The sequence below is a fragment of the Pan troglodytes genome, chromosome 3 (assembly GCF_028858775.2).
Source record: "Pan troglodytes isolate AG18354 chromosome 3, NHGRI_mPanTro3-v2.0_pri, whole genome shotgun sequence".
NCBI classification, from domain to species: Eukaryota; Metazoa; Chordata; class Mammalia; order Primates; family Hominidae; genus Pan; species Pan troglodytes.
Window position 1 is genome coordinate 112630707 of NC_072401.2, and position 144179 is coordinate 112774885.

Below are 144179 nucleotides of genomic sequence, written 5' to 3' on the forward strand. Positions count from 1 at the left end.
CTACTAAATTTTCTACATAGATAAGGTCATCTGCAAACAAAGCTTTTTATTTCTTCCTTCACAATCTGTGTATCTTTTTATTTTTTTCTTGTTTTATTATATTGGCAAGAACTTCCAGTATAATGTTGAAGAGGAGTGGTCAGAGTTGATATCTTTGCCTTGTTCTTGTCTTAGCTGGAAAACTTATAATTACTTACCATTGAGTATGATGTTAGCTGTAGGTTTTTTGTAGATGTTCATTTTCAAGTTGAAAAAGTTCACCTTCTGTTCCTAGTTTGCAGAGTTTTTATCATGAGTGGGTGTTGGATTTTTTCAAATGCTTTTTCTGCATCTATTAATATAATCATGTAATTGTTCTTCTTTAGTCTGTTGATGTGATAGATTATATTGATTTTTGAATTTAGAATCAACCTTACATATCTGAGATAAATGTCACTTGGTCATAATGTATAATTGTTTTCATACATTGTTGAATTAGATTGCCTAATATTTTGTTGAAAATTTTTATGTCAATTCTCATGAAAGATATTGATCTGTTGTTTTACTTTCTTATAAGGTTTTGAATTAGGGTAATACTGAACTAATAGGATGAGTTAGAAAGTAGTCCCTCTGCTTCTGTCTTCTGGAAGACATTGTAGAGAAAATTGTATATCTTTCTTAAAATTTTGATATATAATTCACCAGTGAACTCATCTGGTTCTGGTGTTTCTTGTTTGAAAATTTATTAATTATTAATTCAAATTCTATAATCAATATAGGCCTATTAATCTCATTTATTTCTTTTTATGTGAGTTTTGGCAGATTGTGGCTTTCAATAAATTGGTCCACTCAATTTATATTATCAGATTTGTGAACATAATGTTGTTCATAATTTTTTTATTATACGTTTAATGTCTATGACATCTGTAGTGGTGTAACATATTTCATTTCTGATATTAGTAATTTTTCTCCTTCATTGTTTTTCCTAGCCTGGATAGAGACTTATCAGTTTTATTGAGTTTTTCTAATAACTAGTTTTAGGTTTTATTTCTTTTGTCTATTGATTTTATGCCTTTATTTCCACTGATTTTTACTTTGAGTATTTTTTTTTCTTTTCTTTTCTTCTGCTTACTTTGGGTTTAAATTGCTGTTCTTTTTCTAGTTTCTTAAGAAGGAAGTTTGATTATTGATATTTTGTCTTTCTTCTTTTGTATTATATGCATTCAGTGCTGTAAATTTCCCTGTAAGCACTGCTTTCACTGTATTCCACAGATTTGGGTATGTTATATTTTCATTTTAATTTTGTTTAAAATATTTTTAAATTTGTAAAAATATTTCTTCATTGATTCCTATGTCATTTAGAAGTATGTTGTTTAATCTCCAAGGGTTTTTGGTATTTTTTAGTTTTCTTTCTGTTATTGGATTGCAGCTTAATTCCACCATAGTCTGAGAGCAGACATTGCATAATTTATATTCTTTAAATTTGGTTAAGATGTATATTATAGCCCAGAATGCGGTCTGTCTTGTGAATATTCCATATGAGTCTGAGAAGAATGTGTATTCTTCTGTTTTTGCTTGAAGTAGTCTACACATGGCAATTATATCCAGTTAATGGATGATGCTGTTGAGTTCAGTTATGTCCTTAGCAATTGACTGCCTGTTGGATCTGTCTATTTCAGATAGAGGAGTACTGAAGTCTCTACCTATATAGTGGATTTATTTTATTTTTACTTGCATTTCTATCAGTTTTTGCCTCATGTATTTTGATACTCTGTTTTTATGGACATACCCATTAAGAATTGTAACATCTTCTTAGAGAATCAACCTATCATTAAGTAACACACCTCTTTATATCCAAAACCTTCTATTGCTCTGAAGTTTGCTCTATCTGAAATTAATATACTCACACTTGTTTTTAATTTTGATTAGCATTAGCATGATATATCTTTCTCCATCTCTTTATCTTTAACCTATATGATATCTTTATATTTAAACTGGTTTTCTACTAAGCAACATAGAGTTGGGTCTATATGATTTTTGATACACTCTGAAAATCTGTGTTTTTATTGGTGTATTTAGACCATTCATCTTTAAAGTGATTATTGATATAGATAGATGTATTAGTTCATTCTCACACTGCTATAAAGAACTTCCTGAAACTGTATTATTTATAAAGGAAAGAGGTTTAACCGACTCACAGTTAAGCATGGCTGGAGAAGCCTCAGGAAATTTACAATCGTGGTGGAAGGCAAAGGAGAAACACAAACCTTCTTCAAATGGCAGCAGGAGAGAGAAGAGTAAAGAATGGAGGGGGAAGAGCCCTTTATAAAACCATAAGATCTTGTGAGAACTCACTCACTATCACAAGAACAGCAGTGGGAAAATTACCCCCACGATCCAATTACCTACACCTGGTCTCTCCCTTGATGTGTGCAGATTATGGGGATTATAATACAAGATGAGATTTGGGTGGGGACATAAATCCTAACCAAATCATTCTGTCCCTAGCTCTTCCTAAATTACATGTCCCTTTCACATTTCAAAACCAATTATGCCTTCCCAACAGTCCCCCGAAGTCTTCATTCATTTAATAATTAACCCAAAATTTAAGTCCAAAGTCTCATCTCAGATGAAGCAAGTCCCTTCTGCCTAGGAGCCTGTAAAATCAAAAGCAAGTTAATTACTTCCAAGATAGAATGGGTTGCAGGCATTGGGTAAATGTTTCCATTCCAAAAGAGAGAAATTAGCAAAACAAAGGGGCCAAAGGTCCCATGCAAGTCTGAAATCCAGCTGGGCAGTCATAAACCTTAAAGTTCCAAAATGATCTCCTTTGACTGACTCCATGTCTCACATCCAGGTCATGCTTCTATAAGATATGGGCTCCCATGGCCTTGAGCAGCTCCACTCCTGTGGCTTTGCAGAGTGCAGACACCCTCCTGGCTGCTTTCATGGGCCGGCATTGAGTGTCTGCAGCTTTTCCAGGTGCACAATAAAAGCTGTTGGTGAATCTACCATTCTGGGGTCTGGAAAATGGTGGCAGTCCTCTTTTCACACCTCCACTAGGCAGTGCCCCAGTGGGGACTCTGTGTGGGGGCTCCAACCCCGCATTTTCCTTCTGTAGTGTCCTAGCAGAGGTTTTCAATGAGGGCTGTACTCCCCCAGCAAGCTTCTGTCTGGACATCCAGGCATTTCTATACATCCTCTGAAATCTAGGTGGAGGTTTCCCAAGCCTCAATTCTTGACTTCCATGCACATGCAGGCCCAACACCATGTGTAAGCCACCAAGGCTTTGGGCTTGCACCCTCTGAAGCAATGGCCTGAGCTGTAAATTAGCCCCCTTTAGCCTTGGCTGGGATGCAGGGCACCAAGTACCCAGACTGCACAAAGCAGCGATGTCCTGAGCCCAGCCCACAAAACCATTTTTCCTCCTAGGCCTCCAGGCCTGTGATGGGAAGGACTGCCATGAAGAAGACTTCTGACATGCTCTGGAGACATTTTTGCCATTGTCTTGGCAATTAACATTGAGCTTCTCATACTTATGCAAATTTCTGCAGCAGGCTTGAATTTCTTCCCAGGAAATATATTTTTCTTTTCTATCACATTGTCAGGCTGCAAATTTTCCAAACTTTAATGCTCTGCTTCCCTTTTAAGCATAAGTTCCAATTTCAGATTATCTCCCTCAAGTTCAAAGTTCCACAGATCTCTAGGGTAGGGGCAAAAGTCTGCCAGTCTGTTTGCTAAAGCATAGCTAGAGTGACTTTGCTCCAATTCCCAGTAAGTTCATCACCTCCATCTGAGATCACCTCAGCCTGGACTTCACTGTCCACATCACTATCAGCATTTTGGTCAAAAACATTCAACATGTCTCTAGGAAGTTCCAAACTTTCCCACATCTTGCTGTCTTCTTCTGAGCCCTTCAAACTGTTCCAACTTCTGCCTGTTACCCAGTTCCAAAGTTGTTTCCACATTTTGGGGTATCTTTATAGTGGTACCCCACTCTCTGTGGTACCAATTTACTATATTATTCTGTTCTCACACTGCTACAAAGAACTTCTTGAGACTGGGTAATTTATAAAGGAAAGAGGTTTAATTGACTCACAGTTTAGCATGGCTAGGTAGATCTCAGGAAACTTACAATCATGGTGGAAGGCACCTCTTCATGGGGTGGCAGGAGAGAGAATGCTGAGCAAAAGGGGAAGCCCCTTATTAAACCATCGGATCTTGTGAGAACTCACTGTCTATTATGAGAACTGCATGGGGGAAACTGTCCCTTTGAAGCAATTTCCTCCACCTGGTCTTTCCCTTGATATATGGGTATATAGGGATTATAATTCAAGATGAGCTTTGGGTGGGAACATAGAACTTAAACTTATTAATGGACTAATATCTACGATATTTGTTACTGTTTTTTATTTGTTGTCCTTTTTATTTGTTCTATTGTGTGTTGTACTCTTTTATTGCCTTTTTTTGTTTTAGCGAGCATTTTATGTGATTCCACTTTCTCCCCTTTTTAGCTTATCAATTAAGCCTCATTTCTTACTTTTTAAAAGGTTGTCCTAGAGTTTCCAATATACCTTTACAAATCATCCAAGTCTGCTTTCAAATAACTCTATCTCTTCATGGGTATAGCAAGTCCCTTATAAAAACAAAATAATCCTCATTCCCCTGTCATAGCTGTTATTTATTTCATTTATACATAAACATATATGTATATATATTATATACCTAAGCATACATAGTCAAACATTGTTTCTATAATTATTTTGAATGATTATCTGCTACATAAATTAAGAAGGATAAAAATAAAAATTTTAATTTTTCTTTTTACTTATTTTTCTCTGGTGATTTCCCTTTCTTTATGTAGTCTGAGTTTCTGCACTATGTAATTTTCCTTCTCTCTGATACTTTTTAAAAATATTTCTTGCAAGACAGGTCTACAAGTAACAATTTCTCTCTCTTTTTGTTTGCCTGAGAAACTACTTTATTTCCTTCACTTTTGAAGGATAATTTCACAGTGTCCAAATTCTAGGTTGGTGGTTGTTTTTCTTTTAACACCTGAAATATTTTGCTTCCACTCTCTTCTTGCTAGCATTGTTTCTTATAAAAAGCCAGTTATATTTCTTATTTTTGTTTCCATATAAATAAGTTTTTTCTTCTGGTTTCGTTCAAAATTTTTTTCTGCAGTTTCATTTACGTATATTTTTATTACTTTGTTTGTTTTTTCATTTATGCTGCTTTCTGTTCTCTGAGCTTCCTGGGCTGTAACATGGTGTGATATTGATTGCCTTTGGCAATTTGTCCATTACAGTTTTTGTGTCTTAGCCTTGATTTTTGTGATTTCTGGTCTGGTTCCTGTGAACATTTCTGCTCTTGTAAATTGTGATTTTCTTTATTTGCCTGTCTGTTTCTCCAGTTTAAGGGGGCAGTGGTTTACACTGTGACCTTATTTCTCTAACAAATCTAAGAACAGTTGTTGATTCTTTATTTCGTTTAGAATTTTACTTGTGTTAGGACAGACTGATTACTTCTAAACTCCTTATATGTCAGACTGGACACACTTTTTTTTTATCTTTTCCCAGTAGATTATTATTTATTTTGGCCCCATTTCCTTCAAGAATTAGTCAACATAACATTTCCTGGTTTCAGATTATTTTCAATAACATGTTTCTGATTAATTACAAATGTCTGAATCAGTTACTTGCTTCATCTTATTTGTTAATAGAAAAAAATGTCATACAAGCAATAATGTTGGGAATGGTAATGCATTTGATATTATCAAGTTCATAGTCTTTCTATAAGATTCGATTTTTAGATATTTTGAAGTCCATAAATATATTTAATAATATCTGATTATGTTTATAATTTACATTTAGCAATTGTTATAATCAATAAAAACACACTAAGAATTGTCAGAACTGATAAAACAGAATGGTGAATGGCATCTAAATGGGACTTTGGTTGGGTAGTACTATCAATTGTTGCTATAATTAGATAAATTTATGAAGCATAAATTTAAAGAATAGGACTTCCATTTAATATTCGAGTATACTGAAATACTTCAGATAAAAAGCACCTTAAAATGCTGGATAAAATACAACAATCAGTCTTTTAAAGTAATTTGTGCTTGTAAGAAAATAAATTTCCTTGTGCTCTAAATTAAAAAGAATGAAAACCAGGGAGTTTAGTGTATGCACTAAATGTTTCATAAACTAAGTGGAGTTTTTACCTGAGGATTCCCAGGGATGAAACTTGACAGTTTGAAGGTGACTTAACAATATAAAATTACCAATTTTATCTGGATTCAAGCTATTGTAAGTAAAAGTCAACAGAAACTACAAACAAAATATTTGAATATGTGAGTATTTTAAATATTAACATTAACAAGCAGAGATAGAAAATCTCACTAAATTGTTTAAAGAAAGGTAAGATACGATTCTTCCTTGTAATTAAGAAAGATTAGACCATCAAAAATTACCAAGCAGATTTGAGAAAATAAAAATATGTTTCAGAAATTAAAAAAATAGAAATTTGAGTTATGAACTTAATGGTTAGTATAAACCATGAATTATACATTATTAAAAGTAATGTATACACTTAGTAATGTATGCATGTGTACATTTAGTAATGTACACATGTACATTTGGTAATGCAAGTATTTCTAAGTACACTTGAAAATTAATCAAAAAATTATCTAGTTCAAAATACAAAAATGAAGCTGAAAATATGGATGAAAAGTTAAGAAATATGGAAGACAGAATGAGAACGTGTTTAATTGGAATTCTACAAGAAGCAAATAGAGAGAGGACATTTTTTAAGAAGGAAGTAAACTGATTATTTCTGAACACCTCTCAGAATTGATGAAAAAAGAAGTCTTAACTACAGGTGATATGATACCTGCAATATTTGCCTATAAAATTCAGCGTTCAAACTGAATGTTCCTTTTAGCTACAGATAGCATTATTCTGAAATGCTTTGTTTCTCATGCAGTGGCCAATACTGGTGTGACATATAGTGGGTGCTTAGCAAATGTTTGTTAACTGAATGACTATAGTCTCTTCATCGTATCTCTGTCCATCATAGCCACAAATGATATAGTAGGGCTTTATGGAGAACAATTATTATGATGTATATAAAGGTAATTTAAAATTGTAAAGTAGTATATACATACATTATTTGTAAATAGTAATAGTAGTACTTTAGGAATAGCAAAGGCAAGAGTGCTACCCTTGTTTTAAAATAATTTTAAATTGTACTTTAATCTGAACGTAAGGCTGGGCTTGTGTGAGATATAAAAGTCCCCACACCCACCTTATGCATGCCCAGTGGGATTATCTGATCTCATAGTGGTATCATAACACTTAGAGATTATGATTTATTAGTTTTATATGTATTGAGCAAAGATGTCATGCACTATACTAGGCAACGGGGAGATTGCAAAAATCATTTAAGTATGGTTCTTGCCTTTGAGAACTTCCAGTACAGTAAGAGAGATGGAGCTAATATGATGTAATTACTGAGATACCTGAAATACTTTAGTCCTGAGAGGTCTTACGCAATTCAGATTTTGTTCCTGCTACTTCTTCATAACTTAAATTATGATACAACCCAACTCTTCATACTTGTCACTGTCTTCTTTCCTGCCTTTTACCTTACAATACTCTTTTACGATTAAGTTTCCCACTTTGGCCAACAAGCCTTCCCAATCATCCTACCCCCCACAATGGGTTAAATATTCTCCACTCACTTTTAGAACACCCGGTTCATACTTTTCTTGATGCTCATTATATTATGATTGTACATACATACCCATCACTAGACTGTGAGTTATTTTAGAGTGGGGATGTTACCTTATTCATCTATTGTCCCCATCATTTATTCGAACATCCAACACTTAGTAATAACTCAGTAAATACCTACTGAAATGAAATTTTAAAACTTCAGCTTGGGAGAAATGATAAATTATCTACAGCGGAATTATATTAGAATGAGTGGAATCATTAGAGCAACAATAGAAACCAAAACTATTTTGAGATAAAATACAGGTTAATCTAGCTAAATCCTTAAAGAAAAAAGAAAAATATATAGATAAATTGAAAATGAAAAGCTTATCACTATCCAAATATTCTAAAAGGATGCTTGAAATGTATTTTTTAGGAAAAAGAAAAATGACTTCAAAGGAAATACTGAGATGCAAGGAAAAATAGCAAAGACGAAGTTAATAAACATATGGGTAAAATTCAGACAAACATTGGCCGTGTAACACAATAATAATGAATAACACTGGGAGGCTAACAAAAGATATTAAAAACATGTAACATAATATGTAAGAATAGAGAATACAATTGTTTTTATAATGTTTTAAGATCCTTGTATTTTGAGTATGTATAATAAAAATTAGGATAACCATTAAGAATAAAAAGTGTATATAATTTCCAAATGAACTAATTGGAGAATGAAGCTAAAAATCAATCCACAAGAATGCAAAAACAAAAGAATAGAAAACACGATGCTTAGCATAAGAGAACATAGTAGAAATAATTACATAAACACAAATTGATCAATTCATTAAGAGTTAGAGATTAGTTATAACATGAAGCTATTTATATACATTTTATAAACGTGCAAAGAAGGTACTGTTCTTTATGGATTATACAGCCTTAGTAAAAATAAATAAATTTCTGAATAATCAATTTTTCACATAGGCCAGTGATTTTCTTAGGAGTACATTGAGCGTTTCATACATGATGCCCATTAGTTACTTCTTCATTCCTTTCATAGACAGGAAACATTTGCTAATATGTAGGTGAAAACCCGGATTGGATTTTAATCTGCTTTTGAATCAAGAAGTTGCTGCACTCAGTAATATTGCACATGGTAATTTTAATTATCAAAAAACGTCTATGTATTGTAGTATTTCTACTGTATGTATTTTAGTTTTTTAGCCACCTGCTGTTTTAATGTTTGATGTAGTATCTTCGAATTATGGCTTGAAACATGACAAGAGCAAAGAAACTAATTTTCATAAGCAGCATCTTAGAAGTTGAGACATATCTTAGATCTGAGAGATGAGAAATGGCCTCAGCTATGGGAAAACTGGAATGTAGAAAAACATTTAAGCTAGTATCTGGTTACAAGGATTTTCTGTCTTCCTATTGCTCATTTTTAAGGGGGTGCTATTTTAGGTAATGTGAAGAGTAGAATGAATTCCCCTATTCTCCCAGTTTCCAACACCACAATCTGCACCATCTGTATTAAATGACACTTTTTGCCCAACGGAGCAATAGAATTTGTTATATTAGCTTTTGTGAGATAAATGACTTGTTGCAATCCTCCAGTTTAACTAACATGAAATTCTCACCATCCTATCATTCCTTAGACTAGTTTGAGTGTGACAGAATGTTCACCAAAATCACTTCAGAGCCTGACACATAACACGCAATCAATGGTCTTCCTTTCTGCTCCATTTTTCTTTCTTCTGAAATATATTCTTTTACTTTTTGGATATTGATGAACAAATGCCTTGGTTTACTTTATTACATTTTTTCCAGTAACTCTGCAAAATTAATGGAGATATTTACAGGTACATTTTTATTATGATTATAGCTATGACATTTGGTTTACTTCATTACTCATCCTGTAGACACAAGGGAATATGGCTGAGGATAATAAGAGAGTATTAACTGCTGCAATCTCATACATTTCAAAAATTATGTTTTCATACCCAAAACTAGCATGTTGCTTACAGAAAAATTAGAATATATAAAAACTAAAATATTAATCTAATCTCACCATCCAACAATAACCACTGATGTTCCCAATGGTAGTTTTTAAATGAAATTATTTGATTTGCAACCAGGTATAATAGACAAATGGAAAAATATCTAGATAAAGAAATATCTACATATATTATTTCTATCAATCAATTTATCTTTCTATGTATTGCTTTAAACTGTAAATCAACAAGGAATACTTAATAATTCTCTTGCAATTAGAAGGTAAACTTTTTAAAGATAATTTTACAATTGTTTTAAAGTTATAAGTTGTATATAAATTTGAAAGTAAGAATTTTATGTTTCAACTTTGAAGTAAGTTGCCTTTATTGTAATAATCTGATCCACAGGTGAGTATCTGCTGGTGTTGGTGGTAACATAGCTTGAATTCTGAAGTTGTTTCATTTGTGATTTTTTAATGACCTCTTTGCCTCTTAGATTTAGTATTTTTAGACTCACCTGCAATATTTCAAAAAATCCAATTTGATTAGTCATGTATACCCTATTCTAAAAATGTTCACTTTTTTATTATTCAAGATAGGCAGGGTTAATGAAACTCTTCTAGGATATCTTAAAGTTTATGTACATAATAATGATTCATCGATAAAAGGTAGAAATGTTGCACATTTTTCAGGACACTGACTTTTAAAAATTATACAAAAAAGATAAGAGAAATAATATTACAAACCGATTCCCTGAATAAGTCCTACTACATAGATTGTCAAGTTGAATTAAACTTCATTTTAGGGGCTGTAATCAATAGTCAAATAAAAGCTTACTGGGATTTGAGGAATTTCATATTCAAGTTTCCAACACTTCCTCTAACAAAATAAGGATCTGAATAAATCAACTACAGAACAAATAAATCCATCAAGACAGACATATACTATGAATTTTTTGGACATTATTAAAAAATACTTTTTTCTCTGTTGTTTTCCCTTCCATTTCCTGAAAATTTTGGAGTAACAAGATTTTCTTTGTTCTAATTTTCTATTTTTGAAGGTTATAAGGATATAAGTTAAAAATATGCTATTTTCAAGTGTGTTTGGTAAAGTATGTTATTATTGCATGCTTTTCCAGGACTTCATAAAGTTAAAAATTGAATAAATCACAACATTTAAAAAAGGCAGAGATGTTAGTTGAGCAGGGCACTTTCTAAAAGTGAGTTGCTCAGGCAGTTGTCTGATTCACATGAATTTGTGAAAAATCTCTCCTTAAATTTGGAAGGGAGAGCTGCACTAACAATAAATCCTTTTTTGGTTAAATAAAATCAATAATAGAGTTCTAAAACACAATCAATAACACAATGTTAAACTAAATTAATCTAATTAATAAAAACTATTAGTTTTATACTAAACTAATCTAAAAATACTTTATAATTTATATTTTTAGAATATAGCAATTTAACCATTTGGGTCACTCAATTGTCCTGATGTGATTATATTCAAAACATTAATTAGAACACATACCATTAGAAAGATGCCAATAAAACAAATCAAATGCAAGGTTTCTTTGCTCATTTTCAATATTAGCTTAAATTTTGCCTTGTGTTTTTCACTGCATGAGACCGTGTCCTAGTGGAGAATGGAAGTGATTCTGAGGCAAACACTCTTTTTTTTTTTTTGAGATGAGTCTCGCTTTGTTGCCCAGGCTGGAGTGCAGTGGCGACATCTCGGCTCACTGCAAGCTTCGCCTCCCGGGTTCACGCCATTCTCCTGCCTCAGCCTACCAAGTAGCTGGGACTACAGGCTCCCGCCACCACGCCCGGCTAGTTTTTTGTATTTTTAGTAGAGACGGGATTTCACCATGTTAGCCAGGATGGTCTCGATCTCCTGACCTCGTGATCCGCCCGCCTCGGCCTCCCAACATGCTGGGATTACAGGCGTGAGCCAGCAAACACTCTTTAATTAAAATCACTGTTTTCTTGATTAATAGTATATGACTTTGGTCAAAAAAACTCCTCAGTTTTCTCACATGTAAAATAGTAACAGTAGCAATAATACTACCTTTGTCTCAAAGGATTAAATTATATAACCTATAGAAACACAATGGATAACCATAACACATACAAATTTGATAGAGAGTCTTCCATAGATGTTCCCATAGGTGTTATTGCTTCCATAGGTGTCTCAGACTTGCATTGCTCACATTGCTTGATTTTCTACTCATCTAGCTGAGATAAGAATTATTTGTCTTCATAATTTATTGAATCAGATCAGGCAAACGTTTTCTGAGTCTGAAAAGATTTTCCTTCCATGGTCTAGAATTTAGATTTCTGTTTATTTTAAGTATATTGTGTTGGTCCGGTACCACTGTTTATTTTTATTTTTATTTTTTGAGACAGGGTCCTATTCTGTCACTCAAGCTGGAGAGCAGTGGCATGAACATGGCTCATTGTAGCCTCTACCTCTGGGGCCCAAGTAATCCTCCCATTTCAGCCCCCCAAGTAGGTGGGACCACAGGCACCACCATACCCAGCTAATTACATTTTTTTTTTTTTGTAGAGAGGGGTCTCACCATGTTGCTCAGGCTGTTCTCAAACTTCTGGGCTCAAGGTATTCACCTGCCTTGCTCTCCCAAAGTGTTGGGACTATAGGTGTGAGCCACTGCATCTGGCCCCAGTGTTTTATTGACTGGCAGGTTGAATGATTTACTCATGAGAATTCTAAATAAAACAACCCATAGTATTTTATCAGCAAGATATTGCCTAGATATATGTTCCTATATAATGAAAGTTTTATTCTTGAGGTAAATTTATTAGGAATATTTGATTGATAGTAAAAATAAGGGTCCATTTTTCTCCTGCTTTGAGTTAGGTCATTTGATCTCACAATCTATTGACATAAGCATACTTAAAGTACTGAGTTTTACTATGCCAGTTTTATAGATAATATAACAGGCATAGGTTAAAGTGTTTGTTTGCACAAATTGTCACTAGTGGAACTGGAATTTAAATGTAAACTTTCCCACCCCAAATACAGTGGTTTTCCCATTATGCTTTAATTCCTTTATTTATTATGTTTTATTTTGGTTTTATATTGATGAGATACAGTGTGTGCTTCAATACATATGTATATTGTGCCATAATCAATTTAGGGAAATTAGTGCATCTGTCATCTCAACCACTTGTCATTTATTTGTGGTAAGAACATTTAAGATCCTCTTTTCTAGCTATTTTTGAAGTATATATTATTACCAACTCTAGTCACCCTACTGTAACAGTTCTCATTTATTTTATGATTTAAAAAACTATTTATTGAGCACCAGCTGCAATCAGTATTGCACTATGCACTGGAAATACAGAGGTGAACAAAGCAGGCCAGTTCCTATAGTTACGGAACTTAAAGTCTTGTATCTCAAGATAACAGTTACATTTGTTGCCTAAGAGGATTGTCATTTCAACCCACAAACCCTGATGCTCTTCAGAAAGAACAGATTTGCTAGAACCCTCAGTGCTTTGAGCAAGAGTCAATTGATGTGATTTCTCTTTCCAGTGTGGTCATATAAGGATCCAAACATCCTTGAAAATAATACCAATGTATACTGAACAAATTACAAAACAAAAACAAAGCTAGAAGGCCCTAAAGAGTGAAGAAAGGCAGGCACCTTCTAGAATGGAGTTGAAATTTGAAAGAAGAGACCAGCATGGGATAAATTTCTCAGTTTTCATGATTTTTAGCTTAGAGGTAGGCTGAAATTAGCACGACTAAAACTCCTAATGAAACCCCAATCTTTTTATGACCTAAAGAATATGAGGACAGTGTTTGGGGAACAAGAGTCACTAGAAAGTGAGAGTGGACTTCCTCTCTTCCTATTTGAATACTCTTTATTTTTTTTCTTTTGCCTGATTGCCCTAGCCAGAACTTCCAATACTATGTTGAATAGGAGTGGTGAGAGAGGGCATCCTTGTCTTGTGCCAGTTTTCAAAGGGAATGCTTATAAATCATTCCGCTATAAAGACACATGCACACGTATGTTTATTGCAGCACTATTCACAATAGCAAAGACTTGGAACCAACCCAAATGCCCATCAGTGATAGACTGAATTAAGAAAATGTGGCACATATACACCATGGAATACTATGCAGCCACAAAAAAGGATGACTTCAGGTCCTTTATAGGGACATGGATGAAGCTGGAAACTATCATTCTCAGCAAAGTAACACAGGAACAGAAAACCAAACACCACATGCTCTCACTTATAGGTGGGAGTTGAAGAATGAGAACACATGGATACAAGGAGGGGAATATCACACACCAGGGCCTGTTGGGAGGTGGGGGGCTAGGGGAGGGATAGCATTAGGAGAAATACCTAAATGTAGATGATGGGCTGATGGGTGGTGCAAACCACCAAGGCACGTGTATACCTAGGTAACGCACCTGCACATTCTGCATGTGTCCCAAAATTTAAAGTATAATTTTTTTAAAAAAAGAAAGAAGCCAGTATGAAAAGCTGTCATATTATCCTAGCTATATGACATTCTAGAAAAGGCAAGATAAAGAAAACAAAGAGATCAGTTGTTACCAATGATTCAGGGGAAGACAAAGATTGATAGGAAGGGGAAGATTGATGAGTAGGTAGGGCACAGGGGATTTTTAGGGCTATGCATGTGGCAAAACCCATATAACTGTATGAGACAAGGAATGAACCCTAATGTAAACTATGAACTTTAGTTATACTAAGGTATCAATATTGTTTCATAGATTGTAAGAAATGTTCCACACAAATGCAAGATGTTAATAATAAGGAAACCTGTGGTATGTGTTGCAGGACATGTGTTGCAGTATCGGGGAGTGGGGGACAAGTATATGAATACTCTGTACTTCTTGTTCAGTTTTCCTGTAAAATTAAAACTGTTCTAAGAAAAAACAAGGAAGTGAGAGTGGAACCCTGGAAAGGAGAGCTGTTCTATATACTGTATGTAAACTCTCCCTAAGTCTCTGGCTGACTCCTGAACCATGTATACTCAGAGCAGATTCCAAGGAGCCCAGCTAAAGTCTGAACTTAGTAATGGAAGGCCCTATCCAGAGTTGTCATGCAAGACAAAGAAATAAAAGACATCCAAATTAGAAAAGGGGAAGTCAAATTATCTCTGGGGGCTGAAAACATGATTGTACACATAGAAAACCCTAAAGACTCCTCTAGAAGACTCCCAGACTGATCAGTAACCTCAGTAAAGTCTCAGGAGACAAAATCAGCACATGAAAATCAGTAGATCAGTAGCATTTCTATAAACCAATAGCATTCAGTCTTAGAACTAAATTAAGAATTTTATCCCATTTACAATAGCCAAACAAACAAAGAAACCTAGGAATACCTTTAACCAAAAAGGTGAAAGGGCTTTATAAGGGGAACTACAAAACACTGCTGAAAGAAACTGTAGATGACACAAATAAATGGAAAAACATCTGATATGGTTTGGCTCTGTGTACCCACCCAAACCTCACCTTGAATTGTAATCTGAATAGTAATCCTCACGGTTGAGGGTGGGACCTGGTGGGAGGTGACTGTATCACAGAGGCAGTTTCTCCCAGACTGTTCTTGTGATAGTGAGTTCTCATGATATCTGATGGTTTTAAAAGTGGTAATTTCTCCCTCTTTCTCTCTCTCTCCTGCCACCATGTAAGATGTGCTTTGTTGCTTCCCCTCCACCTTCTGCTGTGGTTGTAAGTTTCCTGAGGCCTCCGAGCCATGCAGGACTGTGAGTCAATTAAACCTCTTTCTTTTTTTTTAATTTTATTATTATTACACTTTAAGTTTTAGGGTACATGTGCACAATGTGCAGGTTTGTAACATATGTATACATGTGCCATGTTGGTGTGCTGCACCCATTAACTTGTCATTTAGCATTAGGTATATCTCCTAATGCTATCCCTCCCCCCTCCCCTCACCCCACAACAGTCCCCAGAGTGTGATGTTCCCCATCCTGTGTCCATGTGTTCTCATTGTTCAATTCCCACCTATGAGTGAGAACATGCATTGTTTGTTTTTTTGTCCTTGTGATAGTTTGCTGAGAATGATGGTTTCCAGTTTCATCCATGTCCCTACAAAGGACATGAACTCATCATTTTTTATGGCTGCATAGTATTCCATGGTGTATATGTGCCACATTTTCTTAATCCAGTCTATCATTATTGGACATTTGGGTTGGTTCCAAGACTTTGCTATTGTGAATAGTGCCGCAATAAACATACATGTGCATGTGTCTTTATAGCAGCATGATTTATAATCCTTTGGGTATATACCCAGTAATGGGATGGCTGGGTCAAATGGTATTTCTAGTTCTAGATCCCTGAGGAATTGCCACACTGATTTCCACAATGGTTGAACTAGTTTACAAATTTACAAGAAAAAAACAAACAACCCCATCAAAAAGTGGGTGAAGGATATGAACAGACACTTCTCAAAAGAAGACATTTATGCAGCCGAAAAACACATGAAAAAATGCTCGTCATCACTGGCCATGAGAGAAATGCAAATCAAACCCGCAATGAGATACCATCTCACACCAGTTAGAATGGCGATCATTAAAAAGTCAGGAAACAACAGGTGCTGGAGAGGATGTGGAGAAATAGGAACAGTTTTACACCTCTTTCTTTATAAATTCCCCACTCTCAGGTATTCTTTATAGCAATGTGAAAATGGACTAAATACAACATCCCATGCTCATAGATTGGAAAAATCAATGTCATTAAAATGACCGTATTACCAAAATCAATCTATGGGTTCAATGCAACCCCTATCAAATTAACATCATTTCTTCACAGAATTAGAGAAAACAATCCTAAAGTCCATATGGAACCCCAAAAAAGCCCAAATAGGCAGAGGACTCCTGAGCCAAAAGAATGAAGCCAGAAGCATCACATTGCCTGACTTCAAATTATACCACAAGGCTAAAGTAACTAAAACAGCACAGTACTGGCACAAAAATAGACACATAAATCAATGGTACAGAATAGAGAACCCAGAAATAAAGCCACATACCTACAATCAACTGATCTTCAACAAAGTGAACAAAAATACACAATATGGTAAATACACCTTATTTAATAAATGGTGCTGGGAAAATTGGCTAGCCATATGCGGAAGAATGATGCACCGCCCTGTATCTCTCATCATAGACAAAAATTAACTCAAGATGGACTAAAGACCTATACATAACACCTGAAATTATAAAAATCCTAGAAGAAAACCTAGAAAAAACTCTTCTGACATCAGCCTAGGCAAAGAATTTATGATGAAGACGGTGAAAGAAAATGCAACAAAACCCAAAATAGACAAATGGAACTTAATTAAACTAAAATGTTTTTGCACGGCAAAAGAAATAGTCGACAGGATAAACAGAAAACCTGCGGAAAGGGAGAAAGTATTGACAAATTATACTTCTAACTAAGGATTAATGTCCAGAATCTACAAGAAACTCAAACAACTCGACATGAAAAATAATTAAAAATTTGACAAAGGACATGAACAGATATTTATCAAAAGAACACATGTAAGTGGCCAACAAACCCATGAAAAAATACTCAACTCATCATCAGATAAATGCAAATTAAAACCACCTCACACCAGCCAGAGTGGCTTTTATTAAAAAGTTAAAAAACAACAGATGTTGGAGTAGATGTAGAGAAAAGGGAATACTCATGCACTGTTGGTGGGAATGTAAATTAGCTTAATATCTATGGAAAACAGTATGGAGATATCTCAAAGAACTAAAAATATAACTACCATTTGACCCAGCAATTCCACTACAGTTCCACTACTGGCTATCTACCCAAAGGAAAAAAATACTCATCATACAAAAAAGACACCTGCACTTGTATGTTTATTGCAGCACTATGTATGATAGTAAATTCATGAAACCAACCTAAATGCCCACCAACAGCTGATTGGATGAAGAAAATGTGAGTATATATACATACATATATACACACACACATATACATACATATATATACACACACACACCATTGAATACTATGGAGCTATACTATATATACTATAATATAAAATACTATGTATACTATGCTATACTATAAAAAAGAATGAAATTCTATCCTTTGCAGCAACATGGATGGAGATAGTCTATCTTAAGTGAACTAACACAGAAAATAAACTGTCACATGTTCTTACTTATCAGTGGGAGTTAAACAAATAGTACACATGGACATTAAAATGGAAAGCATAGACTCTGGGGACTCCAAATGTGGTGGTAGGGGGCATTGAAAAATTACCTACTTTGCACAATGTTCAATAATTGGGTGATGGGTACACAACATGCTCAACCCCCACTATTATGCTTATAATACCCATGTAAAAATAAGTACCCTTAAATTTAAAATGAAATTTTAAAAGTAAAGTCTGAACTTAAATGAGATTGGAGCTGCTGCCTGAGATGGAATTTGCAGTTGGAATCCAATCAAATTAATTGCTTGCTAAAAGAAAAACATCAATGCTCTTTGGAGGACTATAATAAAATCTATAGATTTTATAACTTAACTTTTACAATGTCTGGAATACAACCCAAATTGCTCAACCTATGAAGAAACAAACAAAAAAATGTGACCCAGTCTCTAACAACTAAGACCCCTAAGATTACTTAGTTGTTAATATTAGAATATAGGTGGTAGGTAAATGGATATACACCTTCTTTCACCTTTGCCATGTATTTGTGAATAATCACACAAAAGTAAGAAAAAAAAGAGTCAGTGATGTTAGATCATATTTCATACCTTCCTCTTCTTTTCATTCTCCCATTCCACTTTCTCCATAAGTCATAGCTTCAGTTTCTTCGTAGGTTCTACTTTAAATGTCTTACTGGACATCACATTTTATAATCTTTAGCACCACATATAGAACTTAGCATATAATAGACACTCAAAATATTTTTTAACTTAAATACTGAGTATTAGAGTTCCATTATATTTTCCTATAGAACAACACAGTTACAGTGTCTTATGAGTAAATGTGGTTTAATGATTTTTTTTTTTTACCTCCATGAATGATTTGTAAACATGACTAATGGCACCAAACACCCTGATTCTAACCAAAGCCTATTTTTAGATGGCCCATTCCTCTTTGGCTAAAACACTGCCTCAGCTTTGAAAGCTAAGTCCCAACTTACGTACTTAAGTTCCTTTTATTAGCTCCACATACTACTACACAAGCAAAGAGCACACGTGCTGTGCATTTTTTGTGTCATTAAATGCAATTTTCTTACAAGTATAAGCTCGATCCTGTGTCAAGAAAGGTACAACCTGAATTGATAACACTGATAAGATGCCACTACAGGTATTTGTTTTTTAAAATAGCCTTATCTTATTAAATATTCAGCTAAAAAATACATATGATGATTCTTTCATGTTGGAAGGTCTAGTTTATTCTTAACCCAAAACATTTTTAAATGGTGGTGTATTAGTCTGTTTTCATATTGCTATGAATAACTGCCTGAGACTGGGTAATTCATAAAGGAAAGAGGTTTAATTGACTCACACAGTTCAGCATGGCTAGGGAGGCCTCTGGAAACTTACAATCATGGCAGAAGGCAAAGGGGAAGCAAGGCACCTTCATCACAAGACAGCAGGAAGGAGATGTGTCAAGTGAAAGGGACAGAGCCCCTTATAAAAGCACCAGATCTCATGAGAACTCACTCACTATCATGAGAACAGTATATGGGAGATTGCCCCCATGATTTAGTTACCTCCACCTGGTCTCTCTCTTGACATGTGGGGATTATGGGGATTATAATTAAAGATGAGATTTTGGTGGAGACACAAAGCCTCACCATAAAGGTGGGGAGGAGCTTATGAAAAATTTTAAAAAATCCTTCATACGCTGAGAGACTAATAATAAAATTAAAATTAATTTTGTAATATTCTTAATGAACTAATTCAATGACTAATACTCCCAATGATATTAGATAGGTGTGATCTTTGTCATCAGACTTTCAAAAGAGCAAATTCATTAGGAATTAAACCATGACATGAAATTAATTTTAAATACCCTACATCCTGTCTAGAAAATTCACCTCACCAGTAGTAATTTAAATAAAATCCTGTTGTTTATCATAATTCCTTTCAGCAATAGAGCAACCTTGACAGATCCAATTTTGTAATGGACAATTTACTCTGGTTAGTAATTAGGTGAGTGGTTAAAACATTGTTTCTGTATAATAAGATTTTTTTTTTAAGTGGCCCCAGTATTATTGTTTTTGTCTAGTTCATGAATTAGCCTTTGTAATGTCCATAGACAGAACTTTTTAATAGATAATCTAGCCTCAGAAGATGTTTGATATGGTTTGAATGTTTGTTCTCTCCAAATCTCATGTTGAGAGATAATCCTCAGTTTTGGAGGTGGGGCTGGGTGGGAGGTGTTTGGATCATGGTGGGGATCGTTCATTAATGGCTTAGCACCATCCCCTTGGTGATGAGTGAATTCACATGAGATTTGGTTGTTTAAAAGCATGTGGAACCTGCCCCACTCTCTCTGGCTCCCTTTCTTGCCATGTGATTTGCCAGCTTCCCCCTTGCCTTCCGCCATGAATGTAAGCTTCCTGAGGCCCTTAACAGAAATAGATGTTGGCACTGTACTTTGTGTATAGGCTGCAGAACCATGAGCCAATTAAACCTCTTGTCTTTATAAGTTACCCAGCCTCAGGTATTTCTTTATTGTAACACAAACACAGACTCATACAATATTCTAAGATTTTATAAAACAGCATTTTATATTTCACTTTAGTATTCACATCATTCATTACTCACCTGAAAGCAGGGTAGAGTGTCAATGGAGAGTTTGTATCACAGCTCCACCATGGATCAGCTGACAAAGACCTTCAGCAATCACTTAACCTCTCGGCTTCTTTCTCTCCAGAGATGTAAAATGGCAATAACTACCACATTGTATCATTAATGATGAAATGACTGATGTAAAGCACTTAGAATGAAATCTGGCTTCCGATAAGTATTACATGTTAGTTAATGTAACTGTTGTTCATATACTCATAGCCTGGTATTTAATTTCTTCTTTCCTCTGCCAACCCCCATCCCCACACCCACTACCTGCAAAAAAAATCACCTTAGTCAACTTATTGAATGGTAGACCTTATTAATAAACTAAAACTTTCAGTAAGGAATACATTAACTTCTTTTTTTCTGTAAAATTATAGTGGAATGTAAGTTTTTCCATAGGATAAGATTTAGACACATATAATAACTTATGAGATATTCAGCAAATAAATTTAATTTTTTTCTCAAGCCTTTACATTATATATAAAGTAATGTACTTAGGATGTATTTTAGACAGCATTTCAAATATTTACCTTGATTCAATATGTAAGATGGTAGAGGTATTTCTGAAAGGCAGTAGAAAATTGAAAAGTATTTAAATGCTCAGTTTTAGGGAGGAATTGCTAAAAATGTTAATGCAAGTTTCTTTCTGTATCTCCTAATCAGCGAATAAACTTAGCTAGAGGTTCAGTATGGTTTTACTTAGCTCAAATCTATAACATCTATGTAGATTGAAATGTAGAATGCCAAACTTCTGGAAATGAGACATATTAGTTAAAAATCCTGAAGCTTCAATTCAACAGTCAACAAATACTTTTAGGACTTTTCAGAGAGTATTGGTTTTCCCTACTGTGCTTACAGCTTCTGAGTTCAATGTGGTACTAAGTCCTGAGTAAATATGATGGCCAACTAATGTAAGCTGTATTTTCTTTGCTTCTAATTTTCCTCAATATCTGCCTAAGAGTTAGTGTTATACGGCACACGGACTGCTGATATATTTTAAAGGCAAACATGAGTTCCGGTGTAATTTAGGTAACTTTCTAGTTTTGGGTAAGTCATCATTTTCAAGTCTCAGTTTTCTCATTGGTGAAACAGAGATGCCTATTTATGATTCTTTCCCCCTAGGACTATTGGGATAATGAAATAATGTGGTATATGTGAATGTTCTTGGTGAGCAGTGTTGTTATTTGAACTATCTTGACAATGACAGAGTCATCAAAATGAAGACAATGAAGGATTCATAGAGATAATACTCAATCTTTTCTCCAACTGATCACTTTGCCACTGCCTCTTTACAGATATAATTGTTTCTAGAGAAATAACATATAGTAGTTAAGTAATGATAAATATACAGGATGTTCAATGGGGTGACAAAATGACTGTGAGTTCAGACCTTTCTCACATCTAAGCAAAATTGCTAAGGGAAGTCAAAATGATATTTGGAACACTGTGCTGTCTAAGTTTCCGGATTCATCTCTTGCTGCCCTCCCACAAGTGCTCTGCCTCATGTTTATACCCAAATGAGCTGTGCTCTTTTTTACCTCCTATCCTTACACATACTGTTTGCTCTGCCCAAAACATTATTATTTTTTCTCTCATGTACCTAGTGATCTTTTACTCATCCTTCAAAACTCTATTCATATTTACTTCATCCATCAAGTCATTCTGAACTTCCCCAGGTAGTTTTACACTTGCTTTATGTGTGTATCATAAGCCTATCATAGCTGGTACTTTTCACTCAGTTGGAAATGTAGCTTTGCATTCTTGTCCTTTACACTGGATTGTGAAGCTCCAGATGGCAGGGACAACATAGAAGTTAAAAGCACAGGTTGTAGCATCACAGTGCATGAATTAAAATTGTAGCCCTATACCTACTAGCCATATGAGCATGGGCAAGCAAAGAAATCACTCATATGTAAATTAGGGTAACAATAATATGTACTTAGATAACCAGTGTATTCAGTAGACTAGATGAGTAAAACTCTTAGAACAATGTCTGGCACACATCTCAAACTCAATTAATGTTAGGTATTAAAATGATTCCATCTTTTTACTGAGAGAGCATTTCTAATAACAACTTGAGTGAATAAATAAGTGATTATAATGTCCACTCACGAGAGAAAATTCAGTTACTTTTAAAATATGACTTCTTATTGACATACTTGAAAAAATGTTAAACTATCTATTAAAATATAAAATTATTCAATGCCTACAAAACTGTGATTTTTGTGAAAAAAGGCATATATTAGGAGAAATAAGTTCTGCCTAGATGCATACATATTTTGATTTGAGCAATAAACAACTAAAGTGGAATAGAAAATACAATTTATTTAGCTTTTTAACAAATTTAAAGATTCACACCAAAGTCATAAAAAATAAACAAGGAAAAATAACTGAGTTCTGAGTTGCCATGTCATTGAGGTCAACATTTGGTCATGGGAATGATACTGTTCTTGGAATTAATTTATAAACCTAATGTAAATTTCTTTCCAAATCTCTAGTGTTTTTCTAAAATTTTACAAATATTTATGAAGTTTATATAGAAAAATAAATAGGTGCATTATGGGAAAAGCATTTTAAAAATAGGTGAATGGATGACTTTCTCTGTTGTATCTTATCAATTAATTAAAAAGTGACTCCAAAACATGTAAAGTCACTAACATTGATAAATCATTATTTCCAAGACCAATGAAAAGATGGATTTTTAGATAAATGATCCTAGATTAATTGATTAAAAGCATAGTGAGAAAAAGAAACAGTCTTATAACATACCATAAAATAAATTGCAAGTTGATATAGAAGTAAATGTGAAGAAGAAATTTTTTTAAGTAGGAGAAAAATGGACATGACTTTGTTTTGGATCACGGGGTGAGGAAGGTCTTTCTAGGCATAAAAGTGAAAGGAAAAAAACAATCTATAAGATTGATAGATTAAATACATGAAAATTAAAAACACCTGCAATGATAATATACCCAGTGGCCAAGAGCACTGATTTTGAGATAGGCACATCCGGGTTTAAAAAACCACTCTGCCATTTATTAGGTATGACCTTGGGCAAGGTACTTAACCCAAAATGCTCAACTTTCTTATCTGTAAAATAGTCATTGTGATAATAGTAACAACTATTATCATTGTTATTATAATAATATAGCAACTACCACATAAGGCTTTTTGTGAATAATAAATAAAATAATGTTCTTTAAGCACTTAGCATAAACAGTGATAATACAAATGGAAACACTAAATATTTATAATTATATAATATACAAAGATTTAACATCATTAATATAAAAAGATTTCTTACACATTTACATTCAAAAGATGAATCAAGAAAGATGTGAACATGTAATTCACACAATAAACAATAGATGCCAGAACTAGAGCTAGAGATCAAGGTTATCTTTAACTCTTAGGATCAAGAGGGATTCTTGGGTTTTGCATTTTTCAAATTGTCTACAATAAACAATTTACTTTTATATTCAGACAAAAAAACTACAGAATTATGTATTTTATTTATTTAATTTACAGCACAAGAAAAGTATAAATGAATATGTTGACAAGTATTTTTTAGTTTTGAGGATCTACTTTTTCTTTACTTTGTATATTCCAGGGCTTGATCCTGGGTCTTGCATGCCTTCAGGAAATCAAGATGCCTTCAGAGAATTTCTACAGATTCCTAGAATGTTCTTACATGTCCTGGTTTTTGCTTATTACCTTTTGTCCTGAGACATTGGCTTTCTTGCAATATCTCTCACTACCTTGTAACTGCTCTTCCTTGTCCTGCTTCAACCAACCCTGAGAACATTAAGAGAGAAAGAAAGAGAAGGAAGGGTAGAGGGGGTGTTAAAATAATTAATTGTCTATTTTTTGGTGAAGATATCAGCATACTATTCTCATTAGAGTATTAAAACAGACTCCTGCGTGAAATACATATTATATAACAATGTACAAGTTTCACATCCTAAAGCTCTATAGTAAGATGTTTAAACATCATAAATGTAGTTTACTGATGTGAATCTGAGGAAGATTTTACAGACATATTTTAAGGGCAGACAGAATGAGATTAGGCTATGATAATTGAGACTACTATTTCAAATAGATTGCTATTCCTTATTTGTCTGTGCCTCTGCCTTTTTTATTGCTGTCTTCCTATGACCTTTAACTGGGAGACATATATAAAGATTGCACGCTAATGTCTCAACTGATTTCTTTCATTGTTATTGGTAAATTTTATACATAAGGTTCTTATTGTCCCTGTTGGAGGGAGAGGTAAAATCAATTTCCTCTTCAACATATTGATAAACAACTCCAGATATAAGAGGTAGGGAGGAGAAACTAGATTTACCTTTGTGTGACCTACAAAGGAATGCTGGAAAAATTAATTCCAGAATATTATGTCAACATTCCTTGAAGTTGTGGATATGATTTACATAGTAGGTCTTCTCCATCCACCCAGCTACTTTCATCTTGATACTGTAAATTGCTTTCATTTTCCCCCTCCGATCTGTGTGCTTGAGGTATTGTTGTGATAAATTATGGAGGTACAGAACTGAAAACGGTGTGTAGATTGTCTAAGAAATTGAGTGCAGTCAGCCTTAAAAGTGGTGGATGATGTGCTAAAGCAGCTACCTCACCCTGACCATGTCCCATATGTCGTCAATGAACAGCTGCTTTTAACTTTGCCTTTTGCCCAGAGCACGAGAGCTGCTGGATTTATTGAATTAATAACCACTCCATTATGTGTGTTTTGTTTTCCTGTGACCGTGAAATCTGGCTATAATGTTAGGAAAGTGTAAGACAGGTCTCCTTAACAAACAAGGCAGTACCTATTTTGGGGGTCATTATTTAATACTTAATCTTTTGGGTAGAAAATAATAGGGAAATCCTTTCAAATCTGGAATAGAATGCTGCTAACAATATTGAGTTAAAAAGGCATTTTATGGGCTACATAGATAGATAGAAGCTGGCTTTCACTATGATTTGTAGTCTGAAGCATAGCTACTGACTGCAATGTGTTTGTGATTGAATAGGGTTTTTTTTGAAACCTGTATTTTCTTTTTTAAAGTAGAATGTTTTATATATATATATATACACACACACACACACACACACACATATATACACACACACATGTATATACACACACATATATATGTATATTTATATGTATATTCCCTAACAAACATCTAAATGCTTTCTGCAGGAAATGAGGGCAAAATCGTAGACTATCTTCCTTTTACACCCTGGATCATTTCCTGAAGAGTTTTGAATTCAACACGAAAGGCAGGATTTTAGCAGGGGTGGAATGCAGCACATGTGGAAAGGTTGTACCAACGACCCTTAAATTTTTTGAGCAAGAAGGTGAGAGATAAGTCTTCTATCAAGAAGTTTTAGTCTGGGCCATTTTGACTGACCTCGTTTCTTTTCTTCCTTTCTTTTCTCTCTCTCCCTTTCCTTCTTTCTTTCTTTCTTTCTTTTTCTTTTTCTTTCTTTCTTCTTTCTTTTTCTTTCTTTTCTTTCTCTCTTTCTTTTTCTCTCATTTTCTCTTTCTCTCATTCTTTCTTTTTTCTTTCTTGCCAACTCGCTATACATTGCTCATGTTTCTGCCCTAAATTCTAACCCTCCCATCAAGATTTCATAGAAAAAAATGCAGAAGGTAAATGAATACCCTTTTATCAGTTGTGTTTCAAGCTGTTGGTTATTTCCCTGTTGCTCCCAGCAATTGGCAGAAATAGTTGTCTTTTGAAGACTTAGAAAATAATAGTTTTGAAATTTATTCTGATTTGTTTCTTGAAAATAAAAGTAATAAAAACAATCAAGTTTATGATAAAAAGGGCCTAAAAGATTGACTATTTAAAGGCTTCATTTTCTTTATGGGGGAAATAAGACTCAGAAAAGATTTTTAATTTGCCCAAGGTTATACAAATGATTGTAACCAATTTCTACTGATTCCCAGTTCAGTTCTATCTACCATAAAACTAAGGAGAAAGGCCTGGATGTTTTAATGAAACTCACTCTTCCCTTTGTTATTTGTTCTCAATACAGAATTATCCATAATTGTTAAACAATGAAATAAGACCTTTCTAGCATTCTCTTTTCAAATCATATTTTCAAGCTGGAATTGAAAACTATAGTGTATTAAAAGTGAATGGTTATAACAATACTTTTCAAAATATTATAAGACTCTGAAATATTTCTGAATCATTTGAGTAAAGTTATATTTTGTTTAGCAAAGTATATTTTATTATGTTTCAAAAATTGAGTAACACAACATAATTACTTAATAAATGCCTACTGTGAGTCAGGCACTGGCTCAGTTTCACCAATCTTCAAAACAACCCTCCATAACAGGAATCATAGGCCTCATTTTACAAACTAGAAAAATGAGAAAGTTTTAGCAATTTTAAGTCATAAAAATAAGTGATTCTACTGGGATTCAAATTCAGTTCCATCTTAGTTCAAAACCCAAGCTCCTTCTGTTATATCAGGTTATTTGCATATATGTAAATTGTGTAATATATAAATTAGTACCCATACCCCAAATAAACAATAAAGCAGATAATTTACTGCATTTGCCTTTGAAATATACTCAAAGAACATCTGAGTGAATAGTCTCCCTTCCCTTTCAAGTCCCCACCCTCCACAAATGCAGACAGCACACAGGCACACACATATTATCTCAAGTTATTATGTGCAACACAGTCTTGAATGACTTGAAAATGACCTTTATTATTGGTTAAAAATAGGAATGGATATTGCTTTTATTTCATAATTTTATTTATAATTTCTGAAACAATTTGAATCAATGACACTATTTCTGAATTATACTTTAAATTGAAAAATATGTATTCTAAACTATAAAAATTGGATTCAACTAAAAATATTTACTGGCTTCCTGAATCAATATATTTATTGGTGATGACTTGCAAAAAAAATTAGAAAACAACAATTTTGGGAATTTGTAGGCTGGACGTTGTGGCTTACGCCTGTAATCCTAGCACTTTGGAAGGCCGGGGCAGGAAGATTGCTTGAGCCCGGGAGTTTGAAACCAACGTGGGCAACATAGAGAGACCCTGTCTCTAAAAAATAAATTAAAAAAATAATCTGGGAATTTGTTTTGTTTATTTGAAGATTATTGGTTGGATTAGAGTGACATATTGGGTCATCGTTTCTATTTCTAAGTTTAATATAAAAATGAAATAAATTATTTGCTATGGGAAAGAGATATTTTTGGAGGAGTCTAGTTATTTGTAGATTGACTGATTATTTGTTTGCCTGGGGCAATGCTGGCTTAACTTGTTCAGGAACTCATAGCTCTTAGTCTCCCTCTCAAGTGGTTCTAGTTTGAGTGATATTATTCGCCCACCCGATTGAGAGAGCACTGTAGCACCACATGTTTTAAAGAAGGATTAACTAATTATGTTATAGGATGTTTTAACATCTCCAAGTGAAGGAAAAAGGCGTAGTTCATTTTCTGTGTATATTAATATTTTCATATATCAATAACCTTGAAATTCCTTATATAATTATTTCCTTAAATTCCAAAGAATAGTGTTAATGTATTGTTTCTACAAACAATTTTACTCTAATTGTGTATAAGTTGCCTGGTGAAAATAGAACAGTAATAACCCTTCTATTGCCATCAATAAAATTAACTCTATCTGGTCTTGTTTTCAACTTTTTATCTATAAGAACAAAACTCATTGTTGATTTGAGATGGGACTCACAGGCCCATTTGTCAAAGAGACTTATTTTCTCACCAGTCTCTTACTTAAATAAGACAAATCTTTTTTCCAACACTTCACAGCAAAATCTAGCTCCTCCAAAACAGAACACCCATCTCTACACCATTACACACATTTTACGCTAAAAATATCTCAAAGGACTATGATTCATTTTAAAAATTAGGTTGATTCACTTTAGAAAAATGAAATATATTATTTTTCTACCACATGAATAAGATGAAGCCTCTACTTCTAAATTCATTTTCAGCTAAATCTATCCCCATATAAATGAGAAATGCTGACCTTGGGTGTCCTTTTTGTTGGAGCTGGAACGATAATTGCACATGCATATTGATACCTGACATTGAAGGACAGATTCCGAAGATCCATTTATTGTAGACACAGCACTGGGATCTTTATTAAACATGTGGTGATGGTGAGGCAATCTTAAATTGATGTAACAAATTAAAAGAGACCATATTCCTGTTTTCCAGTTCAGAAACTAGTCGCTAACTACTATTGTGCAGAGGAAGTAATGCATTAGAGAGGAGAACGAAGATCAGTATACTAAAAACTTACAATCTGTTTATTAGAGAAATGCAAGTAAAAGTTTACTTTCTGTTCAAACCCTCTGACCTTTGTCCTTAGCTAAGCTACACATAAAACATCCATACGGCCCATAGAAACCCCTATCATACATCCTAGTAAGCTTTAAATATTTATTTATTTAAACTTACAAATAAATAAATTGAATGTGCTTATTTAGACAATTGTGGTTATGTTTAATGACAGGGGTGTTATTTTTATTTAAGTATTGCTTTAAATTAAATGAGACCCTTGTTGAAGCTCTTGAGCTGCTGTGTAAATGTACGTGACAGCGGACCAAGTCCTGCTTTACAATCCACACAGTGGCATGAAGGAGGGAATGTGAAAGTGTTCCTTCAATTGAGCTACATTCTAGAGAAGACACCTATTTAAATTTCATCTTTAAGATTTTTCATCGTATTCTAAATAAACAAATTGCCGTTACAGTGTAGACACAATTGCAATCTTCCCCATTCTTAAGTCAACAGACTGTGGCTGCATTCTGCGGTGGCTGAGTTACCTGGGTGGTCTTTAAGAATTGCCCCAGGAGGTAGGCACTGTCATAGTCTAATCCGGATGTTACAAAGGTATGTAAAATGGCATGTCTTGTGAGTTTCGTTTATGTGTTGTCTGGTCCTTCAGGTGGAAACAGGCATTCTTTAAAGCTTTTTTGGAACTTCTGTGGAATGAATGGGTTTGAAAACTATTAACATTGATTTTCTTAATAAAAATGTTGAAATGAGACCTGGAGCTTATGTTGAAATATGAAAATATGTACAAGGAAATTAACAAACGTTTAGAATTAAAGTTCAAGTCTGAAATATGTATGTTGAATCTGTATGGGACTTTTAACGTAAATTTAAAAAATTGTTTCTGCATCATACAACAATAGTTAATAAAATTAATTTTAATGTTTACTTTTTAAAATGTGGGGGACAATGAAAGAATATCTTGTGTATATCATGACATCACCAATTATCTTGTGCTGTCAATTCAGCAATATGTGAAATGGCGAGCTGATATTAATCTTTCCATGGAGATGAGAAGAAATGCTGTGCAGAGATGCATCTAAGACAGGGAGCTTTGGGCCAAAACAGAACTCCTCCCATATGGAACTCCCCAAAGGGAACTGACAGCACCTAGAAATGTGTATACTGATGCGACAATCCAGCGCCTGTCCTGCTAACAGCCCTGAAGGAGCCAGTTTCAGTTAGTCCAGTAAATCAAAGTGGCATCTCTCCTAAGAGGTAACTGAAAAGGAAGCAGTCCAAACCACGCATTCCAATCCTTACTGGGCCACCTGGAATTTAAAGCTAAAGCACTGGCTTTTACTTAGAATGCATAAGGAGACTACCTCCCCAGCATGACCTTTTACTCATTTTAGAGAATTAAATAGAGCTTACCAAAGGGTAACCTTCTCTCTTTTTCATGCACCTGCACACATCCCAAATCAAGAGTGCTGAAACTAAATGATCTTTGAAAGCAAAGAAACAGCAATGACCTTTTGTGAGTAAGTCTTCCTGGAAAACAACTGGGAAGAAAGGTCTAGAATCAATGTCAAAAGGACTGATAATTTGAGAAAGCATTTAAAGATTCAAAGTTTATTTCAAATGGAGTCCCAAACTCCCATAGAAAAAAATATTGAAATTAAATTAAAAATATAATGTATTCTTGCCTTATGTATACAGATTGAGTGAAAAACCCATGCAGAGTAATTATTTGAGAGTTACTAAGAGGAATATTCTAATAATTTCATTATAATGAGTTATCTTCAGTGAGAAATCCTGAGGAAGTGCGCTGCTTAGAATTATTCAAGTAAGAAATCCAGTGTAAATTGTTTTAATCCTTTCTAGTCAAATTAATATGGTGTGGATGTCTTGTGGATACAAACTCAGTTATCTTTCTTGTTGACACATATAAGAAAATTCTGGCTGGGCACACATGATTTATTCTTTATATCTGGAGCTGCACTGTAATCATTCACCCTTTTTCAAGTCGAGTTTGGCAACTTTATCTCGCTTGCAGTTTGCATTTTTTGAAAGTGAAAATATATTCTGCAGCTTTTGATGTGTTGATTGGTAGGAAGGTAAAGACAGCTGCACACAGTCCCTGGAGACAGGGCTCAGTGGCTAAATGAAGACCTCTAGTGCTTTCTTGTTAGCCAAGATAGATCTACATCCCCATGAACCACAACTAGTCAATAGCAGAGGCTCTCAGTGCATGTGATCAGAAGCCACAAATCAGTTTTCCCTGGGACTTAGTTATCGGCATATTGTGCCGTAGGCCATGCCCCGGTGCTGCTCGTCTGACTGTAATTTTTCCCCCAGTGAAGTTTTTAAAGTCACGGGCTGAGACTGTAACTGTGCTCTCTTGGCAACGAGGCTGTCACTAGCCTGCCAGATATCAATTGCCCATCAGATAAATTGCTACTTTAATGTACTCAGCCACTCACTATTAAGGAGGTTTAATGCTACCAGGATTTCTCATTATGTTTTCCTCTCCAAAATGTATTTCCAAATGTCTCCTTCCTTAAGACCAACACATTTACACTATACTGATGTATGTGCATGAGTTGACCAGTTGCATTTTTAAGTCTCCATCACTTTTATCTAAAGTGTTGCAATAGCCTCCTCGTCGGTCTCAATATAACTGACTTCTTGCTATCTAATCCACCCTACACCCTTCTTCCAGAAGCATCTTTCTCAAAGACAAATCTAGTTATATTATCTCTCTTTTTAGAATTTCCCAGTATCTTCTATCTTATCTATCTATCTATCTATCTATCTATCTATCTATCTATCTTTCTTTCTTCAGTGGGACCCCTTAAAAATCCCCTTGTGTTAGGGCCTAGGGTACACTAAAAATACCACTTTATTAGGGAGAATTGCTTTATTCAGTCATTAGCTTGTCCCCTGAAAGTAGTCAAATCCCTCTTCTTTGTAAAATTATAGTTTAAATTTAGGCACCAAAGCTATGTTTGAAATACCCATATTGTTGGCTTGCTGCTGTGTTTAAAAGGATTAGTGGGTTATTTTTGTGAGGGAATCCTCATCCCTGGCTAGTGGGCCACTCCTAGTGTGCTCTGGGCAGACCCATCCCTAAACGTAAGTTCTCCCTCTCAGTGAGTAGACCCTGCTGGGAGGGCCTCTTCTCCTCACAAGATTCTGATTATACACGATGCCCTCTAAGAAGAGGCTGCTGTTATTGCACATCCTAGGCCGGGATGTGGTCAGTTCTCATCCTCTGCTGCTCTGATGAGAAGTGAGGTTCTCAGGGCAGCGGCCTTCTCCTTCATTATCACTCTGAGCTGTTCCCTGGCACCCTATACTATGGTGTAAAGGTTCAGTGTTTCCCAAACTCTTGAAAGCAGCATTTATGAATGGCACATGGTGGCCTGGTCTCAAACTGCCCACTTCTCCTGTCCCTCTCCAGGGTACTCCAGCAGTACCAGACCGAAACCACTCACAGTTCTCTGAATGTCTGCCTCTTCAAGCCTGGGTTACTTTACGTACTATACCCTGTGGTTGCCTTCACATAGATTCCTCCTCTTTTTATCTGCCTGCTAAACTCATGCTCATCCTCTAAGTCTCAATTTAAATATCCCCCCTTCTCTGACATTTTCAGTAGCTGAGGGAAAATTATTCTTTTTTAAATAAGAGAATCTTGAGCCTTTTTGAGAAAGGAGGTAGTAGAATGGGAGAGATTGATAGTCTGGGATAACTGATGGATCCCAGTTCAGAAATATATGATAAAGAGTAAGATCAAAAGCACAGAAGAAAAGCGCGTATGCCTGCTCTTACACAGCCTCTGTGGATTGTAACCATTTGTTTCTGTTTCGCTCTCCCATTCCAATGGTGCAGTGGCCCAAGCCACCAGGGTCTCTTGCTGTGAGCACTCTAATAACCTCCCAAGCGGTATCCTTATTTCCACCCTTGCTCCACTGTAGAATAATCTCAACACAGCAGCTAGAGGGAATCTTAAAACGCAGGCCAGATCCTGTTGCTTTTCTGCTCAAAATCTCCCATTCTCCTTCAGATGAACACCAATGGGCCATCTGATGCCCTCACGTGATGTGCCTTGCTCTATTTCCTCTGCTGAACATATCACCTTCTAACACAATATTTGAGTTACTTATTTATATTGTTTATTAATCCCTCCCACCCAATTGACATATGAGCTCCACTAATGAAGTTTTATCTGTATCTGCAATAACGGGGATACTTATTAAGTCCCCAATAAACATTTATTGAATGACTGAGAAAATTTTCCCATGGATGCTCATACATAAAAACAGTGTAGAAATTCACAAGCTCATAAAATTGATACCATTCATGACTTTGGCAAAAATCTTGGATATCTCTATTAAAAGTCCTTTTTAATAAACAATTTTGACTACTTAACTAAACTTAGTAAATTTGAATAATTCTTTAAGCTGATACTACAGCTTCTATTAGAATAAGACCTTCAGATGATTATCCTCATATATCTCAGTTGATTGTTTCTAAGGGATTTTTTTTCTTTTTCTATGAATGACCCTTACATTTGCTGTTATCCTGAATATACTAGAATGATTTTAAAGTAATGACTTTCTTATAAAACTTCACAAAAAAAGAAAAAAAATTCACTAAGAGAAAATAAGCAAAATTAGAAAAAAATATAATTTCTTTTTGGATAACTAAAATCAATGGAAACAACTTCCTATTTATTTACACATTAATATTTGTGTTTTGATTAGCTACCATGTATACAAACTACCATTATAATTTTTGTTTAGAAAGTTGTCACCATTGGTATTCAAAATTTTCTCTTTATGAACTGTATTTTACAAAAATATGTACTCCTAACTGAAGTCCTCATTTTTATTTTAAACTATAGAAAGCTCGTTTCTTCATTGAGCCCATAACCAGGGTTAGATTTTTATCGCTATTAACACATGAGCCAAGAGAACATTTTCATGCCAAAGACAGTTATACTGTCTGTGCTCCGAAGAGCATAGTAGTGGCTGTTTGGAGTTTGAACAACATATTAGTGAAGTCAAGTCACACATTTCTCGATGCCATTACGCAAACACAGGAAGAATGAAAGCCAGAGCTTGTAAAAGTAATTCTTGGAAGGCTTCAGGAGTGTATAAAATGTGCTCTATAATTTTCAGCCTCCTGCAGTGCAAGTGATTAGCTAAAGAAACACTGAACCTGTTAGTTGTACATCTTTTAAACCATTTTAAATTATGGAAAAGATAGTCCTCAAGAAATTAATTAAAGTTTTGGACAATAATGCAATCAGGGATATCTATGTTTGCAGTCTTTTCTCTCTGCTTGCATACATCTTTCTCTGTCAAGTACATCAAACAGCTAATTAGCCTCATTTTAAGAGCTTCTCTGCTCACATCACTTAAAAGGATCTCCAGGCCGCCTTCTTAGAGAGTTCACACTTTCTGTGCATTGGCTTTCTGAATGCTTCTTAGTCTTTGAAGGAATCTATTCCCTACATATTGGAAGAACTTTAAAAGTAGATGGACTTTCTTTCCCACAAATCAATTTTCTTTGTTTTCTCACTTATGATCAACATTTTACAAATAATCTTGTAAAGGTTGATACATATATTTTACCTGATATTTGCTTATTTTAGTTAAATACTCTTGGGTTTGCTGAAGACATCTGAAAAACATTAGAATGACTGCTTTTTATTAAGACATGTGGTGCCAGGAGAAAAAAAAATTGTGAGAGACTAAAGTGTTGCTTTCATTTAGCATAAAGTGTTACTACCCTGACAAAAGTTTGATGTTTCAAATACCCACTTTAGAAGTAACTACAGGTCACATGATCTACAGATATCACATGTTAGCACATGTTAAAAGTTATAACCATAACTAGAGACAGAATTTCTGACTCACAGCTTCCATTAATCTGAACTATCATATGTCATCTCAAGTTGACTATAAAAATAACTCAAGACACCAGCGTGCTTCAATTAACAGCTGAAATATTGTGATATTTTAACACAGGTGAAATAAAGGATCAGAGCCACAAATAGATACATAACTGTGAGTTGTAGCTACTTCCTTGCAAGTTTATTGTTTAGGGCAGATGTAGAGAATGCTTTCTCCCCTTACAATCCTACAGGACAGGGTGTGGGGGGGATGGGGCAGTGGGGGTATTATACTTACTTGGTTTCTTGATAATCTCAAGATACATATGAATATGACCTGTGGCAAGATCGGTGGTAGATCGGTAAAAAACACCCAAGTATGTTTGAGATGGGGTAGGGAGTCTATGGTATCTTGAGGAGAACAAGGTGCTCAGAAAAGCCAAGGAGATGTCTGTGAAATAACAACAATAATAACATTAATACATCCATTGTGAACTTGGTATGCTTTAGACATAATTTTAAATGTTTTTAATATTTTTACTCAAATATTCAAAACAACTTTTAAGGTATTATCACCAACTTACCAATATAGACACTGAGGGTGGAGAGAGTTTAAGTAACTTCTTCAAGGTCATACACCCACCACATGGTGGATTTAGGATTTCACCCCTGAAGTCAGGCTTCAGAACTCTGCAGTCTTAAAATCCTGAAGGAAGAACAAAAGGAAGCAATAATGAAGATAAAATTGTGGAGATGGGGATGGGATAGGAAGTGAGGGAAGAAGTAAGAGAAGAAAAGAGGACTAAGTAGAGGCTAGACAAAAGTTATTTGTTTAGGTAACATCTAATAGCACAATTTTAATGGAAGGTCAAGATGTTTAAGGAGTAAAGGAAGGTATGGTAGGAAAAATATTTCCTTGAGTAGTGTGATATTTGACCTATGCTTTTGAAGTGAGTCATGTGGATTTAAGATTTTTTTTTTTGCCTTAAGATTTCATTAAAACTGAACCCATAGTTTGTATTAATACTTACTCAAGTATATTTTTATACCAAGCAAAAAAATTATTTCAACAAAAATAAATATTATGGTTTTAAAGGAGAGGGAATGAAAGCCAGGTTGATACATGAACTATCCAAATAAATTTCAAGAAAAACAAAAACACATGAACACTTATGTTTTTGCTTATATTTTACTGGAAGTATGTTCATTAAGTCTCTGTACATCAAAATTAGGCATTATGGCTGGCCTCATGCAGGTATTCCTGAGAAGACCAATAAGTAATAAGCAGTCTTCAATCTTTAGCAATAACACAAAACCAAAAATATCTCCCAATTCACCATTAAAATATGAGTGCAATAAGTTGAAGGCAAATTTTTAAATTATTTTATAATTAGAATGTTGTAACAAAGATTGCATCATATCATGCTTGGGCAGCTTATTTTTCAAAGGTAGGAAACACCTTTACAAACTAAACACTTTTTTTTAACCTCACCTTTTCAGTGTTTAATAATATCTTTTCACCAGATCAAGTGCATTGATCTTGTTGGTGAGGATCTTTTTAGATCTGATGCTGCTGTACAGATATTTCTCTGTCTTCACGTCATTGACAAATTTGAACATATTTGTTTACATTACTAATATTGTCTAAATACTGATAACAATGTTGAATGGCACTGTGCCACAGGGCACTGTCACAAATCACATTTAACTCCTGGACATGGGAATATCTATTTATTTGCCAGCATATTTTTAGTAAATATAGTAAATATGTCCTGCCAGGTATTCTTCTCTTGAGCCAGCTATATTTTTCCCCCCTTTGCAAACAATATCATAAGATTTTGAGTCCTAGTTGCCTCTAACAGGAGGAATTGTATATGGCTCCGTTTTAGCTTCTGAAAAAGAAGAGTAGGAAGTCAACCATGTTACTTATCCATCCTCATTCTTCGTTTTAGTAAGTGGGTTTCTTTTTCATTCCTGTAACCAGACCTCATCTTAAATCCATTTGTTTCACTTGGCTTGCTATCTTGTCCTTCCATGTTTTATTGGCTGTCTTGAACCTGGCTAATTATATAGTTCTTTTGGGATAGTTCCCTGTCCTTGCAGCTCCTCTCTGGAGCTGGGATACTCTCTAACCCGAAACAGTGGGTGCATATATTCCCATAGCTCTCTAATATTAACCTTCTGTTTGCCTTCTTTAGCCCTGTTCCTGGACAGTTTATATAGTATCATCATTGTGGTTTTACTCATATAATTTTCTAGCAACAACCTCACCCTCCAAAGATTAGGGATAGTTTATGTCCTATATTTCTTATGATAGAGTGGCTGCTTAGATAATGTTTATTGAATGGATCAAATAAAGTGTAGTTCTTCAAGTTTTCTATTTCTAGGCTTTCTTTGCCACCACACTACTGTAGCACCTGTTACCATGTCAGGACCTTCCTGGTCCCTGCCAGCTGTCACTTAACATCATATCTTCAGTTTCTGACTTTCACTCCTTACAAGTTGCTGAGTTTTTCTCAAACACATGATTCCCAAAAGTGAGTGCACTTACTTTCCAGCTTCTTAGTTCCAGCCCTTCTTGACTTGGTTCCTTCATTGTATTGCCTACTGAACTCAAAAATCCTATTTTGACATAAAAATATTACTATTAGTTAACATTTTTTTACTACAAACTCTGAACCAGGCACTATTCCAAATAAAAACTGCTCACCTAACTATAAAAAAACTAGGGTCATATAAACTGTAATAAACCTGATGAAAGTAATTTTGCTATAAAATGTTACTAGATCTGAATAATCGGAAAGCCACATTATTTCACCAGGTAACACCGTACATAGTGGGACATTTAGGAACTGTCATGTTTATCATAGAGCTTATCACAGCTCTTAAATTTCCTGTACAAAGACTCTGCACAAAGGATTAGCTTTCAATGATGCAAAAGAAGACAAAAATGAATACAGTAGACTGTTCATGTTTTTATAGGCTTCTTTTGACTTCATGTCTAAGTTTAAACTTGTAAAAGAGTTCTCACATTATATCTGCACATAAGAAAACTTTCTGAATGTATCCAGAAAATATTTCTGAAGACAATGATATTCATTATCATTGCTTCATAATTACATTTTGTAATTTCCTAACTGGAATTTGATGTTACTTATAATCAATATGTAAGTATAATGCTTTAATATAAAATTGTAAAATGTCAGGTATCGTATTAATACTATACTCAGTGAAGAACACTGCAAAAATGTCATGATTGCCGAGTTCAATATGTAGGATCATTATAAAATAAGCAAGACTATAATTAGTATCAAAACAAAATTCTAAGTCAGATGGATATATGAATTTTATTTTTTCAAGGTAAAGTGAAGTAAGGAAGAATGATTAAAGGAGAGATGTTTTATAATTCCAAAGACACATTCATTATATACTGCAAATATTACAGCAGAATAGATTGACATCATCTTATATTTGCCTTAAATCTGTTATCTTTAAGTTAATAGATATCTATCATTATAGAAATTTGAAACCCTAGCATAAGATATTAAGCTGTTCACTTGGTTTGCAACTGGAACTCTTTAATCTAATTTGGAATGGTAGTTATTATTTTATTTCCACAATAACAGAAATAATTCTGAAACATACACATACCCATAATAATAATAATAATAATAATAATAATTTGATAGGATGTCAGTCTTTCTTCAGTACTACTAAATCCTTCAAATAAAAACTAACTTAATAATTTCACTTCTAGTCTGGCAGAAACAGATTTATATTCAAATTATTATGAATTATAGACTGCTCTGGTAATTTATATAGGAGGGTCTTGGTGACAAGAATAAGAAATTCTCATCTGCCAGTTCAATTTATGCCACATCAGAAACATGAAGGAACTGACAACATACAAGTATAACTAATAAATTTATTAGTCAAATACTTAAAGCATATACCCCTATAATTAGAGATCAGTAATTATCAAGGGCTTGAAATGCCTTATATCCATAGTTCTTAGAATAAAAGACACAGCAAATCCAGTTGTTTAATCAATATATCATCTTCTGTGTTCATTTCTGGAGAAAACTATTTTGTAAAAAATAATAAGCTGCACTTGGTAGAGTACTATGACTTCTATTTGAAAAATATTAGTTTCTTCCTTAGTGTTTCTTCCACTTTGAAGTATTTTCTTTAACAATATGTCCTAGTGATTTTTCCATCTCATAGCTTACAGAGTGGCTGATTTTTCTTTTGAAAACAGAAGTATTCCATTATAGAGAGGGACAATTGTTATTTAACTTCTATATTGATGCCAGTTAGGTTGTTTCCAGTCTTTAACTATAAGATAAAATGCTTTAAAGAATAACTTATACATCCTTTTTTCACCTGTGCAAGTATACTTGTCAATACATTTCCAGAACTGAGATAATGGAATCAAAAATTAAATTCAATTATTATTTTGATAAATATTTCCCAGTTGTATCTTTGTAGACATTTTTTTTCCAAGTAATACTTCCACCAGAAATGTATGAGCAATGCTTAAGAGTCTCACCAGGAATGTTTCTCCAACTTTTGGAATTTTGCCAACTTGATAGGTAGAAGTGGTATCTTAGTGTAGTAACTTTAATCTAAATATCTTCTGTTATCAGTGAGGTTGAATCCCTTTCATATGTTTAATAGCTATTTGTACTTCTTTTTAAATGTAAATTTCCTTTACTCTTGCCACATTTTATGTTACATTTTCAATTATACCCTTTGGAAATTTAATCTCCATTTGACCTTTTTACTTCTCAAAGACTACTTTGTTTTCACTTTTGTTCTGCCTCTCTATGCTGGCAACGTATCTTAGGGCACCTTATGTACTTTCTCTGACAATGCTTGCTTGCTCCCTGCACAAACTCTTCATGATCTCATCCACCCTGACCTTGTGGTGCTAAGGGTACAGGTGAGAGAATACGGGTAGGACTAGAGGTGGGAGTGGGTGTTGTTCAGGAACATTTCTGACTTGATGAACATGACCCTTGCTATAAATCCATAGACTAACATGAAGTTCTCTGTGGAGCCTCAAAATACATTCAACTTAAAGTGATCCGTTTGAACAATAGGATCAAACTGAGAAAAGTCTGAGTTCCATTTATAATCGTTTCAAGGATTAGTTTTGCTTAATTAAAATGAAACCTTTGAAATGATGATGTTACTTGATTCCCATTCAAAGATTTTAGTCTCCACGATAGGGTTTAATGACAAGTATCTGGGTTTGACTCTCACCTTCACCTCTTTCAGGCAGTGATCTCAGCCTCAGTTTCCTCAAGCAGTAAAATGGTGATTTAATAGTCTCAACCACAAAGGATTGTTGAGTGTTAAATTAAATAATGCATGTAAATTGCTTAGGACAATACTTGCCTTATCCTAAGTAAATACTATGTGATAGATAGTACATAATAATAGTAATAACTAAGCCATAAGTGATAAATGACTAATAATAGACTTACTGGTAAGGGTAATAAAATCACTTTGAACAAAGTTCAAAATTTGTAAAATAGATTCAGATGATTTTTACATTTTTAACATTCAACACACATTGTTAAATCAAAGTTAATGATTGAAGAATTAAGTTGTAATATGATATTGAAAAGTTTAATTAAATTACCAGCTAATTTTCATTATTGAAAGAATAATATAAATTCAAAATACAAATTCAAAACTTTAATTATATAAGCTATATGTTTTATGAATTATTAATATATACTAAGGCAATGTTATTTTGTTTGAAAAAATATTTTCATCAGATCAACTTATAATTTTAAAGTTTTATTTAAAAATTAGAAAGATAAAAAATGTATTCTTATTCATAGTACTTTTTATATTACCACCCATTACACACACACACACACACACACACACACACACACACTCTCACAGCAGAAAGAAATATTTCATGAAACAAATGTATATTTTCCATTTGTGTTATGTCCTGATCTGTTCTATTCTTTTTTATTTCAACTCATTTTATTTAGTGTTTTTTAAATGATAGTCACATCCTATTAAACTGATTTCACAAATCACTAATGGCTTATAATCTGCAGTTTAAAAAATATTGCCCAAAAGTATATATTCTAGAGAATGTTAAAAATAAGTTCTTCGCTAAACTAAATTAGAAAAATATTGGCTTTAATGAAATTAAATACATTGCCCTAGTGAAATATTTCTCAGTGTTTACTGTCCAAGTTATGAATTTCCAAAAAGAGGATAGATATAAAATACAACATTTTCGAATGGCATGAGATTTTGCAACTAAACCCTCTTTGCTTGTCTTTCCTTCTGTCTTTTCCTCTTTCCTTTCTTCCTTCTTTTCTTGTTTTCTTCCTCCCTTTATTTTGAGGAAACACCTTCAGGAGTAGTTCTTAAGAAATGGACTTCAGTGTGGATGTCCTTTCTGTTTGTTAGTTTTCCTTCTAACAGACAGGACCCTCAGCTGCAGGTCTGTTGGAATACCCTGCCATGTGAGGTGTCAGTGTGCCCCTGCTGGGGGGTGCCTCCCAGTTAGGCTGCTCGGGGGTCAGGGGTCAGGGACCCACTTGAGGAGGCAGTCTGCCCGTTCTCAGATCTCCAGCTGCGTGCTGGGAGAACCACTGCTCTCTTCAAAGCTGTCAGACAGGGACATTTAAGTCTGCAGAGGTTACTGCTGTCTTTTTGTTTGTCTGTGCCCTGCCCCCAGAGGTGGAGCTTACAGAGGCAGGCAGGCCTCCTTGAGCTGTGGTGGGCTCCACCCAGTTCGAGCTTCCCGGCTGCTTTGTTTACCTAAGCAAGCCTGGGCAATGGCGGGCGCCCCTCCCCCAGCCTCGCTGCTGCCTTGCAGTTTGATCTCAGACTGCTGTGCTAGCAATCAGTGAGATTCCGAGGGCGTAGGACCCTCCGAGCCAGGTGTGGGATATAGTCTCGTGGTGCGCCGTTTTATAAGCCGGTCTGAAACGCGCAATATTCGGGTGGGAGTGACCCGAGTTTTCCAGGTGCGTCCGTCACCCCTTTCTTTGACTCGGAAAGGGAACTCCCTGACCCCTCGCGCTTCCCAGGTGAGGCAATGCCTCGCCCTGCTTCGGCTCGCGCACGGTGCGCGCACCCACTGGCCTGCGCCCACTGTCTGGCACTCCCTAGTGAGATGAACCCGGTACCTCAGATGGAAATGCAGAAATCACCGTCTTCTGCGTCGCTCACGCTGGGAGCTGTAGACCGGAGCTGTTCCTATTCAGCCGTCTTGGCTCCTCTCTCGCCACACCGAAAACCCATCTGTACATCACCATCATCAAAGACCAAAAGTAGATAAAACCACAAAGATGGGGAAAAAACAGAACAGAAAAACAGGAAACTCTAAAATGCAGAGCGCCTCTCCTCCTCCAAAGGAACGCAGTTCCTCACCAGCAACGGAACAAAGCTGGATGGAGAATGATTTTGACGAGCTGAGAGAAGAAGGCTTCAGACGATCAAATTACTCTGAGCTATGGGAGGACATTCAAACCAAAGGCAAAGAAGTTGAAAACTTTGAAAAAAATTTAGAAGAATGTATAACTAGAATAACCAATACAGAGAAGTGCTTAAAGGAGCTGATGGAGCTGAAAACCAAGGCTCGAGAACTACGTGAAGAATGCAGAAGCCTCAGGAGCCGATGCGATCAACTGGAAGAAAGGGTATCAGCAATGGAAGATGAAATGAATGAAACGAAGCAAGAAGGGAAGTCTAGAGAAAAAAGAATAAAAAGAAATGAGCAAAGCCTCCAAGAAATATGGGACTATGTGAAAAGACCAAATCTACGTCTGATTGGTGTACCTGAAAGTGATGCGGAGAATGAAACCAAGTTGGAAAACACTCTGCAGGATATTATCCAGGAGAACTTCCCCAATCTAGCAAGGCAGGCCAACGTTCAGATTCAGGAAATACAGAGAACGCCACAAAGATACTCCTCGAGAAGAGCAACTCCAAGACACATAATTGTCAGATTCACCAAAGTTGAAATGAAGGAAAAAATGTTAAGGGCAGCCAGACAGAAAGGTCGGGTTACCCTCAAAGGGAAGCCCATCAGACTAACAGCGGATCTCTCGGCAGAAACCCTACAAGCCAGAAGAGAGTGGGGGCCAATATTCAACATTCTTAAAGAAAAGAATTTTCAACCCAGAATTTCATATCCAGCCAAACTAAGCTTCATAAGTGAAGGAGAAATAAAATACTTTACAGACAAGCAAATGCTGACCGATTTTGTCACCACCAGGCCTGCCCTAAAAGAGCTCCTGAAGGAAGCGCTAAACATGGAAAGGAACAACCGGTACCAGCCGCTGCAAAATCATGCCAAAATGTAAAGACCATCAAGACTAGGAAGAAACTGCATCAACTAACGAGCAAAATCACCAGCTAACATCATAATGACAGGATCAAATTCACACATAACAATATTAACTTTAAATGTAAATGGACTAAATTCTCCAATTAAAAGACACAGACTGGCAAGTTGGATAAAGAGTCAAGACCCATCAGTGTGCTGTATTCAGGAAACCCATCTCACGTGCAGAGACACACATAGGCTCAAAATAAAAGGATGGAGGAAGATCTACCAAGCAAATGGAAAACAAAAAAAGGCAGGGGTTGCAATCCTAGTCTCTGATAAAACAGACTTTAAACCAACAAAGATCAAAAGAGACAAAGAAGGCCATTACATAATGGTAAAGGGATCAATTCAACAAGAGGAGCTAACTATCCTAAACATTTATGCACCCAATACAGGAGCACCCAGATTCATAAAGCAAGTCCTGAGTGACCTACAAAGAGACTTAGACTCCCACACATTAATAATGGGAGACTTTAACACCCCACTGTCAACATTAGACAGATCAATGAGACAGAAAGTCAACAAGGATACCCAGGAATTGAACTCAGCTCTGCACCAAGCGGACCTAATAGACATCTACAGAACTCTCCATCCCAAATCAACAGAATATACATTTTTTTCAGCACCACACCACACCTATTCCAAAATTGACCACATAGTTGGAAGTAAAGCTCTCCTCAGCAAATGTAAAAGAACAGAAATTATAACAAACTATCTCTCAGACCACAGTGCAATCAAACTAGAACTCAGGATTAAGAATCTCACTCAAAGCCGCTCAACTACATGGAAACTGAACAACCTGCTCCTGAATGACTGCTGGGTACATAACGAAATGAAGGCAGAAATAAAGATGTTCTTTGAAACCAACGAGAACAAAGACACAACATACCAGAATCTCTGGGACGCATTCAAAGCAGTGTGCAGAGGGAAATTTATAGCACTAAATGCCCACAAGAGAAAGCAGGAAAGATCCAAAATTGACACCCTAACATCACAATTAAAACAACTAGAAAAGCAAGAGCAAACACATTCAAAAGCTAACAGAAGGCAAGAAATAACTAAAATCAGAGCAGAATTGAAGGAAATAGAGACACAAAAAACCCTTCAAAAAATTAATGAATCCAGGAGCTGGTTTTTTGAAAGGATCAACAAAATTGATAGACCGCTAGCAAGACTAATAAAGAAAAAAAGAGAGAAGAATCAAATAGACGCAATAAAAAATGATAAAGGGGATATCACCACCGATCCCACAGAAATACAAACTACCATCAGAGAATACTACAAACACCTCTACGCAAATAAACTAGAAAATCTAGAAGAAATGGATACATTCCTCGACACATACACTCTCCCAAGACTAAACCAGGAAGAAGTTGAATCTCTGAATAGACCAATAACAGGATCTGAAATTGTGGCAATAATCAATAGTTTACCAACCAAAAAGAGTCCAGGACCAGATGGATTCACAGCCGAATTCTACCAGAGGTACAAGGAGGAGCTGGTACCATTCCTTCTGAAACTATTCCAATCAATAGAAAAAGAGGGAATCCTCCCTAACTCATTTTATGAGGCCAGCATCATTCTGATACCAAAGCCTGGCAGAGACACAACCAAAAAAGAGAATTTTAGACCAATATCCTTGATGAACATTGATGCAAAAATCCTCAATAAAATACTGGCAAACCGAATCCAGCAGCACATCAAAAAGCTTATCCACCATGATCAAGTGGGCTTCATCCCTGGGATGCAAGGCTGGTTCAACATACGCAAATCAATAAATGTAATCCAGCATATAAACAGAGCCAAAGACAAAAACCACATGATTATCTCAATAGATGCAGAAAAAGCCTTTGACAAAATTCAACAACCCTTCATGCTAAAAACTCTCAATAAATTAGGTATTGATGGGACGTATTTCAAAATAATAAGAGCTATCTATGACAAACCCACAGCCAATATCATACTGAATGGGCAAAAACTGGAAGCATTCCCTTTGAAAACTGGCACAAGACAGGGATGCCCTCTCTCACCGCTCCTATTCAACATAGTGTTGGAAGTTCTGGCCAGGGCAATCAGGCAGGAGAAGGAAATAAAGGGTATTCAATTAGGAAAAGAGGAAGTCAAATTGTCCCTGTTTGCAGACGACATGATTGTTTATCTAGAAAACCCCATTGTCTCAGCCCAAAATCTCCTTAAGCTGATAAGCAACTTCAGCAAAGTCTCAGGATACAAAATCAATGTACAAAAATCACAAGCATTCTTATACACCAACAACAGACAAACAGAGAGCCAAATCATGAGTGAACTCCCATTCACAATTGCTTCAAAGAGAATAAAATACCTAGGAATCCAACTTACAAGGGATGTGAAGCACCTCTTCAAGGAGAACTACAAACCACTGCTCAAGGAAATAAAAGAGGATACAAACAAATGGAAGAACATTCCTTGCTCATGGGTAGGAAGAATTAATATCATGAAAATGGCCATACTGCCCAAGGTAATTTACAGATTCAATGCCATCCCCATCAAGCTACCAATGACTTTCTTCACAGAATTGGAAAAAACTACTTTAAAGTTCATATGGAACCAAAAGAGAGCCCGCATCGCCAAGTCAATCCTAAGCCAAAAGAACAAAGCTGGAGGCATCACACTACCTGACTTCAAACTATACTACAAGGCTACAGTAACCAAAACAGCATGGTACTGGTACCAAAACAGAAATATAGATCAATGGAACAGACCAGAGCCCTCAGAAATAACGCCGCTTACCTACAACTATCTGATCTTTGACAAACCTGAGAAAAACAAGCAATGGGGAAAGGATTCCCTATTTAATAAATGGTGCTGGGAAAACTGGCTAGCCATATGTAGAAAGCTGAAACTGGATCCCTTCCTTACACCTTATACAAAAATCAATTCAAGATGGATTAAAGATTTAAACGTTAGACCTAAAACCATAAAAACCCTAGAAGAAAACCTAGGCATTACCATTCAGGACATAGGCGTGGGCAAGGACTTCATGTCCAAAACACCAAAAGCAATGGCAACAAAAGCCAAAATTGACAAATGGGATCTAATTAAACTCAAGAGCTTCTGCACAGCAAAAGAAACTACCATCAGAGTGAATAGGCAACCTACAACATGGGAGAAAATTTTCGCAACCTACTCATCTGACAAAGGGCTAATATCCAGAATCTACAATGAACTCAAACAAATTTACAAGAAAAAAACAAACAACCCCATCAAAAAGTGGGCGAAGGACATGAACAGGCACTTCTCAAAAGAAGACATTTATGCAGCCAAAAAACACATGAAAAAATGCTCATCATCACTGGCCATCAGAGAAATGCAAATCAAAACCACTATGAGATATCATCTCACACCAGTTAGAATGGCAATCATTAAAAAGTCAGGAAACAACAGGTGCTGGAGAGGATGTGGAGAAATAGGAACACTTTTACACTGTTGGTGGGACTGTAAACTAGTTCAACCATTGTGGAAGTCAGTGTGGCGATTCCTCAGGGATCTAGAACTAGAAATACCATTTGACCCAGCCATCCCATTACTGGGTATATACCCAAATGACTATAAATCATGCTGCTATAAAGACACATGCACACGTATGTTTATTGCGGCATTATTCACAATAGCAAAGACTTGGAACCAACCCAAATGTCCAACAATGATAGACTGGATTAAGAAAATGTGGCACATATACACCATGGAATACTATGCAGCCATAAAAAATGATGAGTTCATATCCTTTGTAGGGACATGGATGAAATTGGAAACCATCATTCTCAGTAAACTATCGCAAGAACAAAAAACCAAACACCGCATATTCTCACTCATAGGTGGGAATTGAACAATGAGATCACATGGACACAGGAAGGGGAATACCATACTCTGGGGACTGTGGTGGGGAGGTGGGAGGGGGGAGGGATAGCATTGGGAGATATACCTAATGCTAGATGACGAGTTAGTGGGTGCAGCGCACCAGCATGGCACATGTATACATATGTAACTAACCTGCACAACGTGCACATGTACCCTAAAACCTAAAGTATAATAAAAAATAAAAAATAAAAAATAAAAAAATAAATAAAAAAAAAAAGAAATGGACTTCATATATTTTCACATTTCAAAAAAGTAATTACCATAGGTTACTTTTGGTTATAACAGATCTCATCTTTTTTTATTTTTTAATTTGCTCAATTCACATATTTTTACATATGAACTTTGAATCTGTCAAACAAAATTGCTGTAACTCTAAAAGCTTCAACTGTTCTATTGCTTTTGTTTTAACTAGGTCTCTTTTATTATAAATTGTATATTACACATGTTCACATTATGAAATCACATTTACATCATAAATAATGGCTTACTGTTAAAATCCTTTATTTAGATGCCAGCTATATTTACTCAGTCCTCTTGATGGAATTCTACACATCGAAGAAACACTTATGTTGCTTTAAATCAATAAGTAGTAACCACTTATTATTTAGCAACAAAATTTTTTAAAAGACCAGAACTAATATATATTGAATTCCTAGCATATACCAAAGTCTTATTATTTACAAATATTTCATTGGTTAATTTTTGCTGCATAACAAGCCACTGTAAAAACTAGTGATTTAAAATAACAATGATTTATTATTTCCCATAATTCTATGGGTTAGTAGGGCTCAGCTGGACAGTTCTTCTGTTGATCTTGCCTGCAATCATGTGGCAGCAATCATTTGACAGCTCAACTGTGGCTGAAGTATCTAAAATGACCTTGCTACATATCTGGGACCTTGACACTTCCTTTTAGCTGGGTTTCTTTTTTTCATGTGGTCTCAAAATTCAAGACCTCTGAGGTCAAGGCCTCAGAGACTTCTCAGTTGTGCCACATCGTATTGGTCAGGACAAGTCAGAAAGTCATCCAGATTGAAGGACTGGGGAAATAGATTCTACCTCTTGATAAAAAGGGCTGGAAATATCATGGCTTTGTTTTTCAATACAGCACAGATGATTTTTTTTCTTTTTTTTTTTTTTATAAGGAGTCTCACTCTGTCACCCAAGCTGGAGTGCAGTGGAATGATCATTGCAACCTCCGCCTCCCAGGTTCAAGCGATTCTCCTGCCTCAGCCTGGAATTACAAGTGCATGCCACCATGTCCAGCTCATTTTTGTATTTTTAGTTTTTAGTACAGATGGGGTTTCACCAGGTTGGCCAGCCTGGTTTCGAACTCCTGGCCTCAAGTGATCCGCCAGCCTTGGCCTCCCAATGTGCTGGGATAACTGGTGTGAGCCACTGCGCCCAGCCTTCAATATAGCACAGATGATTTCTATTAAAATCCTTATGCGAATGCTATAAATTAGAAGATAACTGTTTTAGAGCAGAAACCTCAAAAGGGGTTGAAGTAAAAGGCATCTATTCTTGATGAGAAGGAAATGGTAGCTTATACAATATATAATATGGAGTAAACAGTTGATAATAGTCTATGCTGGGCTTTACTCAAGTAACTTGTTCCATTTAAAAAATTGTTTAAGGAGAGTTATGACTCATTCTTGTGGGAGTAATTGCAGTATAGTAGAAAAAGCAGATGTTATACAATGGTAGAACCTGGGTGTGAATTCTGGCTCTCCCAATTATTGGTTATGTGGCCCGTGGCTAGCATAACACAATCAAAGTTTCTTTAAAAGTATTTATGTTACTGGTGGTAGTTTTCCATACGGATCTGCAGCAACCTCAATTCTTGCCTCCTCTAAAGACAGAATTCAACTGAGGTGCATAAGGCAGAAGGAGAGAGTGAGGCACATTTTAAAGCAGGAATGAAAGTTTATTAAAAAGCTTTTAAAAAGCTTTACAGCAGTAATCAAAGGAAGGAAAGTACACTTGGGAGAGGGCCAAGCAGGTGCCTTGAGAGACCAATTTCATGGCTTGGCCTCTTGACTTGGGGTTTTATATGTTGGCATACTTCTGGGGTCTTGTGTTCCTTCTCCCCACTCCTGAGAACTTATTGGGAAGCTGCTGATCAGTTTCAGGTGTTTTCTATCTATTAGGAGCGTGTTTGTCTCTGGCACTGGCTGTGACCAATTGTTACTTCAGAGAGATAGTTAACAATCACCAGACCATCACCTGGTTGCCCAATACTCCTGGTGTGTGTATAATGGGAGCTCTCTCTTGCCCTGCTCATGCCTGACCAGCTACCTACTGTAACTTTCAGGTAATGATAAATGAAATAATTTTGGAATTGTTTGGGCATTCAGTAAATAATAATCAATAATAATTCAATGAATGATAATCTCCTTGGTCTTTTTCTCTACCTCTTTGGAATTTTTTAGTATCTATTTAAACAAAACAAAGTAAAAACTAAATTCCAAACTGCATTTTACTTTCTCCTTAGCCTTTTCCACTGACTAACTTAAAGTACAATATAAGAAAATATGACTATATGATACATTTTACTTTTTTTCATTGATTTGAAGTGTCATCACAGAAGGAAAAGAGATAAATGTTTAATTTTCAAAACTAGAAGAAAAGCATGATTTAAAAAACAATGACTCGTAAATGATTTAAACTGTGTGTATATATATGTGTTGGAGAATGGGAATTATATGACTGCATTATAAGTGCTTTGGACAATAGAAATACTAAATAGTAAAAAGAAAAAAAAGCCTCATAGTTTGAAAGCCAGCTTGTATTTGTAGCAAACCTCTAAAAGAAGCCTAAGAGATACGTCAACATTTGAAACCATTAGTCATAATGACACAACACCAGCACTCCAATTGGATGATATGGAGAGGACCACGTTGGGACTTATATTTTGATATTATCTAACCAGAAAACAAAATAGAGCACCCAAATTTTGGGTAAAGAAAGAAGAAGGCTTTAGGTAGATGTCAGGGTGCCTCTAAGGTAGAAGACAGATGCCTCTTTTGAGTTACTGATTCAAGATTTTTGTAAAGGAAAGCTTTAAAGTATGATAGTCTTGTCTTTCCAAGTGTTTTCTTCAATCTTCTGCTAGACCTTAGCTCTGTAAAACCTAGAGGTTTTTGTGGAGTTTTTTTCGGGGGAGGAAGGGATCCTATAAACAAAAATAAAGCAGTGAGTTTGTGTTGAGGGAGTCTAATAAATATTTCAATCGATATCAAAGAAACCGTCTTCTTCCAGAACAGTGAGACAGAGAGGCAGAAGCAGTGGGGAGGGCAGAGGCAGTAACAGGTCCCTCTTCTAGATGGTGATGGGCAGCATCCCTCTGGTGATTGCTAGATATGGTAACCGGGAAAGGGCCAGGCCTCTAGGAGGCAGAGAGGGAATAATAATGAGAAGGACACTGCCCAGGAGACTGTCAGAAGTTAAAGGAGCCTAGAAAGAAAAAACACTGCTCTGCTTACCTTAATTTATTATTTCCCCTACCCCCACGTCCAAGGTCAATATGGACAAGGCAACCCCAGTATTACCCTTTTTATGTCCCAAAACATCTCTCAGAAAAATATTTTCATGTTTCCTAAATTCAAAGATATCCAAGTGTATTAAACAATTACTAGGGATCTCAAAGGGACACCTCATTGCAGTTAGGCAATGAAGGTAATTTGATTTTTAAAAACATGAGTAAGAGCTATAGTGTCTGTTACATAGTTGCTTCCTTTTATTCTGGAAATAGCCACAGACGCAAAATTCTTATAGCCTTATCTTCCATTTTCACTCTTAGCTGTTACAAAAACATGCTTTGCATTATATTTAGATAAATAATATTGATACCCTTTTATAAATTTGGCTTGTTCTTTTTGCTTTTTTGGACCTCTTTTGGAATACATCTGTATGCATTGTGTCCAGTAATATCGAGAGTTGTACCTTCCATGATCCTTTGCCATTGCATGATGAAACGCTCTATTTATATTAAAATGAAGGTAGTCCTAGGGGAGACATAGAGCAGAATGAAACAACAAACAGAGCTTTAGAGACTGAATATGTGAAGTGACAGTGATGGCAGAATGGTAGCTCTAGTTACTGAGTGGCCCAGAGGACTTTAGAAAGACTTATAGCTCCAGCCACAGTGCCTTGAACTTGGCAGCTCTCATAGGTTTAAGTACTCACAGTACAGCAGCTAATCAAATAATTTATCCTCTTGCACATCTCGACTTGGTATGTCATTGTAATAATATGTAGCTGGCTGAGGGTCAGGGGATTTTTTTTTCCTCTTCTGTTAACCAAATGAAGCATTTTATCAAATGATCAAATTTCTTCATAGCAATATTGTGATTACAATGATCTGTTTACTCCAGGTAATGAGAGGATAAGCCACGAAAATCACATTAACTTTAATGTGATATTACACCAGCCTTGAAAAGAAAGAGGAGCAAATTAATTGAGATACTAAAGTTCTTTCCTTTAAGTCTAATTTTTATGGTAATGGAATGGAGGAGACTAAAAGGAACTTAACACAGTGTTTCCTTGGGATCCTTGGGGCCATTCAACCATTTGTCCAAAGTGAGGAACGGTCAATGAATAATGTGGAGAAAGGCCTGGGTTTTCCCTTCAGCTTTGTTACTCTTTGGATACATACTCACATGAAAGTGATTTTACATCTTTTGGATGCAAACTCATTATCTAAATACCATATTGGATTAAGTGATCTTTTAAGTTTCCTTGCAAAACTAAAACCTATTATTCTTACTGGAATTTGCATTGAGCAAAAATTAAAAAAATATTTATTGGAAGAGCTCAAAATTTATCATTCCCTGACTGATTGTTTTATTAAGATTGTTTTACCTTCAAGTGAAGCATCATTACATGAGCTAGAACATATTTCCATACTAGAAGTTCATGGCCTCAGTTGTCATATGTATTGGACAGACTTTCTGAGAATTTTGGACCAGCACATGAGCTCTCCAACAGTTAATCTTTTATTCAGGTATAGTTTCTTCTCTGGCTCCTCATTTATTTTTTGTAAGAGATGGAAAATCCTCTACCAGATCAACTGTCAGTTAAAATGTGTAAGTCCATATTTAACTAAAACTATAGATAATCTACATTCTGAGTGTTTGCCAAAGAGTGTAATTTCAAACTCTTTGCTTTCCAATATCTATCAAAAGATCTGCAGACAGAAACAATATATAGAAAAGATTGCTTGAAAGATGAAATCCATCCATTATTCCAGACACTTTAAAATCTACCCTTGGATTTGGACAAATTGGAAGACAGCTGCATACCTGGATGGTATTGTATTGACCCCTATGGGACTGCCTTTACTAAACTGTTGTTTTAGAGTGATGCCAACAATATTGTGAGACTTGTCATGTGTCTACTCTAAAAGTGTGGTTGAAGATGTAAGCCAGTATATTACATGGTACTGGTTTTACGAGGACCATGGGGAGATATTTCTGTCGGATATTAGTAACAGCAATAATTTTGTTGTCCTAACAACTGTTCTGGTTTTATCTTATATACCTTGTAAATTGTGTAACTGACCAGGATTCTATTTTCCCACCGACTGTTAAAAAAAATCTTAGGACAGATTTTCAGCCTACCAGTAGCAACTTTTTATGATAGGAATTTTTTTAGAGGTCTCATTTCTGGCTGCTCTATCTTATGACCCTACCAATATTTTCTTTTCACTTTATTTCCCCTGCTTTTAATTCAAGTTGTCTCTTCATTGTATTTTTTCTTTTAATCTGACAAATTATTTCTGCACCTGGGTGAGGTATGTATTTGCTTATTTATGTATTGTTTTTTCTCTGCCTTATTTCAAAAAGATTTAAAAGAGTTTAACAAAATTTATGCAATTATACTTAAAATATATAAACCAGTAAATTGGAAAACAAGGTGAAAATTAAGGTGCATCTACTTGATTTCTATCTTAGTGTCTTTGGGTTGCTATAACAAAATACCTTAAACTGGTAATTTATAAATAACAGGAATTTAGTGATCACACTTCTGGAGGTTGGGAAGTCCCAGATCAAGGCATAAGAAGATTCCTTCTCTGATGAGGGACTATTTATCATACATGGCACCTACTATGTGTCCTCACATGGTAAAAAAAAAAAAGGGGGCAACAGGCTCCCTCAAGCCTCTTTTATAAGGGCACAAATCCCATTGGAATAGCTGTATTCATAGCCCATGTGCCTCCATTTGGAGGCCTCTTTATTAGGGGCCTTCAGCTAAGGTCTTCCTCAGGCATCTCTACTGAGACCTACTTTTAGAAGGAGGGTGGTACCTTGAAGACAATTTTCCCCACTCTCACTCAGTACTTTTTACCCCTAGTTTTTCCTCTGCTTTACTAACCTACCCAACCCAGGCCCGTAAAATGCAGGTGCCTTTTTTGGGAGGCTCTCTCTACAGGTATTTTACATTAAATGCAACAATGGAGAACCCAGTACTTTTACCTATTTATTTAGCCTCTTGTTACTATCACAGAAAGTAATTAAAGGCTTGATTATTACTTTAATTTTGGCTTGTTGTCTTAATTGGCTACCCTGAGCTCAGCTCTATCCAGCTGAACTCAGCTCTTGACAAACCCTTGATTTCATGTTTGGTCCCAAGAAGTATTTTACTTTGAGAATTTTTGCTAACTGAAGAGACTGGGACTGAGAGTCTGTTTTGTATTTTAGCTCAGCAAACCCTGGCCTTGTATATCTTTCTCTAATTATTCTTGCAGACTAAACAACTCTTTCTTCAGCTCATCTCTCTTTTCTTGTACCTTATCATATTCAACTAAGACAAGCTGCTTGGCACTTTCAATATTCTGTGTAAAGATGTCTTAACTGTAAAATGAAGAATAAGCCACAAGTTTATTACATATATTTCCCATCTTTCAAATTACTGCAGGTGACAGTTTTGCAATTGTTCTGTGCTATATACCACAGGTCACTCATTCTCCAGCCTCTGAAAGTCCCTTTCCGTCTTGCTACCTAACACCAGCTGCTCAGTTCCAAAGCCAATGCTACATATTTAAAGTTCTAAAGACAGTCTCCTACTTCCAGTACAAATTTACCTCTCAGTTAAATATGGCTGCCTAATACACTGTACCAAAACTTAGCAGCTTAAGTAATTAGAATTTATTATTTCTTTGGATTCTGTGGGTTGCTGGGTAGTTTCTTTTGTGCTCACTCATGTGACTGCATTTAGCTGCAGTTTGGTTGCATGAGAAGGTTCAAGATGCCCTCACTCATTGTATTAGTCCCTTCTCATCTTGCCAATAAAGGCATATCAGAGACTGGTAATTTATAATGGAAAGAGATTTAATTGACTCACAGTTCCACATGGCTTGGGAGGCCTCACAATTATGGCAGAAGGCAAGGAAGAGCAAAGTCACGTCTTACATGGTGTTAGGCAAGAGAGCTTGTTCAGGGGAGCTCCGATTTATAAAACAATCAGATCTCATGAGATTTATTCACTACCATGAGAACAGTATGGGGTAAACCACCCCCATGATTCAATTATCTCCCCCTGGCCCCACCCTTGACATGTGGGGATTATTACAATTCAAGGTGAGATTTGGGTGGGGACACAGCCAGACTATATCACTCATGTTCAGCAGTTGGTGCTATAAATCTGGGATGCCCCAGTTCTTCTTCATATGGCCTTTTGTCCTCCAGTAGGCTAAACTGACCTCCTTCATGGAAGTTTCAGGGCAATTCCCAAGAAAAAGAAAGCAATAACTTCAAGACCTCTTGAGGTTGAGCCTTTGGAATTTATACAATGTCTTCATTGTGGTGGCTTACTATATGCAGTTCACAAGACCAACCCAGACTCAAGTGGCAGGAAAATGAAGGCCACCTCATTAAGAAGAGCTACAAAATATTTGTGACCACATTTAACATGCCATATTCATGACCATATTTAACACACAATATTTCTCACAAAAATAGGAGGATTTTGGTCCTGACCAGGTATGTGCTCCAAAGAACTTGCTTCCTATGTAGTGATAGCTACCCTACCAAAAGTTGCTCCAGTCTGCTTCTCCTGGTTCAGTTCTTGAAATCTTGCTTCCATCCCTGGATTTTGAACCTTAGCTCTGGTCTTTTTTGCACAGGATTCCTACTACCTTTTTATTTTGCCTCTCTATGTAGTACCTTCTTGTTGATGGCTTATTATTTTGTCTGTCTCATTGACAGTTTTCTTATGGAATGCTGAATCTTCAACTGAATGCACTGATGTCCATAGACCAGTGGGTTTCTATGCCAGTCCGGTGTCTTGAAAATCCTGTCTATATATTACCACCCATTCCCAGATTTGTCAGAGTTGAGTCACTCACTGCCTGGTCTTTCAAGAATGTGCCCTGATTACTCACGATTTACAATGTTTTTAGTTCTTGGTTCCAACAACTCAGAAGAAAACAAAGCCTTATTTTTAGTAGAGCATAACTTTTGTTCTATTGTAAATGATAACCATTTTTCTTGGCAATAACTTGAAGAAAGATCTATTAAAATATCTATATTTTAATACATTGTGAAAACACAGATTTCATGTAAAGGGGTGGCATAGACTTTAAAGAAAAACACCAAAATCTAGGAAAATCAGAAAACAAATATGGCATGAGTACAACTAATGTTATAAAAGACAATAACATAGTATGAAGGACACTCATTTATACAATACTTAAATTTTTAAACATAATCTTTCCAAATTCATGCTATCAAAAGGAAACAAACTATTGGTATTAATTCATCAATATTTTATGCCTCTACAAAAATTATAATGAATAAACTGAGAGGATTCATGGAGGTGAGAGAACCTAGGTAAAATTAATTGCTTCCATCATAGTATAAATAGAAAAGGGCTCCATATAAGCACTGAGACTTCTGAGTGAGGAAAAAGTCATTTTATAAGAGCTGAAAACATCTGAAGAAAGAGTTACCATGGCTTATCCTGGCCTAGATTAAGCCCAAAGCAAACCTTCCAACTGTTGTTGAATTACAAGTTTAAAAATCTTCAGAAAGTTTCCTTTAAGTACATATCTTAACAAAATTTGAGTTTTTATGAAAAAGTTAGAAGTTAAGAAACTACTTTCCTGTAATATAATTTAAGGACAAATACTAAATGTAATATTTAAATAAACATTGTAGTGTTTTGATGGAGACATACTGATGAATTAAACCTACTTACTCACATTTTTAGTTATTCAGCACAAATATAAGATTATAAGTATTAATATACAGTAGTGTCTATGATGATTATGTTCCTTTCAAAATGCTCTCATAATATTATACTAATTATACAAATCCATTTACACAAAAACTTAGCAAATAAATTATTGATATGTTATTTGCTTGATATTATATATTTCAGAGCTAATAAAACTCACTTTAATTTTGTTCATTTAAGATATATACTTTCCCATTGCTTCACATATGGTATTAACTAAAAAATTATTTACATAAGTTTTATTTTCAGGTACATATCAATGTCTTCTTCATTTCCCTATCACACACACGTTTATTTTATTTTATTTTATTTTACATAGAAACATTATCAACCTACCATTATATATTTGGGTTTTTTAGAGGTTTTTCAGCAGATTATGACAGTATTACCTCACACTCAACACATTTGTAGGATTGAATATCAGGCTGGGACTTTAAATGTTTATTATTACTGTGGTTATCTGATACAACAGTGAGTAAGAGTGCTGGATTACTTTTTGCTCCATGTTTATGATCTTCCATTGAACCTACAATGCTTAGAATTAACCACATTCAGCCGAGTATCTCTAAATAGACATAGAACTAAATGAAACATAACTATTTGTTAAGCAAAAAAGAAAAAAGAAAAGTCCCAGTAACAAGCAATATCCAACTTGAGCCTACTTGTGCATTGTCATATGGTAATCTCACTCCTTATAAGGCAGGTCTCCTCTATGACCTTGAATTGGGGTAGAAAAAGTGGTTAGAGATCCCTTTTGAAATTGCCACCTGCAGAAGGATGGGAAAAGCTGAATGATTTTTTTCCATCATCTCTCCCTCTCCTTTCTATGCATTTCAGTAAAAATTTATAGTAGATTAGGACTACTAGTTTTCTTTATTTATGCTACAACTTAATATCTGGAAAGAATTTTTCTATAAACTGTTTTCAGGAATGTGTTGATCATACTGACAAAATACTATGTAATTTAAAAGTAATTGAAATCTATATATGAGAGAGAGAGAATAAGTGAGGGAGGTAGGTAGGTAGATAAATTCATAACAAATAGGAAGATAGATTGGTATTTTGCAGGACAGTAGAACATTATAAAGATAAGACTTAGAAATTCAATACTGGAAGTATCATTATAAAAAAATGTTCAGGAAAACGTTCATATTCAGTCAGTTTTACCCTTAGTCATTTTTTTTTCCATTCACAAAGCAGGAAATGATGTTCTTTCTGTAGTCCTGGAAACTATGCATAAAATTGCAGGTCCAAGAAAGTGTCAATTGCTAGCTCCCTTCCCACTAACTCACCCATAACCTCTGGGAACCCTCTTAACCTCATCTGTAAAATGGGGCGAATAACCTTGATCTGTTTTATTGGCTGTTGGGAGGTTTGGCAGTAAATGTTTGAAAAGCACTTTAAAAACACACGCAGATGAAAAATTAAAAAAAAAAAAGGTCATTTAGGTGACAGCAGAAATGCATACAGTTTTTGAGGTGTACCAAGTTAAACAAGTGTGCACCTGAGACCCCTGAGTAAGAGACATGTGGTGAGTGATTCATGTTCTGTCTGTCTTCAGTGGTAACTGCTTGTTGTTGAAGCACTAGATAAGACAACATCAATAGAAAAAGACTGTTTGACTATTCCCAGAGAACTGTAATTTCATTATTAGTGGCTCTAAGCAAAAATTTAGCACTATAAACACTTTCGAAAAATATAAATGCAAAGAGAGCTAAGGTGGAAAGGGAAAGATCTCAGAGACAAAAACACTGCATTTTTCCATATAAATGGGAGGGTTTGAGAGTTGCTTGAAAGTCAGAATGATGAGTATCAGCATCGTTCATTAAGAAGGAAACAATGCAAGAAAAAATACACCTGGCATGGAGCCCTTTACTCAAATCAAGAATGGCTAATTGAAGCAAGTGTATTCACTGAGGGCAGAGATAGGCAGAGATGCCCTTTAGCATGCCTTGTAATTTTCTGTTGAAAGTTGGGCATGGTGTATCAGGAAAAAGGAACTGAGGTAGTTAGGCCTTTAGTGTGAGGTCGATGGTGATCTGGTTAAAATTTAGACTCTGTTTTCTATTTGCTGTCATCATGGTGTCATAGGCTAAAATTTCCTCTGATGTCCTTGTTTTGTCTCTTTTGTTGTCTTTGGGTTTCCCTAGAGACTCCTTAACTAGAGATTGAGGCTTATAGTTCTTTTAACTTTAATCATTTACGATTCTACAGGAGTTTTATTAATGTGGTAAGGCATGGGGGAGGGAAACAGTCTATAATTCTCTGATTAGATCTCAGTCTTAGTTTTTACCCAGTACCTAAGATGGGTATTTCATTTGCTTCACATTGAAGGCTAGAAGGAGCTACAATTGGGTATTTCCTTTTCCTCCAGGGTGCTAATTTTCAATGTCAACTTGACTAGATTGAGGGATTCCTAGATAGCTAGTAAAAGGTTATTTCTGGGTGTGTCTGTGAGGGTGTTTCTGGAAGAGATTAGCATTTGATTCAGTAGATGAGTAGAGAAGATCCACTCTCACCAATGTGAATGGCCATCCAATCCCTTGAGAGCTCAAATAGAACAAAAAGGCAGAGGAAGGGCAAATTTTCTCTCTCCTAGAGCTGGGATAGCTACCTTCTCCTGCTCTTGGACATCAGAGCCCCAGACTGCCAGGCCTTTGGACTTCAGAACTTACACCAGCAGCCCATCTTCCCCAGGTTCTCAGAGTTACAAGTCTGCTTCTCAGGCCTTTGGACTCAAACTGAATTATACAACCAGTTTCCTTGATGGTGCAGCTTGCAGACAGCATATTGTGGGACTTCTTGGCCTCCATAATTGTGTGAAGCAATTACTCTAATAAATCCCCTGGAGAACCCTGACTAATACATCAGATCATCTAGTCTTTGGTAAAAAGACTCCAGTTGGTTAGGCTCTGGTAAAATAGTTTCTCTTGAGTGTAAGCTTTGTTAAGAAGAACAGGAAGTTCTGAACATATTTCAAAATGGTTACTTTTCCCCTCTCCCTGCTAGAATTAGGAGGGAAATTTTCTCTGATATTTAGGCTGTAAGGTCTTGTATTAACTTTCCTCAATTTGTAAACTTACAATTTGGTAAAGCAGAAATAATTCTATAAACATTTATGATATTTTTAAAGTTTCTTTTTGATAATAATTCTCTTAACTATTAGATGGAAAGTCCATATTAATTAAAATCCATGACTCTCTTGAAAGAGAGAGGGTCATATAAGTCACAAATTACAGTTTAATGGGAAAAACAAGGATACTCTAAATAGCTTAGACATTCTATTCTATAAAAATGCTCTGTGATTTAGGAGGGGTTACATCCCAATAAATGCATTGCAAGGTAAAAATATTATAAAGTAAAATGGGCATTTTGTAGACATGATGAGATGCAAAATCACAAAAAACAGTAACCCAAGAATGTGGCACACAATGCGTGTAAACTATTGCTTGTTTACTCTCATGATGACATGGCTGGCTGGGAGCTTCACCTTTCTACTGCTGCCCAGCATCTTCAGAGAGTGTTGTACTGCATATTGCTAGCCCAGGAAAAGCTGAAAATTCAAAGTAGGGATCCTACTGAATGCATATCACTTTTGCAACATCATAAAGTCAAAAAATCCTAAATCAAACCATCATTAAGTCAGGGACTGTCTGTACATCATCTAAATGGTATTCATGATTTAGTTTTGGATAACAAAGGACAATTTGAACAGTCTTTCTTCAATTAAAAAGTAGAACCATTTCGAGATACTAGAGATTGATATTTTAGTTTTAGAAATTTGAAGCATTATTCTTCCAAGTCTCTATCTGTAAAAATATAAAATAGAGAGAGATCAACTTTAATTAAGCTCTTGTCTATATAATTCCCTTACAGATAAAAAAAAAATCACAGGAGTTTTTAGTTGTTGGTTGTTGAATATATTATGTAAAGTAGAATCCTTTGCTTTTTTAATTAGATTATTTTATGATGTTACACAATTTGGAATTAGTGAAGACCAAGAGTTATTTAAATTATAACTTAGGGAAATCGGTTCTCTGTGTAAGCATTAAAAAAAAGAACTAATAATAAGGTTGAAATCTGTGTAAAGATAAATGTTAAAGGAAACACATTTTCTTTAAGGCGATACTAAATCCAATTATAATCTGACAGCCCTTTCACAGGAAGAACATTGCATTAAAATATTTGGACCTCCAAACATAATGTATAATACAGTAAAACTAGTTTTTAGTATCTAATAAAAATATGCAGCTGTTTAAATTATAGGGTTTTTCTCATGTGTTCAGCATTTCTTTCTTATTATTGTCTTTTCAGTAGATTATTAGCCCAAATAGTTATTACTAAATTTATTCTTCTTTTTCTAATAAAATAAGTCTCAAATCATCAGATACATATAATATTGCATTATGTAAATTATAACAGGTGGATTAGTGTTAATTTTTTCCAAATTATGCATCAATAAGTCATGCAATATGTGCTCAGCAGTTCTGCAAATAGAAGTATACAACCAAGTTATGGCAAATTAAAAGGCTGTGGCAGCAATGCGGGGGCTAGTGGAAGGGTGAGAGATGTGTTCTACTGAGGGTGTTTACTCCAGTTTAATTCATTTTGATTGTGAATGGTGTATGCAGAAGCAGAGTAGTACCTGACTTCCAAAAATTATAAGCTGCATGTTGACAGTTGCCTACTTTGCATTTGTCACTCAAGCTCTTTTTTCTACTGCTATGAATTAGACGTTATAGAACCATACAAAAAGCGAGCTGATTCTTTAAAAGCACCACAGTTAAGAAAATATCTACATCTTGCTTTTGTAAACATGCATTTTGCCTTTGCTTTTTGCATCATATTTAACAAAGGTCTATGATGTCTCAAAATTTTCTCTCAATATTGTAAAGTTAATTAGAAGTGGAGGAATGGGATGAAGCTTTTCTAATAACAAGTCAAATTCATTTGAACAGTAAAAATAATTGCTGTAAGAAATTAAGGTGCAAGCACATGCCTGCTGTAATTGGTGCGTACTTATTAGGAGCTCTTCTTTTGCAACCTCTCTCGGTATTTGGGGCCCATGATAATGTGAATACTTAAGGGAAAAGTGTGATTAGGGATGGTGTCGTTCATTCAGTAAACATTTCTTAGTGTTTGATGTGACTGAACTGAGCGTCACATATGATTTTACACTTTTATCCTTTCAGGCAACTGACAGGTCTCTAATCTCCATCTCAGAACCTTCACTCAGCTTGAACTTTGGCTCATAAAGGTCATTTTTGAACCACTTGGGACAAAGAGCCACGTCCATGAAATCCCACAGAGTCGATAGATGCAATAATAGCTTTAGGCACATTTTCTTAAGACCCAAGGGGAAAGACAATTTCAATAAATGTAAAACTATGCCATCTACAATCCACACGATATCTTAGCAAATCTCATAGGAATAAATCTTCTCTTTTCCTCCAGGCAAGAACCTCCTTAACAATAATGATGCAAGATCTTATTAAGAGTATAAGATACTAACTATGCCAAAACAAAACGCAACACACACACACACACACACACACACACACACACTAGCCTCAAACACAAAAAGAACATTCATAATTTGATATATTGTACTTATTTTTCAATAGCTTGTAAATCATGTTCTGAATATTTAGACCTCAAATTGTGAAAAGGGCTATAAATGTATGAAAATGGACCAAGTTAATAATTGGAAAATGACTTAGGTATATCATTCAATTATGGAATGATTTAAATGTAGTTTCTTTTTTTCTTTCAAATCTTAGTCTCCAGCTTGTCTTAAAAAAGACAAAAAGCAAAAAACTCACAGGTTAGATATGTCAGGATAATTAACAGAAAGATCCTCAGCAGCAGATGCCTGAGATAAGTAGTAAAGGGCATTCTCTTCCCTTGACATGCAATCAAAGGGAAAACAACGACTATTTAAATGAAAGAAGTGAAAATTATATGGGTTTATGCTAAAATTTAAATAATTAACAAAGATATTTTAAAATCATGATTTAATCTACAGAACGGTTGAGACTTCATGACAATTTTAATATTAATTTTCTTTGATTGCCACAAATTTTAGCATTGTCTTTGATTTTTTTCTTTCCTTGATAAATTTCATGATGCAAAGGAATGCTTCTTGACAGTAATGTACCCCCTCCAGCAAAATATTTTACTCAATTTGCCTCAGAGAATTTTGCTGGCAAAAAAAAATAATAATAAAAAAATGCTCCAGAAAAACTTCAAATTCCACAGCTTAAAAGTATTTTTAAAAATAATCTTTTCAAATAAAATTGTTCAGTAGGTCAAAATGAATCTGAAACTCAAATTTTTATTTTAATGTTATCTTAATATTCTAATTGTGTGCCTTTCCCCTCTTTTTCATTTATTTCAAATAGTGTGAATGCAACCAATCATAAATCCATCCTTCAAAATAGATATGTTAGGAAAGCTTTCCTTATTTACTTTTAAAAGGTCTCCTGAATCGTAACTGGTGCCAACAGAGAAATTCTTCTAAAGGTAGTTTACTCTACTCTTAACCAGAAAGTGATGGAGGCCAGTGCAAATAACATTCACCTGATTCTGTAAAACTCATAATAAGAAATAATGAAGCATCTGGCAGATAGGGAAAGGTCAAAGAAGAAACATTTTGAACGGAAAGTATATCAGTCCCTTTGGCAAAGACTTACTGGTTGGCAAAGACTGTTGTTGCTTCAGGAAACCCTTGCCTGTCATTTTCAGAGTAAGAATATATATTTTTCCATGCATTCAGTGTTGTCTTCAGAGTGGAATTAGTTCTTAGGACCAATAGTAAAGCATGTTCTTGGTTCCTTTTTCCCTCAGAAGTAGTTTAGAGTAGTGGTTCTCAAACTTTGCTGTTTATTAGAATCACCAAGTATCTTAGACCACTTGTGCTGCTATAACAAATATGTCAGACTGGGTAATTTATAAAGAACATAAATTTATTTTCTCATATTTCTGGAGGCTGAGAAGTCAAAGATCAAGGCATTGGTAGGTTTGGTTCTCTGGCGAAAACTACTCTCTGCTTCCAAGATGGCCTCTTCAGGAATTCTGTATCCTCAAATGCCTGAAGGCAGGTGGAAAAGTTCACAAAACATGGAATGAAGCCTCTTTTATAAGGGCTTTAATCTCATTCACAAGGGGAGAAGCCCTAAAGGCCTAATCACCTCTTAAAATGCCAACTCTTAATACCATAAAGTTGGCCATTAAGTTTCAACACCTGAATTTTGGAGGGGACACATTCAAATCATTGCACCAGAACAGCTATTAAAAAATCCCCATGCCAATTAAATCAGAATCTCTGGGGCTGAGACCCAGGCACCAGTAGCATCAAGAGCACCCCAGATGATTCCACTGTGTAGCCAAATTTTAGAACCAATGATTTAGGGCATTTATACAACACAAGTGAATACAAATGTGTACAGACCTGCAAAAGTAAGGCATCCATATTCCTGCACTCATTTTAATACAAGCATAGGGAATAATGTAACGATAATACAAAAGCCTTCTGTAAAAGAATAGAGTGACATGGATTTTATGAGGGTAAACATTGGGATTAGAGATGCAAAAGCATTTTTTATTCAGAGCATGTGACTTCATTTCTTATAGCAGGGATTTGGATAGAAATGAAGTTCACATAGTTGCAGTTTCTTGAATATTCACTTTTTGGGAGATTGTCTCCGTTTTGGCAAGTTAGAACGTTGTTGGATGCTGGGAAGAGCAAACTTAAATGACGTAGAATCTAATCTCTCAATTTGCTGCTACTGACTTTGGGTTTGTAGCTTTAGGAAGAATACCACCAGATCTCTGATACGTCTAGCATTTTAAAATTAACCTGTGCACTTGTGGGTTTAGGTGTGCAAACTTTTTTTTCTTCGCTTTTCTGGAAGTTTTCCACTCCTAGTACTTTGGGCATGTAAGTGCTTTTATACCCTCATCAGACCTAAGACTCTAAACTTCAAATGAGTGATTCTGATTGGCTTTTACCCACAGTATTAATATCTAAAGAAAGACAATTTTAGAATTTATTAGTAACATAAAATTTATATAAAAGAATGGTAAGATGAAAATTCTGATAGTAGCAGGCATACTATCTTTTCATGGTTAGTACTTACAGGCTTTAAATTCAAACTACTCACCTCAGTGATTTTCTTAAAAAGCAGAAAATTTGCTATTAACTTATTCTGCATCTATATTCCAAAACTATTTTATGTATTCAGAAATACATTAATTTTATGGGGGATTTTTTTGAAATTTTTATTCTACATTTCATTACTATACTTTAAAATAAAATATTCAAAGGACAACTTCAAACTGTTCTAAAATTACACTGTGATATTATGCTCTATCTCTATATAAATATACTAAGAATAATTGAATTGCACAGTTGAAAGAGGTGAATTTTATCAATTATATCTCAATAAAACTGTTAATAAAGGCAAAGAGAAAAAAGACAGCTTAGATAATATAGTGCGAAACCATTTAAATATTAAATGATTCCTTTTGTGATCCACATTCTAGCCAAGCCATTTGATAAACACAGCCAGTTCTTTACAGCTTTGGTCCTTGATCCCATTATGATGTATGCTGTCTACCTCCATTGTGCCCTTTGAATTCCTATCCATTCTTGAAGTCCCACCTAATGTCCCACTGTTTAAACAAATCGAGTCTGGAAAGTTTCATAAAAGAGATGAGGCTTTTTTATAAATGACCAATGATTTTTCAGGAAACTGGGGTTGAGGGAGAAGGATAGAGAGAGTGAATATATACGTTTATGTTTGGGATATATTTGCCAATATTTTAGCAAATAAAAAACAAAATTCAATACAGAATTTTTATGCTGCCAAAAAGGGTAATTAATTTGTTTATAAAACCCTGTCCAATACATGTTTGTCATATGACTATAACGTTAACTGACATCATTGGGGAATGAATTTTTCAGATACTTGACATTTGCCTCTAGCTAGAATATCATTTAAAAAATTCTTATTAATAGGAAACATGCAGAATATGATTATTGAGTTTCCCCTGGAAACCTTCAGTTTTGTTCTTCAGTACTTGAGAGGCAAAAAGCCAATGTTGACAGATTAGGACAAAAGGGAGGGATGTAAAAGTAGAAACAGAAGAAATAGGATCAACGACTGATAAAATAAACAAGAAATAAGGGGATAACCACAAGTTTGGAAATTCTGCATGTGTCACTCCAGACATAGACTTTCTTCCCAATATTATTCAAGACCTGTGGGTTACAAATAGAATTTGTATAATAGTCTCAAAGTCCGTAATAATGCAGGTCTATATCCTGTCAGGGGTAAATCTCCTACACATATTAATGTCACCTTAGAGCATCACTGAACTACAATGTAGTGCAACCAAAGTACTGAAAAGAGCATTTAAAACTGCAAAATGCTGTGCAAATTGTGCCATGTGATTTCCATAATAACATTTAGCAAGGTTTCATTCTACTCTGAAGAATAAAGTCTATTAAAACCTAAAATGTATAGTATATTTTAGGAACATTGTTATCAAAAATAGTTAAAATTTTAACAAAATATCTATGCTCAAGAGATATGAATCAATGAATTTGTACCAATTTTTCTTGCACATTTTTTCTCTAAGAAATCAGATAAATGAGATTTGGTATAGGCAAGGAATCATCAGTCTTTCTGAAGTCATACACTAGATGCTACTAGATACACTAAGTACCACTAGAATTAGAAGGAATAGGACCAGACATAAAGACTGGACATGCTTCTTATCAGGCCACAGATAGTATCTTGCCGAATCTTTTCAGGGTATAGTATACTTGATCTAAATCTAGTAGACAAGTAATAGTCTTCAGGTTTCTTGTGAGTGACTAGGAGCAGATCATGACGGGGGTAAATTGACCTACACATTATTTTAGAAGAATTATCTAAAATTCTTATAATCTATTCTCTCTTTTAATGGGATAATTTATAGCTACCCATAAGGAGGAAATAGAACCAAATTGGATGTCAGGAAACTAGCATTCTAGACCCATAGCTACCACTATTTAGTTGTGTGATCTTATCACTTAAGAGATACCATCCCTGCATCAAAAATAGTATTTGTTTAATGTAAGATAGTACATAAGTAAGAGATTCTGAAAGTATAAATTCCTCAAATCAAGATTTAAAGTGAAAGGGAATACAAAGACTATATAATAAAATACATTCATTTCTTTCTCAAGATATTTCACCTTAAAAGTTATTTAAAGTACTTGATAGCTTAAAATAATTGAAAGAGCAGAAAGTATAAATTCAGAGCTAAGGGCAGCTCAAAAAAGCATTCATTCATTCCGACCAAGTGGGGAATTAAAGTTAGTCATTCATGTATTCATTCAGTGATTATTATTGGATGAAAACTCTGCTCTAGGTACTATACTGGGCCTTGGGACTAAATAGTGAGCCAAAGTAGAGTCTCTGTCCTCAGAAGAGTTTACAAACTAGAGGGAGACATAAATACATATTACTCAAAAACTCACATGGACAAATGTAAAGTGAAACGGGAGCAAGTATGTACAAAATTAACTGTATGAAACCTTATGGAGATTTAAGCTTTTCAGAGAAATCAAGAAAGCTTTCTCTTTAATAAGTGACATGAGTTTAGGTATGAAGATTAACTGAGTTAAATAAAGAAGGAAGGAAATAGTGTGCCAGTCTGAGAGAACAACGTAGACATAAACACTGTGACAGAAGAAAACATGGTGCATATACAAGGCAGTGAATGTCAGTATCGTTGAAGGAAAAAGGAGGGAGATGGAAATGGTGCAAATTAAAGCATGAGAAGGATGGTAAATCCAGAACATGCAAGTCTTTACATACGATTAATGTGACTCCCTATGAGCAATGGGAAACTACTGGGGAGTTGTTTTTTGTTTTTGTTTTTGTTTTTGTTGTTATTGAGACAGGGTCTCATGTCACCCAGGCTGAATGCAGCAGTACAAGCATGGTTCACTGCAGTCTCGACTTCCTAGGCTCAAGCGATCCTCCTGCCTCAGCCTCTCAAGTAGCTGGGACTACAAGCCCATGCCTGGCTAATTTTTGATTTTTTGTAGAAACAGGGTTTCACTATGTTTCCCAGGCTGGTCCTGAACTCCTGTGCTCAAGCAATCATCCCGTCTTGGCCTCCCAAAGTGCTGGTATTACAGGTGTGAGCCACTGCACCTGGCCTGCAACTACTGGATAATTTTAAGTAGAAAGATGAAATGAGTTAATTTGCTTCTAGCATAAATTGTTCTGGTTTTTTTGTGGAGAATGTGTGGGATTGGTACCAAAATAGATGGAGGTAGACAAGTTACTAGTATATAAAAGAAGAGACAAAAGATGATGACCACTTGACCTAAAGTGGTTATGTGCACCACAGACATAGGAGGATTTAAGAAATATTTAGTATTTGACAGACTGTATTGGTGGACTATATTTAGGGAGTAGAAGGAAAGGGAGGTGTCAGAAAATAGTCTTAGTTTTTTTGGCTGGTATAACTAGATTTTGAAATCATTAATTGGTTGGAGAAATGTGGCAATGAAAAGATCATGAATTTAGTCATGGTTTTATTGTTTTGTGGTGCTTTTGATATAGCCAAGAAGAGATGTTGACCAGTCAGAAAAATGTGAGCCAGAAATTCAGAGGAGGACCCTGGCTTGGAGTTAAAATTTATGGATTATCTCTGTATAGTTCCCACCTGGGAAGAGAGTTATAGAATGAGAGATAAAGATGGTTTAGGTCCTAGGCTCAAGTCATTTAACATGCAATAGACAAACAAAGACAGGTGAGTCTGGTAAGAAAGAATAGCCAGAGGGTTAAAAACATAAAATTATGTCTCAAAAGCCAAGGAAACAGCATACATTAAGCAGGAGGACATGCTCAACTATGTGGAATGCTGCTGAAAGTTGAAGTGCAAGGAGGACTAAAAAAATATGAAGACTACTTACTACTTCTATAAGATAGTTTGAAACCAGAATGAAGTGGACTGAGCATGGAGCTAGAGATTAAAATTTGGAAACAGACCCAGAGTAGCCAGTATTGAAGGGAAGAACAAAGCTGGAGGATTCATACTACCTGATGTCAGTCTTTACCGTAAATCAAGACAGTGTGGTATTAGCAAAAGAATAGACAAATGGATTGATGGAACAGAATAAGCAGTCAAGAAATAGACCCACACAAATATAGATCTTTGGCAAAGGAACAAAGGCAATAAAATAAATGAAAGATTGTCTTTTCAACATGTTGTGCTGGAACAACTGGGCCTCCACATACAAATAAAATGAATCTAGATACAGACCCTACACACTTTACGAAAATTAACTTAAAGTGAATCGCGGACCTAAATGTCAAATGCAAAACTGTATAATTCATAGAAGATGGCATAAAAAAGTCTAGATGACATTGAGTTTGGTGGTGACGTTTTAGTTGCAGCACCAAATGTAAAGATCTATTGAAGAAAGAATTGGTAAGCTGGACTTTATTGAAATTAAAAAATTTTGTTCCGCAAGAGATACTATCAAGACAAGGAAATGACAAACCACAGACTTGGAGAAAATATTTACAAAAGACACATCTGATAAAGGAATATTATCAAAAATATGTAAAGAATTCTGAAAACTTTAAGAATACAAACAACCTAATTGAAAAATAGGCAAATAACTTTAACAGACACTTTATCAAAGATAATATACAGATGGCAAATGAGCATATGAAAAGATGCTCCACATCATGTGTCATCAGGGGAATGCAAATTAAAACAACAATGAGATATCACTACACATCTATTAGAATGGCCAAAATACAAAACACTGACAACACCAAGTGTTGGCAGGGATGTGGAGCAATGGGAACTCTCATTCATTGCTAGTGGGAATGCAAAGTGATAGAGCCAATTTGGAAGACAGTTTAGCAGTTTCTTACAGAACTAAACAACTTTTACCATATGACCCAGCAATTGCATCCCCTGATATTTTTTCCAAATGAGTTGAATACTTATTTGCACACCAAAACTTTCATACAGAAGTTTACAGCAGCTTTATTCATAATTGCCAAAACTCGGAAACAAACAGTATATTAATCAGTGAGTGAATGGATGAATAACCTGTGGTATATGCAGACAGTGGTATATATGCAGTGCTAAAAAAATTAGCAACGAAGCCATGGAAAAAGATGGAGGAATTTAAAGTGCATATTTTTAAGTGAAATAAGCCAATTTGAAAAGGTTATATATTGTGTGTTCCAACTATATGACATTCGGAAAAGATAAAAACTGGAGACAGGAAAAGGATTAGTGGTTTCCAGGGGTTATGATGGAAAAGGGAGATATAGGAAGAGTCCAGAGGACTTTTAGGGCAGTGAAACAATTTTGTATGATACTATAATTGGAAATACATGTTATTAAACATTTGTCAAAACCCATAGCATGCACAACATCAACAGTAAACCCTAATGTAAACTATGGATTAGGGGAGATAATGATATGACAATTTGGTTCATCAGTGATGACAAACGTACTACTCTGGAGGATGTTAATAGAGAGGGAGATTGTATGTGGTATCAGAGGGTACATGGGAACTCTCTGTATGTCCTGCTTAATTTTGCTGTGAATTTAAAACTGCTCTAAATAATAAAGTCTATTTCATTGCAGCTCTGGACATAGCAGTGGGCTGCGGCTCACCATTTAAGATATATGCCACATATATCTTAAATGGAATATATATTAAATGGAATATATATTAATTTATATATATTAAATGGAATATATATGAATAATGGAATACTATGCAGCCCTAGAAAGGAATGAATTAACAGCATTTGCAGTGACCTGGATGAGATTGAAGACTATTATTCTAAGTGAAGTAACTCAGGAATGGAAAACCAAACATCATATGTTCTTACCGATATGTGGGAGCTAAGCTATGAAGATGCAAAGGCATAAGGATGCAATTGACTTTGCGGACTTGGTGGGGAAGAGTTGGGGGTGCTGAGAGATGGAAGACTACAAGTATGGTGAAGTGTATACTGCTCAGGTGATGGGTGCACCTAAATCTCAGAAATCACCACTAAAGAACTTACTCATGTAACCAAATACCACCTATACCCCAATAAATTATGGAAAAATAGTGATAATAAATAATAGATAAAAATTATAAAGAGTGAGTAAAGGCAACTCTTTCTAAAAATCTGTCAGTGAAAAGGAGATTATAAGGAAAACCATAGATATGGACCAAAAAATATTTTTTGATTTCTAAAAGCATTGATGTAAAGTTTTAAGATCCAGGTTGCTTTTAAGGCTTTCCTGGAAATTTCCTATAAATCAGGAAGAAAGGAAAGAAAAATGATAATTCCAAAGTTATGTAAGGCTACTGGAGAATATTCACAAATACGATAATTTAAGTTTCAAAAATAAGTTAGTCTTACATTTTGCATGGCTAAGTCTACTGAATAACTGATGATTAACATCTGTAAGCCAATCCTCTAAAACAGGGGTCCCCAGTCCCTGAGCCACAGACCTGGTACCAGTCCATGGCCTGTTAGGAACTGGGCCACAGAGCAGGAGGTAAGCAGTGGGCAATGGAGTGAAGCTTCATCTGTATTTCCAGCCGCTCCCCATCATTCACATTACTGCCTGAGCTCCAGCTCCTGTCAGATCAGCAGTGGCATTAGATTCTCATAGGAGAGGGAACCCTATTATAAACTGCACATGTGAGGAATCTAGATTGCATGCTCCTTATGAGAATCCAGTGCCTGATGAACTGTCACTGTCTCCCATTACCCCTGGATGGGACTATCTAGTTGCAGAAAAACAAGGTCAGGATTCCCACTGATTCTATATTATGGCGAGTTGTATAATTATTCCATTATATGTTATACTTACAATGTAATAATAATAGAAAGAAAGTGTACAATAAATGTGATGCATTTGAATCATCCCCAAACCATCTCCCCCTACCTTCACCACCCTGCTGTCCATGGAAAAATTGTCTTCCACAAAACTGATTCATGGTGTCAAAAAGGTTGGGGACATCTGCTCTAAAATGAAAGGATTCATGTGGATAAAATTGTATTAGATGTACTGAATATTTTCTTGACTTCTTAAATCGAATGTACTACTGCTTCTATGTTATATGTCTCCATCTGCTCTGTTTTTATATATATATTTTTTAATTTTATTATTATTATACTTTAAGTTTTAGGGTACATGTGCACAATGTGCAGGTTAGTTACATATGTATACATGTGCCATGCTACTGTGCTGCACCCATTAACTCGTCATTTAGCATTAGGTATATCTCCCAATGCTATCCCTCCCCACTCCCCCTACCCCACAACAGTCCCCGGACTGTGATGTTCCCCTTCCTGTGTCCATGTGTTCTCATTGTTCAATTCCCACCTATGAGTGAGAACATGCGGTGTTTGGTTTTTTGTCCTTGTGATAGTTTGCTGAGAATGATGGTTTCCAGCTTCATCCATGTCCCTACAAAAGACATGAACTCATCATTTTTTATGGCTGCATAGTATTCCATGGTGTATATGTGCCACATTTTCTTAATCCAGTCTATCATTGTTGGACATTTGGGTTGGTTCCAAGACTTTGCTATTGTGAACAGTGCCACAATAAACATACGTGTTCATGTGTCTTTATAGCAGCATGATTTATAATCCTTTGGGTATATAGCCAGTAATGGGATGGCTGGGTCAAATGGTATTTCTAGTTCTAGATCCCTGAGGAATCGCCACACTGACTTCCACAATGGTTGAGCTAGTTTACAGTCCCACCGAAAGTGTAAAAGTGTTCCTATTTCTCCACATCCTCTCCAGCACCTGTTGTTTCCTGACTTTTGAATGATTGCCATTCTAACTGGTGTGAGATGGTATCTCATTGTGGTTTTGATTTGCATTTCTCTGATGGCCAGTGATGGTGAGCATGTTTTCATGTGTCTTTTGGCTGCATAAATGTCTTCTTTTGAGAAGTGTCTGTTCATGTCTTTTGCCCAATTTTTGATGGGGTTGTTTGTTTTTTTCTTGTAAATTTGTTTGAGTTCATTGTAGATTCTGGATATTAGCCCTTTGTCAGATGAGTAGGTTGGGAAAATTTTCTCCCATTCTGTAGGTTGCCTGTTCACTCTGATGGTAGTTTCTTTTGCTGTGCAGAAGCTCTTTAGTTTAATGAGATCCCATTTGTCAATTTTGGCTTTTGTTGCCATTGCTTTTGGTGTTTTAGACATGAAGTCCTTGCCCATGCCTATGTCCTGAATGGTAATGCCTAGGTTTTCTTCTAGGGTTTTTATGGTTTTAGGTCTAATGTTTAAGTCTTTAATCCATCTTGAATTAATTTTTGTATAAGGTGTAAGGGAAGGGATCCAGTTTCAGCTTTGTACATATGGCTAGCCAGTTTTCCCAGCACCAGTTATTAAATAGGGAATCCTTTCCCCATTGCTTGTTTTTCTCAGGTTTGTCAAAGATCAGATAGTTGTAGATATGCGGCGTTACTTCTGAGGGCTCTGTTCTGTTCCCTTGATCTATATCTCTGTTTTGGTACCAGTACCATGCTGTTTTGGTTACTGTAGCCTTGTAGTATAGTTTGAAGTCAGGTAGCGTGATGCCTCCAGCTTTGTTCTTTTGGCTTAGGATTGACTTGGCGATGCAGGCTCTTTTTTGGTTCCATATGAGGTTTAAAGTAGTTTTTTCCAATTCTGTGAAGAAAGTCATTGGTAGCTTGATGGGGATGGCATTGAATCTATAAATTACCTTGGGCAGTATGGCCATTTTCACAATATTGATTCTTCCTACCCATGAGCATGGAATGTTCTTCCACTTCTTTGTATCCTCTTTTATTTCATTGAGCAGTGGTTTGTAGTTCTCCTTGAAAAGGTCCTTCACGTCCCTTGTGAGTTGGATTCCTAGGTATTTTATTCTCTTTGAAGCAATTGTGAATGAGAGTTCACTCATGATTTGGCTCTCTGTCTGTTGTTGGTGTATAAGAATGCTTGTGATTTTTGTACATTGATTTTGTATCCTGAGACTTTGCTGAAGTTGCTTATCAGCTTAAGGAGATTTTGGGCTGAGACAATGGGGTTTTCTAGATATACAATCATGTCATCTGCAAACAGGGACAATTTGGCTTCCTCTTTTCCTAATTGAACACCATTTATTTCCTTCTCCTGCCTAATTGCCCTGGCCAGAACTTCCAACACTATGTTGAATAGGAGTGGTGAGAGAGGGCATCCCTGTCTTGTGCCAGTTTTCAAAGGGAATGCTTCCAGTTTTTGCCCATTCAGTATGATATTGGCTGTGGGTTTGTCATAGATAGCTCTTATTATTTTGAGATACGTCCCATCAATACCTAATTTATTGAGAATTTTTAGCATGAAGCGTTGTTGAATTTTATCAAAGGCCTTTTCTGCATGTATTGAGATAATCATGTGGTTTTTGTCTTTGGTTCTGTTTATATGCTGGATTACATTTATTGATTTGCATATATTGAACCAGCCTTGCATCCCAGGGATGAAGCCCACTTGATCATGGTGGATAAGCTTTTTGATGCACTGCTGGATTCGGTTTGCCAGTATTTTACTGAGGATTTTTGCATCAGTGTTCATCAGGGATATTGGTCTAAAATTCTCTTTTTTGGTTGTGTCTCTGCCCGGCTTTGGTATCAGGATGATGCTGGCCTCATAAAACGAGTTAGGGAGGATTCCCTCTTTTTCTATTGATTGGAATAGTTTCAGAAGGAATGGTACCAGTTCCTCCTTGTACCTCTGGTAGAATTCGGCTGTGAATCCATGTGGTCCTGGACTCTTTTTGGTTGGTAAGCTATTGATTATTGCCACAATTTCAGATCCTGTTATTGGTCTATTCGGAGATTCAACTTCTTTCTGGTTTAGTCTTGGGAGAGTGTATGTGTCGAGGAATTTATCCATTTCTTCTAGATTTTCTAGTTTATTTGCATAGAGGTGTTTGTAGTATTCTCTGATGATAGTTTGTATTTCTGTGGGATCGGTGGTGATATCCCCTTCATCATTTTTTATTGTGTCTATTTGATTCTTCTCTCTTTTCTTCTTTATTAGTCTTGCTAGCGGTGTATCAATCTTGTTGATCCTTTCAAAAAACCAGCTCCTGGATTCATTAATTTTTTGAAGGGTTTTTTGTGTCTCTAGTTCCTTCAGTTCTGCTCTGATTTTAGTTATTTCTTGCCTTCTGCTAGCTTTTGAATGTGTTTGCTCTTGCTTTTCTAGTTGTTTTAATTGTGATGTTAGGGTGTCAATTTTGGATCTTTCCTGCTTTCTCTTGTGGGCATTTAGTGCTATAAATTTCCCTCTACATACTGCTTTGAATGTGTCCCAGAGATTCTGGTGTGTTGGGTCTTTGTTCTCATTGGTTTCAAAGAACATCTTTATTTCTGCCTTCATTTCGTTATGTACCCAGTAGTCATTCAGGAGTAGGTTGTTCAGTTTCCATGTAGTTGAGCGGTTTTGAGTGAGTTTCTTAGTCCTGAGTTCTAGTTTGATTGCACTGTGGTCTGAGAGACAGTTTGTTATAATTTCTGTTCTTTTACATTTGCTGAGGAGAGCTTTACTTCCAACTATGTAGTCAATTTTAGAACAGGTGTGGTGTGGTGCTGAAAAAAATGTATATTCTGTTGATTTGGAGTGGAGAGTTCTGTAGATGTCTATTAGGTCCACTTGGTGCAGAGCTGAGTTCAATTCCTGGGTATCGTTGTTAACTTTCTGTCTCATTGATCTGTCTAATGTTGACAGTGGGGTGTTAAGGTCTCCCATTATTATTGTGTGGGAGTCTAAGTCTCTTTGTTGGTCACTCAGCACCTGCTTTATGAATCTGGGTGCTCCTGTATTGGGTGCATATATATTTAGGATAGTTAGCTCTTCTTGTTGAATTGATCCCTTTACCATTATGTAATGGCCTTCTTTGTCTCTTTTTATCTTTGTTGGTTTAAAGTCTGTCCTGCACCTGCTGTGTGGCACTCCCTAGTGAGATGAACCCGGTACCTCAGATGGAAATGCAGAAATCACCCGTCTTCTGCATCGCTCACTCTGGGAGCTGTAGACCAGAGCTCTTCCTATTCGGCCATCTTGGCTGCCCTGTTTTTTTATATTTTTTAAACTTCATGATTCTTCTTTTAAAAGTGTTCCTCCCTTTCTCATTGCTACAAAAAATTATTTTCATTATAAAAAGTGAGTCACTTTCTAATTTCCTTTTACAAGATATTATGTACTTCTAGATGTTAGAATGCTGTGTAACATAAAGGAAAAATGATGAGAAAGAGAAAGAGACTGAGGCTTATTCTACTGAGTGAGTAATATTCATGTGTATTGCTTTTTGGTATCTTTTGCATTCTGCTTGAAAATTGGGTGTATGTTCCATTGTGTTTGTATTTTCAGTGATTATAGTGTCTGGCACATGAAAGATCCTAAAAATACTTGCTGAGGAATTGTCATGAACAAAAGGCTAATTTTTTTGTCTTGGTTAGATAAGGTATTCCTTGTTTTCTCCTACCTATATAATTAAAGCACAAGCCCTATTTTGTTTCCAAGAAAAAATTATGCCAATTATACACTTAATTAGATAACATGAGGAAATTCCTTGACATGTTATGTCTTAATCCACAGGTACGGTAGGCTTTAAGAGAATGATAGAACGTAAACTTCATGAGGGTAGAGATTTTTTCTTTATTTTTTTTCCTAGTGTAGCCTTACTCTGCCATTTGTTCTTGCTAGCTACACAATTAGTGAGGCATAAAATGGATGTTCGTTAGGCAATCAAAATGCTCACTTACCTTCCTCACAAGGTTGTTGTAAGGATGGAAGGAAATCATGCATACAGAGAGCCTGTGTAAGTGTCTTTGTGTAGCGAGCACTGTATACATGTTGATGACGATTATTGATATTCCCATCAGCAAATCTATACTTTTATCATTTTTAAAATATATTTAATGAAAATAAACAGTGGAGCAAAAAACAAACCCAAACTGGACTTCATGTTACATGATTTCAACTTGTAATGTGTTATTTTACATCTATCAAGGAGTTTAGTTTAGAGAATTGAAGAAAGGGAGTCATCTTGAAGACCTTGCTATTACAAGGGAAGAGAATAAAGATAACGCAACAATGATGGGTGTACAGGAAGGAGAGTTTTGGATTTATGGAACTCTGATTTTTCTAAACAGATGTCCTCATCATGAAAGTTATTGTAGTCTCCACTTAACCAGATGGGATACCAAACTCCCTGTTGTGTTCAGAACTGGCAGGGCTCATTAAGTTGGCTTTAAACTGGGTATTAAGGGAGGATCTTTTGCTTAGCTCGAATAATCTCAACATGCACAATGGAGAGAAGAGGGAGTTCTACAAGCAGAGATAAAATATAAGATAAGTGATAAGTAATATTAACATACTGGACTTAATTGTCTATAAGTAACTACAAAGTAAATGGGAAATTAAAAAGATTAACTGGAAATGTTTCTATGTAATGGAGAATATGACCTAATGAGCACAACAAAAATAGAAAGGTAACATTTCCTTATTGGAATGTCAAAACTTATAGTTGAAATATACTCCATAGAGAAGACTGAGAGGAAATTAAACTTGAGGACAAAGCACTGTAGCATATGAGATACAAAAAGCAGAATAAGAATGCCTTGTCATTCAATAATGGTAATAGCAGGAAACACCTTTTGATTAGAGATATAAAAGTTGAAAATAAAAACCTGTGATTGGTATATGCTTAAATATAAATAATTGGAAGGTCAGTTCTTTCGTGTTTAAAAATACCTGGACCAGGGGGTGTTTCAGACATGTTAGTGTGAATATATAGTGGAAGGTCACTACTTATTTAGATATCAAATGAGGAATGTCAGTTGATAGACACAGAGCCATGAAATATTTATTGAGTTTGGTATTGGTAATCATGAAGGTTATTTTTTAATTTGGAAATTTAAAAAACCCATAAAGATGCTAGACTTATTTTACGAAAGAAGATCTATTTTAGTTTATTGGACTTACTTTACTAAATGAGTTTTACAAGGGCATGTATAGTTAACAAATTTAATGAAGAAACAATGGGTGATTAGATACTACCTACCTGATCTCTGATAAGGAATAAACTAATTTATTAGCCTAGCTTTAATTTCCAGATATTGTGAGAAGCAGCAGATCTAGTACTATTTATGATTGGTATAAAATATCAAATATTCATAATGGCTACTTAATATATTGTAAGCACAGGTTTAAATTTCTCTATCTGTGATTGTAAATTAAGTAGATTATTAGTCTCTCTAAAACTCATTTTCCTAACCTACATATATACATATATATACATATATATATATACACACACACACACATAATGGGGATAATATTACTTACCTGGTTTTTTTTTTGTTGTTATATAAGATAATGCTTTTATAACTTTAGTATAGTTTTGGGGACATAATGGGAACTAAATGAATGATAGCTAAAAAAATTTAATATCACAATTACCAAAATTAATTAAACCAAACTTTATTCTGGAAATTTGTAATTATAAAGAGAAAAATAAACAATAGTAGTTTGCATCTAAGCATACTGTTAGTCTTTGCCAATCTTAATTCATTAATGAAGCCAGTCTTTGGGAATGAATTTGCCTCCACCAAAGAAAAAGGGGAACTGAAGCTGAAGGAAGTTAAATCATTTGTCCCAAACCACAGATTAGTGAGAATTGTTCTGAAACAATATTTGGAAGTTTCTAAAGTATTAAGTTTGTAAACTTCTATGTCTTTTACAGATATTAAACAATCTTCTTTAAAAATATATCTAGGAGTTGAAGACAAAGGAATTATACTCTCTCAAGAGACAGAAAAAATATTTTAAACACTTAAATATATACGTTTCTTAACTAGTAACTTGAGGATGAAAGATTTTAATTTTCTTTAGCTTTGTCAAGATAAGGATCTTAATTGATTAACAATGGTTTTGGTAATGTGTGCCTGAAGCATCTTCTTATTTTAATTGTGGGCAAGGGTACCCTGGGAATACAATCTAGGAATGAAGTACACAGCAAAAGTATTAAAATTATAGCTTCTGGCTTTGGCGCTAAAGATAAACTAAATTGACTTGTTTCCTAACTCTTTTCTGTATTCAAGCTATAATTACTGAGTGCCTATGATAGGCAGGTACCGTGGTAGCCTTTGGGTACATATTGATGAGCCCAGTAGTTCAAGACTTCCAGGGATCAATTCAATTTCCTCTTTTGAAACATTCTAAAATTACTCTCTCAAATGTGGTCCTTTCTCCAATATTCTTCTCCCTTTCTTTCCTACCAGATCTAAACATACCCAACTCATATCTTCCATACAGGCACACATATAAGAAAGTTACCTTGCAAAATCCTAGGCTTAAAATGGTTCCATTTTATTATTTCTTCAAATGTACTCAAATTATAATCTAACTTCTTAGCTTGACACACAAGTCTTTCCAGAAACTTTCCCATTACCTCTCCAGTCTAATACTCCTCTCCTCCACACATCACTCTTACGTTCTAATGACACTGAACTTCTCACGACTCAATTGACATGTGATGCATGTTCATACCTTTAAGCTTTTGCTCCTATTTCCTGTCTTCACAATATGACACTTTCCTACTGTCTACAATGCATTCCTGAAATATTTGTAAAATATGAAATTTGAATAACTGGTTTCAATTTGAAATTAACATTGGCTTCTTTGTCACTCCTAATGATTTCCAACTTTGCCTATCTTAGAACAATTATATGATAATAGGCTTCTTATCCTGGCACTTTTATTTTTTTTCCATTTTAAAACTTATTTTTATAAGAAAGTAAAGGTAATTTACAATTAAATAGCAAAATAATTTATCAAACTCTGTTGAACAGATAATGATGATAAGATTACCCAAATGGAATGGTTGAGTGGCCTGCTGACCACTGATAGACTTGGTGGTTCATTAAGTGGTTCTTTTGGACACTTAATGGCAATCTCAGGTTATCAGAATAAAATGAACAAAAAGTGAAATTGTTGCAAAAGTTGAATGAATTAAAATTGAGCACAGCCTCCATTGATAAAAACAACATTCATTTATATTATGTATTGGAGATTTTGTCAAGGACATGATACATCTATGTAGTCAACCCAACAATGAGGTAGTTAACCGTAAGGATACATTTTAAAGAGGAGTAAGCTGATAGTGACCTAAGTCACAGAGTTATTTAGTGGCACAGTGAGGATGAAAATCCTGATCTTTTTTGTTCAAAAACAATTTGGAACTATTTCCTTCCTTACTGTTGTTGTTGTTGTTTTTCTCCTGTGCCTATTCAGCCAGTTATCATAGTTACCATATTATTTAGTTTTTGTTGGTTACTAGACAAGCACTAGAGTCTAGACTCTTCCAGAGTAGGGTCTGAATCTAAAGACATTTGATATCCCCAAAGCCTTGCAGAGTTCATACACCTAGAACTTTAGTAGCGATTGTTGAATATAAAAATGAATGGGTGAAGGAATTAAATACATATACATATGCATAAAATAAGGAGTGTTATATATAGAGCCAGAAGGCTGTTTTTGTTCTTCATATACATGTACATATACATATTCATATACATATAGTTTATAAATATATATATTTTCCTTATATATATGTATTTTATTATTTATTTATTTATTGGAGACAAGGTCTCACTCTGTTGCCCAGGCTGAAGACTGGTGGCATGGTCATAGCTCACTGCAACCTAGAACTCCTGGGCTCAAGTGATTCTCTGGCCTCAGCTTCCTGAGTTGCTGGGATTACAGGCATGAGCCACTGCACCTGGCATGTTCTGTTTTTTCACTAATTTATAGACATTTCGTATAGAACTAACTTGGAATACTTTTCTATTATCTTTCTGTAAGAAATATAAACCTAATTCTGCAGGTAATATTAAATAGGGAAGCATCTGTCCTCTTGCTTCACAAAAAGCAATAACTTATAAAAAGGAATGGGATGATGAGAAGATATGGTTAGATTGTCAGACTAAAGGTGTCTCTTATCTCAGCATTCTCTCTGTTACTAATGGTACCAGGGAATATTTTGAGGAAAGCAGAGATTTTCCTCTCCCAATTGTTGATTTCAAAGGGTAGAATAACATTTCCAAATTCCATTTCTAAATCTATTCTGTATATCTAACCTTTGAATTTCTAAAGCCCTCTTAAAACCCATGAATATTTAGCATCTGCAATCACACCACAAAATACAGATTCGCTGTTTACCTCCCAATATTTCATGTACTTGTGTTACGATCACAGAAAGCCAAGCCCTTCTAAGGTTCCCCCTTTTCTTGCTATTCAGGAATATGTTACTCAAGTTAGTTTTTATCTTTCTCATTTCGTCCATGTGTTTAAAGCCATATGTGAGATTTCTAATTTTATGTATTCAATTTCTATTATTTTAATTATCTTTTTTTGAGATGGAGTCTTGTTCTGGCACCAGGCTGGAGTGCAGTGACATGATCTCCATTCACTGCAACCTTTGCCTTCCTGGTTCAAGTGATTCTCCTGCCTCAGCCTCCCAAGTAGCTGGGACTACAGGCGCACACCACCACACCCAGCTAATTTTTGTATTTTTGGTAGAGACGGGGTTTCACCATCTTGGCCAGGATGGTCTTGACCTCATGATCCACCCACCTTGGCTTCCCAAAGTGCTGGGATTACAGGCGTGAGCCACTGGGCCCGGCCTGATTGTCTTTTTTTTTTTTTTTTTTTTTTTTTTTTTTTTTTTTTTTTTTAAATCCCCTGTCTTCCTTGAGGAGAAGTGGCAAAAGGTTCATGAAGTATTCTAGGCCATTGGTTTTTTAAATGATTCTTAGGTTCATTTTGAGGCTTGAATATATCTATCCATACTATGATTTACTTAGTATTGTTCTTTGAATTACAGTAGGGCCTGTGGTATAAAAAGGACAAAATAGGGCTATGTTTTTTTGTTTTATTTTGTTTGTATAGCAAAGCACCAACCACTTATAGTATGCACCTGCCTTTCTTGGACAAATCAGGACAGTAGAAGACCCAAAGAAAATCTTTCCTACTTGACAGCTACTATTGCCATGCTCACTAATGTCTCTTTTGGACACATTGCTGCCACAAAATTGTGCTAAAGCAAGCATGACTTTGGATTATTTTTATTTCTGGCATGTTAGTCATCTGACCCTTTCAATCATTTCTGAAGTTTTGGTCAAGCACAACACAAGAATTGCCATTGTTAACAATTTTATGAACATTTTTCTTTAAGTTCTAGCCAAATCTAGATTCAATTATCTTTGTCTCCTTCAAAGAATAAGAAGTATTTTATGTAGACATATTTTTATAGATAAAAACGTACTGGTCAAAGGAACAAAATAGAAAGTCCACAAACATATGTAAAACTACATGCAATTTTAGAGGGTGAAGAAAATGGCACATCAAAATTTGGAAAGACGTATTAACTATTTAATATTGAGACAACAGGCTATTACTTAAAAATAAATTTATAGCTGTAATTCTTTTAAAAAGCCAAAATTAATGTTAATTAGATTAAGATTTAAGTGCATAAAATGCAACCACAGAATATGAGATGAAAATATACCTCATTACAATGGAACAAGAGTGTCTAAGCATGGCACATACAACCTTAGTCATAAAGAAAAACATTAATAAGTTTGCTGAAATAAAATTTAACTATTAATTTTAATGAGACATAAATATCATGAACTATAAACTAATGATAGCACATGTAATAGAAAAGGGTTAATATTCTTTCCCTTAGGGTGCTTTTACCTAATTAATTAGTGGAAAAATAAGCAAAAAACACAAAAAGGAATATCATAAATGAAAAAATATAAACAGAAAATTTAAAAAGTTAAACTAGATTAGTATTCAAAAAATGCAAATAGAAGTATCACCAAGACATCATTTTTGAGTATTAAATTCAGAGTAATATATTCATAAGAAAAAACCCTTAATCTCCAATTAAATTTTTGTATATGTAAAGTGGAGAGCAAGGTTATTTTTTTCTTATGACTATCCTACGGCTTCAGCATGATTTATTGAAAAGGTAAAACCAAAAACATATCCTTTTTCTTTATATGGGGTTGATGTCTTTGCCACAAATCAAGTGAATATATATATGCCAGTCTATGTTTTAGTTCCTTGTTCTATTTCCTTGGTCTATTTGTCTGTCTTTATGACAATATCATACTTCCATAATTACTATAAGTTTATAACAACTCCTGAAGTGTTACAGTTTGTTCTTAAAGATTGTTTTGTCTATTTCAAGTCCTTTGCATTTCCAAATAAATTTTAAAATCAGGTTATCTCTTTTAACAAAAATGCCTATTATTTTAATTTTGATTTTATTGAATCTAAATCAATACATCTAGATTAATTTTGGAAAATAAATATATTAAAATAATAGAACCTTCCAATCCATGAAAATGGTATAATTCTTCACTTATTTAAATCATCTTTATCAAATCAGTATTTTCTAATTTTTAGTGTAAAGGCTTCCAAATTCTTCTTTAGATTTATTTGTATTTGATATTTTTGAGACTTTTGTAATTGGTATTGTCTTTTTAATTTCAATTTTAATTTCCTTCTCATTAGTATATAAAAATTCTACTGATTTTTCTGCATTGACCTTATATCCAGACCTTGCTAAAAAACACATATTATTATAATATGCTTATAAATTATTTCACTCTATATAATTATGTACTTTTAATTGAAATTAATAACTTTTCCATCAAAACACAGCACTAAAATAATGAACAGGCAAGCCATAAACTGAGACTATATATATATATATATATATATATGATATATGTATGTGATATGTATGTAACATATATACATATATAACTGAGAATATATATATGTGCTCTAGGGTCACACAGCTAGTAATTGGCAGAGTTAACAAATGAACCCAGATTTGTCTGAGCTGGAGATTTTAACTAGCATGATATAATTTTGAGATGAAATGATGTGTGTGTGTGTGTGTGTGTATATATATATATATATATATATATATATATATATATCACAAAAGTCCTATATCCATATTAAAGAACTCTTACAAGTCAATAAGAAAATGACAACCCAAACATGGGCAAAATATTTGACTAAGGAATTCATAAAAAGCTTTTAAAAGTGGATGATAAGCATATTTTCAAAAGTGATATACAATTACTCATCAGAGAAATGCAAATTAGAACCACTATGAGATATACAATCATGAAAATGGTAAAACAACTAAAGGACTGATGATATCAAATGTCGATGAAGATATAGAACAGCTAGGACTCTCAAACGTTGCTGATGAGAATATACATTGTTTTAAACATTTCGAAAACTGCATCTGTCAAAGCAAAATGTATGCCCACTCTAATGAAACAGCAATTTTACTCATAGATGAAGTCCCAGAAGAAATGAGGGCATAGGTCCACCAAGTGAATATATAAACATTTACATTGTTGACAGCAGCTTTATTCGTAACACCCCTACATTGGGAACAACACAAATGTGCAAACATATGGGAATATACAAAGAAATTGAGGTATGTTCATACAGTAGAGTATTATGCAACATTAGAAAAGAAGAAACAAGAAACTGCTGATACACAACTGGCTGGATCTCCAAAACATTGTGTTGAGCAAAAGATAGAACACACAAAAGCAAACATGCTGCATGATTCTATTTATTTTAAGGTCAAGATGAGGCAAAAAATAGTCTCATAGGTTAGAAGTCAGATAGAATTTATCTCTGATATGGGAGGTTATTAACTAGGAAGAGGCAAGAAGCATCCTTCTGGAGTGATGGAGGTGTTCTCTATATCGATCCAGGTGATGGTTATACAGAGGTATACATACATAAAAATTCATCATGCCATACTGCTAGGATTTTGCAATTTACATTGTATAGGTTGCACCTTAATTTAGAAAATTGATAATATGGAAATGGAAATTTTATATAATGCTGATTTAAATGCTTAGTATAATGTTGGTATCATTTTTCAAAATATAATAAAACATTTTTTAATGCCTCTACTCTCTGATCCAGGAAATTTTGTTCCAAGTAACTGATTCTAAGGAAAGAATCTGACAAATGGCAAAAATGTGTGTATAAAATAATGGCATTCCTTATGATAGTGATGAAACCAAGACAGAAAATCCCTAAATGTCTAAGATTTGGAAACTGGAAAATCATGGTTTATGTGCACTAGCCAGCAAATGAACCCCTAGCTAGGCAATTACAATGATGACAGAAGGAATTTTTTAATTAATATTTTTGGAGTGAATATTAATTGATATGTATTTGTACCACATTTGCCAAGTATTTGTATATCAAGATGGCTTATTCTATTTAACGTTTATTAGAAACTGATAGGTAAGGGTTACTAATACTCCCTCTGTTTTTTTTAACAGATGAAAAAAATGGAGGCTTAGTAGGTTGCTTTAGGGTCACACAGCTAGTAACTGGCAGAGTTAACAACTGAACTCAGATTTGCGTGAATCCAGAGCTGGAGTTTTTAACTAGGGTGATGTAATTTTGACATGAAATGATGTTCATAATCTATGGTTAAATGAATAAATGACTAGCCAAACTGTAAGTCTCAGAGTATGATTTTATATTTGTAAAAAATATGTACACATAGACACACATGTGTGCTTGTAAAGCAAAATCCTATGATAAAACTCCTGTGATTGGCAGTTGATTACCTGACCCTCTGCTCCCCTGTTCAGATAACTAACTATGCAGGTTTTATTTCATCTTTTCATTAATCTCACAATAAAATTTATTTATGTTTATATAACTGAACATTTTAGACCTCATTTGTAGCATATGGCCGGGTTTTATTCATATATATATATATATATATATATATATATATATATGAATGATATGTGATAAACATATATATGTTAACATATATATAGCAGCAGTTTGTTTCTTCTTTTAAACATATATGTTAATAAATATATATACTGTATGTGGGTGTATATATATGATATGTAATAAATCTGCTTGGCAAAGCAAATGCCAACTGCAGACTGCTTCTTTCCTGGCGTTGGGATTACTGATAATTTAAAATATACACTTGTTCAGCTGATTTACATTTTTTACTTGTTCTAAACTGGATGTATAAAATTGATGCAATTAACAAAAAAGGCCCACAGGAGAGATGAAAATGTGTTTTAATACAAGACTAGCTTGTGTTTTAATTCATGCTCTATCATCACCCGACTGAATGAATTGGGCTTTACACTGAACAATAAATGTTAATGTTTATTGAAAGTATAATTTGTACCGGGTACCTTATAAATGCCTATGAATGTATTTTTCCAGTGAATCCTTTCCACAACCCTATGAGGTAAACACTATTATTATCCCTATTTGATGTCTGAGGAAACTGAAGTACAGAGAGGTTAAGTACTTTGCACTAGTCTACACAGTATGATTTGAGCTCAGAGAGTCTGACTGTGGGGACTTGCTCTAGACCCCTAAGCTGAACCTCCCCTGTAAGTGTAACACTAGGGGCTTCATCTCCTCAACCACAAAACGCAGGGCCAAAATAGTTCATTTTAAAGGCACCTACACATTCAAACATTCTGTGATCTTTAACCCTATGAATATTTTTACCGAAAATATGTTTTCTGCAATCAATCAGTTATTTTTTTTCAGCACCTACTATGTGCCAAACTCAGTAGTAGCTTTTTGTTTTACTCAATATCAATTTTATTTTCCACTTGAATGGAGTGACCTGGGTGCCTTGGATATGAAATAAGGGCATATCAATCTGTGTATACGTGGCAGTTGAGCCCAAGCAAAGCATTTTGATTATTTAATAAATTATAACTTGAAAAGAGGGTCTGACAGTTACTTTTGTACCTTTCCTGACACATAATCTAATTCTTAAGTGAGTGGTTTAATATAATTTTCTTAGTTGCTAGCTTGATTCAGAATAGGCTTCAAGCATAAAATCACACAAAGCTTTTGTTTTGCAAAGCTCTTTCACAAATCACCCTGGTTTCATGCCCTAATTAATCAGCGTTCATGGGGGAATGAGAGGTTATTTGCTTTTCAGCTTCTGCAGATATACTAATAGCATAGCAGGAGAATTCTGAAATAGCATGGGTTATTTCTCATATTTGAAGCAGTTTCCCATGGATTCTTATATAATTATCTAGAAAATGTGAACCATTGTCTCTACTGGAATTATATCTCATGCTGACAGGAACTCCCAAGATTGCAAAAATCTACCCGTTACTAGGTCTTTTGAGCATAATATTATTCCAATATGTTAAATTGAACGTATCATGGTATTTAGAAATCCCTCAATAGTCCCTGACCCTTATAATTCAGAGAAAAATTTAACCATTTCTTTTTCTCAATTAAATCACTTTTACAACATGCAATAAAGCATTTCTCATTGACAGAAATAAAAATAGTGTGCGATTTTCCAATTTAGTAGAATAGTTTAACAGGATATTGAAATCCAGTAAGGTTTGGCTAACAATCAAGTTTAAAGAGAAGCATTACTTATTTCCTTATGTGTTATCATTAGCCCCATAAAATTGGCTTATTGAGCAGAGTTTCAAATCAAAATTTTACAGTATCACCCGTGGTACACTGGGGCCTTATGTGTAAAGGATATGTTCATTCATTATCCAGAATTTCTTTTTAAAGGTGAGGCAGTTGTAGGATTGAAGCCATTGTTTTTTTCTACTGGGAGACAATTTTTATTGCAACAGGTTCTCTGGGTCAAAATAACTGCTATTGCTATGAAATTGCTTTAGAACAGAAAATCTATGACAGATATGATAAAGTAAATATACTTTATATCATTTCATTTTAAAATATGAAAACATAACAGATTTTTATATTTTAGGATCCCGGATGCTTTTGCTTCTAGGTTTTGAGAACAGTTCTGTTTATCAAGGTAAAATTATTTACATAATTACAGATCAAACCAATCAGTTACTACCTTGTAAGGCTAAAGGTTATGTCTAGCATAAGCAAGTAGCTCAGATGCTGCTCTGCTGTTAATACCTATTCACTCTAGGGCTGCCGCCCTATTCCCAGGGCTGATTGCCCTCTGTCCTGTGGCTTCAAGTAATGTAAATTGTATCTTGTCCCTGGGTAATCGAGATCAGTGTTGTCTTGTCTGTCCACTCCCTGCCGATGCCCTCTCTGTGCTGCGATAATGGTTTTGGTGGGCAATCAAGGAGGATGCCTTCTTGACTCATCTCTCATAATAGATTGTCCTCCTCAGGCAAAATTGAATAACCCCCGACATGGCCTGGAGGCAGGCAATGAGAATTCAATAATTCTGCAGGGTCAATGTCCTGTCATTTTTGGCAAGCAAGTAATTATTCTGCACTAACATTCAGTAATAGGAGAAGGAAACTGCTGTAGACACCTTCATCTTGATGCCCAGAAAAGTCACCTTAACAGGATTTTTCCTCTAATCAGCAATAATTCCTTCTCCTCTTCTGATGTGATTTGGTCCACTTTTTCATGTGAGTTGCATGTGTGGATTTTCTAGACTTTTTTTTTTTTAAACCTGCACTATCTGTGGGAAAGTTTAACAACTTCACTGCCTGTTTAATATTTTCCACTTTTATGGGCTGCAGTTGTGCTGTCTATTTGCTTTTACTGATTTGTGAAAGATTTATTATAAACCAAATACAGCTGTTCTTCTCTTTCATAAACTCAAACTATTTTGGCAAACCTGTTTTCCACTAGGAAAATACATTCAATATTATTTCCCTTACCAGCTTTCCTACCATAAGCATTCAGCTGTGCTTAGTGGTGCAGGGTAGGTCCCAACGTGGTTGTGGATTCACTTAAAGAAATGAGAATGCATTCAAAATAAACAGGCAGAAGAGAAGAAATGCCTTTTTTTTTTTTTTTGGCCTCCTGGTGGGATTCAGTGTTATCATGCACAAATCCCAAGGGGGCAGAATTTTAATATCCCCCCCAAAAAAACCATCTGCAAATGCAAGCCACTGAAGTGTTCTGCTTTTGCATTTACATTTATGAAAAACACACGTGTAATTTAACTATGTAACCTTTACCTGAAACTAATATTATGATTAACCTTTTAATATTCTTAAAATGAGACTGCCATGTACCATGACTCCCTTCACCATATATACGCACACATAAATATCCTTGTATTTATATTTAAAGAAACATATTCACTTAAATTAATCAGTTTCGACCATTCAGATTTAGATCTCTGACTTACGACATTTATTTAAAGAAATGTTGAATTACCAGTTTCGGAGACAGCAAAGTTTAGTACCATTTTAGTTATTTCTATGGCCACCTCTTAAAAAGCGATCTTTTAAAAATGAAAACAGCAAAAACAAAAACAAAAACAATTAGAAAACAAAAGTGATTTCTAAACCCAATCTAAGTTGCTTTTCTCTCCATTTCTCTCTGTGTAGAAACTATTGCTTTATTCATTGGAAGATACCTTTATCTTCTCTCTCCTGAGATCAGTGTGCACAGCAAATAATGAAGAGGCTTGTATAAGAGCAGAATAAGCACTTTCCATGACTGATTGACGATTGATTATTGCTGGGATGTCTCCCCACGGTCACTCATCACTACGCTTTTCTGACAACCAAGCTCTATTTCCTACATGAAAAAGGTGTTTTGATCTGCATCAATTTGGCTTGTTAACTGTGACAAAACTCAAACTGATACCGATCATGTTCAGTTGTCGATGTTGATTTGGGTCTTGGATGTAGAAACAGTTCATAATCATATTAATACACTTTATTTTTATTTGAGAATACCATAATATTGAGATATATAATAATACTGTTCTTGGAACATTTTTTATTATCTTCAAACGTTCAGGATTTTGTTCACTATAACAAGCTTTTGGCACTATTTTATCTTATCATTGCTTCTCTCAATTTATTTTAAACAGTCTGCTTTAGAATTTCTAACCATTTTTTATATGACTATAGCCAAACCTTTCACCATATAATATTGGAGAGAAAACTATAGTTGCTTCTCATGCAAACTACTGCAAAATAAAATTTATTTAGAAGAATTGTTTTGCATTAAGTAGAGTCATGTCCTAGAAGTAAAGCACAGCAGACAGAATATATTTTAAAGACTGTCTTAAGGAAGAGATAACACTGGGAAATCCCTGTTCTTTTTTTCCCCCCAAGTACTTTGGGTTCAAACAGTGAAATACATTCTTGCCAATTAATTACTCTCCCCCACATTTTAATACCAAGATTTATTTAAAATGAATATATCCTAAACATTTATCAAAATTCTTATTGTAAAATAATATTTGCTACTAAGAAGCTAGTCTAATAACTTGTATTTAAGTGTATTTAACTATCATTATTTTTGTTTTGTACTGAGAAATTAGAGTTAGAAAATGGAAATTTTATTTTTCAAATTAAATTTGGCTTCAAACTTAAAATTGAAGTAATAATCTTTCTTCCTTTTGCATTCTCATTTCCCCTGTCTTCCGAGAGCTTTTAAGACCTGTATTTACCCTCACACCACAGAGCAAGTACAATAAATCCAATGAGCCATTTTCATTGTGTTTCTTGATGTAGTCCTTGAAAATGACCATGAGACCTTAGCTACTACTCTTCTTAAAGTGAGAATAAAGTTGTCTGGTAAAAACTACAGCATACTATTTTGAGGCTTGCATCATTAATTCTCTTCTCCCCCTTCCCGTACTATTTAAAATTTCTTGATTCAAATAATCAAGCATTGTATTACATTTACTAAAATATATTGAATTTATTTTTCCTTTAGTTTGTCATACTGAAGCTACTCCAAAAATTAATATTTTAATCTAAGTGATTATACAGAATTCCTTTCTGATGTTATGGCTGTTTTTTGAGTTTATGAGGTTCTAAAATGTAGAAATAAAAACTAATACCTAAATATCTCCTTATCACTGAAGAGGAAAAATCTGGGAAAACACAGATTTTTTCATTGACATCTGAGAAATTGCCTAATTAGGAGGTCTCCTCATTCCACCTTTCACAAGTGTGCTCTTATGTCAGAGAAACCAGTGATCTCAGTGTTGCTCTGGATTCATTCTTGGGAAGAGTGCAGAAAAGACACTGCACACTACTATTTCCAAGTTTTGAGAAGACTTTCTCTCGGTGATGAGCTGCTCTCTGATTCGTCTTTTCTTGGCATGCCTCTAAATCAGCACCCGCAGTTTCAGTGGGCAGCACCTCCCAGGGCGCTGGCACTTTGGGCCACATGCTGGCCCAGGCCCTGTTGTCAGAGGTCGACTATCCCCAGCCTCATCCTTCACCTTTGGATCCATTGTCTCTGTGAATTGCAAAGAGAAAGAAGCTGGGGAGACTTGATGAGGGGAAAAAGGAGACCAGAGAATTTGAAAGTGAGAAAAAAGGAAGCTGTATATTTAGAATCTCAACCTGCCTTGCCCTGCCTCAAAATGTTTTTCAATGATCATATGCTTACTAGCTAGTGAATAGGTTATGATCACGTCACGATGTGCGTATGGCTTTCTTTTTCTCAAACTTTTTGTTTGTTTATTTTAGATTTTCTCTTTGTTTGTTTCATCTCACTTTCCAAGCTTACCTTATATAAAGTATCAAAAAAGAATGACAGAGCTTTTAATCAGAAACACTGCCACAGAGGCAAAGGAAAGGCCCTTTAGGAGACCGTGTTAGAGAGGATGCCATCACCTTACACTGGTTTAAAATAGATAGGTGGAGAACTCAAACACTGGAGCCAGATTGCCTGGGATCAAACCCCAACTCTGTCACTTACATGTTATGTTTTCTTATACCCCTTGTATAATATCTCTGTGCCTCTATTTGCTCATCTGTGAAGTGAGGATATTAATAAAAATCAACTCCTAAAATTGTTGAGAGGATTGAATAAGGTAAAATAGTTGATACTGTTAGAACAGTGTTGTTACTGTTATATGTAAGTCTCACATATGTTATTATTTGGGTAGAAGTTGACACTTTACAAAGCAATTTCTCAAATATTTTCCTTTGGACCGTCTTAAGTTCATAGATCTAGTTTAGGAGGCAAAACTAAGAAAGTGAATGACTTGACCAAAATCACGTGACATACAAACCCTGAAGAACCTAATACAGGTCTGCTTTTAAGCCCGTTTTTTTCCCTTGGACAATATTTGTCTGTTTTTGGAGATTGATTATGTTTGCTATGGTGTCATTAAATGTGAAAGAAATGAAAGGCTAAATGTAGAGTGGATAATGTGCAGAGAGGAAAATAACACTCACTAGGTGTTGATAAGGGAAAAATGTGAGCTTTACAGTTTCAGAATATACTTATTCATGTGATTAATCAGGAAATATCTATGCACCTATTGTTAGAGATTGTGGATATGAAAATAGACAATGTACTGTAAATTAAATTCAGAGAGTTCAGTGGAGAAGAGAGACAAGTAAACTTATTGCAGCATAGTGTAACAGAGGCACACATGAGTATTATAAAAGCACAAAGTAGTGGCTCCTGACCTAGCCTGGAGGATGTGAGAAAATCGGGGAAGATTATGTAGAGGATTTGCGGCAGAGTAGCTAATAATCTGGTTCATAGTTTAAAAAGATCATTGTGATTTTTGTGTTAAAACTGTAGTGTACAGAGCAAGACTGGAAGCAGAAAAACCAAGTTGGAGGTTATTGTAATAGTTCTGGCAAGATATATAATGGAAGCTTGACTATGTCTGATTGGAGGAAGAGACCTAGTATAAAAGCCTGAAATAAGTGGGTGAGTGTTTTATCATGCATATAAATTAAGAATTTGGGCATGCACATGGGTTCTCTATGATGAGAGAGAAGGAAAGGGTAGATAAAAATGCTGAGAAAATTGAGAGAATGATCACATCAACTGATGTTTTGCTAATTTATAAAACCTAAACATGAGGTTCATGTCATGATGTCATAACAGCCACTCAGTATATTACCTTTGCAAACATTAAGGTTCATTGGTGGGAATGATAGCTCTTTGATAATGTTTTGGTTGTGGTAACAGGCAACTTTGGCAAACAATGATTTATGACAGCTAAAACCATTGAGATGACTCACACTGAAATAGGACAGCTTAAAATAGAGACCTCATAGAGCAAAAAGCTGCCAGATATTCAAAAGGTCAAAAAAAAAAAACCACAAAAAAAATCCCAAGTTTGAAATAGAAACTAGATAACTGCATAGGCTATTTCTCTATATTATAAAGTATGATAAAAACCCACTACACATACGTATAATGTATGTGAAAGGCACACAAACAACTAATATGATACTGATTGGGGTGAAGGCCAGTTTACTACCATCGTCTACTCTTTCATTAAGGCAGTGTATTCGGGAATAATTATATAATAATATAAATTTCTGATTAGTTGGGATGTTGTTTTTGAAAAAGGTCAACTTTAAAAAATGTTTCTGCTTAAGGTCCTTAACATATTTTGTGATCATTCCTAATCTAACATCTGGGTTTTTGTCTGTCTGGTTTTTATTTAATGCTCTGTTTCTCTGTCTGTTCATCGTGCATTATCTACCTATGTCTTTGAATAGATAAAACATGTTTTTAAGGAATATAAAACTGGAGACACATTTGATTTGAAAAAAAGTCACAACGTTGGGAACTAAAAGACTAGACATTTATGAGTACAGTATTGGGAAGCATTGTAGAACTATCAGCATGCAAAGATAATACATGTTAGGTAACTGATTGCTTATCAGATTACCAAAGCGGGAATTCCTAGAATTCTTGGCCATAAAGCCCTTTCAGGAAGTGATAGTTTTTCTTTTACTTTCTTTGTACTAAGCTTTGAAAGCTAGGCATATCACTGCTTCCATTTTTAGAGCAAGATTCTTGACAGTACTTTTTATTTTGTTGTTTTGAGAGCCATTGACATTTCTTCCTTTGGTGTTCAAAGTAGGTTTACATAGAAGGTGGTGGCATTAGATCCTCCATCTGTACCATCACCCTTTTCCTGTGTAGTAAACCTTGTGCTGCTGGGTTTGCTGGGTGGTATACAAGTACAGGGCCAGAAAGAGCCAGGGACTAGATTCGGCTGTACTTTCTACCACTCATGTTTGGTTTTCTGTGTGCAATAATAGGGTTTTTTACATACTATGAAGGAACACGTAGGACTGATTACTTTGGCACCAGAGAACAGTCCAGGGTGGCTACATCATTTTTTGGCTTATTTGGAATAAGTTTCTTTAGTAGATTTCTAAATGGAAAACAGAGAGGACATTTTCCCATTCTGTGCTCAAGAAGCAGAAAGTCTGACTGAGAACATTTGTAAGATGAAGTACAGTTTGTGATGAAAACATATAATAAGATTGTTGAAAAACCATACATTTGCTTTTGCATCTGTGGCAAAGGTTATCAGTTAAATATACACATGGCTAATTGAGATTTCCATGGTATAATGGATGGCTCTGAGCAGCTATCCTGGAAATGCATACTAGATTTGAAACAATAGCAACAAAGATATTTTAATGATAATATTACCTTCCTATATAAAAATAATACATTATCATTATATTTTGACTAATGCACTGGATCTGTCATGCCTCTTCTCCAAGACTGCTCATTCACAATTTCTACAAGGAGAGGTAAGAAGTTAACTTTTTCACATGAACTGTATAGGAAATAAAGAAAGGAAGGGAGAATTATAGAGGCAACATTACATTCCAATGTCTAGGACTGTATTCCCTCTTGTACATTCATTGTAATTATATACTGACCTTTGAGATCAGTGGCTGGTTACTTATGGGATAATATGATTAAAGTATACGTAACAAGTATGTTAAATTATTTTTAATGCAATTCTAGTGGAGAAGATCTGTGTAATTGCTAATTCCATTTCATTCTAGAGGCATCTGAGATAATGTCCCTTGGGTCCAAGCCTATAAACTAGACTAAAGCGCTATCCACACAGAGGCCAGTTTGAATACTGTTACTTTTGTTTTACTGATGACTGGTTTGCATGGAAAGAGGAACTCGTAGCTAGTTAAAAATTCAAAGGGAACACATACACTTTTCAAGGAATACTTTGTGGCATGTATATAATTCTTTTATTTGTAAGTCACGTTTGGAGTAAACCTCGCTTTCCCCTTTCCTCCCTAAAACATGAGTTCTAGGGCATTTGAGTTGCCTTCTGTTTGATGTAACCCAACTTGTTCTTATTTTGATAGTTGGGTATTTTAATGGGTCCATTTCAAATGCCTTAATGGTATTTCTTGTGGGCTAAAACTTTGTTGCTGATGATCCTTTGAAAGGACATTGGACTTTATCTGCTGATAGAGATGGGGAAAACTGGTTGGGAGGAAGCTGTTGATGATTGAACTTAAACTTCAGGGAAATACCTCAGAAGGGATTGGATGAACTGTGGGATCCAGAAAGAAAATGTTTGCCTCAGAGGCAGGGTATACATGTGGAAAAACCTGTGCTGGAGACATAGACAACAAGGACTGAAGCAGTGGTCACTCTGATGGTAGAGATTAAGGGAGGGAAAAAGAAACGTAAGAGGCTTATTACATCTCACAAAACTCAATGAATTACCAAAATCAAGTTAAATATTTATTCCTAGATCTTAAGAGAATGTTTAAAGTTCTATATTAATATAGCATTATCAGTATCTTAGATGGAATTGATGTTTGTATACCTGAAGCATATTATTAACAGATCATGATATTTTATCCATTGCTCAGTTGTTATAACAGATTGCCAGTTTATGTTGAAAACAGAATGTATTTTTATTTTCCTCCATGTCTAGTACTGCTTCAAATTAGCTGCCATGTATCTGTAAAACATTTTTGGCATTCAGCTTTTCCTAATCATTAATAACCATGATGTTCTTGAAGCATGTTCTCCATGTCTTCATTTAAGGTAAGAATTCCTGCTTTCTTCTGTAAATGCCTGGGCAGGTATCAGTGATTTCCTAAAGAGAATTTTTGGTAAGGGAATTGGCATTTTTTTTTTGGAATTGGCCTTTTATACTACATTTCATTTCAGCCATCTTTCTTAAAGAAGAAAGCTGTGTGTTAGCTTCAGGAGCTATGGATCTCTAAATGAAGGGTCAGATGCCCTGAGTTTAGGCAGAGTGGAAGATATACTTTTGCACTCATCCTCAAATATGTTAGGAGGAATATAGAGTACTGTTAAAAGCAAGTACTCGAGGCTGACTGGGTTTGGGTCCTGACTCTGACATTTACAAGTATGTAACCTTTGAAAATTGCTTTAGTTATCACTTCCTCAGTTTCCTCATCTGCAAATGTGAATAATGTCAGTAGCTACCCCAAATAGTTGAAAGATTAAGTAAGCTGATCTACACAAAGCGCTCACTTAGCACCTAACTCTTGCTGTCAAAGATCACGGTTACCAGGCTCACTGGGGCTTTTTGTTTAGTTTATTACTATATCAGCACCTAGAACAGCGGCGGGCACATAGTAGGCAGCTGATTCTTTATTTGCCAAATAAATAAATAAATTTGAGGAGGAAATAGTTAATATTTCTGCTGATTTTAGAGTATTGTAGCAGAGAAAGACCCCCCAGCAGGGGTTTAAAATTGATCCCTTGATTCCCACTGAAGAGGAAGATTGTTAATGTGGGACAAGTTTAAGGAAATAATTCAGTCAAGGAACTAGAAATGGGAACATTTAGTGGGACAAGAGAACAGGCATAAGTTTTTTCTGTGTTTGTTTTTGTTTTTTCTGTATTGATTGCTCTTTTAATGTCAGTTTCTCTTCCCGTTACCTTCCTTTTTGGAACACCTTTCTCTGTTTACTTCTTTCTCTAGAATCTATTGGCGCCCTCACCAATTTTGCTTGTTGTTGCTTCTCTCTTTCTGAATTCATCTCCCATGCAGCAGGGACAGGAAAAGAAACCACAGGTTTGTACTTAAGAAAGTATCTAACTATAGCCCTTGTTTTCTCCTCAGTATCTGTTGGAATATGCATCCTCCCCTCACTTCAGTTATGAAAGAATATTGGCATCACAAAAATATGCAGATCATTTTAGTGTCGGGAGATGCCAATTCAATAATACACTTTGATATTAGCACAGACTCCGTGTGCCATAAACTCTCTTCACATTGACATTTCTCTTATTAAGGCTCCTATGTGTAAACCAAGGAACAAGTATCATAGTGGTTACTTTTAGAAACTTGAAATCTCTTACTTCAAGAAGCTTATAATTTATGGCTACTGCTCATTAAGATCTGAAGGGAAATTGAATTGCTTTATCTTGAAACTCTCAAAACTAAGCTAACCAAGGGACAAATCTGAGTGTCAGATTCGTATTTAACAGAGATGACACAGACGGTTATATGAGTTAGTTGATATGTATAATATTTCACAAACAGAAGAATTCTAAAGTTTTCTTAACTGAAGGCACAAATAAACCACCAAGGAAAGCTATGCTACTTTTTAAATAAGTTGTTGTGCTCATCTAAACATTTACAGGATTTTAGTGTGAACTCATTATATTTGATGTTGTTTTGTATGGACCCCCAGTAGAGTTCATACTCTATTTTGTTTGTTTGTTTGTTTGTTTGTTTTGAGATGGAGTCTCGCTCTGTCGCCCAGGCTGGAGTCCAGTGGCGCGATCTCGGCTCACTGCAAGCTCCGCCTCCCGGGTTCACACCATTCTCCTGCCTCAGCCTCCCGAGTAGCTGGGACTGCAGGCGCCCACCACCATGCCCGGCTAATTTATTACTGTATTTTTAGTAGAGACGGGGTTTCACCGTGTTAGCCAGGATGGTCTCGATCTCCTGACCTCGTGATCCCCCGGCCTCGGCCTCCCAAAGTGCTAGGATTACAGGCGTGAGCCACCGCGCCCAGCCCATACTCTGTTTTTATACTAAAAACATAGTATGCACTCAATAATCATTCATTTATTCAACCAACACATAATTATTAAGCACCTACCAATTATTTTCCAGACACTATACAGAAGCAGAGTTTATTGGCAAGAAGAGATCTTACCTCATGCAATCATAGGGCAGAAAAAAAGTAGACATTAAGTGAAAAATTACTAAATTATGATTAGTGTGAAAATAATTCCTCTACTGGCCAAACAAAAATGGTAATTTTAATATTCTGCTTTAGCAGTTAATTTCTTACATTCACTATGATATTGTTAGCATCATTGGTGATGAATCTCAGCTGAGGTGATACTGATACCAAACTGCTAGTTGAAATAGACCTTTAAAAAATATGGTTTGGAAAAAGAGCCCAGTGGATTTGGCTATGTAAACACTTTGAAGGATTGAAAGAGCCACATTAAATACACTCTGAGGCTGGCCAAGCCACTGAAGACTTCACCAAGTCAGTGGTGGGTCAAACGGAAGAATTTGCATTTTCTTTACGCAATCTGAGTCTCTTCAGAAAAGTGGCCACCTTTACATCTGCGGTCTCTCTCTGCCTCTTTCTGATTCTGTCTCTGTGTCTCTCTCCCTACTTTAAAAAATGGTTACATTATCAAAAGTTTCTTATATGCCATAACCAACTGTTGAATTTATTTTTTAAGTTTTTGTATTGAGTATGAGTTTATTTGAACTGTAAAATATATAAGCAAATATTAGCAAATCACATAAACAAGATATTGTGATTTATTATTTTACTACTGAAGGAATAGCTATTGGTTGCTCTAAAAACACACTTCTAATGGCTAACGTAAAACACATGCTATCTGAACTCTGAATTGTGGCAATATTATAACTCTTAAAAAAAGGAGTGGCAGGAACATTCTATTCATTCTCTTTGGTCTATAAGTCTAAGCTGTTCACAAATGCAGTCGCTGACCCAGGGCCTGGCCAGACCCCAGCAAAGAATGAGGGAGAGGAACTCAATCGCATTTGACAGTCTCAAAACACATGAATTCTCCCGGGTGCTTTTTCCTATGTCATGCTCCTTTTTGGAAAAGATATGGCTATGACAAGAAAGAGAAATTATTTTTTCTTTCCCACATAAAGATGCAAAAGTTATCCTGAATTGTGTCTCTCTGTGCCCAGAGCTATGGAAGGCCTAGATTGCTGGAGGAGACAGAAACTGTAATTTCATAATTTTAATTATACTTTTGTGAGTCATTTACCATCCCAAATAAAGAGGGAACATTTTCGAGTCAAGTAGGCATGGATTTACATCCTGTAAAGGTTTCAGCTTTTTAATCTATAAAATAATGATAATATTTGCTCCAATATTAGCCCTACCTCCAACATATACTTATTGGATAATTGCCATATGCCAAGCACAATTGTGGGTAATGGGAAGGAAGCAGTGAGCAAGACAGGCTAACTTTCAACTTTATGAAGCTTACCTTCCACCTGTTGTCACTGGAACAAATGAGATATGTGTGCAGAAGCCCTGCTGTATAAAAGGTATTCAATAAATAATTACTTCCTTTTATAACAAGAAAATAAAACTATATGCACAACATAAAACTAGGAACTTTTATCAATATAGAGGCTATAAGGAATGATATTTTAAAGGAAGTTTTATGAAATCTGGATCTGAAGTTTTATTCTTATCAGATGAACTTTGATGTTCTTTCTCTTAATTCCAAAATAAACAGGCATTAAATCTGCTTTAACTTTCATTAATCAACTAAAAAGCCTCTATTCCATTGTCTATATCTTACTAAATTCTTTGGGCTATGTTTTTAAAAAATTGTCTATACATTTAGCATCATCTCTCATTATTCCAGAATGTGAATCTCTCAATTGCTGTACTGTTCACACTCAATTCATCCCAAGCTCTGTGCATGTCTGTGTTGTTTACTAAGAGCATCTTTCTCATGCTCATAACCTATTCAAGATCCTGTGCATGAAGATCCTATGCAAGTCCTGCTTCCTTCACAGTATTTCCCCAGATTGATCTAGAGTGCTTTGGAGTTCCCCTTTTATCACTTCTTCTATCTACTGTGACCGTATTTTCCAGACCATACCCATATTATAGAGAGTTCTCTTTTATTCTCTAAAGTACACATTGCTGTGAGTTGTTATTTAATTTTTCCAGAGTGCTTCCCCTGTCTACTCAAATTGTATAAGCTCCAGATGGGAACTCAATACTGAATGGGTAAATGATAAAATCAGTAAATCAATCAATTGCATGTGATTATTCTCTCATGAGGATAACTCATATGTTGTTAACTTATTTTGGCAAATAAATTGGTGGAAGAGTTATTGGTCTGGGAGGATAATTTCTGGCTCTTCTGAAATCACAGCCCATGCCAATGTGTATGTTACCTGATCCACGAATAATAAAAAGGTCTTATAGGGATGTGTGCTAGAAAAGTAGTTCTGGGTGGATCAGGAGAAATATGGACCACGAATGCCACAAAAATTCCTGTAATGTTCTTGAAATGCTTGCTCCACTTTCTCCCTTTGGTGAGTAAAGGAAAAATGAAAACTAGCGGTACACCAAAATCAGGAAAATTACTAAACATTGCCCTCAATTGGGATTCTGGCAAATAGTCAGCCTTATTATGTTTTATTGAAAGCTAATGTCATTATTGCACCACGTTCTAAAGAATAAATGGTTTTTAATGAGCAATGTGTTGATTAAAAGGAAGAGTACAAATGAAATCCATTTTAATGAGTGATAATAATAATAAAACAGTAATGAAAATTACTTAATGAAAGGTAGAATAACAAATGTCACTTTTCCTTTTCCTGATTTCTCATTGCAGTATGTCCTTATGTCTCTTCCAGATCTAGCACTAACCTGTATTCTGAACCAAATCAATGTAACTAGTAAAGTGTAAAATGCTGGAGCATTACGGTGATGATCTTTGTTCTGCCATTGCTGACATCTAAATTTACTGATATTGATATAATAAGCCATTTCGTGTTTTCATTTGTATAAACCGAATGTGTGGCTTAGCTTATCGATTTTATAATCAAGATATAGTTTACTGAAGTGTTTATAAAATGAACTCGTAAACACATATTCTTTATTCACTTCTTAATCCCACAAACCCCTCTTATGTGTATAGATTTAATTTTGGTAGAGTGGTGGATGTGAAAATGGCATACGAATGAAGATTGGCTATGTAGGCATTTGACTCTAGGAAAACACTGTATGTCAAAGAAGGAAATAAGAAAGAATTTAAAATGTGGTAGCTTTCCATTTTTGTTTTTGTTTTTTTTAAATAGGTAGAGAATTAGTTAGTGAAAACTGAATGATGGTTACTGGAGGCTGGAAGGGTGGTGGTAGGGGAAATGGGGATGGTTAATGGTACAAAATTATAGCTGGATAGAATGAATAAGATGTAGTATTTGAGAGCACAACAGGGAGACTGCAGCCAAAAATAATTTATTATACATATAAAAAATAACTAGAAGTATAATTGGATTATTTAAATACAATGAAAGGATACTTGCTTGAGTGATGGATACCCCCATTAACCGTGATGTGACTATTATGCATTATTTGCCTGTATCGAAATATCTCATGTACCTCATAAATATATACACCTGCTATGTCCCCACAGAAGTTTTTTTAAATACTGAAGAAAAAATACCTGTTTGAAGGCAAACTGAAAAATGACAGACTCTTCACAGTTCACATATTTCCACATACAATACCTAACTTAACCGTCGAACAATCTCGTTATTAGTGTCATTCTCATTTCACAAATTAGGACATTTAAACTCATTTGGGTGAAGGTGTTGTCTCAAGTCATGTGCTTAAATAAGCAATAGAAGCAGGACCACTACTCAGTCTTGTTTGCTAGCTGTTTATTCCAAGTTCTTGGGAATGTAGTCTAAGATACAGGTGGAAGAGGTATTTTTTAAAATGAGGCACAAACTCTTCTGCTAAGGAAGGATCAAAAAGTATTTTCTGTTTGCCAAAAGATGAAAGAGTTAAGGATGTACAAATCCAGGGGGTGATGTGGAAATGTTCTAGAGTATTATGGAGAGATAGAAGACAATCTGGAATACCTGCTAGGGGTAATGAGTCCCAAAAAAAGAGTAGGAAAACGTTCTGAACAATTGTAAACAGGTTACCCAGAAACCATAACTGTAGAGGATAGGTCAAGTTTATTAATGATGCACTTCTATTTAGGAATACTTAGCATTATTCTAATATGCATATATGTGCTTACTGTCTGCTGCTAAAAACCGCTATTTGAATTGCACAGTTCAGTTTAAAGGATTGAATGCAATAAACAGTGCTGGGAAAACTGAGTATCAATATGCAGAAGAATGAAACTTGACCATGTCTCACCTTAAAAAAAATCAAATCAATAATGGATTAAACACTTAAAACTAACACTTCAAACTGTGAAACTACTACAAGAAAACATTGGGGAAACTATCCAGGACATGGGTCTGGGCAATGATTTCTTGAGTAATACTCCACAAACACAGGCAACCAAAGCAAAATTGAACAAATGGGATCGCATCAAGTTAAAAAGCTTCTGCACAGCTAAGAAAACAAAACAATCAACAAAGTGAAGAGACAACCCACAGAATGGGAGAAACTATTTGTAAGCTATCCATCTGAAAAGGGATTAAAAGCCAGAATATATGTGGCACTCAAACAACTCAATAGAATAAAACCTAATAAACTGATTAAAAAATGGGCAAAAGGTCTGCATAGACATTTCTCAAAAGAAGACATACAAATGACAAACAGATATATGAAAAGTTACTCAACATCATTGATCATCAGAGAAATGGAAATCGAAACTACCATGAGATATCAACTTACCTAGTTAAAATGTTTTGTTTTGTTTTGTTTTGTTTTGTTTTGTTTTCCAAAGGATAGACATTAACAAATGCTGACGAAGATGTGGAGAAAAGGGAGCCCTCATACACTGTTGGTGGGAATATAGATTAGTACAGCTACTATGGAGAAGAGTTTGAAGGTTCCTAAAAAAACTAAAAATAAAGCTACCATATTATCCAGCAATTCCACTCCAAGTATATACCCCCAAAAAAGGAAATCAGTATATAGAAGAGATATCTGCACTCCCATGTTTATTGCAGCACTGTTCACAATAGCTCAGAAGGAAGCAACCTCACTGTCCATCAGCAGACGAATGGATAAAGAAAATGTGGTACTTACACACAGTGAAGTAGTAGTCAGCCATGGAAAAGAATAAGAACCTGTCATTTCCAACAACGTGGATGGAATTGGAGGTCATTATGTGAAGTGAAATAAGCCATGCACAGAAAGACAAACATCACATATTTTCACTTATTTGTGGGAGGAAAAATTAAAATAATCATGGAGCTAGAGAGTAGAAGGATGGTTACCAGAGGCCAGGAAGGGTAGTCAGGGAGGGTGGGGGGAAAGGGAGATGGTTAATGGGTACAAAAGATAGTTAGAAAGAATAAGTAACACCTAGTAATTGCTAGCACAATGGAGTGACTGTAATAAATAATAATTTAATTGTTCACTTAAAAATAAGTAAAATAATATAATTGGATTGTTTGAAACACAAAGGATAAATGCTTGAGGTGATAGATACCATGTTTACCCTGATGTGACTATTATGCATTGCATGCCTGTATCAAAATATCTCATGTAACCCATAAATATAGACACCTACTATGTATCTACACAAATTAAAAATTTAAAAGTAAAGGCTTCAATGTTTCTTATTTTTACTCATTAAATCAAAATAAAATTTGTAGAGCAATTATTGCCAACCCCCACCTTTTTAAATAAAATGGAAGTTTTAAGATGTTAATTAATTATAATTGCATATCTCTTTTAGTCCTTCTGCCACAGAAAATGAAATTTGATTTCTTGTACAGTATAAAGGTAGCCTCTCCACCCATATAATAGACCCTGTAACCACTAATCTTCCCTCAAAATCCTCTCCTATTTTTAACCTTTTCTATTGGCCCTGGTCCTTTTCATTAATATAATGGTGATCAGTCTCTTCTCTCACGTATTAAAGAAAAATGTCTTGCCTCAATCTGTTATTTCTCTCTACTTCTAGCTCTAAATTTCTCTGTCTGTTTGTGGGCATCAGAATAGTAGATGAGAACATCTGAGTTATTAACTGTGGGATTTCAGACAAATTACTTAATCTTTAAAGGCCTTTATTACTTTATCAGTTTTATCATTGTAAAGTGATGATAATATTTATTATATAGATTTGTAATGATTCAATGGCTTAGTTACTACAGAGCACTTAGTCCAGAGCCTGGCACATGGTAAGCACTCAAAAGGCTTAACTGTATTATAATTATTATTAGAATACTAACTCACACATAAGCCTCCTGGAAATGAAATCTATACATGTTATCTCCAATTCTTCATTTCCTATTTATTCCTTAATTTAATCATCTTCATCTAAAGACTATACTAAAATTCTTCCTAAGTCAATGGCTTTCTAATTAAAATAATTTATTGAATATTTTTATATTCTCTTACTTGACCTTTCTACAGCATTGAGGTCAGTGACTTCTTCCTCCTTTGAAAAATTCTCTTCTGCTTTGGCTTCTAAAATATGAATCTTTTTTTTATCTTCCTCTTGCTTTTCTAGTCACTTCACCATTCTGAGTCCTCTTTTCTCTACTTTCCCCTAAGAGTTTGAATACCCTAAAGATTCCTTCTTGAACCTTCACTTTCTTAACCTTGTATGCTCTCTTAACCTAGATATATTACCTTGACTCCTCGTATGCACTGAGGACTTCCAAATCTTTGGTATCTAAATTCTGTATGCCGTTGGCTACTAAACATTTCCACTTAGATGTCCTATTGCCATCTCAAATGCAATACAACCATAATTAATTTTAAATTTCCCTTTGTTTCCCCTGTTAAACCATCTTTAAAGTTGTATTTCCTTACGTATTGAGACACCAAGAAAGAAATCTGGGTAGCATTGTAGACATCTTGCTCATACCTCATTAGCAACCAAGTTCTTAGACCGCACTTTCTTCATATCTCCTTTTTAATCCATTCCTTTCTTTTCATCCTACTTATTGCCAGTGCCTCAGGCTTCTTTCATTAACCTTTTACAATTCCTCTCAGCTTCTAGTTTCCCTGTCCTTCAGTCTACTTTCCATGCTTCTTACCCAGTGATCTTTTCACTAAATATCTTAAGTTATTTTCACATCACAGAGAAAAATCCTGAACATACTAAGCCTAGTGCACGAGGCCTTTTCTTCTGTAACCTCTCCGGCCACCATGCCCTACCCAGCTTCTCCAGTGTCTCTCTTTTCACTTCGGTTGTCTCTTGTTAGAGTACTGTTAGCCCCTTTACTTTCCACCTAGCTCTGTCTTGTAATTTTTCAATCTTAACTCAAGCATTTTCTTCTCTAAGAAGTCCTTCTAGAATCCTTTCAATGTGTAATTTACACGTCCCTCCTCTGCACTCACGTAGTACCTTGTTCATTCTGCCGTTATCAAGCTCAGCAATTATTTCCAAGGTGAAACACCTATTTGCATTCTCCCATTAAGGTAATTCTTGAGGAAAGGTATCATGTTTAGAACTCCAGCATTAGTTCACAACCTGGCACATCATAGCTACTCAATACTCTCTGGAAAGATGATGATTCACAAACAAGTTTGTTGCTTTACCTATTGCATCATATCGCCTGTACATGTGTAATGATTTATCAGAAATATTTATTATAAATGTTTTAGTATTATGTATACATTAAATAGTTCTAAAAGGTATTCAAACATTGACTTGAGGGTTGTATCCCCCTATTACTATTAACCTGCTGTGTCTCCATATTTATCTTACCGAAATTCATTGAGCCTCTCTCTCTCTTTTTTTTTTTTTTTTTTTTTTTTGAGATGGAGTCTCGCTCTGTTGCCCAGGCTGGAGTGCAGTGGCGTGATCTTGGCTCACCGCAACCTCCGCCTCCTGAGTTCAAGCGATTCTCCTGCTTCAGCCTCCCAAGTAGCTGGGACTACAGGAACCTCATGTATTTTGCTGTTAAACAAGAGGATTAGACTACTTTTTAGTTACTTTATACATTCTAAACTTTTAAATTTCTGACAGATTTTATCTTATTTTTTGATTAATACCTTTTGGAGGTAATTCTACATAATATAAAGATATATGAAATAATATAAGGATGCTTTTTGGCTTTGGCATGTTACATTATTTTCACATTTATTTTGTTTACCTTTTCTTTTCCATTTACCAGTACCTTAGTGTCATTTTCCAATCTAAAAATATAGAGCCTTATTTATATGTGATAGCAACATCATAAATAGCTTGATGTATTGAAAACACTAAACTAAACATGTTACAGAAGAAGCTGGTGCCTTTCATTGGTATTATCTCCTTCAAGATGACAGGCAATCTCAGGAGGCCAGAGAATTCTTAGTTGTATGAGTTTGTGACTAATAGGTGGTTTGATGTGACAAGAGCTGGCCGTCTTGGGAAATTGAACTATCTTTATGCTCAATACCCTTTGTGTCTCATTCTTTGTAGGTTATTGTTGGAGGCCTTTGGGGACCTCTTTTACAGTTTGCATTCACAGAAAATATGAGATCAGCAAGAACTCTGTAGTTTTACTGTCATTATTGATCTGCTGCCATTCCATTCTGTAGCTAATTTGCTGGTTAGCAGTTATTCTAAAAGCTATTTATATTTTCAGTATAACCTATGCTGCATACTGGGCTTTATATTTTTCTGGATTAAGATAAAATAATACAACTTACCACCAAAAGACTGTGCTTTAGGCTAAATATTTTCTGATTTTCCATTTACAAGTAAGAGTTTAAAAATCAAAAACATATTACTGTGAATGTGATCTCTTTGATAAACACCATATAAGTTCAGACACGTTAAGGGAAAAACAATGACCATATTCATGAGAAAATATCATTTGTAAAAAATCTTTTAGCCTATAAATTTATATACAAATTGCAAGAAGAGTGATGTATTAGGAATTCATGAACACTGTTTCTAAAGTTGGGATTTATTTGAAGTTGAACACTCAATAAATGTGTGGGTTGATTGACTGATTCTCTGTTCTGAAGGTAACCATAATACACCCTTGTTATTCATGCCAATTGTTGAAGGTAAAAAGCCTCTTTCTGCCTCTCTGGAACAGGAGGTGTGTGTCCCCTTTCTGAGGTCAATTTCTGACACATGTATTCATCCGAAATGAATTTCTAGTGAGCTGGATGTGCATATGTGTGTAGCACCCATGAGCACAACACCTAAATAGGGAAAATCCCTGGGAAAAACTAATACAAAACAAGCAATAAAAAACAAAAACAGCAGGCTTACATAAGATATATTTATCTCAATTTAAATATGTAAAGTGAATGAAATATATATTTGATTTATTTTAATCATATACCTGAGCTATGGAAAGCAAAATATCCTCATTCCAAATTTTGAAGAAACTGCAATCCAAAGTACAAGCACTTGAGCTGATGTTAATGCTGCCGCCTGGTGGTGGGGTAGGGATATGCAGCGTTTTCAATGAGAAAGAGCCTTGGGTTTTCATACTCAGCCAAGGAAAAGAGAATATGTGGAGTTGCCGCGGCATAAGAAAATGTAACTGAAAACTCTGCATAAAATTCAGAGCATCAAGCGGCTGCAAAGACACTGAAAAGGAGGGCTAGAAAATATATGGCCAGTGTACTAAAAAGGAAAATTATAACAGATTATGGTGACGGAAAAAGTTATCCAGTGAGAATTTATACCCCCACATTCTTTGATTTTACACTACCACATGGTTCCAAATTAAAACATGTACAAAAATACTCAAGAAATGGTCTCTGGATAGTGATGCCAGGCAGAAGCAAAGCAAAATTGTTCTGGAAATGTCTTACATAATTTAGGATAGATATAAAAGATTTCCTTAAAAAATGGAGACATGAAAAAGATTTGGGTGGAGAGAGGAAACAGAACTTCTAGAAATAAAACATGTTACTCAGTGAGATAGAAATACTAATGAAAATGCTTAACAAGGGATCAGAACCATCTGAAGAATGAATTAGGAAAAGGAATGAATGATTTGAGAAGGCAACTGACATTGTAGCAAAGAGAGATAAAGGTAAAGTTCAAAAGGGAGTATAGAAGAAAAGGGGGATAAAATAATACTGATACTAGTCGTACAAAAAAGACAGTACATGTAATACTGCTGGTATCAGAGAACAGAAAAAACAGCAATAAAAGGGAAGAGACAATATTTGAAAATGACTGTTAACTTTCCAAAATTTACTAAAGACATTGGATTCATCAGTCATCGATTCAAAAAGGACAATAAGACTAATATTGGATAGACATAAGTAAATCCCCATCTGTGACATACATGTTTGCAGAACATTAAAAACAAATAGGTTTTTAAAGGGAACAGAAGAAAGAGAGATAAACTACAAAGGGATGACAATTAGAACAGCAGCAGAATTCTCAGCAGCAAAACAACACTGAAAAATATTAATAATAATCGGATTTTCCAAGTGCTAAAAAGGGAAACAACTCTTAGCATACTCAGCCAATCTGAACTATTATTCAAGAGTGAGAGCAAAATAAAATTATTTTGAATCTGGGAAAAAGAGAACATACTGCTCTCCAACATTTATTAGAAGTAAAACTAAAAGGTATACCTCAGGAGGGAGAAAACTCCGAGAAAGAAGGAGCAGGATATGAAAAGCCTTCGTGAGGAATAAAACTGATGAAACTTGAGATTTATATAAATAGATATTGATTATCTAAAGCAATAACAATCAATACTATAAAATATTAAAGTGTAAAATGGGTGGTTTATTGTGAATAGGGCACTTAGGGCCTTTGTGTTATTCAGGAGAAGAGAAACAGCATTGCTCAAACCTAGGCTTCGTTGAGTCAAGTGTGCATGTTAAAAATATAGGGAAATGTCTAAAAATTAAAAATACAAGTAGAGTAAAAGGATGTAAGAATACTTTATTAATTAAATAGAAAGTCGTGATGGAGTAGAAGATTAAAAAAGATTTGTGCATTAATAAAAAAGCTTATTAATTAGAAAGCATAAAATCACATGGTGGGATTTTCTCCAAATTTATCAATAATCATAATTGTGAACATAATGGATATTTTATTTTAAAAAGTGAATGTCAGGTGGAAGGGAAGAAGTCTCATCCAGTTATGTAATATAAAGTGCTGATGATGATAAGAAGAAAAAATACAATAAGCAAATTTTAACTGACAAAAAGCTGATACAGCTTTATAGAATGATAATATCATTCTCTTATTGGAAAGAGCTTTCCCTTTTCCCTGTGTATTTATTTATGAGCAGAAAAACTTAGGAACTTATATAATGATAATATCATTCTCTTATTGGAAAGAGCTTTCCCTTTTCCCTGTGTATTTATTTATGAGCAGAAAAACCTTAGGAACAAGTCTTATATTCGTATGTACATACATACATATACATATACATATATATGTGTCTGTAAATATATATTACAAAAATTATGAAACTTTGTTTTAAGATATTTAAAAAGTCTTCTTATTCTATAAACAAAACTCAATGTTCAATTCCAGGAAGATGAATGATTTAACTATCAAAAGAAAAACTTTAAAACTTTGGGCACAAACTATAAGCAATATCTTTATCAATCTACTATAAAACTATAGTAATTAAGGTAATATGATATTGGCATAGGCATAGACAAAAACTTAGTAAAACAGAGCCTTGAAACTAACTCATGTGCATATGTGAACGTGATACATGGCAGAGGTGATATTACAAATAAGTGGAGAATAGATTCAATGAATGATACGTCAGTTAATCACATGAGAAAGATAAAACCACATAACTAAATCACACGCTATTCAGAAAATTAATTTCAAATGGACAAAATACCTAAACAAAAACCAAAATTTTTAAAGTAGTTAGAAGAACCATAGATAAATATGATTAAGTCTTCAGAGTACAAAACAATTTCCTATAAAAATACAAACTAAAAGAAAAATGTAATGAAGATTGCTGCTGCCTAATTAAAACCATTCATAGAAAAGCAGTTAACTTAAACAAAATGAAAATCTGTGGACTGATGTGATATTTGCATCCCATATAAAATAAGAAAGAATTAATATCCAGAATAGACACAGAACTTCTACAAATCGCTAGGGTTGAACAACTCATAGAAAATATGAGGAGAATATAAACAGGAAATTCAGAGAGGAGAAAATCAGATGGACAGAAAGATAAAATATATTATCAACCTTAACAGTAACTAAATCAATTAAGATTAAAATAATCACAATGTATAATTTCACTACTCAGATAAAAAATACTAAGTCTGCTAACACCAAGTCTTGACAATGTGGGAAAATGAGAACACTTACAGAGCTTAAATTATTAGAATGACTTTGGAGAGCAATTAGGCAAAATGTGAATAGTCAATAAGCCTTAAGCTGTGTGTGTGTGTGTGTGTGTGTGTGTGTGTGCGCGCGCGCGCGCGCGCGCGTGTGCGCAGAAAAAAGTATTTTCAATCTGGGTGCAGTGGCTCATGCCAGTAGCTACTCAGGAGGCTGAGGCAGAAGGATTGCCTGAATCCAGGAGTTTGAGGCCAGGCTGGGCAACATAGTGAGACCCCATCTCCGAAAGTAAAAAGAAAATACGTATTTTCATGTACACATTTTGTGATATATTGAATTATATATGTAAACTAAGTTGTACGCTTGATAAGGAGCTGCCACTGTGATTATTTTTTTAGAAAGTGGAATGTACCTTTAAAAAATGCTCTGGGTTGGCTGGGCGTGGTGGCTCACGCCTGTAATCCCAGCACTTTGGGAGGCTGAGGCAGGTGGATCACGAGGTCAGGAGATCGAGACCATCCTGGCTAACACGGTGATACTCTGTCTCCACTAAAAATACAAAAAAAAAAAAAAAAGAAAGAAATTAGCTGGGCCTGGGGGCTGGCGCCTGTAGTCCCAGCTACTCGGGAGGCTGAGGCAGGAGAATGGCGGGAACCCGGGAGGTGGAGCTTGCAGTGAGTAGAGATCGCGCCACTGCACTCCAGCCTGGGCGAAAGAGTGAGACTCCGTCTGAAAAAAAAAAAAAAATGCTTTGGGTAAGTACTTACAATTGCTGGAAAAAAGCGTTTGCATAATTGAGGTGATCATTTTATAACAGAGACTACACTAAATCAGGCTTAGTTACAAAGTTTAGTAAATTCCAACAACTGTATGAATAGTTTTAAAAAGGTTGTTACACATACAGGAATTGTATAGTTTAACAAATATATCAGTGGGTGTTTTTTTTTTTTTAAATCCATGCAATAAAGGTTGCTGACTTTGTATACAGTACCATCCAAAATAATCCACTCACAAATACGCGCTCCGGCTCGAATACACTTCTGTCTCTATATCAGTTCTTTTCCCTTCTCATATGTAAGAGGAGTACATTTTATTTCTTTTTCCAAATGCTAGCTTTGATCTTTGTCATTTGGATTCCAAGATGGAGAGGGATTATAGAGGGTTCCTAAACCTTGTTTGTTTCAGGAAACTTTCTCTTTCCACTGAGCTTCCAAATATGTTCAGTTCACTGTCTAGAAAGATAAAAAGGAATACAAACCTCACTTATATTTACTGATCACTTTGAAAACTATTCTATTTCTTTCATTCATTTCTCTTCCAAACTAGGGAGGAGTTAATTTTAAAAAGGACTAAGAGTTTTAATAAAATACAAGATAAAATTTAGCAAACAATATTTAAAAATGCTAATTAGGTTATATTAAATCTAATATAGATTAATGTAAAATGTAAAAATTTCCTTTGATAGTACCTGAAAATGCTGAGATATGTTATACAGTGGGTCCCATTTGAAGTCATGTTAAAAGGGCAGAGATCTTATTGGAAACTGTTTATTTGAGAGTCTGCCAGTGCTTAGCTATTCCACCGCATTTAAACTGGGTTACTCATATTTATGAAAAATTCCTAAGTGCTATGAGGATGTGGATAGTACTGGCGGAGTCAGTTTTCAGATCCTCCCCTTCCATAGGCACTGTTTTCTTCTAAAATGCATCCATTGTAGAACAAGCCCATAATTGAAGCATCTTACAGGTTCTTCTTTCTTACACTGTTTTACCCAATTATTCTTTTCACACCCTACAAAGAAAGGTATATTTCTCATCCCTGCTGAATCTTAAGAAGGTACACTGGTAAGAGTTAAAAGAAAATATAAATCAATATTTAGGTACTTGGCAGAATCTTCTTTATTCAAGGCATAATTTATATCTTTCTGTATCTTATGCCCATGTCTGTCAAGGCTAAATTGTGACATTAAAAACAAAATATCTGGTTTCATGTTGAGATATGCTGAAATCAAATATATTGTACAGCCATGATGGCAACTTTCACTTAGTGATCTCACCTCTTCCATTCCCCAGCTATGGTAAAAGAATGCAGAGTTCCTGAGAAAGTATCCTGAGAGTCCAAGAGAGATCTTCAATAAAAATAATTACTCGTGTCTGTTTATTTATATCTGTCTGTCTAGCTAGCTATCTTTTTATTTATGTGTCTATAATTCTATCAGTCATCTATGTATCATTTAGAACTAATCTATGTAAAATGTGTAAAAGGACTAAAGGTCAATTTCAGTATTCTATGGCCTGTGTCCTTTTCCATTTTCGGCATTTATTCTGGGTTCTGATAAAGAATTTGATGAGATATTTTTCCATGTATTGGCCTATGTTGTGATTCTTAGTTGCATAGTTTGTATGATTTCAAGGAAGGTGAGTTGAAAATTTTACATTCATCTTTGACAGATGGGTCTTATATTTTTAACTTAATGGAATGTGTTTCACAGATAAGTGAGTGTTTTAAATTTTCTCGAGCATTTATTTCTGTTCATAGAAAAACATTCTTGATAACTTTTGCCAAATACTTACAGATACCATCGATCTGTATTCACTCTTTATTTGGTTGCTGCTTACTGTCTTTTACCCTTTGAGTATCTTATCATTTATAAATATACACATTATTTTTTAGGTTTAATTTTCCTTAATAGGAAGATATTTGAAGTTTACTGTAAATAATAAACTAATCTATAGTCATTACTTACTAGCAGCAAAAATGCTGCTCTCAGTCTTTCTCTCTCTCCCTGATTTGTTAATTTCAAGAAAGTATATTAAACTACACTTTTAAGAGCAAGAATCTGCTTATTTATAGCCATAGGACAATATGTCCCCAAAATGCAATCTAACAGGTCTTAAAATTTATATAATCAGTTTTACTGAATTAAGATCAATTCTTTTTTCTCATATGTTCTTATGCTTCTCAATTCTGTTGAATGTAACTATAAACTTAAAATTTTTAAAGTGATATTACTAATATTTTTCTATAACGTTTCTCAAGTGTCTGTTTCTTATGTCGTGTCTTTTTAATGCACTTTGAAATGATTATGAATTTGAAATCTGAAATTAATCTAAAAATGGTCCTGGATTTACAATGGTTTGACTTACAATTTTTTTGACTTTATAGTGGTGCAAAAGTGATATGCATTCAATAGAAACTAAACTTTCTTGAATTTTGATCTTTTTCCGATTTGGCAATATAATATAAGATACCCTCTTGTGATGCTCGCAGCTCCCAGTCAGCCATGCAAGCGATCACAAGGGTAAACAGCTGAGATTCTGCAGTGTGCTCTGCTGCCAGATGATCTTGCCCAATTGTAGGCTAATGTAAATATTCTGAGCATGTTTAAGGTAGGCTGGACTAAGCTGTGATGTTTGGTGGTTAAGCATATTACGAGCATTTTTGACATGACATTTTCAATTTATGATAGATTTATGTGCATACAATCCTATTATAAGAGGAGCATCTGCATAGATATTCACAACCCATGGGGAAAGTAATAATACAAAAATTCCAAAAATATTTTTTTCTTACCCTAGATTCATATTTTTTTTTTTTAGTTAAAAACTAATGTGTCCTTTAGTGAACTACTGAGAGGAGTTAATTAATGGTTTTTTGACAAGTCTCGGTAAGACTCTTTGGTGGACTTTCTTGAAATAGTGAAAGTGAGGGACTTAAATGAGAAGCAAATGTGTCTGCAAGTAAGGTTTGCAATGCTTTGCATTCTATGAGATTAAAGGAGGATGTTAGCATTGTCAATTGATGGAGAGGCTTAAAATATCTTTAATTATAGATTGTTATGTATAATTTTACACATATTTCCTTGTAGAAGTTCCAGCAATATAGTGACATTGGTAATATATTTCTGACATTTCTATCTACTGAATAATATGCATTAGATTTCTCAGAATTTGCATCCATAAATGTGAAAGTGAATAAGTTGGATGCTGAATTCTGTCTCAATTTGCACAAAGTAGTATTTAAAAACAAACATTCAAAACATAATAGATGTTGGCAAGGTTGTGGAGAAAAAGCAAGTCATACACTGTTGGTGAGAATGTAAATTAGTTCAGCCACTGTGGAAAGCAGTTTGGTGATTTCCCAAAGAACTAAAAATTAGAACTATAATTCCACAGGTATTGCTAGATTACTAATATCCCATTACTAGATATATACCCAAAGAAAAATAAATAATTCTACCAAAAATACACATGTACTCATATGTTCCTCACAGCACTATTCACAATAGCAAATACATGGAATCAAACTAGGTGGCTATCAATGGTGGATAGGATAAAGAAAATGTGGGACATATATACAGTAGAATACTACACAGCCATAAGAAAGAACAAAATCAGATCCTTTGCAGCAATATCAATGCAGCAGGAGGCCATTATCCTAAGTAAATGAATGCAGAAAGAGAAAACCATATAACGCATGTTCTGACTTATAAGTGGAAGCTAAACTTTGGGTACACATGGACATAAAGATGGGAACAATAGACACTGGATAATACAAGAAGAGGGAAGGAGGGAAGGTAGCAGGGGTTGAAAAAAACTACCTATTGGATACTAAGCTCACTACCTGGGTGATGGATTCATCATACCCCAAACCTTAGCATGACACACATGTGCCCACTGAATCTAAAATAAAAGTTGAAAAAATAAACAAAATAAAACAGTATTAACTCTAAAAAATAAATATATACATAAACAGACATGTTAAATATATAAATAAATATATAAAACAAATTTAAAAATATATTAAATAAATATATCAAAAAGCAGAGATATTAACTAATTGGGAGGTGCCCCATTCATTTTAATAAAAATAAATTTTAATATAATTTGACTTTAGTATTTATTAATATTTATAATGTATATTTTATTTTGACTGCCAGTTGTTAACTAATGATAATTGTAATGTCTATGCTGAAGACATTTGTTAATACTTAGAATTTAATAATATATTTTAATAAGTTAATATTTCTATATGTATATATACACCTAATTGTGTCAGCAAAGCATGATAAAGTGATTATTAGAAGGCTTTTGTAAGAATAAAATGTTGTTGCAAAGTGGAACAGAGATATTAGTTCAAGGAGAAAAAGGAAATGATTTAATATTTCTGTTAAATGAGAGCTTAGCCATGTATTTTTAAAATTGATAATGGTTAGTATCACATTTCTACAGGATTTTGATTCCACTAGAAATAATTTTTTTCTTTTTTTATGCTTGCAGACTACATGTTTTTATTATTATTATTATACTTTAAGTTCTAGGGTACGTGTGCACAACGTGCAGGTTTGATACGTAGGTATGCATGTGCCATGTTGGTTTGATGCACCCATCAACTCATCATTTACATTTTAGGTATTTCTCCTAATGCTATCCCTCTCCCAGGACCGCACCCCCTGACAGGCCCTGGTGTGTGATGTTCCCCGCCCTGTATCCAAGTGATCTCATTGTTCAATTCCCACCTATGAGTGAGAACATGTGGTGTTTGGTTTCTGTCCTTGTGACAGTTTACTGAGAATGATGGTTTCCAGCTTCATCCATGTCCCTGCAAAGAATATGAAGTCATCCTTTTTTATGGCTGCATAGTATTCCAAGGTGTTTATGTGCCACATTTTCTTAATCCAGTCTATCGCTGATGGATATTTCGGTTGGTTCCAAGTCTTTGCTATTGTGAATAGTGCCGCAATAAACATACATATGCATGTGTCTTTATAGTAGCAGGATTTATAATCATTTGGGTATATACCCAGTAATGGGATGGCTGGGTCAAATGTTACTTCTAGTTCTAGATCCTTGAGGAATTGCCACACTGTCTTCCACAATGGTTGAACTAATTTAAACTCCCATCAACAGTGTAAAAGTGTTCTTATTTCTCCACATCCTCTCGAACACCTGTTGTTTCCTGACTTTTTAATGATCACCATTCTAACTGGCGTGAGATGGTATGGCATTGTGGTTTTGATTTGCATTTCTCTGATGATGAGCGATAATGAGCATTTTTTCATGTGTCTGTTGGCTGCATAGAATTAATATTCTACCAACCAAAAAAAGTTCAGGACCAGACAGATTCACAGCCGAATTCTACCAGAGGTACAAAGAGGAGCTGGTACTATTCCTTCTGAAACTATTCCAATCAATAGAAAAAGAGGGAATCCTCCCTAACTCATTTTATGAGGCCAGCATCATCCTGATACCAAAGCCTGACAGAGACACAACAAAAAAAGAATTTTAGACCAACATCCCTGATGAATATCAATGCAAAAATCCTCAATAAAATACTGGTAAACTGAATCCAGCAGCACATCAAAAAGCTTATCCACCAGGATCAAGTTGGCTTCATCCCTGGGATGCAAGTCTGGTTCAACATATGCAAATCAATAAACGTAATCCATCACATAAACAGAACCAAAGACAAAAACCACACGATTATCTCAATAGATGCAGAAAAGGTCTTTGACAAAATTCAACAGCACTTCATGCTAAAAACTCTCAATAAACTAAGTATTGATGAAACGTATCTCAAAATAATAAGAACTATTTATGACAAACCCACAGCCAATATAATACTGAATGGGCAAAAACTGGAAGCATTCTTTTGAAAACCGGCACAAGACAAGGATGCCCTCTCTCACCACTCCTATTCAACACAGTGTTGGATGTCCTGACCAGGACAATCAGGCAAGAGAAAGAAATAAAGGTTATTCAATTAGGAAATGAGGAAGTCAAATTGTCCCTGTTTGCAGATGACATAATTGTATATTTAGAAAAACTCCATTGTCTCAGCCCAAAATCTCCTTAAGCTGATAAGCAAATTCAGCAAAGTCTCAGGATACAAAATCAATGTGCAAAAATCACAAGCATTCCTGTACACCATTAACAGACAAACAGAGAGCTAAATCATCAGTGAGCTCCCATTCACAATTGCTACAAAGAGAATAAAATACCTAGGAATCCAATTTACAAGGGATGTGAAGGACCTCTTCAAGGAGAACTACAAACCACTGCTCAACGAAATAAAAGAGGACACAAAAAAATGGAAGAACATTTCATGCTCATGGATAGGAAGAATCAGTATCCTGAAAATGGCCATACTGCCCAAAGTAATTTATAGATTCAATGCTATCCCCATCAGGGTACAAATGACTTTCTTCACAGAATTGGAAAAAACTACTTTAAAGTTCATATGGAACCAAAAAAGAGCCCACATTGCCAAGACAATCCTAAGCCAAAAGAACAAAGCTGGAGGCACCATGCTACCTGACTTCAAACTATACTACAAGGCTACAGTAACCAAAACAGCATGGTACTGGTATCAAAACAGATATATAGACCAATGCAACAGAACAGAGCCCTCAGAAATAATACCACACATTTACAACCATCTGATCTTTGACAAACCTGAGAAAAACAAGCAATGGGGAAAGGATTCCCTATTTAATAAATGGTGCTGGGAAAACTGGCTAGCCATATGTAGAGAGCTGAAACTGGATCCCTTCCTTACACCTTATACAAAAATTAATTCAAGATAGATTAAAGACTTAAGTGTTAGACCTAAAACCATAAAAACCCCAGCAGAAAACCTAGAACACCAAAAGCAATGGCAACAAAAGCCAAAATTGACAAATGGAATCTAATTAAACTAAAGAGCTTCTGCACAGCAAAAGAAACTACCATCAGAGTGAACAGGCAACCTACAGAATGGGAGAAATTTGTTCAATCTACCCATCTGACAAAGGGCTAATATCCACAATCTACAAAGAACTTAAATAAATTTACAAGAAAAAAACAAACAACCCCATGAAAAAGTGGGCAAAGGATATGAACAGACACGTCTCAAAAGAAGACATTTATCAGACACACAGACCAATGAAATAGATTTGAGAACTCAGAAATAAATTAATACATCTATAGGGAACTAATTTTTAGCAAAGTTGCCAAGAACATACACTGGGGAAAGGACCCTCTCTTCAATAAATGGTGCTATGAAAACTGGATATCTGTACACATAGGAATAAAACTAGACCCCTTTCTATTGCTTTATACAAAAATCAGATAAAAATGGATTGTAGACATAAATCTAAGACCTCGAACTATGAAACTACTAAGAGAAAACATTGAGGAAACTCTCCAGATACGGGTCTTGGCAAAAAATTCTTGAGTAATACCCCAAAGCACAGGCAACAAAAGCAAAAATGGACAGATGGGATGGGATCACATCGAGTTAAAATGCTTCTGCATAGAAAAAGAAACAATGAAAAAGTGAAGAGACGACCCACAGAATGGGAGAAAATATTTGCAAACAACCCATCTGAAGACAGTTTAATACTCAGAATATATGAGGAGCCAGAACAACTCAATAGAGAAAAATCTACTAATTTAGTTAAAAACGGGCAAAAGATTTGAGTAGGTATTTCTTAAAAGAAGACAAACATATGGCATACAGATGTATGAAAAGAAGCTCAATGTCAGTGATCATCAGAGAAACACAAATCAAAACTAAAATAAAATATCTCACACTCGATAAAATGACGTATATCCAAAAGACAAGCAATAACAAATGCTGATGAGGATGAGGAGAAAAGGGAACCCTTGTACACTGTTGGTGGAATTGTAAATTAGTGTAGCCACTATAGGGAACAGTATAAAGGTTCCTCAAAAAACTAAAAATGGAACTACCATATTATCCAGCAATTCCCACTGCTGGGTATATACCCAAAAGAAAGGAAATCAGTATATCAAAGAGATATCTGCACTTTATGTTTGTTGCAGCACTGTTCACAATAGCTAAGATTTGGAAGTAACCTAAGTGTCCATCAACAGATGAATGGATGAAGAAAATGTGGTACATATACATAACGGAATACTATTCATCTATAAAAAAGAATGAGATCCTGTCATTTGCAGCATCATAGATGGGACTGGGGAACATTATGTTAAGTGAAATAAGCCAGGCACAGAAAGACAAATTTTACATGTTATCACTTGTGTGTGGGAGTTAAAAATTAAAGCAATTGAAATCATGGAGATAGAGAGTAAAATTATGGTTCCCAGAGGCTGGGAAGGGTAATACAGAGAAGCAGGGAAAGGTAGGGACTGTTAGTGGGTTTAAATATATAGTTAGATTGAATGAATTAGATCCAGCATTGCTAGCACAATAGGGTGACTATAGTCAACAATAATATTTTGTACATTTAAAAATAACTAAGAGTATAATTGGAATGTTTTTAATATAAAGAAGTGATCAATGTTTGAGATGATGGATACTCTATTTACTCTGGTGTGATTATTACACATTGTATGCCTGTATCAAAATATTTCATGTACCTCATAAATATGTACACTTCCTATGTACCCATACAAATTTAAAAATTTAAGTAAAATAAAAAATAAATATCCCTCTATTGTACATGTGGTTTTTAGTCCATTGCTTCTGCTCATATATTTATCTTTTTTGCAACTTTGTTTGGGTTTAATTGGCTAAAATTTTTTCTTGCTTCTTCCAATCAGATCTTAGATTGATGATTTTCAACCTTTCTTCTTGTCCTATATATTCATTTAAAGCTGTAATTTCCCCCAACCATTATTTTAGCTGTATCTTATAAGTCCTGAAACAACATTTTCAATAGTATTAGGTACAATATGATTTCTTGTTTCCATGTGTTAAGATGCTAAGAATATAAATAGCCTGTGAGACCCTTGGTGAGAATATATGTAAAATTTCTCTTACTTGAAATAAGGGACTGGACTTCTTTAGTAAACACATAGGTGTCACAATTCTGTGTGTAGAGAGCATTTCCTTATTTTTAGGGTAAAACATGGGATACCAAGACTGTGAGTTGCTGTGAGAATTATTATATTGAAACATAAGCCATTTCCCAAAATGATTAAAGTCATTTATCAGTGGTTTATGACAGAAGGATCAATTAAATGACGCTACACCTAAATTTTTAAAGAAAACCAGTAGATTTAATGACATTAGTTTAAAGGTGCAGATTCAAAGAAGCTTATGAAAGGCCAAGAGTGAAGATGTTATTTCTAGTTCAGCTGTGAAAATATCATTTAGGAAAGTTGTTTATCATGCTGTTTATAGCACACAGTAGCTCAGAGAAGTTTACATATCACTCAACACTTCACTATTATAAACCCTTCTTGTACAGAGAAAGATGCTAACTTCTAGAGAAGAAATACAGATTTGATCATTAGAAGACCTAAAGACACATATAGTTAATTAGGAAAGCCAACAATGAAGGCCTAAATCTCAAAGAGCTGCAACATAATGCATTTAAACTTCACATTTGCACATTATATCATGAGGGCAAATTATCGTATTTTGTAGAGAACACCAGAGAAAAATATCCGCTCAAACAGGGCTCTAGATAATCACTCAATTGGACAAAATAAATTATAACTTCATTATACCATTAAAGCCTCTAACTTACTTAGGACTTAACCCTTTCTATCATGTACCACTATGAGATTCTTCTTCAAGAAGAATCATTACCTTGTTCAAACCATTTGTCTTTCCATTACTTATGATTACGCAGAGGTGCCCTTTCTCTTCCCCTTTATTTCCAGTAAGTCAGCTATAATTACCAAAAAGTTTCCTGTCTGCAACATCACTGCATCACTAAAAGCAATAGACCTTTATCAGGCTATCTAGTTAATCTTAGCCATAATGACAGAACTTGTAATATTATAAAATTAAATCCATTTTATAGCTCATTTTATAGCTCCAGGGTTAGTTGTAACAATGGTAGCTCCTGTGTGATTAGATTAACACATCTTTTACTAAACATGTAAAACATTTGTTCAGCTATGTTTTGCTAGTGATTTTAATATTCTTCACCACTTCAATCAATCAATAAGTCATCTACAATAACTCAAATGGAAATCACAAGAAATACTAGTTATATTTGAACTATGTCTTCTCTGAATTTTGCTGGATGCACATGGATATATACACTCACATAATAAAGTCTTCATTTAGTTTTAATTCATTTCACATTAGTCTGCCAAAAGATGTCTTCATATTGATTTATTGATACTTAATGACTAAGAGTTTTAGTTTTTCCCTTTTTATTGGCTTTTCAGTAAAAGGAAACAGCTAGCAGAAACACTATCCCAAAGGAAAAGGAATTATCAATGACTGTTGAACAAGCATTATCTTTATTTAATGTAGTTTCACTTATAAGAAAGCATTTGAAACCCAGTAAAGTATCCATTTACAAATGTTATTTCAGTTTGCATGTGCAACTTGAATTCAGTTCAATAAATTAAATGTAAGCAATTGGTCTATTTTCTTTATGGTAAGATTCAGAAAACGTAAGACGAGAAAGTTGGGTCTTCTTTAACGTTATATATTAAGTAATCTGAAGTTAGGTATAAAACATGTTTCCCATGCAGTGCAGTTAGAGAAATCAATAGAAAATAAACAATTTTTAATAACTATGATATGTTCCAATTTAACTTACAGTTCCTGTGTATGGCTAGACTTTGTACTCTAGCACTGACATCTGGACAAAAGAACATAAAGACAATAGATATGTGTTTGGGGTCCTCTCTGAGCTTCAATGAATTCATTGAAATAATTAATGAATTAATTATATGACAATAAATCAGCAATTTATAAAATCTAGGTCTTTAGCCATTCTCTGTTAATTGGTGATATCACTTGCCCAACTTAACTACTTATGAAAATAAGATGATCTACCAGTATGAAAGGGCTTTATCAAGGAAAGGCCTTTATATATGAGATATTATTAAATAAAGTTTCTCTCCTCGTGATTACTAAAATGAGCCCATCCAGCCCTTTGCTTTCAACCCTATTCCTGCAATGAAAATAAATCTTCCATTTCTTTGCATTTCTTGACACTACTTTGTCAGGGAGGCCTTTTCTCTTCCTCACAATCCAAATTCCCCTCATCCTTCAAGATTTGTTCTAACTCCCCCTGCATGGACATTTCCCCTGCTTTTCCCCATGTGTACTGATCTCTTTTATTGTATACTCACTGTCCCAACAACAAGACTCACTTGCATTTTCCAAGTAATATTAAATTCTATAAATAATTTTTTTCTTAGGATATCAAAATGGATCATAAACCTAAGTATAAAACTTCACCAAAGCTAAGAACGTCTATTTTTAAGTAGATATCATTAAACAAATAAAAAGATAAGCCATGAACTAGGAGAAAATATTTGCAGATTCTAACAAATGATTTATCCCCAGAATTTAAAAAGAACTCTCAAAATTCAATACTAAGAAAAAAAACAACCTAATAAGAAGTGAGGAAAAGCTTTAAACAAACACTTCATCGAAGATGATATATGAATGACAAATAAGCACATGATAAGATATTCAACATTATCAGTCATTAGAGATATAAAAATTGAAACCATCAGTACCTGGCCCAAAGTTAGGCTTGAGAGATGAATATGTTTTGTAAATCAATCAAAAGTCCAATAAATATATTGAAAGTTAAGATAAAGTGTTTTCCAACCTCTATTTTGAACAATCCCAATGTATCTTGGGTTATTCAAAGATGTGAAAATATCAACTCTAAAATTTAAATTATTTTCTGCTTAACTTAGGATAATAAATAAATGCCAAAAAGTATTCTTATAAATAGGAAAATGTTGAAGATTTTATAATAGAGAAGTAGTGAACCATTACGATAAGTAAAGGGGTCAGATTATATAAAAATGTTTTCCATTGATACCTAATTACTTTGCATGATTTGATGTGGAATATTATAGTATTTCAGCTATCATCTACTCAAGGGAATCACTTTATGTGAATGTAACACCATCCATCATCTTGTTAGTTTAGTCCAGTTTTTATTGTCTCTTATGAACATTCATAGCCTTTTCCCAAACAAATGATGCCAGGAGAAAGCAATACCTCCAATACATAAGACCTTAAGAGCACCATGATATTAAATAGTTGATTTTCTGACTTGGTCTTGAGTAAAAGGTATCTCTATCTCTAATTTAGTTTAATCAGACTGGCCTGGTTCTTTAAGAGTTGAGAAAGAGGAAATGTCTGCTTTATAAAATGGGGTTTCTAATCTGGCAAGTAACTGTTTTAAAATGTTTACTCTGCCTTTTTGCTCATCTGTATTTGACTGAAAATGATTTGATCGGTGAGGTGAACATTGAAGGGAAATAAAAAAGCAGATAGAAAAGAGAAAACAGGAAATTAAGAGAGGTAAGTGCATGGAAAAATAAGGAGCTAAATATTATAATGTATTCATTTTAAATAAGATTATTATAAAGCTATGTATTTAAAGGTATATTATACGAAAGAGGAAGTGTATTTTAAAAATACCGAACTTCATTTATTACCAAGAGAGCAGAAAAAAACAGAAAAACATAAGGATGTGTTAAGGAGGAGAGAAGTTCTAAAACAAAACATTTTTTTCAACTTTTCAAATTTTTTATGTCATTAGAAGGCATAAAAAGGCAGCAGCCAGCTAGAGGGAGACTCCTTTCTTCCCAAGCTGAATATACTACTTGAATATATGAATATGTGAAGGCTTTGGCTAACACCCTAAAGGGGGCATTCCGCAATAAACAACCTGATACCCTTTTGTCTTGTCACACAATACCAAAACTCTTCACAATAATTTTAAGATATGCTCTGCTGTTTTGTACACAGGTAAAGTTCCCACTATTGTATTTGTAAGAACAGGATCAAGCACAGTTTGTTTAAGTGGAAGAGCTCTGTTCACTAGGTAGTTCTTAATTTCCTTTTCTTTTTTTTAACTTTTATTTCAGTTTTGGGGGTACACATGAAGGTTTGCTACATAGGTAAACATGTGTCATGGAGGTTTGTTGTATATATTATTTCATCGCCCAGGTATTAAGCCTAGTACCCAATAGTTATCTTTTCTGTTCCTCTCCTCCTACCCTCAAGTAGACCCCAGTGTCTGTTGTTTCCTTCTTTATGTTCATATATTCTTATGATTTAGTTTCCACTTACAAGTGAGAACATGCAATATTTGTTTTTCTGTTTCTATGTTAGTTTGCTAAGAATAATAGCCTCCACCTCCATCCCTGCTCCAGTAAAAGACATGATCTCATTATTTTTTATGGCTCCATAGTATTCCATGGTGTATACATACCATATTTTCTTTATCCAATCTATCATTGCTGGGCATTTAGGTTGATTCCATGTCTTTGCTTTTGTGGATGGTGCTACAATGAACATTCACACGTATGTGTCTTTATGGTAGAATGATTTGTATTCCTCTGAGTATATACCCAGTAATAAGATTGCTGGGTTGAATGGTACTTCTGATTTTAGCTCTTTGGGGAATCACCATGATGCTTTCCACAATGGTCGAACCAATTTACACTCCTACCAACATTGTATAAGTTTTCCCTTTTCTCTGCAACCTCACCAGCCTCTATTATTTTTTTACTTTTTAATAATAGCCATTCTGAATGGCATGAGATGGTATCTCATTGTGATTCTGATTTGCATTTCCCTAATGGTCAGTGATATTGAGCTTTTTTTCATATGCTTGTTGGCCTCATGTATGTCTTAATTTTTGGTTTCATATGAATTTTAAAATATTTTTTCCAGTTCTGTGAAGAATGTCATTGGTAGTTTGATAGGAATAGCATTGAGTCTGTACATTGCTTTGTGTTGTATAGCCATTTTAATAATATTGATTCTTCCTATCCATGAACATGGGATGTTTTTCCATATGTTTGTGTCTTCTTTGATTTCTTTGAGCAGTGTTTTGTAATGCTCATTGTAGAGATATTTCACCTCTCTGGTTAGCTGTATTCCTAGGTATTTTATTCTGTTTGTGGCAATTGTGAATGGGATGCCTTTCTGATTTGGCTCTCAGTTGGGCTGTTATTGGTGTATAGGAATGCTGGTGATTTTTGTACATTGATTTTTTATCCTGAAACTTTGCTAAAGTTGTTTATCATCTGGAGCTTTTGGACTGAGACTATGGGGTTTTCCAGATATAGAATCATGTCATCTGCAAACAGAGATAGCTTGACTTTATCTCTTCTTATTTGGATGCCCATTATTTCTTTCTCTTGCCTGATTGCTCTAACCAGGACTCCCAATAATATGTTGAATAGAAGTGGTGAGATAGACAATCCTTGTCTTGTGCCAGTTTTCAAAGGGGAATGCTTCCAGCTTTTTCCCATCAGTATCATGTTGGCTGTGGGTTTATCATAGGTGGTTGTTATTATTTTGAGGTATATCCCTTCAGTACCTAGTTCATTCAGAGTTTTTAATATTAAGGGGTGTTTAGTTTTATCAAAAGCTTTTTCTGCATCTATTGAGATGATCACGCATTTTTGTCTTTAGTTCTGTTTATGTGATGAATTGCATCTATTGATTTGCATATGTTGGACCAACCTTGCATCCTGGAAATGAAGCCTACTTGATCATGGTGGATTTGCTTTTTGCAACTATTTTGTTGAGGATTTTTACATCGATGTGTATCAAGGATACTGGCCTGAACTTTTCTTTTTTTTGTTGTGTCTCTGACAGGTTTTGTTATCAAGATAACGCTGACTTCATAGAATGACTTGGGAAGGAGCCCCTCCTCATTTTTTTTGGAATAGTTTCTGTAGGAATGTATTAGCTCAAATTTTTCAATGCAATCTTTAAAAAGTAAAATTCAAAACACACAACAGCTTAATAAGAGAGTAGAGATTTTGGATTATTTTTAGGTGGTTCCTCATCCCCAATTTTTTTTAGAGATTAATTTAAAACAAAATAACCCAATGTGCATTTTAGAGTGTATGTATGTATATTATTTATATATATTAATTTAATAGTGTTCCTTTGCTGGATACATACCTGAAAGAAAATAAAACGTGCTACCAGAAAGACACATGCACTTGTATGCACATTGCTATGCTATTCATAATAACAAAGACATAGAATCAACGTGAGTGCCCATGAATGGTAGATTGGATAAGAAAAATGTGTAAATGTATACCATGGAATACTATGCAGCAATGAAAAACAACAAAATCATGTCCCTTGCATCAACATGGATGCAGATGAAGGATATAATCCTAAACAAATTAATGCAGGAACAGAAAACCAAATACTGCATGTTTTTACTTATTAGCGGGAGTTAAGCATTGAGCACACATGGACATAAATATGGGAAAAAAGACACAGGTGACTACTAGAAGATGGAGGGACGTGGGTGGGTTAAAAAAAAACTACTTATTGGATACTATGCTCACTACCAGGGTGATGAGATTTGTACTCCAAACCCCAGCATTATGCGGTATTCACATGTAACAAATCTGCACGTGTACTCCCAGTATCTAAAATAAAATGTGAAATTTAAAAAAGGCATTATTTTGGCTTTAATTTTTAAAAATATTTTGGCACCCACCAAAATATTTAATTGGTAATGCAGTTATGCTATGGGGCTATGGAGCTTCCACTATACTATAAAGATTATACTGAAAGGTTATCTATTGTGTCATAATGTATTGTCCCAAAACTTTGTGGCCTAAAACAACACAGATTTACTATCTACTGTTTTCTGTGGGTCAGGAATTGAGACATGAGTTACAATTGTCCTCTGCTTTAGGGTCTGTCACAGAGCTGTAATCAAGACTCAACTGTGAAAAGTTCTGCTTGCATGGCCATTGGCACTTCTTGTGGTTTGTTGGACTGTTGACCACAGTTCTTTGCTGATTATTGATTGAAGGCCTCCCTCAATTCATTGCCTTGTGGGCTTCACTATACGTCAGCTCATAGCATGACAGCTTGCAAGTCAGAGTGTGAGCAAGTAAGTAACCAATCTCTTATAATTTGAACTCTGAATTGACATCCCATCACTTTTTCCATACTCTACTCATTAGGAGAAAGTTAGGTGGACCAGCCTATACACAAAGAGAGGGGGTTACATAGAATATGAATATCAGGAGACAGGGATCACTGAGAATCATGTCAGAAGCTGCCTACCACATATAAAAGAAACACTACATCATAGGCCACCTATAATCCATCAGCAGCAGTAGCATCTTGAAGGATAATAAATGTTTATTGATTCCTTCCAATGTACAGTGCATTGGTCTCAAGTGTTAAGATACAAATAATACTGCCAGTTTTTAAGAAAGACAACTGCAAACACAGATGAATTTTACCCTAAATATATGTTTTCTTTTTGAATAAATAGTAATTTAATAAATAAGAATATTGAAATTGTATATTTGAATATTCAAATTTAGGAAAGATGTATTAGTGTATTCTTTAGAATGTGGTTAGATTTAACTTTTTAGAATTCAGCTAGTGACACAGGAATACAAAGTGCTGAAAAATATTACAATTCTATATGAACTGATTTGTGTGGTACCTGAGTCAAAGATGTATTATGATGCACAAACTCAAAAAGCTTTTTACGCTGTAATGGTAAATGCCATTACCAAGTTGTGTGTTTCTGTTTTTCATAGAATTCCATGCTAAAAATGAGCTTTTTTGGATATGCCACTTTGAGCTATATTTTTCTTTACAGCATTCCAAAGGAACAGGAGTTTAAATATGAGAAACATATAATACAAAGAGCTATATTTGTAAATGTAATGTACATAGACCTAATTTATAGTAGCTACATAGAAAGCCAATTAGTTGATCCTAAATTTTAGTTTCTTTAGAATCCAGGAAAGATTGTAAGGTCTTCTGGGTTCATTATGTTACCTCAATTGTATTTCTGATTTGCTTCCATCGTAGCCTTTATTATTATAGTTGCATTCTAGTTATTTGCTAAATTAATAAACTAATGGCCATAATACCTTCCTGGACTAACTCTAGGTCCAGGCTACTTTAGGAAAATGAGATTTGACTGCCTTGATTAGAGATAGAACCTAGTTAGAAACTTTTTCCTCAGGGGTTGAGCAGTGGCAAATGCTTGAGCATGAGCTTGGAGCCATGGCCTTTAGAAGAACACTTTTTTAAAAAAACTGCTGACTTTACATTTAACACTATTCACATCTTTGATATTTCATCAAATACAAATGTCTGGTTTCAGATGAGTCTGGTTTAGAAAAAGAACTTTAAAAAAGGGTAAAGTATTCCATTTCTTCTAAAAGAAATAATTCATATATATATAATCAAGTAGTAAATTTATATTTTACATCTAGCTATACTATCATATAACAGGTTGAATAAATATCACATCTTTATCAAAAATTAATTGACCATAAATGAATGGATTTATATCTAGGCTCTCTATTCTCTTCCACTGATCTACGTATCTATGTCAGTACCAGAATGTTTTGATTATTGTTGCTTTGTTCTTTTTGCCCAAGAACAAATGGCTATTTGTGGTATTTTTGTGGTTTCATATGAATTTTAGGATTACTTTTTGCATTTCTGTAAAAACTATAATTTGAATTTTAATAGAGAATTAAATCTACATTGAATATGTAGATTGCTTTGAGAGGCATGGGCATTTTAGCAATATTAATTCTTTCCATTCATGAAGATGAGATGCCTTTCAATTTATTTGTATATTTTAAATTTTCCTTCAAAATATTTTGTAGTTTTCAGCATACAAGTGTTTCACCTCATTAGAGTTTTCTAATTTCTTCAGGAATTTAGAAAAATAGTATCATTTACAGTAACATTAAATTATAAATTAGATTATATTTCTAATTAAAATAGCACTATTAATTTTTAGGTGTTGATTGGTATCCTATAACTTTACGGATTGTTTTTTATTAGTTCTAGTTCTAACTTTTTTTTTTTTGGTGGAGTCTTTCATGTTTTCTCTGTATAAGATCATGTTGTCAGCAAACAGAAACAATTTAACATTTTCCTTTTTCATTTGGATGCCTTTTATTGTATTACCTTGCCTAATTGCTCACTAGAAATTCCAGTACTGTGTTGAATAGAAATGTTGACAGTGGGCATTCTTGGTAAGTTCTGGATTGGAGAGAAAAAGCTTTCAATTTTTTCCATTGAGTGTGTTGGTATGATGTTAGCTGTGGGCTTGTCATGTGTGGTCTTTATTATGTTGAGATACTTTTCTTCTATTCCTAGTTTATTTTGTCTCTGTCACTCAGGCTGGAGTGCAGTGGCATGATCTCTGCTCACTGCAACCTCAGCCTCCTGGGCTCAAGCAATCGTCCTATGTCAGCCTCCTGAGTAGCTGGGACGGCAGGTGCATGCCACTATACCTAGCTAATTTGTTTTATTTTTGGTAGAGGTGGTGTTTCACCAACCTCTACCAAAAATAAAGGTGAGCAGATCACTTGAGCTTAAGAGTTGCAGGCCCAGCTGGGTCTTGAACTCCCAAGCTAAAGCAATCTGCCCACCTCGGCCTCACAAAGTGCTGGGATTACAGGCATGAGCCACAGCACCAGCTATTCCTAGTTTATTGAGGGTGTTGTATAATGAAAGGGAATTTAATTTTGCCAAATGGCTTGTCTGCATCTACTTAAATTATCATGTGATATTTTCCCTCTATTCCTTAATGTGTTGTATAACATAATTAATTTTTGAATGGTCAACCATCCTTGCATCTCAGGAGTAAAAACAAACTTGCTGATGGTATATGGTCCTTTTATTGTGCTATTGGATTCAGCTTATTTGTACTTTATTGATAATTTTTGCATCAATAATCATTGACCGGCAGTTTTATTTATTTTTTATTTTGTGTGGTATCATGGTATCATCTGATTTTGGTATCATAGGTAATGTTGATCTCATAAAATGAGTTTGGAAGTGTTTCTCTTCAATTGTTTGAAATAATTCAAAACTGATTGCCACATGTTCTTTAAATGTTTGCTAGAATTCATAATTGAAACCATTTGTTCCTGGCTTTTCTTTATTGGGATTTTCTTTATTACAGATTGAATCACCATATTACTGATAGATCTGTTCAGATTTCTTTCTTTTTCTTCATGATTCAGTCTAGATAGGTTGTATGTCTCTAGAGATACATTCATTTGTTGCAGACTATATTGTTTGTTGGGATAAATTGTTCATAGTTGTTTCATGATTTTTAGTTTCTGTGGTATCAGTTACAATGTTTTCTTTTATTTCTTATTTATTTGAGTCTTCTGTCTTTTTTTCTTATTTAATCTAGGTAAGGATTTGTCAATTTTGTTTATCATTTTAAAAATCCAACTCATAGTTTTGTTGACATTTCCTATTGTTTTTGTACTTCTTATTCCTTATGTAATCTTTGCTATTATTTTTCTTCTGCTAACTTTGGGTTTAGTTTGTTCTTCATTAGCTCTTTGAGGTTCAAGGGTAGGTTGTTTAGTTGAGATCTTCTTTTTTAATGTAGGCATTTATTACTGTAAACTTCCCTCAGTATTTCTTTTGCTGCATCACGTAAGTTTTGGTATGTTATGCTTTTGTTTTCATTTGTCTTGAAGTATTTTCTAATTTCCTTTTTAATTTCTTCTTTGACCCAAAGGTTGTTCTAGGATGTTATTTAATTTCCACATATTTGTAAATTTTCCATGATTCCTCCTGTTATTGATTTCTGGTTTTACTCCATTGTGGTCAGAATAGATGCTTGGTATAATTTCAGTCTTCTTAACTTTTTAAAGACTTCTGTGATCTAACATTTGTACTATTCTATAGTTCTATGTGCACTTGATAAAACTGTTTTTTCTATTACTGTTTGGAAGGATAATCTGTATATGTCTGTTAGATCCATATGACCTGTAGTGTTGTTCAGGTTCTCCATTTCCTTATTGATCTTTTGTCTGGATGTTCTATTCAGTACTGAAACTGAGGAATTGAACTCTCCTACTATTATTATATTGCTATGTATTTGTCCCTTCAGTTCTGTCAATATTTGCTTTATACACTTAGGTGATCTGATGTTAGGTGCATATATATTTATAATTGTTATATCTCCCAGTGTATTGGCCTTTTTATTGTTATATAATATCTGTCTTTGTCTCTTATAACATTTTTTTTAGTTAAGTCTATTTTTTTTTCTGATGTAAGTTTAATTGCCCCTTCTCTCTACTGGTTACAGTTTGCATGGAATTTTTTCTTCCATCCCTTCAGTTTCAGCCTATATATGTCCTTAAAGTGAGTTTCTCAAGAACAGCAAATAGTTGGACCCTGTTTTTTCTTTCTAATTCATTCATCCATTCTATGTCTTTTGATTGAGAAGTGCAACATATTAACACATTTAAAGTAATTATTGATAAAGATTTACTAACACCATTTTGTTAATTACTTTTTGTTAGTCTTAGAGTTCTTTATTCTGCTTTCCCTTTCTTCCTGTCTTCCTTTGTTTGTTTTTTAAAAAAACTTTTGTATTGATAGGCTTTGATTACTTCTTTTAAAAAAATATAACTATGATAGGTATTTTTTGTGGTTACCTTGAGGTTTACAAAAAATTTGTTGTAGTTATAATAGTCTATTTTAAACTGATAACTTACATTTAATCATACACAATAACTCTACTCTTAACTTATTTCTCCTCCAACACTGTGTTATAGTTATCACAATTTACTTCTCTTCACATTGTTTATCTTTTAACATATTTTTGTTATTATTTTAATACTTTTGTCTTTTATACTAGAACTAAATGTGATCAACTTGTTACCATTACAGTAATACAATATTTTGTAATTGTCTACATATTTGCCTTTACCAACATTTCCATACTTATATGCTATAATGTCGTTATTTAGTATCATTTTATTTCAACTTAAAGAACCCCCATTAGTATTTCTTGTAAAGTAGGTCAAACAGTGATGAACTATATAAGCTTTTATTTGTCTAGAATTGTCTTTACCTCTCCTTGATTTTTGGACAGTTTTGCTAAGTATTTTATTCTTAATTGTCAGTTTATTTTTCCTTTTAGTACTTTGACTATGTTTTCCCACTCTCTTCTGCCTGTGAGGTTTCTGCTGAAAAATCTACTTATAGACTTACAAGGATTACCTTATGTGTGATAAGTCGATTTTCTCTTGATGCTTCAAATATTCTTGTCTTTGTTTTTTTGACAAGTTGTTTACAATGTAGTTTGGTGATTTGATTGAATTCATTGTATTTCATTTATTTATTTATTATTATTATTATTTTATTTATTTATTTGTTTTTTTGAGATGCAGTCTCGCTCTGTTACCCAGGCTGGAGTGCAGTGGCACATTCTCGGCTCACTGCAAGCTTCACCTCCCGGGTTCACGCCATTCTCCTGCCTCAGCCTCCTGAGTAGCTGGGACTACAGGCGCCCACCACCACACCTGGCTAATTTTTTTGTATTTTTAGTAGAGACAGGGTTTCACCGTGTTAGCCAGGATGGTCTCGATCTCCTGACCTCGTGATCCACCTGCCTCGGCCTCCCAAAGTGCTGGGATTACAGGTGTGCGCCACTGCACCCAGCTTGAGCCATCACAACCGGCCCATTTCTTTAGGGCTTCTTATATCTATGTATTCATTTTCTTCCCCAGATTTGGGAAGTTTTCAGCCATCTTTCTCTCTCTTCTCATAGTATCCCTACAGTGTATATACTGGTATGCTTGACAGTGTCTCATAAGACCCTTCAGCTTTCTGCATGCTTTTCAATTTTTTATTCTTTTTGCTCCTCTGACCAAATTATTTTTAGTGTGCTGTCTTTTGAGTTTGCTAATTTTTTCCTTTGCTTCATGTAGTCATCTGTCGAAGCCTCTGGTTAATTTTTTAGTTCAGTTATTGTGTTCTTCAGCTCTATGAATTTCATTTACTACCGCTTTATAATGTGTATTTCTTTGTTGACGTTCTCACTTTTTTCATGCACTGTTTCTTGACTTTGATGAGTGTCTTTATGACAATTATTCTGAATTTACTTTTATTGATAGTTAAATAACTTCATCTTATTAGGGTCTGTTTCTGGAGATTTATGTTGTTCCTTTGTTTGGAACAGGTTTGCCTGATTCTTCTTTAGTGTGTCTATTTCTGCACGTTGGACAAAGCAGCCACCTCTCCTACTCTTCATGGACTGGCCTCATATAGAATAAGACTGCCACTAATTGCCCCAGCCAGAGATTCTTATGTTCTTTAAAACTTTCTTGAGAGTCAACCCACTTTCTTTGTTCTTTGCAACCCCCAGGCATCTTGAGTATGCCTGAGTTTGTAAGTGCACTGAGACAAAACTAAAGCCTATTCCTTGGATGGTATCCAGAAAAGTTAAATTGTTGGATGTTATATCCAACTGATTTCCTTTCCAGTGAGAAGCTGGAAGCGGGGAATTTTCATCTACTTGGTCTGTGCTAAACCAGGAGTGGGGGTCCATGGTGACTGCCTTTCCAAATCTCTGTCCTCGTACTCACTCTCTCCCAGGGGGCTAGATTATACCAAGTCCCACTAGTACTCTGAGGCAGGCAAATCAGAAGCCAGTCCCCAGAAATGCTGTGGTATTTGATGTCTGGCCTAACTCTCTCACTCCCCAGGGAAAAGCAGGATACTATGGTTTACTCTATGCTGTGCTGGAAGGTAGAGCTAAGGTGTCTACCAGTAAAAGTTCTCTCCCAGACAGCTAGACTGTGCCAGACCCATCATAAATTCAAGACTAGCAGCAAAGGTGCAAGTTCTTGGGAAGCCCTGGAAAAGTTGGGGCATTAGACTTACTGATCAAATTTTTTTCTCCCAGAGGAAAGCTGAGAGCTGGGAATTTTTATCTGCTCACTCTGTGCTGGGTAGCAGGAGGAGTTATAGCATTTAACAGTCCAGGCTGCTATTGCCATTCACCCCCAGGTGGCTAGACTATGTTGAACCTGTCAGAGCTCCAATACTGGCAAGACAGAAACCCGTCCTCTGGTGAGTCCCCTTAGAATAGTTGGGGCTCTGTACATGTGAACTAAACTTCCCTGGAAGAAGGTGGGAGTTAGGAGATCTTCTCCTAATCATACTGCACTGTGCGTGGGTTTGGGATTCCAGTGAGAAAGTGTCCTGAATCTCTGTACTGGCTTCTGAGAGTTTGGTTTTCTATTTTCCTGGGATACAGAAGCTTTTTAATTAGTTTGTTGATTTCTAACAAAGAGAATTTATCCATAAATTGTTGCTGAATTGGTGCATTTGTGGGTGAAGTAGTGTCTAGGGCTTACTACTCTGACATTTTCCTGATTATATCCCCTTATCCAAATTTTTAAGAAAGAAAGGAACACTTCCTAATGCATGAAGACAGCATGACCTTAATACCAAAATCTGACAAGGAGTATTACAAAAGGAGAAATTTGTAAAAAATATGACAAGAGCATTTACAAAAGAAAATGACCAGCTGATAGCTCAATATCTTTCGTAAACATAGATGCAAAAATCCTATCTCGATAACATATAAAGTACAGCCATATAGAAAAGATAGCTGGTATACTGCAGTTATATTTCTGGAATAACATATATTCCAGGTATGTAAGTTTGGTGTAACATTAAAAAATAATGGTATATATTTCATATAAACAAAATAATGGAAAATAAATGAACTATCTCAATAGATATAATAAAGGTATAAACTCAACACTTATTTATGATAAAAAACTCCTAGTACCCTAAGAATACAAGGTAACTTTTAAAATCTGGTAAAATATATTAACAAAACCCTATAGTTAATATCATACTTTGTAGTGAATTATAGTAATTTTCTTAATGATGAAATATTATTATTCCCAGAATTTATGATATATGTAAGAATGTCCCCATCCCCATTCCATTCAACATTGTACTGGAAATCCTAACGAGTTCCATAAGGCACAAAACAGAAATAAAACTCTAAAATGAGAGTTTGATGACTATAATTGATAATATTGTGTTGTATATTTCAAAATTGTTAAGAGAGTAAATTTCAAATTTTTCTTCACAAAATATGTTAAGTATTTGAGGTGATGGGTATGTTAATGAGATTGATTTGATTGTTTCACATGGTATACACATATAATATAACTTTGTACCCCCTAAATATATACAATTATAATTTGTCAGTTTAGACTGGGCATGGTGGCTCATGCATGTAATCCCAGCACTTTGGGAGGCTGAGGTGGGCGGATCACTTGAGGTCAGGCTTTCGAGACCAGCCTTGCCAACATGGTGAAACCCCATCTCTCCTAAAAATACCAAAATTAGCCGGTCATGGTGGTGCATGCCTGTAATCCCAGCTACTTGGGAGGCTGACGCATGAGAATCGCTTGAACCCAAGAGATGTAGGTTGCAGTGAGTCAAGATCTTGCCACTGCACTCCAGCCTGGGTGACAGAGCAAGAGACTCTGTCTAAAAAAAAAGAAAAAGAAAAGAAAAAAAGTTTAAAATAAAATAACAAAACTCAAATGATTGAAAGTATAAAAAAGAAAACTCTTACTTTTAAAGGACATAATTGCACGGGTAGAACATTTTAAAATAATTTGCTAGTAACCCATTAGAATTAATAAATGAATTAAGCAAAGTCACTCAGTTCAAGGTTAATTTAAAAAAGAATGACATTTCCATATAATCATAGAAAATAATTGAAAAATAAAATGTAAAATTGCCATTTATACTAACATCAATATTATTACATATATTGCTAGTGAGAGTTTAAATTGTTATAATCACTCTATGATACTGGCAGTTTCTACTAAATGTACACATAATCTTGCCCCATGACCCAGTAATTTCATACCTAAGTATACATCCAAATAAAATTAATGCATATGTCCATCAAAAGGTTTGTATATTATGTTCATATCAGTATAATTCATAACAGCTCAAAAATGGAAACAACCTAAAAGTCCATCAACTGTAGAATAGCCATTAAACAACAACAAAAAACTCAAAATTCCTGCTATGTACAGCAACATACATGAGATGAATCTCACAGACATAATGATGTTCAAAAGGGATCAGAAGCAGAAACGTCTATGCAATTTTGTTTCATTCATTTGAAGGTTAGAAACTAAAAAATCTATAGTAAGAGTGCATTATGATCACTCCTTAGGGGTACATAGTATATGTGTAAAATTTTATGTATTTACTATACACTTATGATTTATGCAAGTTACTATATATATATGATACCTGAATAAATATATTTTAAAATGTAAAATTCACAATACACACAACAATAAATATGTATATGTTGCATAACCCACCAAAATTGTCATCAAATTATATAAGCATAAATTTTTAGACATGCAAAAATAATTGTTAGAAACCCAAATTTTTATTGCAAACATTAACATTCTTTTATATAGCACTACAAAGTTTGGGGTAATAATTCATACATTCCATCGAAATTGTGTCAAGAGTTTAAATAAAGTTATAGATATTATCAGCTAATATATACAAGCTAACATCAATAGTCACCAATGTTATAAATCCAGAATCAGAAAAAGGAAGAGATCTGATTTTTACAATTAATAGTTAACAGGGTACGCTTATAAAACACAATTGAATTAACTAAAAAAGCCTCAGAAAAATTTGGCCAGGTAATAAAATATAAGAAAGGATTTTTCTTATAGGTGCATAACTATGTAGATAAACTGTGTTTAAAATATTCTATTATACATTGGTGATAACTTTTAAACATACGTGGAAAAAAAACTTGAAATAACATAAAATATATGAGAATAATTTGAATAAGAAATTCATGAGATTATAAGAAGACTATACTTTTTAAAAATAGATTTTGTATATTTTTAAGAGCAAATTTAGATTTTAGGAAAATTTACTGGAAGGCACAGAGATTTCCCATATACACTCTCCCCCATGCATACATAGTCTTCCTCATTATCAACATCCATTACCAGAGTGGTACATTTGTTACAATCAAAGAATTCACATGAAGCCCCATTATCATCTAAGGTCAGTAGTTTAAATTAGGGTTCACTTTTCGTGTTGTACACTCCATGAGTTTGAACCAATGTATTCACCATTATAGTACCATACAGAGTAGTTCCAGTGCTCTATTCATCCCTCTTCCCTACCACCAATCTTTGACAATCATTGATTTGTATCCATAGTTTTGCCTTTTACAGAATGTCATGTGATTGAAATCATATAATGTGCAGCCTTTTTAGATTTGTTTCTTTCACTTAGTAATATGCATTTAAGGTTCCTTCATGTATTTTCATGCCTTGATAGCTCGTTTCTTTTTACTGCCTAATGATATTCTATTGTATTGATATAGCACAGTATTTTTTTTATTCATTCATCTACTGAAGGACATCTTAGTTGCTTCCAAGTTTTGGCAGTTATAAATAAAGACGTTATAAACATCCGTATGCAAAGTTTTTTTTTTTTTTTGCAGATAGTTTTCAATTCATTTGGGTAAATCACAAGAAGCACAATTATTGGATTGTATGGTAAAATGTTTAGTTTTATAAGAAACGATTAAACTGTCTTACATAGTAGGTGTAGCATTTTGCATTCTACCAGCAATAAATGAGAATTCCTGTTTCTCAATTTCCTTGCCAGCACTTGATGTTGTTAGTATTCTGGATCATGGCCATTCTAATGTGTGTGTAGTGGCAATTCATTGTTGTTTTAATTTGCACTTCCCTGATGACATATGATGTGAAGCATGTTTTCACATATTTGCTATGTGTATATCTTCTTTAATGAGGAGACTAAAGTATTTTTCCCATTTAAAAAATAGGGTTGTTTGTGCTATTATGTTTGAGTTTTAAAAGTTCTTTATTTTTTTAAGTAACAGTCCTTTATCAGATATGTGGTTTGTTTTGCAAATAATTTCTCCAAGTCTGTGAGTTGTCTTTCCATTCTCTTGATAGTGTCTTTCACAGAATAGAAATGTTTAATTTTAATGATGTCCAGCTTATCAGTTCCTTATTTTATGTGTTATACCTTTTATATTGAAACTAAGTCATAACCAAAGCCAAAGTCATCTAGATATTTTTTCGTATGTTATTTTCTAGGAGTTGTATAGTTTTGCATTTACATTTATGTTGTTATCCATTTTGAGTTAATGTTTATAACATATTAGAAGTGTGTATCTAGATTCATATTTTGCATGTGAATGTCCAGTTATTCTAACATCACTTGTTGGAAAACTATCTTTTCTCCATTGTATTGCATTTTTTTCCTTTATCAACGATTGGTTGACTTTATTTTTTATTTATTTATTTATTTATTTATTTATTTATTTATTTATTTTTTGAGACAGAGCCTTGCTCTTGTCACTCAGGCTGGAGTGCAATGGCACGATCTTGACTCACTGCAACCTCCGCCTCACTGGTTTAAGTGATTCTCCTGCCTCAGCCTCCTGAGTAGCTTAGATTACAGGCACTGGTGACCACGCTCAGCTAACTTTTTGTACTTTTAGTAGAGATGGGGTTTCACCATGTTGGCCAGGCTGGTCTCGATCTCCTGACCTCAGGTGATCTGCCCACCTCAGCCCCCAGTTGACTATATTTATGTGGTTCTCTTTCTTGGCCCTTTATCCATTCCATTGATTGAATCATATATTCTTTCACCAATACCACACTGTCTTGATTCCTGTAGTTTATTAATATGTCTTGCAGTTAGATAGTATCGGGTATGGTTTGGCTCTGTGTCCTCACTTAGATCTCATGTTGAATTGTAACCCTCCATTGTTGGAGGAGGGGCCTGATGGGAGGTGATTGAATCATGGGGTGGACTTTCCCCTTGCTGGTCTTGTGATAGAGTTCTCACAAGATCTGCTTGTTTGAAAGTGTGTAGCACCGCCCGCTTTGCTTGCTCTCCCTCCTGCCAGGCATGTGAATATTGCCAGCTTCCCCTTCATCTTCCTCTGTGATTGAAAGTTTCCTGAGGCCTTCACAGAAGCAGAAGCCTGTATAGCCTGTGGACTTGTGAGTCAATTAAACCTTTTTTTAAATAAATTTCCCAGTCTCAGATATGTCTTTATAGCAGTATGAGAATGAATTAATACAGTCTCATTTTCCAATTTTATTTTTATTTTTCTGGTTTAATATCGATTTGGCTGTTGTCTGATTTTTGCTTCTTCACATAAACTTTATAGTAAGTTTGTCAATATCCACAAAATAATTTGTTGGATATATTATTTTTCTGAAAGATATAAAGCTATGGGTTGACTTGATGGAAATATTTATTATATTCCAGAGTAGAGAGAGTTTGTAAAGTTATTCTTTGAATTATTCATGATTTTATTTCTATTATAACTATATGGAAAAATTTTAATACTAATAATGATAATAAAATTGGTAATATCTCTTTGGAGTATCCATTTAATAATTTTTTCATTGTGTTCATGTGATTGCACACATTTTTATTTCATAAGATTTAGATCATAAAGTTTTATGAACTATAGCCTCATAATCTGATACTTTCCCATAATATTATGACCAATTTCTTATTAAAATATTAAGAGAACAGTTTTACTGGTAAAGCAAAATTACATTTAATACACCATTCGTAATTGACTTGATTTTTTTTATCAATTTTTATATTATGTAGAAAATATCCCCATAAATGAAAATACATGTAATAAAGAAAGAGATGTTCATTCTTTTCATAATTCATTCTTGGGTTTAATGTAATTCTAACCAAAATGCCAGTGGGATCAGGGGTAGTAGATAATGTTTCTAAACTCATGTAAAAAATGGCTAAAATTTTTTTTTATTTTATTAATATTATACTTTAAGTTTTAGGGTACATGTGCACAATGTGGAGGTTTGTTACATATGTATACATGTGCCATGTTGGTGTGCTGCTCCCATTAACTTGTCATTTAGCATTAGGTATATCTCCCAGTGCTATCCCTCCCCTCTTCCCCCACCCCACAACAGTCACCGGAGTGTGATGTTCCCCTTCTGGAGTGTGATGTTCCCCTTCCTGTGTCCATGTGTTCTCATTGTTCAATTCCCACCTAAGAGTGACAACATGCAGTGTTTGGTTTTTTTGTCCTTGCAATAGTTTGCTGAGAATGATGGTTTCCAGTTTCATCCATGTCCCTACAAAGGACATGAACTCTTCATTTTTTATGGCTGCATAGGATTCCATGGTGTATATGTGCCACATTTTCTTAATCCAGTCTATCATTGTTGGACATTTGGGTTGGTTCCAAGTCTTTGCTATTGTGAATAGTGCCGCAATAAACATACGTGTGCATGTTATAGCAGCATGATTTATAATCCTTTGGGTATATACCCAGTAATGGGATGGCTCGGTCAAATGGTATTTCTAGTTCTAGATCCCTGAGGAATCGCCACACTGACTTACACAATGGCTGACCTAGTTTACAGTCCCACCAACAGTGTAAAAGTGTTCCTATTTCTCCACATCCTCTCCAGCACCTGTTGTTTCCTGACTTTTTAATGATAGCCATTCTAACTGGTGTGAGATGGTATCTCACTGTGGTTTTGATTTGCATTTCTCTGATGGCCAGTGATTATGAGCATTTTTTCATGTGTTTTTTGGCTGCATAAATGTCTTCTTTTGAGAAGTGTCTGTTCATATCCTTTGCTCACTTGTTGATGGGGTTGTTTGTTTTTTTCTTGTAAATTTGTTTGAGTTCATTGTAGATTATTGATATAAGCCCTTTGTCAGATGAGTAGGTTGCAAAAATTTTCTCCAATTTTGTAGGTTGCCTGTTCACTCTGATGGTAGTTTCTTTTACTGTGCAGAAGCTCTTTAGTTTAATTAGATCCCATTTGTCAATTTTGGCTTTTGTTGCCATTGCTTTTGGTGTTTTAGACATGAAGTCCTTGCCCATGCCTATGTCCTGAATGGTAATGCCTAGGTTTTCTTCTAGGGTTTTTATGGTTTTAGGTCTAACATGTAAGTCTTTAATCCATCTTGAATTAATTTTTGTATAAGGTGTAAGGAAGGGATCCAGTTTCAGCTTTCTACATATGGCTAGCCAGTTTTCCCAGCACCATTTATTAAATAGGGAATCGTTTCCCCATTGCTTGTTTTTCTCAGGTTTGTCAAAGATCAGATGGTTGTAGATATGCGGCATTATTTCTGAGGGCTCTGTTCTGTTCCATTGATCTATATCTCTGTTTTGGTACCGGTACCACGCTGTTTTGGTTACTGTAGCCTTGTAGTATAGTTTGAAGTCAGGTAGCATGATGCCTCCGGCTTTGTTCTTTTGGCTTAGGATTGACTTGGCAATGCAGGCTCTTTTTTGGTTCCATATGAACTTTAAAGTAGTTTTTTCCAATTCTGTGAAGAAAGTCATTGGTAGCTTGATGGAGATGTTGTTGAATCTATAAATTACCTTGGGCAGTATGGCCATTTTCACAATATTGATTCTTCCTACCCATGAGCATGGAATGTTCTTCCATTTGTTTGTATCCTCTTAAAAAATTTAAAAGACATTGAAAAATGAAAGATGGATAATGGAAAATGACTTGTTCTATCTGTTCTATAAAATGCTATATATCCTTTTTAAACTTATTTATTATTGGTACATTAATAGGTAGCCTTGAAGCAGAACATAGGAACATATGCTGCCAAAGTATGGTTCTGTTGTCCATACCTTTAAATGCCAATCTAACCACCACAAATACCTCCCAAGTAAAGCAAATGTGACAGTCTTCAGGCAGGTGAGCCTGAGGTACAGCCCAGGACTCTACCAGCTTAGACAGAGACTGGAATAACCTATTGATTCTCTGTGCCAGAGGCAGTGCTTGAGGTCCAGAGGCAGAGATATCTGGGATGAGGATCAGATCATAGTAGAGCCTATAAAAATATTTGTTCTATGGGGTTCTGAGGTCACTCAAGGAAAAGAGAGTCTATGGCCTGTGACATTATTAATTGTGAGGACCCGGACATCTCTTTGGCCCCAAGAAATTGGATTCAATTGCATAGTTAGTCTGAGTCCTTACTGCACTAAAGCTGGAGACTACATGAGCAGTTTCATCCAAGAGAACTTGGCAAAAGAGAGGCTTTATCCTGCCACCTGGTCAGAAGACAACCATCTTATCTCTTGGGACACTCACTACTGGTTCAGAGAGGGAAAGTACACAGATTATCTACTGGTAGGTAGACAATTGGAACTACCAGAGGAGACAGAAAGCAACTTAAAGCAGACCTTAAGAAGACTAATGAATACTAAAAACATCTTGGGATAAAAACTCATGCTATTTGAAATAAGAAACGTTAGGAAATAAATTGAACTGAAGAATACACAAACACACACACACATACCCCACCATATATATATATTGATATATATATGATATATATATCGATATATATATGATATATATGTAGATATATATTATATAGATATATATGATATATAGATGTATATGATATATACATCTATATATGATATATAGATGTATATGATATATACATCTATATATGATATATAGATATATATGATATATAGATCTATATATGATATATGATATATATATCATATATGATATATAGATATATATGATATATATATCTATATATGATATATGATATATATATCATATATGATATATAGATCTATATATCATATATGATATATATATCATATATGATATATAGATATATATGATATATATCGATATATATGATATATATGATATATATCGATATATATGATATATACATAGATATATATTATATAGATATATATGATATATATGTAGATATATATGATATATATATCTATATATGATATATAGATATATATGATATATATAGATATATAGATATATATGATATATATGATATATATATGATATATAGAGAGATATATATGATATATATATAGAGAGAGATATATATATCATATATATATGATTACAGCATGGGAAACCAAATAGAAAATTTAACTAAAAGCAGAGGAAAAACTATAAGAAGGATTGGAATCATGAAGAAAATGGAGGAAAGATAGATAGTAAACAGAAGAAGAAAAAGAAGCAGATGGAGGGGAGGCAACATTATATGCCTGAGGACAAAAACACAGCTCACAAAGGTAGCAGTAGTTCTGAAATCTCGAGAGGAGAAGATGAAGAATAAAGAACAGTGTTAAGGAATAAACCTTGTAATGTATATATTAATAGTTAAATCTAAATGGATAATGACAGGATGCGCAAGAATATATCAGACAAAAATGGAAAAATAAGAAACCTATAGCAGGGAAAAAACTAATAATGGTCCAAAACCAAACATTTAAGTGACCTCAGCCAAAGTTAGGAGTAGCAGGGACAAAGACATGTTTCTCTAATGTTCTCTTAAAGTTCTCTTGAAATCGTCATGTGATTAGGTAACAAAGAGGGAAAAAGTGCTTTAAATGTTATCTCTTAGTGTCAGAGGAAGGAGCAGGAGGAAAATAGACCACCTTGAATAAAGACTTATGGTTTGTATGTTGCTTTGATATAATAGCAGAGAAATGAATTGTGAACATTATAAATTATAAAATAATTCCTTGTTAAATGAAAAAACTAGAACTTTTCAATTAACAAAGGAAAAATTGAGCATGCGTGATCAAAGACTCACAAACAAAAACTGAAGGAGAAATAAAAACATAAAATACATACACAGCATAAAGTGAGATGGATGTTTTAAAATCACACCAGTTTTTATACTAAATATTGATTTGTGAATTATCTCACTTTGGAAAAGAGACAATAAGACTGAGTTAAAAAATAAAACCCATAATGTGGAAGATACCTAGTAAATGCAGGGACCAAAAAAAAGTGATTTTAAAGAGTAACCATGCAAATACAAAAAATAAAGAGTGGCAAGATCAAATAAAATTTAAAGTTAAAATCAGGATTTGTATCAAATGAAGACAAAAGTCACAGTTTATAAAGTGATGTAACAGTCATAAACCTACATATGGTTTTTAAAATCTACCACATATAGGAATCATAAATTATAAGACAAGGAAGGAGTTCTTGAAAGATATTAAATGAAAAGAAAGAAAGATGTGAACACATTTTTTATGGACAGATTAGTAGACCAAAAGTAATTAGTACTACAGAGCAATGTCATTCAATACAAACTAATGCAAGCCTATATGTAATTTTAGATGTTCTAGTAGCCACATTAAAATAAGTGAAAAGAAATAGATGAGATTAATAATATTTTTAACTCGTATCCAAAATATTATCATTTTAACATTTAATTCATTTAAAATTATTTAAATATTTTTGCATTTTTTATACTAACTCTTTAAGATCCTTTGTAGAGTTTACATTACATTTCAATTTAGACTAGTCACATTTCAAGTACAAAATTTATATATTACATACAACTGTTCAATATATACAATGTGGCTAGTACCCATTATTTATTTTGGTCAGCACAATTATAGAGAAATTATATATATATACACAATACAATCAACAAACATGATATAAGAGAAATATATAAAATATTTTACCCCCTGAATAGGAAGAATATATTTTCTTCCATGTATTTTTAATATTCACAAAATTTAACCATATATTTAGATATAAACAAAGGTTTAACATTTTTTAAATTGGAAGTTTTACCAGTCACATTCTTTGGCTCAGGAAAAATAGGAAATGTAAATGAAGAATGACCAAAATACTCATTCATTAGAGATTTTAAAATACTCCTGAATAATCCCTGGCTCAAAGAGAAAATCAAACTGAAATTCTGTACCTCTGGAAAGCAATGTAAAGAATACTTTATGTCATATTTGACACACAGAAAACTGAAAAGATTTGTTTAGGGTATATTTATTCATTATTAAGGCTGAAAAAGTA